The following is a 144,179-nucleotide window of genomic DNA, read 5'->3' as shown; positions in this document are numbered from 1 at the left end:
CTGTTGATACAAATGGCCATGGTGGGGAATCTCGGGAGACCTGGTGCATCTGATTTCCACCCTGATTGTTCCTGTTACATGGTGTGATTTCTTTCCTTTGAAAATCACTATAAACCTTAGGCTGAGAAGAAATCGCATAATCTGTCACTTAAATGTGTGTTGTGTGATGGGGAAAATACGGAAAAGGCTTTAAATCTTTTTAACAATTCTTAGCATGAACAATTTAAGATTTAGTCACTGATTAGCAGTGCTTCAGATGAAGTAAATAATGTCAATATCCTCTTTATAATTCAGCCCCTAGGAAATAAACACTGAGTTTCATTATCTTCCATTGGTCCTATAATGAAATACATAAAGCCAACTGCATTTTATGGAAAATATTCTCAAAGATATAGGAAATAGTACTGGACCAGGACTTAGAAGACCTGGGTTCCAATCCAGCTCTGCCACTATCTATCTGGCTCTGGGGAAGTCACTTAATCACTGCTGGGCCTTAATCACTCATTTGTAAAATAGGAAACTGGATTAGATGCTCTCTAATGCCTTCCAGCTCTAGCATTTCATGGTTCTATGGTTTCTAGCCCATCAAATCACCTCGATTTTCCTCTGTGAGTGCCGTGAAAGTTGAACACTAGGGGTCACATTTAGATAATCACTCACACATTTGTCTGAGTCTGGTAAACATGCCCCATTTCCTTCAATAGATGGCTCTCAGCAGCTAGATGATGATTGGTCTTGTTTCTCACTTAAAATGTTCTTAAATGGGATTGTGTGGTTTCCCTTTCTAGGGGGCTGAGGATTCTGGGGGAAAGTGAGGAACTTTCTTGATTCAGGCCTTTCCCTTTGGGTTCATGCTATTTTTTCTTTCACACAGGACCCCAAATTAGGCCTGTTGTTCATTCACAGGGCAGATAAATTCTTCCTGAAGCTTTCATATTTTTCCTCGTCAATACTCTTTCTTGGCTGGGTGGGTGGTACCCCCAAAGTAGATCACTTTTAAAAAATCAGAGTTGCCTTCATGGAAAACCATTTTTGAGAGCTCCTCATTGAATGATCCGAATTTCTTCCACAACCTGTTTTCATGATCTATTTTGCTTTCAGGAGAAGTCACCTAGATATGGGCTCCTTCCCCAGTTTCTTTGCTAGAAGGTCTCTGCAATCTTTCTTTATCATGTTGCAATTTCAGCATTCCTCTGTCCAGCCTAAGTCACATTTCCCCTACCTTAATGTTCAATTCTCAGGGAAGTTGGGGAATTAAAATTATTAGTCAACACAGGGAAGGAAAATGTTATAAACCATTCCCACACTTAATAGCATTGCTTCCTTGCATCACAGTTTTCCAAGTGTTTTTACATATATTATTTCCTTTGAGTATCACTTGTGTTCCTTACACTCCCCCCACCCCCACCCACCCGTATCTCCTTTGCTAAGAAATAAAACCTAAGAGGGACACAGGATGGAAGGTAAAGCAGTGAAGGCAGCCAGCCTGGAAAAGTGGGTGAAACTCTAGTCTTGGCAACCTGGATTAATTCCTGACTCTGTGCATCTCTGGGCAAGTCACGCTCACTCTCTGAGCCTGGATTTCCTCATCTGCAAATTACGGTTATGAATCCACCCACTCTACCCACGGGCTCTGGGCTATCAGGAAGATGGTCATTTCTTACCTTCCTGCAACCAGTTTGCCCCGCTAACTTCCTGAATGAGAGTTTAAAGGAAATGCCAGTCAGAGGTCTACTATTTACTCCTGGCTGCCCCCTCCTCCCAATCCTGGTACTCTGAGCTATGAAGACAACCTGGAAGAAAATCAGAAGGACCTTTCCTTCCTTCCTTCAGGCCTAGAGACAGCAGGGGGACCGGGATCCCTGCATCCTCTCCTTAAAGGACAAAGACAGTCCTCTCCTCTTTCCTCCTGCTCTTGTTCTCCCAGGAGCCTCAGTGCCTGCACGTTACCATCATCTCACTACTCCAAACTCCTCAGATCAGAGGACTCTGGGGGTGAAGCTTGGGTGACACGATGGACCAAGACTTGCACACCCCTTGCTTTTTCTACTAATGCTTTGCTCCTACTGCAGTTTTGTGGTAACTCTCCCAGGGTAGGAAGTTGTTTAATTTCCTCCACCTCTTTTCTAGACTTAGAATACTCTCCTTTATAGCAAAACATGCTGGAAATTATTGGTGTTGGAGTCAGAAAGATACACGTTCCCCGGGCAACTAGTTGGGCAGGTTATTTAACCTCCCTGAGCCCTGGTTTTCTGTCAGTGCAGGATATGGCACAGTGTGGGAGTTCGGGATGCTGCGTGGGACTTTTCCTGTTGTCCCAGGATTTTGGAGAAAGCAAAAGTGAGCACAGTAGGCACTAAGCACTCTGCATTTCAAGTTCCACGAACAGCCAGTATGCTTAGGAAGAAAAGAGAAGGAACCTCCACCCCATCTATGGGCTGGAAGGATGTGGAAGTGGATCCCTGTGTCCATAAAGAGGAGCGCTGAGGGTAGTGGAGAGGCAGGAGGTGTGGGGCTGCCAGGTGGCCTCAGGGTTACATGATGGGATGCCCAACCCAGCAGAAGAATCGCAGTGTGTGGGTCCCAAGGGAGATACAGATGCCCCTTTGGGGAAAGAGGTTCAACAATGGAGGGGCTGGAGTGAAGCGGAACCCCACCCTAGGAAAACCTGGAGTGCCATCTGTGTGTAGAACACCCATTAGCAGAGGCCACCAGCAGTAGGCAAGAGTTTGGCCCGGAGTCGGAAAGGTGGAGAAGGAGAAGGTTCAAAGGCAGAAAAAAAGAGAAAACAGTGTGAAGAACAGATTTCATTTAGTCTCATCCCAGAGCTGAGGGGAGAGGAAGAGCTGAGACTGGAATGAAGTTTTAAAGTAAGTAAGATTGAGACTTAAATATCAAACTGAGATGGCTCCAAACACTGTAGGTGGTTAAGAGTGTTAGCAGAAAGAAGCTGGCAAAGGGGTATTTATGGACCAGTTACCGTAAATAGGAAAGGAGGGTATCCAGAGAGCCTATTTAGGAGTAATTAGGAAAACTAAAAAAAAAAAAAAAATTAATTAATGTTTATGCCTCAGTGAGCTGAGTTTTCTCCTCAGTAGTCCAGTTATATCAATAATTGGTAGTTTATTGTTTGGGTGGCACTTAAACCCTTTCTAGCTGCTGCTGCTTTCCCCATCAGAAAGATTCTCTTTTTAAAAATATTTTTTCATTATTTGCCTTTCTATTTGGCTCCCTTTCAAATCTCTGTGCTCTTTTCTTCAGAATGCCCCATTTTGCCTAATGAGTTCTATTTCTTTTCTCATCTTGATGAATATTTTAAACATATTTGTTTGAAAATCACTTTCAGATTAATCTAATACTTGTAGTTCACTGGGTATAATTTCTCCTGTTTTTGCACTGTTGATTATCTCTGAGCAAACTGCATTTCCTTATTTGCTTCAGCTTATGTACAGTGGAAATCATCTTCTTCAGTGTCCTATGCATACCTGGGTCATGGAGACAGCCCTTCAGCTCTGTTTTGTGATCACGTCTGACAGGGTCCTAAGATGTTTGCCAGTTTCTCAACTCTGTGCTTCTCTCTTTGTGTCTATGTCTGTCTCTGTGTGTGTGTGTGCAGGGAAAGGTCTGGCCATACAGCTGCATGCACAGCAGTCTGGGGGCTCTGATTTTTCATGGCTGACTCTTCTACCAGTAACAGGGATTGGCAGTTGCTTCCAAGCCAAGTCTATGAACTGCAGACAAAGATTTCCTCAACTTCCAGCTTTGTCCAGGGAGTCAATTCAATTTCCCCACTTGTGCAGGGCCTGTGGCCTCTGTGATGGTTAATCTTATTTGTCAACTTGGCTAGGCTGTGGTGCCCAAGCATTTCATCAAATACCAGTCTAGATGTTGCTGTGAAGGTATTTTTAAATGTGATTAACATTTAAATCAGTAGACTTTGTGTAAAGCAGATTCTCCATAATGTGGGTGGGCTTTATCCAATCAGTTGAAGGCCTTAAGATCAAAGACCAAGGCTTCCTGAAGAAGAGGGAACGCCTCCAGATCGTCGCACAGAAATTCTGCCTGAGTTTCTAACTTTGGCCTCAAAACTGCAACATTACCTTTCTTATTCCCCCCAGTTTAAAAAATTGGGGTAAAATGCATATAACATAAAATTTACCATCTTAACCAGCTTAAGTGTACAGTTTAGTGTTATTAAATACATTCATAATGTTGTACAGCCATCACCACCATAATATTACCACAACTCTTTTCATCTTGTAAAACTGAAACTCAATACCCATTAAACAATAACTCTTAAGTCCCCCCTTCCCAGAGATCCTAGAAAACACTTTCTATCTCTATGATTTTGACTACTCTAAGTACTTCATATAAGTATTTGTTTTTTTTGTGACTGGCTTATTTCACTTAGCATAATGTCCTCAAGTTTCATCCATAGTTTAGCACGTGTCAGAATTTCCTTCCTTTTTAAGGCTGGCTAATAGTCAATTGTATGTATATATTATGAATGTATATACCACATATTGATTATCCATTCATCCATCTTGGATACTTGGGTTGCTTTCACATTTTAGCTATTTTGAATAATGCTGCTATGAGCATGTGCGTACAAATATTTCTTTAAGACTCTGCTTTGAATTCCTTTGGATATATACCCAGAAATGCAATTGATAGATTGTATGGTAATTCAATTTTTAATTGTTTGATGAACCCAACATCCTGTTTTCCACAGTGACTGTATCTTTTTGCACAAAGGTTCTAAACTTTGCCAACACTTGTTATTTTCTGGTTTTGTTGTTGTTGGTTTTGTTTTGTTTTGTTTTTATAGTAGCCATCCTAATAGGTACGAGGTGGTGTTGGTGCTGACTTGCAATATGGATTTTGGACTTGCCTGTTCCTATAATCATGTGAGACGATTCTTTAAAATAAATCTCTCTCTCTGTCTCTCTCTCTCTGGAGAACCCTGGCTAATAATCCACACCCCGCCGCCACCCCATGATGGTTCTCGCTAGAGAGCAGTCAAAGGGAGCTCCTTAAAATGAAAATCAGCAAGTCACTATTCTGATCAAAAAAATGCTCCAACAGCTTCCCATTTCAAACAGTGCAAAAGCCAAAGTATTTACAATGGCCTGCAAGGCCCTAGGTGCTCTGGCCTGCCTATTCCTTTTCTAATGTTGTCTCCTTCTATTCTCCCTTTCAGGCTGGTTCAAGTTAAAGAGTGTTGTTGTAAAGATAAAGTGGGTAATACTGTGGACATACGTGGACAATACAAAGACAGGAAACAAATGACATGTCAGAGATCTAACAGAGTCAGAATTGGGAACTGGTAAATTGAGGATCAAGGCTACTGTTCTGTCTCCCAGGGGTTCATAGTCTCTCTTTGCTCCACACACCTCCTCCACCCATGTGTGTTCCTTTCTCTGCCCTCTGCTCACTCATCTTGCACACCGCCTCCAAGTGCCCCAAGTCATCCTAACATGTAGCAGGCACTGATCTAGGCCCTCTGGACAAAGCAGTAAAGAAACCAACAAAAGTGATTGTCTTTCTAGAGCTTATGTTCTAGTGGGGTGGGGCGGGGGTAGGGGATAGGGGAAAAATATAAAATAAGATGTCTATACAAAGTATATATTACACCACAAGGCTAAAAGTGCTGAAACACCACAGGGAAGAAGAATAGAGAAAATTGGAGAGGTGTGATGCTAAACAAGGTGGTAGGGGAAGGGGTCATTGAGATGATGATTAGAAAAATCTGTGGGAAGTAAGGAACCAGGCAAAGAGAGAAGAGTGGCTGGGGAGAGTAGGAGTGAGGTCAGATTGCTGCAGGGTAGAATGCAGATTAGGAAGGGCCCTGAAGGCCATGAAGGTTTTGGCTTTTACTTTGGGTGAGATGGGGAATTTTGAGTAGAGGAATTCTCTGATCTGGCTCCTATTTTAACAAGATCACTCTGACTGCTATGTTGAGAATAGACTGTAGGGAGACAAGGAAAGAAGAAGGGAATCCCTTTAAAAGGTTATTCCAATAATCTGTGAGAGTGATCTGGTAGCTTGGACCTGAGTGGAAGCAGCTAGAGCCTTTTACTACCCTGGTATGGTTTGGGGTCAAATCTTTTTAAAGGGCTTGTGGAATGGATGGGGCAGAGACCAAAACACGATCAAAAATGATTAAAGTCCCCTTTTAATAATCCTACAGATTGTTGCCACACCATCTGTGAGCAGATAATCACCAAATTTGATCACCAAAGCCTCATTTGTCACTCCCCTTGCCATCTCCTTGAGGGGTTGGATAGCACTTGTTCTAAATGTGGAAAGTACATTTTAAGAAAATTTGTTCAGTGAATAATTTAATTAGAAAGGAGCCTTTGCATATTTCACAGGCTTTTATCTCTATTCTGAAATTAGTTGATAACTCCTTCCTGGAGACCTGTAGTCATCCTGTTGATATTAAACAGATCACAATTGCCCTGATGGGATTCCAGAGCAAGATTATGCTACAAGGTATTAACCTCTGCAGACCTCACCATTTATCTAGTTGATGCATAGGGCCTTGAAGTAATTTTAAAACTTTTTTCCACATTATCTTAAGAAGATAAATGAAATGAATTGAAACACTGGGAAACTTATTAAGATAGTCTGAGGATCACTCTAAGTGGAAAAGTCAGATTACATCCAGGAATCTCACTTTGGAGGACTCATTCCTTCCCTTAACTCATGGGGCCACCTCCTTTTGTGCACAGTAGGCCCTCCAGGGATAGAGGGAGGGCGAAGCTCTCCCTGGTAACATATTTCTTTCCAGTCTTTAATGGTGACTGTGCGACTTCTGCTCAGGGTCCATAAAGAATGGAAGGAACCAGGCCTGGCCCCGAACCCAGATGTCCCGGAAGCCTGTACCTGATTCTCAAAGTCTCCCCCAGTATGCCTCAGAGTTTGGAGTTTTAGAGAAGGAAGACAAGGCCCGAACAGGGGCTTGGGAACCATGTGAGATCTAGCTTTGTCGTCCCCGGGCACAGGCCAGCAATGGGCAGTATGCAGGGAGAAAGTGGCCCATTGTCTTTTCCACAGTGCCCACAGTGCCTTTCAGAATGAAAGATCTGAATGTTGTCTCCATATCGCTGCTTCTCAGACTTGTGAATATTAACATTTGGTGTCCAAAAGGCCATAGCGGGGCTTCCCTGGTGGCGCAGTGGTTAAGAATACACCTGCCAATGCAGGGGACGTGGGTTTGAGCCCTGGTCCGGGAAGATCCCACATGCTGCGGAGCAACTAAGCCCGTGCACCACAACTACTGAGCCTGCGCTCTAGAGCCCGCGAGCCACAACTACTGAGCCCGCAAGCCACAACTACTGAAGCCCGCGTGCCTAGAGCCCGTGCTCTGCAACAAGAGAAGCCACCACAATGAGAAGCCCGCGCACCGCAACGAAGAGCAGCCCCCGCTCGCCGCAACTAGAGGAAAGCCTATGCCCAGCAACAAAGACCCAATGCAGCCAAAAATAAGTAAATTAATAAATACATAAAAGTAAATAAAAATATGTTTAAAAAAAAAAGCCCACGGCAAATTTCCTTTGGCTTTATCCTATTCATTAAAGAACACACCCCGACAGGAATCCATGAAGCCATGCTCACTTTGAATGAAATAGAGGGTAGGTTGTAAAGATATACTATAACTTTCCTGAACTGAACTTTGAACAAAAAACTATTGCTCACCCTGGGCTGAAACAAAGGCCCTGAAGATGAGTAAGGAGATTCACGATGGCCCAGGGCTGATGTGGGGCACAAGGCTGCCTGCCTGTCTTGGGCGTCTGTCTGTGGCAGGGAGGGTGCCCAGGCCCATCTCTGGTCTAGATGGGGGGCTGGTTGAGATTCCAGTTTCATCTTCAATGACGGCTTGTGTACAGTGTGTGTAAAATGACTGTCAGCTGAGCTGAAGGGACTCTGCCATGGTGACGTGTCCTACACGAAGAGATGTCAAACCTAAAGGCCTTACATGACTACGAAAGGAGTATTGGAGACCACTGGGGCAGTGTTTACCACAACTGGTGGTAGCTTCATGGTTTGGGTGAGAAAGATAGAAAATGGGAAGGAGAACTCCAGGCTGGGTTCAAGCCCTGTGGCCCCAACCCCAGCTTTCCCTTTTGGGGTGAATAGCCAGGCTGAGCCTAAGAGGAGGAGGAGAGAAGCTTGACTTTCTCCTGCAGTGGGTTAGGAGGCCAAGGTTTGGTGACCACAGTAAGTCCCCAGGATGCTCTGGAACTGATAATAAGGCTACAAATCAAATTAGTCATGCCTCTGTCACCCTCAAGGAGAGATTTCCTTTCCCTGAAGACACAGGCAGAAGCCACCTCTGGTTCTGGGGGCTGTCTTCTGAAAGGTATCTGGTCTGCCTCCGCAGAAAGAAGCCAGAATGTCCCAAGGTGGCTGTGGTTCCTGGCGCTTGAGAGACCTTTCTGGCACTGTGTTAGAGTTGGAATCCTGGGGCCAGGCCCAGAGGAGTACATTTGGACAAATTCAGAGCAAGCAGGCCTGAGGCGTGTATGGGAGCAAGCTGGCAATGTCCAAAAGCTGGAGGAGGCAAGAGCAAAAAGTGCGAGCAGGCAGGTGGAGCAGGCACTGGGACAGCAGCTGGTTCATCAAGTTCCCAGGAGCCCAGCTAAGTGCGCGGGCAGTCTGGTTAAAGGCTTGGGACCAAACGAACACAGAGCTCTTATTCCTCACACAGCAGAGTGAGGTGTTAGGAAGCCTTACCAGTCTCAGTGTCTCTTTACTCACCCCCTCAGGAAAGAGAGGCCAGTACCATGTTTCTAAAGTCTGAAAGGCCCTCACATAACAGCCTGTGCCGAAAAACACCCCCCTACGCCCCCAGCGCCCCACCCCCCCCAGCCCAACATACACATATACCTCTGGGATGGGAAGTAAAGAGCTTTCATGTTTTCAGGCCCCTCGAGGAAGTTTAAACTGGGTAGTCCCTCTGGAGGGGTTATGGTTGATAGAGGATAGGTCTTGAGTCAGGGAGGTAGAAGTGGCTGGACCCAAAAGGGATAGCTGAGGCAATTCCCCGAGCCTGGGAAGATGGAGAAGAAGCAGACAGGGGACTGCAGCATGAGAACGTGGACTGGATTTGCACTTGATCCCGTGATCAGCCAGCCAGCCCTCCTGCCCTTACCGACGTGTCCTCATTCCATTCCTCAGTAACCTTTCTCTGACCTCTCACCCAGTATTCTGTCTCCTCAATTCAGAACTTAGCGAAATGGCCATGATCTCAGGAACACAGAGGCTTAAAACAATCTTCTAACCATTGCTTTGTCCAGACTATGCAAATTCTGCTTTTGCATCTAAGTGTCAAGACCCAAGAACCCTTTTAAAAGGTAGCCATCCTTTGGAATTAAACGTCTCTTAATCTTTTAAATTGAAGATAGATTCCAGGGTCAACATAAAAGACAACCAGAGAAAAGTCTAATCCCCATTGTTTAGCATTTTCCAAAGTTCTCTTCCTTTTTTTTGCCTTTGCACTATATATGTGTGTTTATGTACCCAGAAATAGTCTACATTAAATTATGGATTAAGTTTGTTTTCAGCAATAACGCAAATGTCTGAAAGTCTTCAGACTCTCCAACAGCTAACGTCTTTCTTTCTGCTATTCATACATAAAAAAGTAAATTTTATGGCCTTGCAGCTGCTAACTTTGGGGTTAGAAATTTGTCTGGTTTAGAAGTTTTAATGTTTCTAGTGGGATATATGAGATTTTGAGGTCCAGAATATTAAGTCTCTGAGATAGCCCAGTTCTAGGTTGGCTCTATTTGTCTCTCTCCTAATCTTTCTCCTTGTCAAAAAATAAGAAGAATATATTGTTACAGAAAATAGTTTGCTGAAAAATATTCATTGCCAACACATTGGCATTGTGTTGGTATTTTGGACCATTTGATTCTTTGTGAGCCTGATTTTTATTTATTGGAACTCCTTAAAACATCAAGAGATTTTCAGATTTTGAAAATTACACCAGACTAAGCCTTTTACATAATTGATGCTCCCGTTGATGTTAAAGGTAGTAAATGTTGCAGTCATTAGAACTAACTTTTGTATATAAAAATTTGAATACAAATGGGAATAGAGTTTATAACAAATTAGGTTTTTTTGTTTTACATAGCCCATATGACTTTTTGATGACTTTGTAAAATATCCAAACCTTAATACTTAAATATGAAATATGAAATAGTCAAATATGAAATAGTGGTCAGCTATATATTGAACCACTCACTAATTTAATTTTATAATCACTTATTAAGTAGCTTTAATGTACCTATCACTCTATCAGGGGCTAGGAAGACACAACCCAAACCTTGCTTCTAAAGCACTCTTTTTTTCCCCTAAATCACTCTTTATACTAGTTGGAAAGCATCACACACCTGTAGCAAAGAGTAAGAGAGTAATTCAAAGCAAAACAAGTGCTATGAGTATTCAAAGCTTAAAACTTGGTCAACTGGAACAATAGCCATGATGTATTATTAAGTAAAAAATAGATTATAAAACATTTATAGTATAATTTCATCTTTATTCTGTATTTATATACTACAGATAGTACTATGTATACTGTATGGAAATAGCATATATGTATTTATTATATACCAATATGAATACACATGAAAGGTTAACTGAGATATGGGATTTATGGGGGCTAGTGATTAGCATCATTTCTAAAGTTGTAAGAATAATATGCACAAGGTTGTTTTGCCAATTTCTAACAGTTTCCATAATTGAAACTGGTGTTTCAATTATTCAAGAAAAATGAATTAATAAACAGTTGTATAATGAAAAAAAAAAAAAAGTAAATTTTACTTAATGCTGTTTTGAGTCCTCATCATAAGAACTGTCCTCTCAGTTGATTGGCTAAAGTGAAAAACTAAATGTTAGTTGATTTTCAAAACAAGGTTTTGAGTTCGCTTTGTTCACATGTGATCATGTGTCTTGCTGTGAACGTACATTCAAAAAGAAAATCTCTACTCATTGGATTAACTCTAAAAGATAATGTGTAGCCATAGTAACCTCCTAGACATCACTTTATTAGCCACAAAGCTTAGAATAATTGTTTCTGCATCTATTTATTAAGCGTACACCTCTACTTCCACAAAGGATCTGAAGCAGCCCTTTGGAATATCAATAAACATCTATCTCCAGGTCACACATATAACAATAGCTCACAGTAGTACTTATATGTTTTCATTTTTTAAATATTTAAATGATTTTGTCAAAAGCGTAAAAATAATATATTTTTATATATTTTATATTATTTAAGTTAACTTTAATTGTGTACATTTCCGTGTTCCTGAATAATGTAACCCTATGGAACTTGAAATTCACATTATCATGAACAAGTCGACCATATGGCTAGTTATTATGTGAAGGCCAGCCAGAAGACCCAAGGTCCCCACACTTCTCCCTGTTGTCTTGGACCAGCCGCAGGTGCCATACTGGTTCTCACTCATCAGTATCAAGTATTGGGGAGAATCTTATCAGTTCTCTTTTTACTCAGCTAGTTGGCATGATTTCTTCTTTAATTGAAACTCCATTATTGCATATTCTGTAAACCACCTTTCTTTCTTATCCCCCTTTCCTTTTTTGGGTATCTCCCTCAAACTTATCTTTAGCCCAACTATCTCTTTCTGTGACAAAAATGAAATTTTGTCACAGTTTTCCACCGTAGCGTCCAAGGTCATTTGAAACCTGGTGCTAGTAACAATTGCCAGTCTGCTGTCATGTTAGAGCAAAGGCAGAAATTGTAATTCATTTTATACTGGCTTTTCTCAAACTATATTCCACAGAACACTAGTTCATCCAAATGTCAACGTGCGTTATGAGAAAAGGCTCCATGGTGAGTATGGTTTGTGAAACACTGGTGGTTATAACACACATTAGCATTTTAAAGACTCCAAGAAGTCCTACAGTCAAGAAATTTGCTTAATTTGACTCTTCCCACATTTACTTGCCACAGACACCCCCACTAATACCACTTTTGTGAAATACAATTTGGGACGTAAATACTCACGGTTCTTACAGACTACCAGGGTAGACAGTAATTATCCAGATGATGCAGAGGAAGATATATTTACAAACTGAGATAATTACTCTTAAGACCCTGACTTAGTCTGGAGGTTGGAGAATATCTTTTCAAGGATGTCACTCTTTGCTCAAGACCTGATTGGTGAGTAGGAGCTAGCGAGGAGCCTTCCTCAGGTCATGTGGTCCATTCGTCTGTCTCAGTGGAATGGCTCCTAGGCTTCTAGGTCAGCTCAGAAGACACGGGCTGGGAAAAGATATTTCATTCTCTGTGACATGTGGCCATCCATTTTAGTCCCTGGTAATGTTGAGATTCCCTTAGAGAGGGAAAGGGAAAGAACAGAGAAGCCACAGAAGCTTTTTGGGGAAACAAGAACCCTCATAGGATTAGGAGACAGCTAATGTGGGAGGTGGTAGCTGGAGGGAGGAAAGAGGGAGATGCCAAAGATAGCATCCATTTTTATAAGACTTAAGTTATTTTTACAAATGATCGTACAGACCGTTCAACTGTGGTCTGTGAAACATAGACTGTCACTCGTCAGTAGTTACAGGATATTGTGTAGTACAAACCTCAAGAGTTTGGCACATTTTCCATCGTACACTTGTTACTTGAATGCTGAAATTATCCACCTTTGCCGACGAATGGACTAAATTTAGTATTTAAAGGATTGAGACCAAGTGCAGGAGGCATTCACAATTAGGGAAGCAATTATGGGTTTATTTAAAGACCATAAAGTTGAGAATTCTTTCTTTGATTTTTTTTTTTTTTTCAGGGAAGATGATCTGAACATTCTGCTCCCTCGGACAGGGTATCTAGTTTTGAGAAATTGGATATTCACCTACTTCTAGGCTCCCCTAAATGCCATACAGTACAGTAAGGCAGACCCTAGTGCAATGTTAAACAGATGGTGGTGGCTTGTCAGGAGTAATGTGGTTCTTGATGACTGACCAACAGAGGACTATTGATACATGATTTACCTTAGCAGGTAAGTTCTGGCCTGGGAGATCAGATGGTCAGAAATCCAGGAATCTAGCAGAGAGTGACAGAGAGAAAGAGAGAGGGAGAATGAGAAGAAACAAAACACTTGGACCAAGTAGGGAGTGCAAGGAGGACAGATTTTCATGAAAGGATAGGGTCTCCAAGGGTTGAAGCTTAGGGGAGGGGCAAGAAACTAAGAGTGTTAGGAAGAGACTGTATTGCTCTCAAGCACTACAAAGCTACTGCACAACATGAGATTTAAGCCTCCATGGTGCACACTCAGTGTTGTGAGAACTCCTCTTCTGGCAGCAAATCCAGAGCTACTAGGCTGGCCCTGAGGGTTTAGGGAACAGAATCAGAACAGAACAGGGTAAAGAGTTGTGGTGCCAGAGGCAGCCCTTAGAAATGAACTCTTCCGGCCGCATTTTGATTTTTGGGTTGGTGGCATTGTAAAGTTAGCACGTGACTGTGAGTAGTAAAAACACAAAGTGAGAAGCCCTCTCTACAGACTTCCTCTGGAGGAAACCTCACTAGTTTGTAGTTGAAGTCCGGAGAAATCTGTCTGTCATTTAATTGTCAATGTTATGTGTTCTTCAGAGTGTGGGTTCTGGAATCAAACGGACTGAACCTCGAATCCTCACTTAGCCACTCAGTAACTGCTGTATCAGTCAGGGTCCCTTCAGGAAAACAGAGCCATGCCAGTTACTAGATGAGACTTAATACAGAAAACAAATTACAAATGGAATGAAAGAAGTAAAAAGCTAAACAGGAGACAATGAGAACACCCAAAGAATAGCAAAAGTAGGAGCCTAAAGAGTCAAAGGGAGGATGGGAGCTGGGAACATGGAAGAAAGGCACTCTTGTGGGATCTGGGACATGAAGAAGATGCAGTTATTGCCAGAGATGCTACCCAAAGCATGGGGGAAAAATATCCTGGCTTCTCCCTTCCTTCAGCTCTTCAATTTCTTGCCAGTGAACCTCTTTGTGAGCCAGAAGCCAGTTGGCAAGGGAACCTAGGAAATACAGTTGCACAGCCAGCAAAGCAGAGGAAGGCCAGGAAATAAGTATGAGAGCAAACAGTCAAATGACCAGCCCAGGAGCTATGTGATCCATCTGCTTAATGTTTATAGCCTCAGTTTCCTCATTTGTAAAATGGGAATATTATTCCTACCTCTTATGGTGTTGGGGTGATTAAATGACTTAACATATGTTTTGGTTGAGTTTTCTTGGTTGTAAGGAATAGTCTCACACACAGAACTTCAAGTAATTGGAGTGGCAGAAGGGAGACAGCTGAAAGCTATGTGTGAAAGCAGGGAAGTAGAGGTCCAAGCCCAGGGCCAAGCTTCATAGTAACCAAGGTGGAGCCAAACAAGCAGCCTCTGGGAGAAAGGGCAGAAATGACTGCAGAGCTGTGTCTCCTGGAGGCTGAAATCAGAAAGACCTTGGCAATCGCCAGCACTCCTCTGGATCTCTGTGGTGCGAGTTGTAGAATTTTGCTTTCTTTCCTACATTATCATGACTCCAAATTTCTCTATGGGTTTGGTTTCCTCTTTCAGCTATCAAGTTGCATCTTCATCTTCCACTCTAAAGCTTGTAAGTTTTGTGATCTCAGGGTTTCTACTTCCTCATGACTTTGGCTTGATTGTGATCCATCAGAGCCCTTTTGTCTCCTCTCTGTCTCAGGATCTTTCAACTTTAGTTCGCACCGAAAATTGTTTACCTCTTCACATATTTCCCAATTTAACTTCATTGGGTCAAGAATCTTATAGGGCCAGTTCCTTTTCATTTGGTGAACCTTTTCATTTCATGGCCCCTCATAGAAGCCCTATGGCTTGGATGCCTTTGGGTAAGGAGCCCACCGTTGGTCCAGTCAGCAGTTTTGGAGGGAGTAGGGCAGGGTGATATGGTCCAAAATACGGCTTCCTAGCACTGTCCCTTTAGAAGGGGCTGTGGATTGGTAACCAGCAGGGGGCCTCGCTTCTGTCCCTGTGTTCTCAGGGGTATTTTGGTTCCTGTTATCCCACAGGAGCTAGAACTCCTGGCCACTTCTGCTCACTTATGGTTCAGACCTCAATGGTCCCACTTTCTACTTTTTCTCCTCTGATTATAGCTCATAGAGATAATTATCTTGTTTGGAACATGGCCATGCTTTTTTTTTTTTTTTAATTATTTATTTATTTATGGCTGCATTGGGTCTTCATTGCTGCACACTGGCCTTCTCTAGTTGTGTTGAGCAGGGGCTACTCTTCGTTGCAGTGCGTGGGTTTCTCATCAGCGTGGCTTCTCTTGTTGTGGAGCACGGGCTCTAGGCGCGAGGGCTTCAGTAGTTGCACCGTGTGGGCTCAGTAGTTGTAGATTGTGGACTTAGTTGCTCTGCGGCATGTGGGATCTTTCCGGACCAGGGCTTGAACCGTGTCCCCTGCATTGGCAGGCGGATTCTTAACCACTGCGCCACCAGGGAAGTCCCGGCCATGCTTTTCTATTTCTTTTTTTTCTATTTTATGTATCACAACAATGCCTTTGGAGCAAAACAAAGCCTCAAATTTTGAACTTACAACACCATCTTGACAAGAGTTCATGCCAATAATTTCTAAAATTTATGACTAATACAAAGCTGGAAGTTATCAAAAGTAAGTTCTTATGAGAAACTCTTTTAAGAAGAATGGGTGACCAAGTGGAGAAAAGACGAAAGAGATAAAGATAATCTTAGCTCACAGATTGAGGGAACATGATGTTGATACCAGTGAAGGTACTAAAAAACTAGAGTGTTGTGAAGAATATAACTTCAGGCACAGGCAGTTTTGGAGACTGAGGTCTCCTTATCTTAAAATCAATAACTCTCTTACATTAACAAAACAAAAACAAAAACCCATAAACAACAATAACAATAAAATCAACAAACAACTGAAAGACTGGTACTGGTGAGTGGATGACTCAAGTGATAAAGGGAAAATGAGCTCAAAGACAATTTTAGAGATTGAGATGAGGGTGAGACACTTTGTCTTAAAAATCATCAAATCCTCCTTGCCTCCTCCCAACACACTGGCCCAAAAATCCCAAACCAACCAATAAAAAATCAAGAATAGACTGGGACTAGGCAATATATGAAACCATGTGAAAAAAGTGAATGACCCATGGGGTTTGTCGTTGAGTGAACAGAGTTTCTAGGGAGAAAAGGATTATAGCAAAGGATTTCTCAGCCCATCTCAGTTTCTGCCGTACAGGTGGACAGAAAGGAGGGGAAGGCAGAACTAACCAACTCAACTCTGTCCGCCAAACTCCAGGGTCTGTGTGGGTCCAGGGCACTGCCCCAGACTGGCTGTGCATGAGGACTCTGTCTTTCCTCAACTTCTCGATGGCCTGTCAGGACTTACACCTCTTGTTTTCTTCACCAAAGCATTTGGGGGAGTCCTCTCACCTTCTGGAGTCGGGGGTAGGGCAAAAGAGGACTGAGAATGTTCTGGCCTTGGCATCTCAGGGAGAGAAAAGCAAGGCTTTCTGAGGATTAGGATGTACACTGTGGGGCTTTTCACTGCCTTTCAGACTTACAGAGTGAACCCAGATTGATTAAGGAGTGAAAGAACTGTCTTCAGAGATGGAACACTTCCTGGTTGCAAATTTTCTGGCTGGACTTACTGATTGGAGAAAGGAAGGCTCATTTAGTGCTGCCAGAAAAGAAAGGTCTGGCTGACATCTGCGGGGTTGTCCTTGTCTTCAGAGTAGACAGGATATTGACTAGCTGCCTCCTGGATGATTGTACTGGGGCTGAAAAGTGTTATCAGGCCCTGGAGAGTCAGAGGGGATAAGTCCAAAGTGAGATGAATCTGACATGGAGGAGTGGAGGGTTAGCAGGGGAGTCGAGCGACCTGAGACCCCTTCTGGTTCCTAAGACCCTCTCACAGTGTGGCCTGGACTTTTCTTTCCTCTTCAACAAAAAAGAGGATTGCACAAGATTATTTTCAAAGTCCCTCCAACTCTAATACTCATTCAGATAGGTTGGGTAGGGGGATGAGGGCAGACAGGGCACAGAGAATGGTTCAGCTGGAAGCTGAGGGTACAGTTTGACTTTAAACATCAAAATGGCAAAAATGGTAAAGAGAAGAAAGGACCCAGTTTCTCTCCTCTCAGAAAGATCAGGAGATTTTAGATTTGATTTCATCAAAGTTTTTTCTTTTTTCTTTTAAAAAAAAGAAAAAAAGATCATACTGTATTTTACACATAATCCCTTCTAATGACTTCAGTACTTCACCAGCCTCTGTGTAGCTACTGGTTTTCACATTTAAGGTGGGAGATCTTCATTTAAGGATCTTAAAAGTTTGGATATGAAGCTCACTCATGGCCACACTCTGGGAAATTACAGAGGTTGTGTCTAATGTTCTTGTTCCTTTACTGTTTATTCAGGTCCATCCCTCACCTTTTCTTCCAGATAGAAGAGTCCAGAGGAAATGCGTCTTTAGATTCATTCACTATTTATCCAATATTTGTTGAGAGCTGCTAGGTGTTGAGACCTAGCCCTGAGATAGATGCTGGTGACAAAGAGGAAACAAGACAGATGTGATCCCTGGCTTCTTGGTAGCTACAGACAGGTGTGCACGTGGAGGGGCACAGCCTGGAAACAAGAAAGCAGAAAATAAGTTATGTGATTATGTACTGTGATGAGAGCTATGAAGTACACAAAGGGCTGAGGGAGGGGAAATGGTCGGGTGAAGGCGAAGCCATCTGGGTGTGGGGCAGGGGTAAGAGGAACTCTTCTGTATGGGCAGAGGTGTCTTTCCAGAGGTCACATTTCCTCTAAAAGTTGATAAGGGAAAGCAGTTATGCCAAGAATGCAGACCTGATTCTGGGCAGAGCAAAACTGTAGTGGCCTCTGGCACGTAAGAGTGACTAGTGAAAGGAATTGATGGATCCCCAGAGCACTGGGAAGACGAATGCACCTGCTCTTTTCTACACACTGTCATATATGGAATTTTAATTTGTAAGATTTAGTTTAGCTAACAAGAATACCTTCCTAAGTTTACATATATGAAACACTGGCAAAGTCTCTTTAAGGTGAGTCTGGAACTGCTCAGCAGGCCTGAACTTCTTCAGCACAGGACCTGTCAGAAGTGGGCTCAGCGTGTTGTCTCTTTCCGTGTGAAGACCAAACAGGGATACTTGTTTGCAAAGTTTGGGAGTGGAAAAATCTCCACTTTTTTTTTTTTTTTAAATTGTTCCATCAGTGGAAGCCCAAAGAATGGAAAATGAATTCAAATGATAATAGTTAACCTTTATTGAACCTAATCTTTGCCAAGCTCTTACTAATTGTTTTACATGTTTATTTTAAGCTTCATCTTTATGAGGTAAGAGTTATCATTATCCCAGTTTTACACATAAAGGCAAGTACAAAGAGGCCCATCTGACCTAAGACCCCAAGGCAGTAGGACTCCAGACCCTACTCCCTTAACCATTAGGCCACACTGCTCGAGGCATCAGTTTCCCATAAGGAATTTGGCTTACACAACATTAGAAAGGAGGCATGGAGTTTCTCTCTGTTTCTAGAGTTCTTTAAAAGAATGTCAGTTTTCCATTCCATCCAAGAGTGAGACTTGTGGAACTCAGGAATTTGTACTTTTAGATTGTTGTCTAGTTGATTCTAAATGCTATTGGCTAATGTTTGAAAAGCACACACAGGGACATTCACAAGTATGGAGCCAAGAGGCTGGATGGACTCTGAATTCCTTCAATAATAACAATAACAGTAGTAATAGTAGTAGTATTAGCAGTAGTAGTAGTAGTAGTAGTAGTAGTAGTAGTAGTAATGTCATTTCTTGAGTGCCTTCTCTGGGCCAGACATTATATGTGTTTCCATGTGTGATTTTATTTAATCTTGATAACTCTGCAAGGAGCATATGATTTTACATTTAACAAATGAGGAAATCAACTCAGAGACAAGTAACTTGTCTAAAGCCATGCAGACAGTGAGTTGCAAAACTGATGTTCAAACCCCATCTGCCTGTTCATGTTCCACAACATCATACTTGGTATCTATCATTCTGTAGGGTCATTTTTAGAATCCTGGATAGCCAGATCAATCTCATTTTTTTTCTTGTCTCATCTCAAAACATAGCCAAATAATTAAATGAAATCTTTCTAGATACCTAGCCTTTGGCAAATTGTTTAGCCTCTGATTACCTTATTTGCAAAATGGGAAAGAAAAAAGTAGTGCCTGCCTCATATATTTGTTGTAAGGATTAAATGAGATAGTCTACGTAAAGCATTTAAAGAAGTACCCAGCATTCAGTAAACACTCGATGAATGTAAGCTACTATTACTATTACTGCCATTATACTGACCAAATCTTCCTCAAATGAATTTGTACAGTTGTTCCATGATCAGAATTTCTGATAACCAAGATTGATTGTTGGTTTCCTCTTGGCCCTTGTGAACCAGCAAAAATCAGCCTACTCCTTAAAAAGCAAAAGCAAAGAGTCCTCAGATGTCTTTGACCATCCCTCACAAGATATCAATCATGGCATAACATTTCTCAGCTCAGTACCCTCCAGTGGAACTGGAGCTCTAGTTTGCATCTGCAAGTTCATCTTCTCATTCCTGCTGCTTTCCCTTTGTCAGGTAAACTTATACTTTTCACTAATCATTAACATCCTCTCCATCCATCCATCCATCCATCTGCCAACCCATCCATCCCTCCATCTAGCAAATAATTGTTGAGGACCTAATCTACACCATGCACTCACTCTTCCAGGCACTGTAGATGCAGCAGTGAACAAAACAAGATCCCTGCCGTCTTGGAGCTTACACTCTAGTGGGGGCTGAGAGATTAACATAAACAAATAAGGCAAGTATAAAATATGATAGAAGCTGATAAGTTCTATGGAGGCAACTAAAGCAGGGAAAGGATATAAGGAATGTCAGGGGGTGCATTTGCATTTTTGGAGAGTGTTTTCAAGGAAGTCTTCACCAAGAAGGCATATTTCAGCAAAGGCTTAAAGGAGATGAGGGAGTGAGTCATGTGGATTTCTGGGGGAAGAACTTTCCAGGGAGAATTTCAGCAAGTGAACAGTCCTTGAGGCAAGCATATTTGAGTGGGAGAGACCGTAATGACAGTATAGTCAGAGGGGCCACGTAGAACATTTTCGGCCACTCTAAGTCTTTGGCTTTTACTCTGAGTGACAGGGGATGCCATTGGAGGGTTCTGAGCTGAGAAGTATTATGATTGACGTTTTCATGGGAACACTCTAGCTCCTCCATTGAGAATAGGTTACAGAGGGGCAAGGATTGAGGTAGAGTGGCAATTACATGACTGCAATAATGCAAGGTCATTTAAGGAAAAAAGAAAAATTTTATTAAAAGAATATTGGGTAGCTTATCAAATATCTGAGAGGTCTAAAAGCCAGCTCTGTCATAGTGTAGAACTGGCCCTGTGATGTCTCTCCACTGCCAGCACTGCACCCTCAATGTTGTAGCCTGTGCTCCAAATGCTATTGAGGCTGGACCCGTCTGCTAAAAACCACTGCCTAATGTCATCATATGTCACTTCTGATCACTGGGCTTCTAATTCTAGGTCTGGAGGTTACCTGTGATCGGTGGAGCCTGGGTCAGGTAGCTATGCCCATGCTCTAGCTACAAGGGCAGGAAGCAAAATAAGTGTCTGACACTCTCAGCTTCTATAGTGGGAGATGGGTGATTCCCAACCATAGGGACACGGATTTAAAATGTTAATTGGCCATAAAGGAATGACAAGTATCCACAACTGGTGGGTTCCTTCTGTTCCTTAGCCTTTGCACTTCTGCCTGGTTGTGTACCAAATGGCAGTTTGGGGTAAGTCTTCTCATGGTTTTTCCACAATGGCAGCAGCAGTAGAATACAATTGTTCTCATAGTTATCCACACAGCTATCCACACCGCACCTTCACAATGTTGGTGATTCAGGTACATGATGTGAGTCATGCTGAGATGTTATTTCCATTGTTCTATAACATTTTACCTATTCCATCATTGAAGGCATATTGATTCCCTCCTCCTGCTCCTTTCATATCACTGTAATTGACAGTTCAGAATGGTGAATATACAGGGAAATCTATTGAAAAGAGATATGTGAAGTCAGGGATGAGTAATGAACACCCTGGTATCCTCACAGCTGTCAATATATTTATCTCAATCACTTTGTCAAAAGGTGGCTTGTTATTGAATGAACCAAACATTTGAGATAAACAGAATTTACAATCTGCCATTCCTCACTTATCTTAGACTAGACAACCAGGCATTGTGTCACATCCTGTAAAGACTCCTTCTCTCCCCCCTCCCATTTTCTATTTAAATTCAATATTAATAGGTACACAATGACCAAGAAGAATTCACATTTCAAACCCAGAAGCTGAAATGGCCCCAAAAGCCTAATTCATTGTCCCTACTTGCAAAATTGTTAACTCAAAAGTTAATATTTGCAGATAGTTGTTAGAGACTGGGAGTATATTACCCTCTTCCACTCTTGTTTGATCTTATGCTTTCAATTTTTACTCCTTGCTTAAAACTTTCAGTGTTATTAAGTAAAACCTTGATGGGATTTTAGAAGACAGTTCCCCTGCTGAAATAAACTGGGGAGCTGTTAAAAATGCCTGTATCTGGGCTCACTCATGACTAATTAAATCAGACGCTCCAAGGCCCAGCCTCCCACACTCCTTCATTCTGCAGCCAGCGGCTGAAAACCACTGGTCTAGGCCTTGGAAACATTTGAATTTGAATCAAAGAACATCCAGGTCGTGGCTCAGCTGGTAACAGAACTTGACTCAGACTAGACAAGGCAATGTAGCAGGTAGTCTAAAGATAGTGTAGGCTTTATAACAGGGAGGGATAAGGTACTAACTTAGGGCTGTGAGGGGGTAAAGTGGTGAGGTTGCAGGAAAAACCGGTGCTTCCTGCCAAGGTCACACTGTTCTATTCTTGAAGAATTTGAATTTCATCCAAGGGTAGAATCAGCCTTAACAACAAGATGGAGGAAAATGGGTTGGAGAGGGTGGGCCTTGCCAGGACCAGAAAGAGATCTTCAGGGATGATAACAGAGGGAACAAGAGGCTTTGGTTTGGAAGGCATGGCTGCAGCGAAGGCGGTATCCTGAGAAGTGTAGCTCTCAGAAGCAGCGATGTCAGAAGCCTTAATGAGGCACTGCAGGCTTCGGACTAGTCAAGCGATGGGGCTTGGGCATCTCCCGGGAGCACTGGTAGTGTTATTTGGGAAGCCTTCCCGGTTTCATTGCCTCCAGGCCTTCCTAGAGATTGTGGTCCCTCTGCATGTCTTAATAAACTGCTGTTGTGATTAAGGCAACTGGGGTAAGCCCGTGTTTCAGTGAAGACCTCTGAATGATACACAAACCTGCTTATTTAAGATTCGCTCAACTCAACAAGACAGAAGATATTATTCCTACTGAATAGAAAGAAAAGTGGGAATCAGAGAAGTTAAGAAGCTTCTTCAAGGCCAGACAGCCAAAAAAAAGGGCAAAACTGAAGTCAAGTTCCCATGTGAATTATTCCAGAGCCATGCCTTGTGCTCTGTACAGAGCCTGGAAAGGGGCCACATAGGCTGTTGGGGGGAAGTTTGAGTATCTTCGGCTTGGCATCCTTCTCCTTCATGGTTCAGCTGAGGGCAATGACGTGGGGATCAAGGTTGCCTAAAATTTGCTAACAAACGTTTGGCTTCTATCAAAGTTATTCAAAGAATGTGGGGTCTGACTGGATGCTTCCATGGTTTTGTGTTTTTGTACCTCATAATTTCCTAGCAAAAAGCCTTTCTGAAAAATTTCTTCCTTTTCAGCATAGAACTTACAGGAGAAGGGATTTTTCCTACCCCTCAGTCAGTATCAAAGTGGTCTCATGCGTATGGCCTGGGGACCCCGTTTTAGAAGAGCTGGGTAGATAGTGAGTGGCCAGGAGAGAAGAAGCCAGGAGTCACTGTGGGTTCCTCTTGCTGGTGGCCACTCACAGATGCCACCCACCCGTAACCTCCAGAAACAAAACATTTGGACCCCAAACCACTGTAGCCAGAGCAGCTCTATCCAGTAAACCAACTCTCGCTCTCCTTGGGAAGGCCATGAATTTAAAAGCTGGAAGGGACCTTAAAAAATCTCATTTTGCACATGAGAAAAACATTCCAGAAGGATTTTCCTGAAGTCACGCAATTAGAGGCCTGTGAGGGCCATTGCTTTGGGTTGAACACAACAGGAACTAGAGAAGCACTTTATAATCAGAAAAAAAGAAAGCTTAAAAAAAGAGCATATGGCTGTTTATGTGTTTTATAGTTTAACTGGGGAGACATATAACATACTGAGAGATGAATGACCGTGTGAACTGTGAAAGCGCTGCAGGAATTCAGGGACGGGGGAGCCACGAAGGGCGAGGTGGGCAGACCGGCGTATGCGGAGGGGCCTGCAGGGAGCCGGGCAGCCGGCCGAGGCGCGGAGAAGGGCGGAGAGCGCAGCGGCGCCTCTGCTGCCGGGCCCAGCCAGGGGAGCCCGCGCCCCCATCCAGCCCGCTCTACCGCTCTGGGTCTCGGAGCAAAACTGGGAAAAGCCGCGGAGAGGCCTCTGCAGCGTGAGCCCTCGCCTTGCCAGCGAGGGCAGCGAGCCCTCGGGTAGGGAGCGGCTTTGCCATCCCCGGCTCCCCGCGGCCTCTCCATCCGCTTCCTTGGTCGCCTGCTGCCGCTTTAAGCCGCGACGACCCACCGCGGGAGGCACAGCACACTCGGCCTTTTCCAGCTAACTGGGGTGGGGACACGTGCGGAGCCGGCGCTCCCCTCTTCTCCCCCCTCCGCCCCCTGCCCCTGCCCCTGCCCCTGCCCCTGCCCCTGCCCTCGCCCTGCACTCCGAGGCCTGGGATCGCATCCCTGCGCGCAGCCCCGCCCGCCTCCGCTCTGCAATCCGTCCTCTTAAGAACGAGATCCTGCAACTGAAGGTGCAGCTTTCAAATCCCGGTTTCAATATATTTGTGTTTCCTGTCTATCGAATCCCACTAACTGCTAGTCATGCTGCAGGAAAAAAAAAAGGTGCCTTCATCCTTCTTCAATGTATTTATTCACAGTAGCCATGATGTGGAAAGAACAGGCACGCAGTATAAAATCCAGGAATAGGGCTGTCAAGAGAATGGGAGCAAGACAAGCAGGTAACACAGCCACTATTCCAGAAATCGGGAAGGACCTTGCCCTCCCTTCATTGCCTTGGCCTCCTCTGCAAGGGAGAAGGGGAGAGGGGCACCCCCCTCCACCCCATCTTTGCTTTCCTGTTTGCAAGAAAGATAGAGTCGCAGTCAGTTGTCCAAGTTTTGGTTGATTTTGCTTTTTGGAGCCCTCGCTAAGGGCCACAAGGTCCTTCCAGGATCGATAGAAAGCTTTTTCCTCTGAAGTTTTCATTCATTCATTCCACAAATATTTACTGAGTGCCTAATATGTGCCTGGCACGGCCCCAGTGAACAAACCTAACATCTTTGCCCTCATAAGAATTTACATTCTCATGGAGGAAAAAGAAAATAAAGAACATACCTAATAAATAAGTGAATTACATGTTAGAAGATATTTTAAAAATGTAAATCACAGGGTGGAATCAGAGTGTGATAGGTTCCTATATAAAATCAAGTGGCCTAGGTAAGCCCGGATAGGACCACACAATGGAAAGGTGCCAGGCAGGAATGAGACCATCTGCAGATTAGCTACCCCTGCCCCAGGGCAGTCCCTTAGGAGTGCTTCTTTGTGTCCACAGATTTGCATTGAGCGAGACCCTTGAAGTGGGTGGCTGTCTTTCACTTCTAGAATAGGATGGGAGGCGAAGCATCAATAATTCATATTTTAATAGAGCATTACAGCTCTGACTTCCCCAGCTTCCATTCCTAACCTCTGGAGAACTGGGAAAAGGGCTGTGATTCTTGAAAACAGGTAGGAAGCTGGGGGAGGGGAAAGATGATAAAATCCAAGGAGTTTTGTGCTCTGAGTCCTGGCCCAGGAGTCCTGTGGTTGGCTTCTGAGAAAGCTAGTGCGAGGTGGTTCCAGCTTTAGGGTAGGAAACAGCTATATATGGCATGAAGTCAAAGGCCATATTTTAATAATAACAACAATAATTAAAATAGCTGGTGTTTATTGAGAGCTTACTATGGCATTGTGCACAGGTTTCACAGGTAGCCTCTTAGTCTCTGTCTTTTCTTCAACTGGGATGTCACGTATGCTCCATGAGAGAGAGGACTTGTACTGTTCACCACTGTGCCTGGAACGGTGCCTGGCACATGGACGGTGCTCACTGAATGAGTGAATGACTGCAAGGCGCTCTACTGCGGGCCTTACACTGAGATGCTGAGGAGGTTTTAGGCCCTTTATATTCTTCAGAGTGTGGCAAACATAATGATATACCTTTTTATTCTTATAGTTAACTGTTCTGCAAATGACTCTAGGCCTTCTTAGAGTGCTTTTTCTTCTCTTTACCATGCTTACCACGGGTAGGGGAGGAAAAGGTGAAACGGAAACTGTGCCCCCTAGAGAAACAGAAACTGATGGCTAAGAGGAATCCTTGAGCTTGTCTTGCAGAGCAACAGATAGGGGAACAGTCTGTTAAAACCCCTCTGCTTGTAACCTGCCTTCACTGATTAAGCTCACTTAAGTTATTTTGTTTTTCTTTCTCTTTTCCTCTCTTTAACTGCCTTCCCTCCCAGCTTCACATAGACCAGTAGTTTTACAGGAATATGGAATCAGCTCCTGCCCAGTGTGAGCTGGCTAAGGCTGGTTGGGACCACCCACCCTCAGACTGGGCCTGTAGAGGTGTCCAGGTGAATGGCCTTTTGATGTCAGAGGGCTGGAAAACTCCACCCTCAGATCGTGCTAAGCATCTCCATTTTGAATAAACAGAGCGTGTAACCCAGAGGGGCCTGCACAGAACACCAATGACCGCACTTTTTCCCTACCTCCAATCACCTTTCCCCATGCCTAAGACCACCCTGCTTATCCCATAAATACCCCGGCCCTCTCACCTTCACGGAGGTGGATCTGAGACCTAGTCTCTCATCTTCTTGCTTGGCTGCCTTGTGAGTAAACTCATTTTTGGCTGTAAACCTCAGCTTCTCAGCATTTGGCAAACTGCTCATCTGGCAAACAGACCTGGTTTGGTAACAAAGGGAGAGGATGGATGGGAAAGAAAACCTTATCTTGCCATTTATCCATTACCTCATTCCGTTCTTACAACACCTATTTTACAGAAGAGGAACTGAGACAAGTACAGTAGTTGCCAAGGCCTTATGGCAAGTTAATGCCAAGGAGCTTCGGACTCCAGAGCTGTGCCCTTACCTGTCACAGTAGCTGGGAGGACAGAGAACACATGTCATTATTTGGATTGTCTCCACTGTCCTGCTTACCCCACCTCCAGGGGCAGGGCAGTATTTAGGGCAGTTTCCTTGCTCTTTAAGGGACTCTTTAAAAGCATGCCAAATCCTTTAACAATTAATTCAAAGCAAGAAACTATGTTATTTTATTTCTTGGAACCAACAGTGAACTGGGTTGAGTTCACTATTACTTATGCTTGGCTCAGTGCTTGAGGAGTATTGGGCCTCCTCAAGATAATTTAGGAGCAGGGTTTATGTCATCACCGTTTGACCTGTTTACCTCCTCTGAGGTTGTCAAGCAACAAGGGTCCATTAATGCCTGTTATGTACTTGGTGCTAAGCAAGTCACTGAGTGGGGAGCAGCAGGAAGGGTGAACATTGCAGCAGAAATCCTCCTACCCACTCTGACTGTAGTGATGCTTGACAGTTACTGTGGAAAATAACTAAAAAATGATACTACCTAAAATTTTTTATTTTAATTGTATGTATACATGTAAATTAGTAGATGCACACATGAATTCATATAAATACCTATAAATGTAAATTCACTTGCCATCTTTTCATGTAAGGCTAAGACGTTTGCTTTGATTATGGATTGGCTGATTGGAGTTCTGTATTGTCTTTCTGGAATAAATGGCACCCATGGTGAGTCATCTACCATTTCCAATTTGGGTTTCTTTCAAGTGAATCAACAACCTAAAGACAATTTTCAAGTAAGCTGAGTACAGAGCACTTCTAGATTTTGGGGATATTTCTCCCTAATCTTTTAGAGTTGTCTTTATCACAATCTGATTTGATAGCGAGGTTTCTGTGTGTATGAGATTCAACTTTATGAGTCTTTTCAAAGCATTCAAATTAGTTTTTGTAGAAACAGTTCTTTTTTTTTTCTCTTTACATGCTTTGAGTTTACCTATCAATTAATTAAATTATGTAATTATAATAATAACGCTCCTGGTATAGACGGATATGGGAACAGACATATACTTGGCAGGCTGATCTTTGGCAAACTGAGTGACATAAAAGTTGGGGCTGAAGACCCCATGAAGGTCTGTAAGTAAGCTCAGCTATAAGGAAGCAGTAACCATGAAGAAGCAGATAAAAAGTTAACCGAGGGAGGGTTAAGGAGCCTATATGCAGAAAGAAGCAGGGTCTCTGGGGATACTGTGATCCAGGAAGAGGAGGGAATAGCCAACTGCTTGAGCCATCTTACTTTCTGATGGCATTCCGGTTCTAAATTGTGTTGTGATACACATGGATTATTTCAGTACCTTCCTTTTTTTCTGGGCTCATGAGCGGATCTCTGTCCCTTGAAGCTCAAAGGACAGAAATGGAACAAGGACCCTTACTGAATACTATGTACAGGCCCTGATGGCAGGGGGGCCAACACTGAAGGTTTCCAGTCTGCTCGGCTCTTTGGGCTGCTACTGTTTTTCCTATGTTGTCTTCTGGGTTTCCCTAAGTCCCTTCTCCTCACTCTTGGGGACTCTCTTTCTTCCTGAATCATCAACATTTCTAGCTTTGCTCTGGCTTCTCTTTTTTGCCACTTGCTTCTCATTTTTCATCACGTTTTTCTGCTACTTCTGTTTTTCTCCCACTTAACTCTCCTGGGCTTTTGAGTTTTGACATTTCCGTGGCTCACTTTTATAACCTTCAGAGGTCCTTCTCTCCTGGGTGTGCTCTATTGTCTGGGGGAAGAACTGATTGTCTTATGTCTTCTGTAACCTTCAAGGTTTGAATCTTCCCAGAGTGCTTACTCCCAGAGGCTTTTGGAAATATTTTCAGGTTTGCAGCTGTAGTGGAGAATAGGGGGTGCCAGATGTCAGAGTAATATCAGTTGGCTCAATGCATTATTATTATTATTATTAGCAGCAAAGTCTTGCCCTTGGAGTCCTTTGCTTATTTTAAAGTTAGTTTGCATTCCACTGGCTCAAACTAGTTGAGCACCGGAGGGCAAATGAGCCAAGGTGTTTGTTGTGCTAAATTTCAGGAAAAAATCAACCTGAATTAAAAACTGACCTCAGGTAATGAACAGAATAAATATTGTTATATAATTAAGAACTGACGATAGTGCTGATTCTAATACTATCTAGAAAACACTTGAACATAGTAAGCAAATATCCTATCAGGAAATCTCTGAGTCCATTTTCTTAAGAGATTGGAAAACCTATCCTTTGACTAGTTTGGGAAGTCCCATGGGTCTTTTACATCTCCGATAAAGCTGGAAATAGGGATTAGCTTGGCCTAATACCAAGAGAAAGTAAAGTGATCCAACATCTTTAAAACACCACTTTCTCCTCTGCATGATTATAGAAAGAAAATACGAAACAAATTGGTTCAGAGCACAGCTTTCCCCCTTTCCCTTGTCCCACTTTAAAGGGTAGAAAAACAGACTTCTCATCCACCCTGGACCTTACTGTGGAGCATTATTACCCTGGAGTGTAAAAGACTTCTGAGCACCAAACAAATAAACATCCAGGAATGCATCCCTTCTGAGAGAGTCACATGAAAGCAAAGCAAAGGGAGCTTTGGGAGGAAATATTGAAGGTGTGGCACTTTGTTTCATTCAGGGGAAAAGGTCATGGTGAGTTTCCAAGTCTCCACCCATGCCTTCATCCCTCCCTCCACCCCTCCCTCCATCCATCCATACATGTAGTTTAGGATTAAAGTTTAGATGTAATTTTTGCCAAGGGATGTGTATTAACATATTTATTTGAAATGATAAAAATTTAAAAATACAGAAAGCCCTATCTGAATGAAAGTAAATCTGACTTTGCTAATTAATTTTCAATGAAGACAGCTTTGCCAATTATGTAACATGGTGGACCATTTTCTATAAATTGTACGAGCTAAGCTTGTAGTTTTTTTTTTTTTTTTTGGCAGAACAACCTGTTTATTGACAATAATGATACTTCCAGGGAATATATTGGAATAATTAAGGTTCAAGGCAATATTCCACACATTCTAGAATGAATTCCATGGAGGAATAAATTGCATCTCACTGACTCAGAAGCTATAAATATTTTTCAAGTAATATCTACACAGAATGTTGAATTACAAAGAACTTTGGAAAACCACTAATCATTCACATTCTTCCCCACATGTCACACAGTGTAAAACTGTCAGATCTTTTGTGACCTGATGATATTTGTCTCCATTTCTAAAGGTATTATAATGGAAATGCAGTCTTCTATCATCCTGCTACAGTTGGTATAAATCCACTAGATACTTTTTGTTTCCTGCATTTTATTTATTTTAAGCTTGTAGTTTTAAAATTTTTAAAAGTTAAAATGTTGATTTAAAACATGGTGGAAATTCTACTCTTTACATTTATTTAAACTGATGATACATTTTTCAGATGCCAGCTTAAAAATGTGTGAATGGGTATAGAGTTTTCCAAAAATATTTTACCCTGGGGATATCAAAACCAAAGAAGAGAGTACAATTGCTGTAGAGAATTGTTAAGGGAGCAATGATATTTTAGTTAGAGAAGATGAAGAGAGGCGAGAAATGTTGCTGGTGTGTGTGGGGGGGGATTGTTCCCAAAGAATTCAATGCAGTTGAACAAATGTTGTAATGACTTGCTCTGCGCAGGACAAGGTGCAATGGGCACACAGAAGTGAGTAAATGCTGATGACATTGCTATGTCCTTAAACTAGGTTAATTCTTATTTTTAAAAGTCTATACAATACACCATTTGGGGAGGAAGTAGATGCTCTAATGAAATAAAAATAGGGTATCATAACTCCAAAAATGTTGTGAATCTTGCGAGCGAACCATCTTCCTGGTAGAAAGGGTCAGAGCAACAATAGGCAGCACTGCATCAAACTTTTAAAATATGATCTGGCGGGCTTCCCTGGTGGCGCAGTGGTTGAGAATCTGCCTGCCAATGCAGGGGACGCGGGTTCGAGCCCTGGTCTGGGAAGATCCCACATGCCGCGGAGCAACTCGGCCCGTGAGCCACAATTACTGAGCCTGCGCGTCTGGAGCCTGTGCTCGGCAACGAGAGGCCGCGATAGTGAGAGGCCCGCGCACCGCGATGAAGAGTGGCCCCCGCTTGCCACAACTAGAGAAAGCCCTCGCACAGAAACGAAGACCCAACACAGCCATACATACATACATACATACATAAAAAGAATGTAAGCAGACAAGAATAGCATTAAAAAAAAAAATATATGATCTGGCATGTGCAGGACGTTCATGGCAACACTCTGCATGCCATGGCAAACCAGACTAAGTCAAATGTCCTCTCCTGTAGACTGGATATACGCATCCTGTACATTTAAGCAACCGAATACTTTTACAACAACCATGGAAGGAGTCAACAAACTACAACTACACACAGCAAGATCGAATCTCACAAACACAAGGTTGAGTAACAAAAATGACAATGAAGAGGATGCAGTGTATGACTCTAAGTCCAGAAACAGGCAAAACGAATCCTCATGGTCAGAAGTCAGTCAGGGTCATAGTTATCCCTGAGGAGGCAGTCGCTGAAAGGGACTTGAGGAGGCTTCTGGGTGCTGACCATGTTCTATCTCTGGACCTGGCTGGGTATAAAGCTGACTGCTTATGATCTGGGTGTTTTTGTGTATAAATGTTAGGCTTAAAAAATTAGATAAACCAACAAGAAACAACAGTAGTCTGGTGTTAAATCAGTCTTGGATTGAATGGACAGCCTTGCTAGTCTGAAAAATTGGACCTGAAATAGGAAATAAGAAATAAAGTTACGCCAGATGGTGGGAAGCCATTTGAATGAGTTTAGGATTTGGGGGTGCACATTCAGAGTTCTGCTGGTACTGTTTCCACCCCATCAATTGCGAACCATAGTCCTTCTCCTCCTTATCCCATCCCAGCTCAAGGCTCTCAGACCTCTGGCTCTTATTTAAACTGGAAATCTCACACAATGTGGAGCTCACCAGCTAGGTCAGAGGCTCGGCCATAGTCCAATTCTACACAAGCCTTTCCTCAGTTGTCTGCAGTACAAACATCCATTCCCTTCACTTTCCTTCAGAATCTGAATAAATCATGAGATGGCTGGAGAGGAAGCTTCACCAGCCTGAGTGACCTGACGAGAAATCTCTCCCGTGAAACCTGATGGGAGGGACTTAGGAATTTCAGCTTCTAGACACCCAGCGGGTGATTTTACAAGTAGTAGGGGATCATCTTCGTATGACTGGCAGAGCAGGGAAAGAGGGAGAAGCCCGTTCTATGAATCTCACAGGAGGGTTACAACGAGCTATGTGAATGGAACAGCTGGGCACAGGCAGGGCTGAGAATCCCTTTTGAAAAACCGTGGCTGACTTACCTCAGACCCATGCTGCTTCACAGTATTTTGAAAACACTAGAAATCACCTTCCAGCTTTTCCAGAGGTGAAGTCACAAGCTCCCAGCTGGATGCAGCTCCATGACATCAAAGCCGTCCAGCTCGGATGGCACATGTCCCCATCCAGGCTGTGTTTGGGCGGGTCAGCTGGCTTGGAGAAAACAACACGCCTCAACGTGACAGTCCCCACATTCTGCAGACTTGAAAGGGAAATCCTCTGGATTCTGACTGGGCTCCTGGGGCTCAGCCCTGGCTCTGCCCTGAGGCTGCAAGAGGAATACGAACATGGAAAGGGCTGCATGTTGCTGTCATTGCTTCTCCAGGTGATCAGAGACATTTGCAGCCCGAGCTTCTTTGTTCTTCACATTCTCTCTTTGCCTCCGCTGACTGGTGCCTCAGAAACCCAGCCCAGCATTTCCCTCTTTCTCCTCACTCACCCTCACCTCCCTCCCACCTACTTCCACTTTTTATTGTACATTTCAGCAGAGCGCGTCTTAAACCTCACAATTACTCAAAGGTTTGCCCCCAGTATCGCTGTTGCTCTACAAGGATCAATTCCTACCCTCCCCCACGCCATTCTTTCATGTTGTTCTCTTGCTTTCTCAGATTTTCATTTTCATGTTCTTTCCCATTTCTACAAAGGCAGGATATAGAGGAAGGCCAGCAGAGGGCAAAGGGCACCAGAGCTGAATCAGGAGAGAGATGAGCATTTTGTTTTCAGTCACTATGTGTGTGACTTCGGGCCAACAGTACAGAGTCTTCTCTGGGCGTTAGTTTTTTCATCTGTAGATGGGGTTGGATCACCCATGGCAGAAATCCAATGCCATGTGTTGTGTCAGTATTGGTGCCATGGGGATGCAAAGAATAAAACTCTGTCCTGGCTCTTACAAACTTACTGAATAACATTACATTTTTTCTGATACACACACACACACACACACACACACACACACACACACACACACACACACAGCTAGAGACTGAATCATAGTAGCTCCTTGCTGTCAGGTGTAACAACACCACGTTTTATTTTTCAAACTTTGGTGAAATGGAGACAATTCAAGGCTGGTTTTCTTTTGCTGCTACAGATGCCCACATAATTGCTGAATCCTCTTAGTGGAGAAAATGGTCTTTGTCCTTACTCAAAGCAGACAAGGACATGACAGCCAAATCCAGAGAGATGGAGTAGACAAAGCAAATCAGAGATTTATAGACCGGAGTCTGGCAGAACCAGAAATAGAATTATACTAGGGAAGAGCACTGGGTTATATTTGAATTTTTGCAGAATCCACTTAACCTACTTCCTACTTGATTCCTTATAGCTTCCACTAACCCTCGTCCTCAAAGGGAAAATCTTCTTTTGATTAACCAAACCCAGATTCTTCCTGTATTTGCACCCAGGCTCTGATAATGATGTGAGCATATTTTGATTACCTTCAAATATCAAGGATTAATTAGAATAAATATTTCTCACTTTCTAAACAATTTACATGGAGATGGGGTTTTGTTTGGGACTAGGGAATGAATGTACACGGGAATTTCTCTATGAATACTCAAAACCCAAGCCAAAGAGACTGTCAAGTTTATTCTGGACTCAATACTGCTATATGACCTAAGGATTAAATTTCTATCAGAATATGAAACATGTTGCTTTCCATTAGGAAGGAGAAGAAAATAAATATATTTTAGTGCCTGCTGTGTGCTAGGCACTTTATATTGATATATGTTAATTTATTTGATCCTGACCATAAATCCCCAAGGAGATATTTTATTCTCTTTTACAAATGAATAAACATGAAGAGCATACACAACAGCTATAGAGCCAAAGCCAGAATTGTAACCCACAGTCCAAAGCCACTGTTCCATGTGGTCTTGTCAAACCACATCTCTGCCATCTTCTTTCACCACATTCAATTTAGTTTTAATTCATTTTGTTCCCGGTACTTTGCTAGTGGTGTGGCAAATACAAAAGAACAAGATGAACCCTTTTTTGGAGAGGTTACTAATTTGAGAGAAATTAGAGCCACAGAAATGAAGTGATTAGAGCATGTTATGTATATAATCAACGTGTAGGAAGATGTTGCGTTAATGAGTAAATGAAATTCAACCGAGTGAAAGTAGATGGATGTTAAATGAGATCCTATTAGGGAATCCATCCTAGAACAGATATAAAAGGTGTCATGGGAGAGATGGCACTAGGCACTGAAAGACAAAGTTGGCAAGATGAGCAAGGAGGTGTGGGCTTACTGGTTTGGGTTAAGAAATTCAATCCTCTGCAGTGTTGCGTAGTTCTTTTTTCCTTTGGCTAGACTGTCAGAGATTGAAGGCAAGAATTGAGGCATCTTCTGGTAATTACCATAGTCCAGCACTAGTCACACAGTAAGAATAATTGAATACTAGTTAGTTGGTTCACTCATGCAATGTATGAAAGTATATATACACCTGCAGGTCCTTTAAATTTAAATAAGAACTCGAAGAAGGAAACATAAGTCGTAGGTCATCTCCACCATGACTTTCTCGCTTATTCAGATGATTTTGCAACTGTGTCAGGCTGTATAGTTTATAAAGCATCTTCAAATGTGATGCTTATTTCATCCTCACAGTAGACTTTTGAGTACAGAAGGCAGGGATTAGATCTCCATTGCACAGCCAAGGAAACCAAGGGTAAGGAATTTCCACATGGTTATAGGGTAGCATGTTGTGGAGCCAGAACTAGAGCGTAAGCCTTTCAAATCAATTTTCTTCCATAAAGATCTTACTACATCCAGTGCTGTGTATAAAACTGGAGTTTGGTTTAAAGTAACTTTAACATATATTCTTGAGCATTATGATCTTCCACTTTTATGACCAGCCTTAAATAAGCCCGGCAAAGTGGCAATTTTAGCTTCATTTGCTTAATGCTTAAGAGTTTAGATACTGTTGTCAGCCTGCCCAAACCTCACCACTGAAGTTCTATAAGTTTCAGTTTGTCCAACTCTAAGATTGAGATAATAATTATACCTACCTCATAAGCTCTTTGTCAAGGTCGAATGAGGAAACATACAGCAAAGAATGAGCATAGTGCCTCTTTAAATATTAGTAGTAGTACTTCACTACTCCTTTGTAATTTTTTCTTTTTCCCTTTCTTGTAAATCATTTGCCACAGTTTTGAAACTTTATTGGCTTAACTCTTTTTTAAAAAAACTTTATTGAGATATGATTTACATATAATAAAATGTACCCACCAGCAAGGTGTCAGAGTTTTAGTTGCTCCATATCCTTACCAATCCTCCTCCTCTTCATTTTAGCTATTCTAGAGGTTTTGTAATTATATCTCATTGTGGCATTTCCCTGATGATCAGTGACGTTGAGCATCTTTTCATGTGCTTTTTTGCCATTTGTATGTCTTTTGTGACGTGAATGCCCAAATCTGTCTATTTTTAATTGATTACTTGTCTTATTATTGAGTTGTAAGAGTTCTCTATATATTCTGGTACTTCATCAGACATATGTATCATGAATATTTTTTCCCAGTCTGTGTCTTGTCTTTTCATTTTCTTAATGGTATTTTCCAAGGAACTTAAAATTTTAATTTTGATGAAGTCCAATTTGATAAATTTTTCTTTTATGGTTTGTGTTTTTGTGTCCTATCTAAGAAATCTTTACTTACTCCAAAGTTGCAAAGGGTTTTGCCTAGGGATATCCAATTGTTTCATCGACATTTATTGAAAAGATTATCCTTTCCTCATCAAATTGCTGTGGCATCTTTTATTTTTTTTATTTTTTATTTTTATTTTTTAAACTTTTTACTTTATATTGGAGTATAGCCGATTAACAATGTTGTGATATTTTCAGGTGCACAGCAAAGGGACTCAGCCATACATATACATGTATCCATTCTCCCTCAAACTCCCCTCCCATCCAGCTGTGGCACCTTTTAAAAAAAATCTACTGTCTATGTGTGGGCCTATGTCTGGACTCTCCATTGATCTATATGCTTATTGTTCCACTGATACCAGACAGTCTTGATTACTGTAGTGTTATAGTAAATCTTGAAATAAGGCAGTGTAAATCCTCCAGCTGTGTTCTTTTTCAAAATTGTTTTGGTTCATCTAGGTTCTTTGTATTCTCATATAAGTTACAGAACCAGCTTGTCAATTTCTATCACAAAAAAAAAAAAAAAAAAATCCTGCTGAAAGTTTGAAAGGAATTGCATTGAATCTATATATCAATTTGGGGAGAATTCACATCTTAACAATATCTAGTTTCTCAATATTGAGTAGAACATATTGCTACATTTATTTAGGTCTTTAATTTTTCTCAGCAATATTTTCTAGATTTCAGTGTAGGAGTATTGCAAAAACTTTGTTAAATTTACCCCATTTCGTGTTTTTAGATGAACTTACAAATTGAATTTTTAAAATTTTTAATTAACTAATTCTTAATTGTAATATATATGAGTACAGATGATTTTTTTTACCTTATATGGCCTTGCTAAATTCACTTATTAATTTGTAGATTTCTTAGGATTTTCTGTTTACAGCTATGTTTTCTGCAAATGAAGCCAAATTTACTTTTCCTTTTCCAATCATTTATTTTTATTGTGCTTATTTGTTTGTGTATTATGTATTGTGTAGTTTGTTCCTTTTGTTGTTGAGTATTATTCTATTGTATGGAAATACCCCAATTTTTTCATCCAATTATCTAGTAATTGATATTTGGGTTATTTTCAGTTTTGAGGTATTACAAATAAAGCTACTATGATCATTTGTTTACAATTCTCAGTGTGGACATGGGCTTTAATTTCTCTTTGGTAAATACCAAGGAGTAGAATGGCTGGCTCATGTTATAGGTATACACTTACCTTTGTGAGAAAATGCCAAACTACTTTCCAAAGTAATTGTACTATTTTACATTTTCACTAACAGAAAATTCTATGAATTTCTTCATTGGTATGTGTTTCCTGTCTGGCAAGTTAAGACTCAGCTCTCATTTTGTCACTTTCTGTAACGGACATTTTCTTCCTTTTAATACATTCCGTCTTTAAATGCCTCTCTGTGCTCCAGCCACATGGTCCCCTCTAAGGGGCTTAAACACATAGAACTACTTCCTGCCTTATAACCTCTTTACCAGTTGCTTCCTCTCCTTTGAACACTCGTCCTTTGGCTCTTCATGCGTGGTCAATTTCTTGTTGTTGAGGTCTCATGTTGTCTATCACTGCCTCTGAGAGACCTTTCCTAACTGTCTATCTAGTTAGCCTCCCATCCCACACCATTCGTCTCTATTGCTTCTTTTTTTGTAGCACTACTTGAAATTATATTATTACTTGTTTATTTACCTGGTTGTGTCTGCTTCTCTCACTAAATAATAAGTTCAGTGAGAGCAGTCTTATCTATCATATATTTGCAAGTGCCTAGATTAGAATGTAGTAAGTGCTCAATTAATGTTTGTCAAGTGAATAAATGAGCTTCTCCCCTGGGAGAACCTCAGAGTCCTTGCCATATCCATGGCCTCTGTTTTACACTTGATTGACAGGCTTTGTGCCACCTGCCACCCTTGGTGACTCACAATGCACACTCCCATGTTGAAGGCTCTGAAAGTCCTTGGCAGAAAAAACAGATCTGTTTAACTCAGTACTTCTCAAAAGTATTTAATCATTAAACCCTTTCTTTGTGACTTATGTTTTGACCTCCTATACAAAGTGTACTCTAGAATCTTTATTTGGGAAATGCTAGTTGAATTCATAGTTAAGACCCAACTCAGTTAAGCAGAATTGAGTATATGGAATAATGGTCATCACAACTGACTTAAAAAGTTACCCTCAAAAGTTAGCTCTAGGAAAATGCCATTAAATCTGCCATATCTCTGAGGCTTTCTAGTTTTAATTGGGGAGATGGTTTAAAGAAGATGGAACTCTTTCTCTATTTCTACTCCAAGTACTTGTTTTCCTTTATAATAATTAGTGGCATATGGTTTTATTAAAAAGGATTGAAACTACACACATCACAAATAAGACTCAGTAATGGTTAATACTGGGATGCATACATGGCGTTTTGATATGGCCTAGAGAAAAAGATTAAACTTTCAGCTTTAAAAATAATTCAGGTAATTTGTTCATTTGTCTCCAGTTTTATTCCTGAATTAATAATTAAGCTTTCTATGCTTTTTAAACCATTTTTAAAAATTAAATCTAGTTAATTTACAGTGTTGTGTAGTTTCAGGTATACAGCAAAGTGATTCAGATATATGTGTATATATATATACATATAAATAACTCTCCTATTAATGATTGCTGGAAGACAGTTGTTTGAAAACACAGTTTAACTTTGTGAGCAGGATTAAACAAGGAAGGTTCTTATATTTCTATAAAAAAGAAGCTTAGAGAGTTTAGGAAAGGCAATCCAGTTAGAAGATTGATGCCAGAGGAGCGTGTCTTAAAGCTGCACTTGCCAGAGAGTTGACTGATTTAGGGGGATCTTAGGGAGGTGACAATGGAGATTATGGAGATGCTAAAAAAATCCTCAACTTTTGTCAGTGCCCCATATTCCCTTAATTTTCCACCCTTCTCTGGAAAAGATAGCTCTCTTTAAAAAAAATTTTATTGAGGTATAGTTAATATATTACAATGTGTTACTTTCAAGTGTACAGCAAACTGATTCAGTTATACATATATATGTGTATATATATATGTTCAGTTATACATATACATATATATGTATAACTATATGTATATACATATATGAATGTTCTTTTTCAGGTTCTTTTCCATTATAGGTTATTACAAAATATTGAATATAGTTCCCTGTGCTATAGAGTAGGTCCTTGTTTTTATCTATTTTATATATAGTAGTGTGTATATGTTAATCCCAAACTCCTAATTTATCTCTCCCTCCAACCTCCCACCATCCCAGTGCTGCAATTTATGTCAAAGAGTGTTCTTCCTATGTTTTCCTCTAAGAGTTTTATAGTGTCCGGTCTTACATTTAGGTCTCTAATCCATTTTGAGTTTATTTTTCTATATGGTGTAAGGGAGTGTTCTAATTTCATTCTTTTACATGTAGCTGTCCAGTTTTCCCAGCACCACTTATTGAAGACATTTTCTTTTCTCCATTGTATATCCTTGCCTCTTTGTCATAGATTAGTTGACCATAGGTGCGTGGGTTTATCTCTGGGCTTTCTATCCTGTTCCATTGATCTATATTTCTGTTTTTGTGCCAGTACCATACTGTTTTGATTACTGTAGCTTTGTAGTATATCTGAAGTCAGGGAGTCTGATTCCTCCAACTCCGTTTTTTTCCCCCAAGATTACTTTGGCTATTCGGGGTCTTTTGTGTCTCCATACAAATTTTAAGATTTTTTGTTCTAGTTCTGTAAAAAATGTCATTGGTAATTTGATAGGGATTGCATTGCATCTGTAGATTGCTTTAGGTAGTATAGTCATTTTCACAATATTGATTCTTCCAATCCAAGAACATGGTATATCTCTCCATCTGTTTGTATCATCTTTAATTTCTTTCATCAGTGTCTTACAGTTTTCTGCATACAGGTCTTTTGTCTCCCTAGGTAGGTTTATTCCTAGGTATTTTATTCTTTTTGTTGCAGTGGTAAATGGGAGTGTTTCCTTAATTTCTCTTTCAGATTTTTCATCATTAGTGTATAGGAATGCAAAAGATTTCTGTGCATTAATTTTGTATCCTGCTACTTTGCCAAATTCATTGATTAGCTCTAGTAGTTTTCTGGTAGCATCTTTAGGATTCTCTATGCATAGTATCATGTCACCTGCAAACAGTGACAGCTTTACTTCTTCTTTTCCAATTTGTATTCCTTTTGTTTCTTTTTCTTCTCTGATTGCCATGGCTAGGACTTCCAAAACTATGCTGAATAATAGTGGTGAGAGTGGACATCCTTGTCTCATTCCTGATCTTAGAGGAAATGCTTTCAGTTTTTCACCATTGAGAATGATGTTTGCTGTGGGTTTGTTGTATATGGCCTTTATGATATTGAGATAGGTTCCCTCTATGCCCACTTTCTGGAGAGTTTTTATCGTTAATGCATGTTGAATTTTGTCAAAAGTTTTTCTGCATCTATTGAGATGATCATATGGTTTTTATGCTTCAATTTGTTAATATGGTAATCACATTGATTGATTTGCGTATATTGAAGAATCCTTGCATCCCTGGGATAAATCCCACTTGATCATGGTGTATGATCCTTTTAATGTGTTGTTGGATTCTGTTTGCTAGTATTTTGTTGAGGATTTTTGCATCTATATTCATCAGTGATACTGGTCTGTAACTTTCTTTTTTTGTGATATCTTTGTCTGGTTTTGGTATCAGGGTGATGGTGGCCTCATAGAATGAGTTTGGGAGTATTCCTTCCTCTGCAAATTTTTGGAAGAGTTTGAGAAGGATGGGTGTTAACTCTTCCTAAATGTTTGATAGAATTGACCTGTGAAGCCATCTGGTCCTGGACTTTTGTTTGTTGGAAGATTTTTAATCACAGCCTCAATTTCATTACTTGTGATTGGTCTGTTCATATTTTCTATTTCTTCCTGGTTCAGTCTTGGAAGGTTATACCTTTCTAAGAATCTGTCCATTTCTTCCAGGTTGTCCATTTTATTGGCATAGAGTTCCTTGTAGTAGTCTCTTAGGATGCTTTGTATTTCTGCGGTGTCTATTGTAACTGCTCCTTTTTCATTCCTAATTTTATTGATTTGAGTCCTCTCCCTCTTTTTCTTGATGAGTCTGGCTAATGGTTTATCAATTTTGTTTATCTTCTCAAAGAACCACCTTTTAGTTTTCTTGATCTTTGCTATTGTTTTCTTTGTTTCTATTTCATTTATTTCTGCTCTGATCTTTATGATTTCTTTCCTTCTACTAACTTTGGGTTTTGTTTGTTCTTCTTTCTCTAGTTCCTTTAGGTGTAAGGTTAGATTGTTTACTTGCGATTTTTCTTGTTTCTTGAGGTAGGCTTGTATTGCTATAAACTTCCCTCTTAGAACTGCTTTTGCTGCATCCCATAGGTTTTGGATCGTTGTGTTTTCACTGTAATTTGTCTCTAGGTATTTTTTGATATCCTCTTTGATTTCTTCAGTGATCTCTTGGTTATTTAGTAACATATTGTTTAGCCTCCATGTGTTTGTGTTTTTTACGTTTTTTTCCCTGTAATTGATTTCTAATCTCATAGCATTGTTGTCAGAAAAGATACTTGATATGATTTCAATTTTCTTAAATTTAGCAAGGCTTGATTTGTGACCCAAGGTGTGATCTATCCTGGAGAATGTTCCGTGTGCACTTGAGAAGAAAGTGTAATCTGCTGTTTTTGGATGGAATGTCCTATAAATATCAGTTAAATCTATCTGGTCTATTGTGTCATTTAAAGCTTGTGTTTCCTTATTAACTTTCTGTCTGGATGATCTGTCCATTGGTGTAAGTGAGGTGTTAAAGTCCCCCACTATTACTGTGTTACTGTCGATTTCCTCTTTTATAGCTGTTAGCAGTTGCCTTATGTATTGAGGTGCTCCTATGTTGGGTGCATATATACTTATAATTGTTATATCTTCTTCTTGGATTGATCCCTTGATCATTATGTAGTGTCCTTCCTTGTTTCTTGTAACATTCTTTATTTTAAACTCTATTTTGTCTGATATGAGTATTGCTACTCCAGCTTTCTTTTGATTTCCATTTGCATGGAATATCTTTTTCCATCCCCTCACTTTCAGTCTGTATGTGTCCCTAGGTCTGAAGTGGGTCTCTTGTAGACAACATATGTATGGATCTTGTTTTTGTATCCATTCAGTGAGCCTGTGTCTTTTGGTTGGAGCATTTAATCCATTCACATTTAAGGTAATTATTGATATGTATATTCCTATGACCATTTCCTTAATTTTGGGGGGTTTGTTTTTGTAGGTCCTTTTCTTCTCTTGTGTTTCTCACTTAGAGAAGTTCCTTTAGCATTTGCTGTAGAGCTGGTTTGGTGGTGCTGAATTCTCTTACCTTTTGCTTGTCTGTAAAGCTTTTGATTTCTCCATTGAATCTGAATGAGATCCTTGCTGGGTAGAGTAATCTTGGTTGTAGGTTCTTCCCTTTCATCACATTAAATATATCCTGCCACTCCCTTCTGGCTTGTAGAGTTTCTGCTGAGAAATCAGCTGTTAACCTTATGGGAGTTCCCTTGTATGTTATTTGTCATTTCTCCCTTGTTTCTTTCAATAATTTTTCTTTGTCTTTAATTTTTGTCAATTTGATTACTATGTGTCTCAGCATATTTCTCCTTGGATTTATCCTGCCTGGGACTCTCTGCGCTTCCTGGACTTGGGTGGGTATTTCCTTTCCTGTGTTAGGGAAATTTGGGGCTATAATTTCTTCAAATACCTTCTCAGGTCCTTTCTCTCTCTCTTCTCCTTCTGGGAACCCTATAATGTGAATGTTGTTGCATTTAATGTTGTCCCAGAGGTCTCTTAAGCTGTCTTCATTTCTTTTCATTCTTTTTTCTTTATTCTGTTCCACGGCAGTGAATTCCACTATTCTGTCTTCCAGGTCACTTATCCGTTCTTCTGCCTCAGTTATTCTGCTATTGATTCCTTCTAGTGTATTTTTCTTTTCAGTTATTGTATTGTTCATCTCTGTTTGTTTGTTCTTTAATTCTTCTAGGTGTTTGTTCTTTAATTCTTCTAGGTCTTTGTTAAACATTTCTTGCATCTTCTCGATCTTTGCCTCCATTCTTTATCCGAGGTCCTGGATCATCTTCACTATCATTATTCTGAATTCTTTTTCTGGATGGTTTCCCATCTCCACTTCATTTAGTTGTTTTTCTTGGGTTTTATCTTGTTCCTTCATCTGGTACATAGCCCTCTGCCTTTTCATCTTGTCTATCTTTCTGTGAATGTGGTTTTTGTTCCACGGGCTGCAGGATTGTAGTTCTTCTTGCTTCTGCTGTCTGCCTTCTGGTGGATGAGGCTATCTAAGAGGCTTGTGCAAGTTTCCTGATGGGAGGGACTGGTGGTGGGTAGAACTGGGTGTTGCTCTGGTGGGCAGAGCTCAGTAAAACTTTAATCTGCTTGTCTGCTGATCAGTGGGGCTGGGTTCCCTCCCTGTTGGTTGTTTGGCCTGGGGCGACCCAACACTGGAGCCTACCTGGCTCTTTGGTGGGGCTAATGGCGGACTCTGGGAGGGCTCATTCCAAGGAGTACTTCCCAGAACTTCTGCTGCCAGCATCCTTGTCTTCACAGTGAGACACAACCACCCCCCGCCTCTGCAGGAGACCCTCCAACACTAGCAGGTAGGTCTGGTTCAGTCTCCTATGGGGTCACTGCTCCTTCCCCTGGGTCCCCATGCTCACACTACTTTGTGTGTGCCCTCCAAGAGTGGAGTCTCTGTTACCCCCAGTCCTGTCGAAGTCCTGCAATCAAATCCCGCTAGCTTTCAAAGTCTGATTCTCTAGGAATTCCTCCTCCCATTGCCAGACCCCCAGGTTGGGAAGCCTGACGTGGGGCTCAGAAATTTCACGCCAGTGGGTGGACTTCTGTGGTATAAGTGTTCTCCATTTTGTGAGTCACCCACCCAGCAGTTATGGGAATTGATTTTATTGTGATTGCACCTCTCCTACCATCTCATTGTGGCTTCTCCTTTGTCTTTGGATGTGGGGTATCGTTTTTGGTGAGTTCCAGTGTCTTCCTGTTGTTGATTGTTCAGCAGTTAGTTGTGATTCTGGTGCTCTCACAAGAGGGAGTGACCACACATCCTTCTACTCTGCCATCTTGAACCAATCTCATGTGAAATAATTTTTTATCGTATCCTTGACATTATGAGCAAATGTTATAGAGAATCTTGATTCTGTTATGTTTCTCCAAAGAACATTGATTTATTTTTTTTTTAAGCAGGAAGAACCAGAGTCTAAAACATCAGTTCAGTGCTTTAGTCTTAGCAGCTGGGTTGCTTGGAGTTGGCCCTGCACATGAACAATTCAGAGGTCAGCCAGAAACTTAAGCAGAGTTTATAAGGGCTTCTCTTCTCTGACTCTGCCTCTGGAATTTCTCCTCTCACTTTCCAGATGCTACAGTTGCCCTGAACTCAGCCCCCTGGTTCTTCAAGCATAAGATTACAGGTTTCTATGACCTGCAGATTGGGGACTGGGTCTGCCCTCAGGCTAAAATTTGTAAAACAAAACAAAACAAAACAAAAGGGACTTCCCTCGTGGCTCAGTGGTTAAGAATCCGCCTGCCAGTGCAGGGGATATGGGTTCGAGCCCTGGTCCTGGAAGATCCCACATGCCACGGAGCAACTAAGCCTGTGCACCACAACTACTGAGCCTGCACTCTAGAGCCCACGAGCCACAAGTACTGACGCCGCATGCCTAGAGCCGGTGCTCTGCAACAAGTGAAGCCACTGCAACGAGAAGCACGCACACGCAACGAAGAGTAGCCCCTGCTCACCGCAACTAGAGAAAGCCCGCATGCAGCAATGAAGATCCAACGCAGCCAAAAATAAATAAAATAAATTAAAAAACAAAACAAAACAAAAAATAGGATGCTCACCCAGTGTCCTTCCCTTCTTCCAGATTTTACACCCTCTCCAACATCTGCCTACTTTTTCTTACTCTTCAACGCTTTTAGGTAGTGGGCTCTTAATACCCTGTTACGGGTTTATAGTTATTATTTTCAGGGGGGTTGATTCAATAAGAGTGCCTCAGATATTGCTGGAAGTGGGCCCTGTCCTTGTGGGAGGTGTCCGGTTCCTATAACAATTCAAAGAAGATCAAAGAGGAGAAGAGATATAAATATAGGCTTTCTTATAGATCATATGATAACTTGTGATAACTCATGTATATGTGAGTCTCTAGAATGTCTTTCCCTGGTTTTTTTTTTTTTTTTTTAAGACTGCCTTACATTTAAACAAGTTAAAGTTAATTTCCTCTCAGAGGCCATTTGCCAGGACTTCTTTGCCTACTTGCAGGAGAGTGCTCACAGAATCCTCCCACAGGCTAGGACTGGGTATGGAGAGTCAGCCTCCAGAACAGCAGTCCTTTGGAAATGTGTCCCCGGAGGCAAACACAGACCAGGGACCTGCCTCCTCTATGTGCTGGACTGGACTCTCCAGTGGCTGCCCCGCTCCCCGGGAATCCTGCCTCTCTGGGCACATTTTGACTGACTGATAATTGGTTCACCCAGCATCCAAAGTCACTCCGAGTGGCAGGAGTTCAAAACAGCTCTCCTGCTCAAGGAATGTTAGCAGGCATCACAGACACCAGAGAGGGACAGGAAGGAAAAGCGTATAGAGCCAATAGTGCCACTCCCTGGGAGCACATGTTCTTCTCGGAACCCTGTACACAACTTGGCGACTGGTTCTTATGCACAATGTCATTAGACTGGAAAGAACCCTACTGGCATCTTTCCACCCACACTGAACAATGTAACACTTTCTTCTCCCCACCTTCTCCTCTGTTCTGCTGCAGGAGTATTACTTGGTTTTTTCCAAAGGTCAGGCCTCAGCAAGTACACTGAGGGATGTTATCCCCATTCCCAGCATGTAATCCCCAATCCTTCCACCCCTACCACAAAGGAAAGACCAATCATGATTAACTCTTTGAAGCACAGGGCCACAATGAGGGCTCTATTGGAAAACAAGAAGTGGGAAGAATTGTTGAGCAGACAGTCAACAGCACCAACTTCACCTGGATATTTTGTATTAAACCTATTTAATGTTTTAAAGTCGTTGTTAAAAAGGACACCATGAATTTCATAATTTACTTGTTCTCAAACCTCACCGCACAAAGCGATCACGTAAGGGAGCTTTAGAAAATGTGATGTCAGGGTCCTTCCTCCAGAGATCCTGGGTTAATTGGTCTGGGGCACAGCCTGGGCATGGGGATTTTTAAAAGCTTTCCAGGTGATTCTAAAAACAGGAAAGTTTGAGAAACATCATCATAGTACATCATTATTTTACACATTCTACATAGAAAACAGAACTAGATATGTAGTTGCTGTTAAAAGCTAATGTCAATAACTACAGATGGTCAATATCTGGTGTTTCTTATCTGCTGTAATTGTATGGACTGCCATGTGTATAAACAAGGTTAAAACTCAATTTTAGTGTTCAGATTAATCATGTGAGCCTCCCCACACCCCCCCCCCCGCAACCAGCACTAATTCATAGGAAACCCTACATCCCTCTCTAGACCTCCCCCTCATTCTGACCTTGGAATTGTCCAAGAAAACTCCTGCAGCTTACTCAGTCCAAAGGGCCATTCTGATTCTAAGCATCTCACAGAGAAAGAGATGTAGAATTTGTTCCCTCCTCCAGCAGGTCCTCTATCTTTTCCTGCCGTTACTTCTGTTACTGCCACATGACACCCCTTATTTAAGGTAGGTTGATGCACTGTCTGTGGCTACCTTTGCTGGAAGCAACCAGCAATAGCTCTTCAGCTATTAGAAAAATAATAAAGTTACACTTCATCAGACACCTACTGTGTCTATTTATCTACACTTCCAAATCTCTAACTGAAAGAAAACATGAAAGGTTTTTTTTGTTTATTTTTTCAGTTTTGTTTTGTTAGCTGCTTAGATGGAACTTGAGCCAGAAATGCTTCCTTTTAAAAGTAGCTACTGATTTCTTTGCCTGCCTGGGACTTAAGTGTCCCCTCTCAATTATCCAAACATAAGATGAATTGGGACTTAATGCCCTGGAAGGTAAAATGACATTTATAGCCTAAAAAACAAGTTTCTGCCCATCCCAGTGGCCCTTGTTATGAAGAGGTGGCCCATAAAGAGTTAAAAAAAAAATTGTAAGGAGGGAGATGAAGAAACTTTCTGGGAAGAGAGATGTAAGATCTCTTCTGTTTTGAAGTCCAGTGTGATCCTGACTGAAGTACGCACCGGCAGGAAAAGACATCGAGGGCTCTCTCAGGAAAGCCCACAGGGAAGGAGGAGGGTCTGGTTGGTGACCTGGGCTGAGTATCAGGCCTGGATGTCCTTGTGAAGAGACCTGGTCCAGGTCAGCACGTGGTTGAAGCTGGAACACACCCCCAACTTCCCAGGTATAATGGACTCAACCAAAATGCTTATCTCGGGAGCCCCAGCAGGGGTCCCCACTCAGTCCGTTTCCAATCCTGAATGCCCCAGTGAGAGAGGCAACCCAGTCCCCAGTGCAGCCTGCTGGAGAACCTAGATCAGCAGACACTAGTCACACATGGCTCTTTTTTTTTTTTTAATTTATTCTATTGAAGTATAGTTGATTTACAATGTTGTATTTCTACTGCACAGCAAAGTGATTCAGTTATGCCTATATACATTCTTTTTCATATTCTTTTCCATTATGATGGCTTTTGAACTCTTGTAATGTGGGTAGTCTGAATAAAGATACGTGCTATAAGTGTAAAATGCAAACTGGATTTTGAAGACAATACAAAAAAAAGATTGTAAGATATCGCAATAATTTTTATGTTGACTACATGTAGAAATGATAAATTTTTACATACATTAGGTTAAAAATACATTATTGAAGTTAATTTCATCCTAATGTGGCCACTAAAAAATGTTCAATGACATACGTGGCCCATACTTTCGGCTTGCATTGTATTCAATATTTCTATTGGGCAGTGCTGCTCTAGATGATCCTGTTCTCAAGGCTGGAGCCATTTGGAAGCAGGGATTATCAGTTAGGATGCTTCAGTGTTCAAGTAGTAGCAACCTCAACTCAAAGTGATGTAAATAATAATGAGAAAACAGTCCGGGGCTGGGAAGCGCTGGGGTTGATTGTTGTTGGGTTTTTTTCCTAAATTTATTTATTTTTATTTTTGGCTGCGTTGGGTCTTTGTTGCTGTGCGCGGGCTTTCTCTAGTTGCAGCGAGCGGGGGCTACTCTTCGTTGCGGTGCGCGGACTTCTTATTGCGGTGGCTCCTCTTGTTGCAGAGCACGGGCTCTAGGCATGCGGACTTCAGTAGTTGCGGCACGTGAGCTCAGCAGTTGTGGCTCACAGGCTCTAGAGCGCAGGCTCAGTAGTTGTGGCGCACAGGCTTAGTTGCTACGCGGCATGTGGGATCTTTCCGGACCAGGGCTTGAACCCATGTCGCCTGCACTGGCAGGCGGATTCTTAACCACTGCACCGCCAGGGAAGCCCCAGCACTGGGATTGTTAACACAGTAGCTCAGTGGCATCATTAGGACCTGGTGCTTCTCACTTTTCCACTTTACTCTGATCTGGCTCAGCTCAAGGGGAATATATCTGTGGAAGTCCCAAAAGTCACATCCAGATATTTTTAATGTGCAGAGGAAACAAAAGGGGAGGGGGTGGTTACCTGTCTTATCTCTCTTATTAGGAGTGAGGAAGTCTTCTCCAGATGTGCCCTCCCTTCCCACCTCCCCCCTTGCTCTCTTGTCTAATGGGCCAGAATTGGGTCAAATAGTTCATGCTAAGCCACTCACCAGCTCAGTAATCAGATACTGGAGTGAGACATCTGTTGGAAAGAGAACCAGGACCACGACAGGAAGAATGGCTATTTTGGACTAAACAACCCCTGACATTCTTGGACAATTCAGGGAGAGGACACATGTCTCACAAGGGTCATTACACATTCTGCTATCCCAGCTGAGCTGATTTAGCTTGAAACACAATAGAGCTGCTAGTTTATTTGATCCCCAGGCTACTGAAGCTTAATAAATATGTTTACATAAATAGACCAACAAAGCAAATAAAATCCCACAGCTCAATGTGGTGAAAAGGAGAGAGCACTGTATCCTAATCAAGAGACCTGACTTTAATAACACCTTGCTGTGGCACCTGTGAAGCTCAACGACCCTGTCTGGGCTTCAGCTTGTTAACCTTCCAAATCAGTGTTCAAAGATTTTGAGTCAAGCAGATGTAGAGAACAAACTTATGGACACCAAGGGGGGAAAACCGCGGTGGGGTGGGGATGGTGGTGTGCTGAATTGGGCGATTGGGATTGACATGTATACACTGATGTGTATAAAATTGATGACTGATTAAAAAAAAAAATTTTTGAGTCAAGATAGCAAAATAATCACATGAATATTTCTCCCTACTTTAATACATAGGAATGGTGATATAAATGGAATACAAAACATTAAAAAATGTCATACCAAAACGTTCAGGACCCAATTTTAATGTGGAGGGGGACGCAGGGAGTGGTTTCCACACACCACCAGGCAATTTTGGGGACACCAGCTTAGTGTCCTACACTCAATTCTGACACTGTGTACCTGAAGGTAGTGTCAGATCCCACCAGTTAAGCGCTCAGTCCCACAAGACTGCCCACACCCCACTCATGTCAGACACCACCTGAAAGTCCAAGTTGTCACCTGTGCTTCTGACCAAACTGCTAAGGCTCAGAGGTTCCCACCACCCCCTATTCAGGTTCCATTGATTTGCTAGAGTGACTCACAGAACTCAGGAAACCAGTTTACTTACTAGATTACCGGTTTATTATAAAAGGGCCTAAATCAGGAATAGCCAGATGGAAGAGACACATAGGACAAAGGTATGGGAAAAGTTTGAGGAGCTTCCCTGAATCTCAATGTGTTCCTCAACTCGGAAGCTCTCCGAACCCCGGACTTCTGGGTTTTTATGGAGGCTTTATTACATAGGTATGATTGTTTAAGTCATTGGCCATTGGTGACTGATTCAACCTCCAGCGGCTCCCCTCCCCGGGGGTGGGACTGAAAGTTCCAGCCCTCTAACCACATGGTTGGCTTTACTGGCAACCAGCCCCCATCCTTAGGTGCCTCCAAAAGTCAAATCCTTAACGTAACAAAAGACACATTTTCGCTCACACCACTTCGGAAATTCCAAGGGTTTTAGGAGCTCTGTGTCAGAAACAGTGGAGGAAGACCAAATATACATATTTCTTATTACAAATCACAATATCACTCATACTCAGAAACTAAAGGAAAAATCTCTTTTTAAAATTAAAAATAGCAAATGTTTGGAAAGTTGAAGTCATGGAGCATGTGGAAAGTAGGTTCTGTCAAAGTTCCGCTGGAAATGGGGCTAAGCGGACTGTATGCATCATGGCGGACCAGGTTTTCTGAGTTAAGCGGGGTGCTGGGACAGCACCTCCACAAGGGAACTGGGACTGAAATAACCCTGCCTGACCGCCCAGCAATGGCTAGACATGGTCCACTTGCCTAGAGGACACAGACTGGAACTGGAGTCTCTGTGTGACTTCAGAGCCACTACACCACAGTGCTCAACCCTTCTGGTCGAAGGACCTGTGGCTACTCGGTTCCCAGGTAGCCCTAGGATTCATGTCATTCTCAAGGTCAGCCCCAGGGATCTGGGTTTTAACTAGGCCTGGGGTCTCCAGATTTCTCTGTGTAGTGCCCACTCCCTACCCCCACCCCACCTCCAAAATGTCTGTTTACTAATTATACACACAAGCAATCATATTAGCTTATTATAAAACAAATGCAAAAGAAATTTTAAAAGGATGGGAAAAATTGTAATAAATCATACTTTAAGGTTTCCTGCTAACTACAGTGGCCCTATTCGATCATGAGCGGATATCAGCTGATATTAGTTGAGGTTTTCCTTATTGACATAAGGTATAAATCTGTATTTCAAAAAGCTTTCTTGATAGTGTTTTCAGCAGGCCTCTTTGCAGATCTGAATAATTATTTTGTTTTTACTTTGTAATATGGATGAAGGCATAGGAAAAAGGTCAGCTCTGCCATTTTCTTGCTCTTTGCTTAAGCTTGTACTATTAATATTCTATTCAATTTGTAATTTTTTGGCAGGAATGTTTTTAAGCCAATTGTTCAAATTGTTAGTTGGCAACATACAAGCTGTATTATGTTACAATACACCGAAAGCCAATGAAGGAATGATGGTATTCGGGTGAACCCCTTTCCATTGTGGAATTCCCAGTTTTCCCTCAGAATAGCTCCAGCTCTGTTTGTGACCTGTGACAATCTTACATATGAACCAAGTGAGGGCACCAGTGTGATTAGGTATACTAAATGTTGATAAATCTAAATTTCTTATGGAGGAGGATGAATATAAGTATCTTTGGGAGTTCTGCCCAGCCTTCTTTAGAGACCAATGGGTTGCATCTTTCATTTGCTAACTCAAGTTGGAGATTCTGGCGCGAGTATGAACAGTCATTTAAAGGGTGTTTATGCTACCTTTAACTAAGGCCTCTCCACCTCTAAATATACCATTTCCGTATGCCATCTCAGATATCTTCTTGCCCAATAGCTGACAAGGGCTTAAGAGAATTCAATTTTATCTCAGCAGAGGGCGTCCCTTCCTTCTAGGAATGTAGCAAGCCCTTAGCAACAAGAGGCTGTCTTAAGACCTACGACCTATGAAAAGAGGTCATGAGAGCAGTCTCTACGTCTATAAGGGCTGAATGAAGCTCAGTCTGTATTCATTATTCATTTCTTGGGGGAACCGAAGTCCAGAGAACTGCTCAGAATTCCATGGCTAGCTGATAACTAAACCAGCACCTGAATTCAAGCTCCCCACCCTCTGCCCAGTGCACTCTCTAATATTCTTCACAGCCCTCTTATGTGTACTTGTTAAGCAATAGTAACGCCAGCCCATTTTCATTTAATGTAATTATTGATATATTTGAGTTTTAATCTATCATCTTATTTCATGATTTCACTATGTCCAACCTCTTCTATGATTCTTTGTCTTTTGTTTTCTGACTTCTTTTGGATTGACTAAGATTTATTATTATTTTTTCTTATTTACTATTTTGGAAGATTTACACTAGTTACCTCTTCTTTCAGTGTTAAAAGCTTAGAAACTATTTTTTTTTTAATATTTATTATTTTATTTTTAACCTTGCATTGTTAACTTATCTAAGTCTAGTATAAATATTGATCTTTATCACTAGCCTATACAATTCAGAAACTTTAACCCCATCTACCCACATCCCAACTCATTTGCTATTGTTGTCAAAATTTTAAATTCTATATAATTTTAAAATTCCATAGATACTTTAATTGGTTTTTGCTCTTCATATTTTTCTGTGTCCCAAACTTTCCATCTGGATCATTTTTTAGAATTCTGACATACATCTTTTAGAATTTCCCAAACTCTCTCTCTTAAAAAAGTCTTCATTCATCTTTATTATTGAGCACTCCCTCTCTCTCTCTCTCTCTCTCATATATATATATATATATATATATATATATACTGGGAATAGAATGCTAAGCAGGCTATTGTTTTCTTTCTGCCTGTTGATGATACCATTTCACTGTCTTGTGACTTCCATTATTGATTTTCAGAAGTCAGCTGTCAATTTAACTTTACGTCTTTGAAGGCATTATGTCCTTTTCCCTATGGCTACTTTTAATGTATGGTATATATACAGTTCCATTTCTTTGGCTTGCTATGGTTTTACTATGATGTGTCTGGAAGTGCTGAGTGGATACAATGTGTAGAAACAATTAGGCTTCTTGAATCTATGGATTGATGTCTTTCATCAGTTCTGAATATTCTCAGTTATTATATCTTAAAAAATTATTACCTTTGGCTCTCTCTCTTCCTCAAACATAAAACCTTCTTTAAACAAGAGTCTCCCTCTTTCTCTCTTCTTCAAACATAGCAAGGTGGTTTTATAGTTTGTGGCTAATGATTTCAACAGATATTAACTCCAGTGCTTATTTTAATTTTCCAGAGCCTATTTTAATTTTCTGTTTCTGCTGGTTCTTGCTCAATGTATTTTGTTTCCCTGTATGACTATTGATTTTTGATAGTGGTTGGACCTTGTACTTCAAAAATTATTTGTAAGAATAATTTGAGGCTTAGTATTATAGTGTCTTCTTCCAAAGAGGATTTTCATTTGCCTCTGCCAGACACCTGAGGTCCTACCAGTCTGGATCCATCTCAAACCAAGTTCAAGGCTTGAGGTTCCTTGGACCACCCAGATAACATAAAGCCAGAAGGAAATTATGTGCAAGGATTGGTTTACTCATGATTCACCTTACCTGAAGCTGCACTTCTTTGGGACCCCAGTTTAAAGTGGAGGTAGTTTATTAGAATTTCTACCTCTGGTAGGTTGTATGTCTTGCCTTTTGCTCCCTGGCCCCAGAAATTTGTTGAAAGTACAGCTCAGTTTTGCAGCTGTTTCTTTAGGACTGGCAAATGCTCTTAGGGAGAAATCAGATTTGAGGATCAGTCCTGTTCTCTGAGTTCTTAACTTCCAGATTTTGGCTTTTAAGCTCCTCACTACTTGGTTAACATTTTGATGCTTTTAAGAAAATATTTTTTATACTTTATACAGTTTTTTAGGTTTCGTTGGTGAGAGGGTTGGTCTAAATTTCCTAGTCATCAGTTATAGGGAGTAAAAGTTACAATTTATATATTCATCAGAGGAAAGAAAATTTTTCATAGTCTTCTATCTCTACTTCATGCTTACCAATTTGTTAGTTCCTATAAAGCACTTTACACATGCCAAGGATGTAATATATTCTGTAGAACCAAAATTGCTATGTAGGACTCATCAAATCCTTTAAAAGAACCCAATCTGGTATGAAATGAAATAGTTCATAAAACAATTTGAAGTCATGACTACTTCTGGCCTTTGAAATTCTGTATAATAAACTTGTGCCCCACCTACTCATAAGACTATAATGGAAGATCCAGTGATCCATATATAACATATGCACAAAATATGTACTTATTGAGGGCACTTGATCTTCCCACTGAACGAAAACCTTTCCCCCTTACCTTGCCTCTTTCAGATATTTCCTCTATCCTCACCTTCTCAATGAATCCTTCCCTAAACATCTCATTTGAAATTGCAAACTACCCCCATTCCCACACTTCTTTTTTTTTTTGTATAAATTTATTTATTTATTTTTGGCTGTGTTGGGTCTTGGTTGCTGCACGCGGGCTTTCTTTAGTTGTCGCGAGGGGGCTACTCTTTCGTTGCAGTGGGTGGGCTTCTCATTGCGGTGGTTTCTCTTGTTGCGGAGCACAGGCTCCAGGTGTGTGGGCTTCAGTAGTTGTGGCACGTGGGCTCAGTAGTTGTGGCACATGGGCTCTAGAGCACAGGCTCAGTAGTTGTGGTGCACAGGCTTAGTTGCTCTGTGGCATGTGGGATCTTTCCGGACCAGGGCTCGAACCCATGTCCCCTGCAATGGCAGGCGGATTCTTAACCACTGTGCCACCAGGAAAGTCCCTATTCCCACACTTCTTAATCTCTTCCTGTCCTGTTCTTCTCTCCATCACCCTCCACCATATTACATACTATATATTATATATCCTGGCTCTATTTATCACTACCTCTCCAATCTTGATAAATCTGCTTAACCTCTCAATTCTTTGATTTTTCTAGATGTAAAATTGAGCTAAGAAAATTATCTCACCATTCTTCATATGGATGTTTCACAGATGAGTATGGTGATAGATCAGAAAATGATTCTTAAAAAACTATTTAAAAAAATGAAAATTCTAGAACTGAAAATTGCAATATCCAAAAAAAAAATTTACTGGTTGTGCTTAACAGTAAAATAGAAAGAACAGAAAAAAAATCAGTGCACTTTAAAATAGTTCAATAGAAATGATCCAATATGAAGAACAGACAGAAGAGAGATTAAAAAAAAAAAATGAGCAGATCCACAGGGACCTGTGGACAGTATCAAAAGGTCTAATATATGTGCAATTGGAGTCACTGAGGGAGAAGAGAAAAAAAATGGTGCAGCAAAGAATATTAAAAAAAAAAGAATAGATAAAAAATGTACAAATTTGGAGAAAGAGATGAATTTACGGACTTAGGAAGGAGAGCAAACTCCTCACAGAACAGATTTAAAAACACACACACACATGCCCAGGCATATCAGAGTCAAACTGCTAAAAACCAAAGTTTAGGAGAAAAATCTTGAAGAACTCAAAGGATTTTGTTACAGACTCATTCCACACCAAGTAAAATGCTGCAGCTAAAGTTTAGTGGACTTGGAGTACTGGGGGGAATATTTCAGGGGAGGAGAAATTGCTGCTTTTCTCTACAGCACATCCTTTATGTGAGAAGCTCATTGACAATGAGTGCCAGGTAGGATGGAGGCTGGTGGCTGGAAAAGAGATTAGCAGCCCTTCATTTCGATTTTGGTTGGGTAAGGTCTTCTGGAGGGAGCAGGATGCTGCAGGCTCTGTGGAAGACATAAAGATTTTGACCCAAATGACTCTAAAATCAGGGAAAGAGAAGTGAGATCCTCATGGTAAACTTGAGAATGGTCTGAACAGAAAGTCTAGAGCTTCTTGGAGCCAGGGGAATTTTTGAAGTGGAATTAGAGAAAAGAAATTTGGGGGAAATGGGAAAGACCCAGAAGATTTTGATTATTTAACAGCATTTGTTCCCTTAGCGTGATTTTCTTCCTTTCTCTCACAATTTAGTCTAACCCTTCTTGGGGTGGGTAGGTCTCATGAGCAAGCGCTTTGAAAATATGAAGGCAGATTATTTCCCTTCCCTTTCACAAATAAATCATGCAGTTCTGGAGGTAGCTGTAGAGAAATCAGTTTTCTGGGGGAGAATTTTGGCCCTGTTTTGGCAAATGTGGCCTCTTTAGTTCATGAAGGATGATTTTAATGACCGAAAACAAATAAGACCCCCAAATGTAAACCCAAGGTTTGCTGCTTGTTATAATTGTATTTTCCATACTAGACTGGAAATAAAGTCATGGTGTTTTTGTTTGTAATGTAAGCCTCTTTTTCTCTTTTTGTTCCCCTATCCCGGTCCTATCGGCCATCCCTCACCGTCTTTGTGCTTTAGGATCAATATCCCTGAGGGAAGGGAGGAATAGGCGAAGTTCAAGAAATAGCTGAAGGCGGGTTGCCTGATGTGGAGGCAAGGACCCAGTGTCGGTCCCGGGGCTGTGCATGGCGGGGAAGGTGCATCTCCGCAGCATCGTGGCAAGTCTTCCAGACCTGTCTGCAGCTCTTCCTGTAACCAAGAGGCCTTTTCCTGTGTTTGAACTCACCACCAATGGCTGTCCTACCAAAGGTAAACAGCAGCGGTCTAAGCAAACTGCTCTTTTTCCAAAAGAAAGCTTTTAACTTTTCTTCTGGAGGAGACAGAAGGGGGTTGTTTGAGGACTGGGCGGAGGAGGAGCAGGGGGCGGGGAGGGGGGTGGTGGTGGTGAGACCAGAGGAAACCCAAGTGACCCCAAGCCCTGCCCTGCATGTTTTTCTTTGTTTCTTCCTTTCTTTCTTCCTCCCTTTCTTTCTTTCTTTCTTTCTCTTTCTTTCTTTCTTTCTCTTTCTTTCTTTCTTTCTTTCTGTCTGTCTTTCTTTCTTTCTTTCTTTTCTTTCTTTCCATCTTTCCTTCTTTCTTTCTTTTTTCTCTTCACCTCCCTCATTATTTTTGGCTAGCTCCTTTGTGCAGGCTGCCTTCTATTCACCGACAGCTGCTTTGAACATCAGTCAGATCAGGTCATCTGCCAAGCTGTGCGCCTCTGGTCACATCGCTCTGAGGCCTCCTGTTTGTCAGCTTCAAAGTGCCTCACAAGTGGTGACTTGCCTCCATCCGGGTGAATGTTAAAAGAAGGGGAAGCCTGGACATACTCATGACACCACTGGAATTAAGGCTGGAAGCTTCTATCTCATTTTGCAGAAGAAGAAATCAGGACCAAAGAAGAGCAGTTGAAAACCACTGCCAGGCCTTGTGGCCAGTAAGTGGAAGAACGGGGGGGCCAGGTCTGCTCGTGTTTAGTTCCAAGGGGTTCTTGCCAGGCCTCACATTTAGAACTGTGTTTCTCAGGCAGTCAGCCTGCCTCAAAAGCGCCTCAGTGATGGTGACATTTGAGAGGGGATGGGGGAAGGGAGGAGAATACTTACTGGATGGAACTCCACCCTCCTCCTCCAATGGAGTCTCTTCTCTTTGGTCTCATTCATTCATTCACTCATTCATTCATTTAACAAATGTCTACTGAGCAGCTTCCATGTGCCAGTGACTTCTAGACACTGGAGATACAGCAAGGAACCAGCAAAGCCTGGGTTCCCACGAAACTTATATTCTGTTTTCTGTATTAGTTTCTAAGTAATATTACTTGTTGGTCAAAGGGTTCTGTCAATTTTTTTTTTCTTTTAAAGCAAATAAAATCTTTCCAATATCTAGCTTTCAAAGCATTAACTGGTACCTATCAAACACTCACAACATTAAGTAGACATTTTGCCGCTACATAAAACAAATCAGCTGCTGATCTTCCAGACTCTGACAGTTTAAAATCTATCAAGAAAAGACAACTAAAAAGAAAACTTGCCCAGACAGTATCACTCACTGACAAATGTGGGAGTGAAATAAAGAAACAAATTGATGGTATAGATGATGAGCTGAACTCTTATAGTCCATTATATTGGTACCAGGGGTCACTAGTGCATTCTCTTCTCAGGAATTCCATGTAGAATAGGATAAGCATGTGATCCTTTAAAGTTGACCCCCTTTGTTTGGTGGTGAGTGGAGGTGGATGTAACAGTTAACAGCCTTGTTGAGTTTCAGAGTCAAACTGTGATTGCCACCAGCAAATATTCCTACCTGGGGGTTTTGGTTTGAAAAGATAAGGCCAAAAGTCGTAAACTAGCAGCCTTCCTGATGCTAATGTATTCATTATCTTTTGGGGTATAACAAATTACTCCAAAGCCTAGTGGCTTAAAAAAACAAATGTTTATTATCTCACAGTTTCTATGGGTCAGGAGTTGAGGGACAGCTTAGCTGGGTGGTTTGGCTCAGGATCTCTGGTGAGGTTGCCGTCGGAATGTGGCAGGGCCTTCAGTCATCTGAAGGCTTGATTGGACTGGAGGATCCATTGCCGAGATCACAGCAGGAGGCCTCAGTCCCTGTCCATGTGGCCCTTTCCACAGGTGGCTTAAGGGTCTTCATGGCATGGCAGCTGACCTCCCCCAGAGCAAGTAATCTGAGAGTGAGGGAAGAGAAAACCTTAGTGCCTTTTGTGCCCTGGTCTCCTAAGTCACTCCACATCACTTCTGCCTTATTCTAGTGTTGGGAACAAATCACTAAGTCTAAGTGGTTAGAATTAGACTCTGTCTTTCAAAGAGAAGAGTAAAGAATTTGTGGGCATAGTTTAAAACCGTCAAATTTAGACTCCCTTCAGATTTAAATTTTACTTTTTCATGTAGAGTCTTAAACAAATCACATTTCATTTGTGAATACTTCACTATATATTTAAAAAGCAAACCACCACACCATGATCACACCCCAACTGATGAATAATAATTCCTTAATATCTTTTAAAAATAGTCTGTTTTCAACTCTAAAATTTTAAAATCAAGAAATTCCACGTTAAAAGTTCAGATGTTCAGCTTTTTTTAAAAAAAATAAGATGGTCTGGGTCACACTAGGCCTATGTTCTCACATGGTCACAAACAACTTTAGGTGGGATATGAACTCTTCGATTTGCCTTGATCCCCACCACACCCTATTGTATTACACATGAGGCACTGGTTAAATGAACCTGCTTGGTTCGTTTAACATTTGAGTTTACCCCTGGTCTAGGTCCAAGGAGGCTGAAACGTGTGGCAATGGGGTTGAAGAAGGGGGTAGCTTGACCCCTGGTGTGAGTTGGATCCCAGAAGATTAGGAGAGAAGACAGGTTGCAGCAACCTTGGGTCTCATCTATGTAGGGCTGTAAAGATGACAAGGATAACCATAGAGATCTGGTCAATATGGCCTTGAAAGTTTGGGTGGACGTTCCTGTGACTGCACTTGGCACTGAGGGTGTAGAGGCACGAGCAGAGCCAGACACCTCTGAGGGGACCATGAATCAGCCAACATGGATCAAGCCTCAGTGCTATTTTCTTAGGGCTGTGAAAGTCCTGGGTCTGGTACAACCTAAGGAAGAGTGTGAGAGTCATGAAAAATAATGATATAGAACTGTTAGCCAACTTTACCAAGGAGGGGGAACTTTAATCACACTTAATGTAATGTATAAAAATAAAGTTATTTCTTGTCTCTTGTGTGTCACTGAAACATAGGATCTTAGGGTGCTTGGAGAGAGCCTGTAAGTAGAAGAAAAGGCCTTTATGACCACTCTGGAGGAAGACTGTGGAAAAATGAGCCCTACTGAATAATGGAAGTGAGTACTGGAGGAGGATGCTTGCTCACCTCTGGCTTGACAAGAAACCCACAGGTGCTTTTTAATACAACTACTGCCATTCCCCAACTTAAAAATACTCATTTGCTTCTATCAGATATTTGGAGCTCAGAATGCATTTTCCTGTAGAAACCATATGTTCCTCGGTGATTAAGTCCACAGGCCGGTTCTTAAGATTTAGTCTTGTAACTAAATCATAACCCTATACATCTACCACGTCTAACAGACTTTCCTTAGAGAATTTCAGCCCGGGTCCTAACATGGAATACCTAGAGTACATTTTCCCCAACCCTAGTAGTTCAAACACTGAGTTCTGCTCTATCCCTCAGACTCATCCCTCCTGGGCCAGCTTTGAGAATGCTACCAGCTTTTCAGTAGCAGCATGGGTGTGTGCTGGAGAAAAGGGAGCTCTGTTGGGTGAATATTAAGAAATGCAGGCACGGGATACACATGAGGACAGTGACAGTAAGGCAAGCCGACCAAGAGGCTAGGGTGGAGCAAAGGCAGGTAGGTCCTCAGCTTTGGAAGCTCTGGAGATTGGGGATGGGGATGGGGGCATGGTAGAAGGTGCTGCTGTTCAACAGTGTGAATCTTTCATGAGCCAGCTGTTTGCGTGCCAGGCACTGCCTATATTCACTCTCCAGTAAACCCTTGTCACACAATGTATGAGGGTGGCCCTCAGACTTTACCACCCATGACCTCTCTAGGCGCCAACACATCCACCTGCAGCTCCTGACGGCCCTTCTCGACACAACCAGATTTGGGCTAGACTTTACAACTCTTCATCTGCTTCCACTCTTGCCCCTCCACAAGGCATTCTTTGCACAGTGACCAACATAGGCTTTCTGAAATGCAAATCTGATCATGTCCTTCTCCTGTGTAAAATCTTTAATGATTTCCCAACCATCTTAGGATCAAGTTCAGAATCTGAACTCGGACCCCTCAGCTGCCCGTTGCAGGAGCTGCTGCCTCCCCTCCTTGCCTGGCACATGCCTGCTCATTCTTCAGGTGTCCGTTTATGTTTCATTTTCTTAAGAAGACTTTCCCTGACCTTTTGTACAGATTTGGTACCTGACTACATGATCTCCTAACTCTTAGGTTTCCTTCTCAGAGCAGTGACTGCAATTGTAATTGTTCAGATATCCAAGCATGATTTATTTAATTGAAAGTGTCTCTCTCTGCTAGAAAGTAAAATTCATAAGTGCATTGCCCGCTCCTAGCGTGGAGCCTCTGGTCCATAAGACATGCTCACTAAATGTTTGCAGAATGCGCCTCTGTGCTGTACATTTTTACCTTTTATGTTATACAACATGTTCTCCAATTACTTTTATGTTATACAACATGTTCTCCAATTCTAGGGACCAGTTTTTACTGTGTGACAGGCAGTGTTTGTTAGCTTTTGGTTGAAATAGGGCTCTGAGCCAGAATTCCCTGGGTTTGGAATCTTACTAATTGTGTGATACTGGGAAGTCGTGTAACGTCTCCATGCTTCAGTTTCCTCATCTATTAAAAAAGAGGAGGAGATAAAGGGCAACAATAGCACCTACTTCAGAGGACTGTTGTGACGATTAAATAAGTTGTGACATGTAGTATGTTTAGAACAGTGCCTCACACATGGTAAGTATATGAAAGATTTTAGCTCCTCTTCTTCTTTACTCCTAAGAATATGAAAAATAGGTGTTATGTTATTATCCCCACTTGTCAGATAAGGAAACTCGATGCATAAAACAGGCTTTCTTTAGTAACTTGTTTATAATCCTTCATATCATTTTTTCATGCTAAAAAAAAAAAACTAAAAAGAAAGAAAGAAATGAATGTTCTCACGTTTTGGGAGTTGGGACTTGGAGGATATTAGGGCCTGGCAAGATGAAGAGAATAAATCAAAGAAACAAAGGAAGTTTCAAAGCTGTTTCAGGCCTGGGACTTGGCCCTCTCTTCGCACGTTAGTCTAATGCGTGAGAAGCCTACACGAGGGAGGGGAGACCCAACTGCCACAGAATCTGGAAGGGAGGTGGCGAGTCCGTGGAGAGTGACTCAGAGAAGCAGGAGCTAGCATCTCCAGGTTGTAGCAGGAAGTGAGAACCGTGGCTCCCAATCCGTTCCGAAGCGACTCAGGAACTCTGCCAGTGTCTCCAAAGGCATCACCATGTCCTCAAACCAAATCCACTTGAATTAAAGAAAAAAAAACTATGCCATGCGTCCCATGTGAGAGGAAGTAGGTGCAAAGAAACCAAACAAAAGGTTGTGAATCACTGGAGTGGACAATCTTCCTGGAGAGAGGGGAGTCCTGCACCAGGCTTTAAAAAGACATCTGGCAGCGACAGGATTATTCCTGGCAGCCCGTTGTTAATGGCCCCGAAATAGAAACAACCCAAATATCATCTTCAGTAGAGTATATATATAAATTGTGGTACAGTCACAGAATGAAGTATTCTCCAGCGATGACAGTGATTGAGCCACAAGTACACTCAACAGTAGGGGCGAATCTCACAAATATAATACAAAACAGAAAGTACAATTTGATGCCATTTGTTACGTAAACCAGGTAATATGCATCTACGTCAGGTTTGAGAATTTAGGACCATGTGACCCTTGAGGAGAGGTAGAAGGCTGGAGGGCCACAGGGGGTCTCCTGTTAGGTTTCTGTTATTCAGATGTGTTTGTTTTATAAAAATTCACTGATGTATACACTTACTTATTTGTGCACTGTTCTGAACATATGTTATATTTCAATTCATTCTTCACTTCCCCATCCTCCATGGCCAGGGGTCAAATTAGTCCTGGGGTGAACAGATAGCCCTAGAGCTCTGGATATTCAGAAGTTGGAGGAGTACCAGTTAGGATGCTTCAGAAGTGGGGAGCCGTTTTGAGTAGAGCTCATGTTTCTGCAGTGCTGGTTCTGAGTCTTGGGTCACTGCTTTTGTCTCACTGAATTTTAACCTTGGTGTTTCTCCTTGTCCCCTGATCTTGTAGCCCTCTCTCTCTAATCAAATGATCTCCATAATGTCCAGTGCAATGTGGAGCTCACCTGCTGGATCAGAGGCCCGGCCATAGTCCAGTTCTACACAAGCCTTTCCTCAGTTGCCTGCAGTACAAACATCCATTCCCTTCACTTTCCTTCAGAATCTGAATAAATCATGAGATGGCTGGAGAGGAAGCTTCACCAGCCTGAGTGACCTGACGAGAAATCTCTCCCGTGAAACCTGATGGGAGGGACTTAGGAATTTCAGCTTCTAGACACCCAGCGGGTGATTTTACAAGTAGTAGGGGATCATCTTCGTATGACTGGCAGAGCAGGGAAAGAGGGAGAAGCCCGTTCTATGAATCTCACAGGAGGGTTACAACGAGCTATATGAATGGAACAGCTGGGCACAGGCAGGGCTGAGAATCCCTTTTGAAAAACCATGGCTGACTTACCTCAGACCCATGCTGCTTCACAGTATTTTGAAAACACTAGAAATCACCTTCCAGCTTTTCCAGAGGTGAAGTCACAAGCTCTCAGCTGGATGCAGCTCCATGACATCAAAGCCGTCCAGCTCGGATGGCACATGTCCCCATCCAGGCTGTGTTTGGGCGGGTCAGCTGGCTTGGAGAAAACAACACGCCTCAACGTGACAGTCCCCACATTCTGCAGACTTGAAAGGGAAATCCTCTGGATTCTGACTGGGCTCCTGGGGCTCAGCCCTGGCTCTGCCCTGAGGCTGCAAGAGGAATACGAACATGGAAAGGGCTGCATGTTGCTGTCATTGCTTCTCCAGGTGATCAGAGACATTTGCAGCCCGAGCTTCTTTGTTCTTCACATTCTCTCTTTGCCTCCGCTGACTGGTGCCTCAGAAACCCAGCCCAGCATTTCCCTCTTTCTCCTCACTCACCCTCACCTCCCTCCCACCTACTTCCACTTTTTATTGTACATTTCAGCAGAGCGCGTCTTAAACCTCACAATTACTCAAAGGTTTGCCCCCAGTATCGCTGTTGCTCTACAAGGATCAATTCCTATCCCTCCCCCACGCCATTCTTTCATGTTGTTCTCTTGCTTTCTCAGATTTTCATGTTCATGTTCTTTCCCATTTCTACAAAGGCAGGATATAGAGGAAGGCCAGCAGAGGGCAAAGGGCACCAGAGCTAAATCAGGAGAGAGATGAGCATTTTGGTTTCAGTCACTATGTGTGTGACTTCGGGCCAACAGTACAGAGTCTTCTCTGGGCGTTAGTTTTCTCATCTGTAGGTGGGGTTGGATCACCCATGGCAGAAATCCAATGCCATGTGTTGTGCCAGTATTGGTGCCACGGGGATGCAAAGAATGACTGTCCTGGCTCTTACAAACTTACCGAATGACATTATATTCTCTATGATACACACACACACACACACATACATACGCATACACACACATATTCAGGTAGAGAGATAAATTGATAGATAACTACTGGGGGAGAAAACTGGATAAATGAATGATCTTATAGTCCATTGAATCCAAGTAAAGTCTTACAGAGAGACTGAATCAGAATCATTCTTTTCCCGAATTCACTTGACTTGCCCCTTGTGCTCAGGTGTGACTCTCCACCCCATTTTTTCATAATTGGTTGAAATAAGGAAGTACTTAAAGCTGTTTTTTCTTTTGCTGCCACAAAGATCTGCATAACTGCTGGTTCCTGTTCGTGGTGAAAAATGGTCTTAACCAGATGAATGAAGGGCATAAGACACAACAACACAAATCAGAGAATTTTAAACCATGCTTATTCCTAAGCGAAACAAACCCTAAACAGAGCTCATGCTTGCCCACTGAACTCCTAGGGCCCCTAACTTGGTAAAGGATATTCCCTCCATTTTCTAGCTCTTTGTATTCAGCCTCCCTATCCCTTTTCAAAAACTGTGGCTCGTAGCACAGGGAGATCAGCTCGGTGCTTTGTGACCACCTAGAGGGGTGGGATAGGGAGGGTGGGAGGGAGACGCAAGAGGGAGGAGATATGGGGATATACGTATATGTATGGCTGATTCACTTTGTTATAAAGCAGAAACTAACTGTAAAGCAATTACACTCCAATCAAGATGTTAAAAAATAAATAAAATAAAAAAATAAATTTAAAAAAATCTACATATTGCTGAAAAAAAACCCACAAACTGTGGCTGACTTATCTAAGACCTGTGCAATATTTAGAAAACAAATTAGAAATCACCTTCCAGTTTTTCCAGAGGGGACCAAATCCAAGAAACATTAAGAATGTAAAGGATAGGACAATGTAAACAACAGTTCTGAGATAACTATGTCCAACAGCAGTGTGGCAAGTTGGTTTTTTTTTTTTTTTTCCTTTTTCATCCACCAGCAAAGATGAAAGCTTGTTTTAGTCCATTGTCTTGGTCCATGGCAGGGACCAGTGCATGAATCTGTTATTTGATCTGGGAAGAACTCTAAGGCTCTAGAGTCAGGCTGAAGAACTGCAGCAACGCTGGCGTTTCAGAGAGCCTAGGAAGAGCCACGCATTCTGGCCGCTGCCTGGCCTCAAAAGCTGCCGCTTTGCCTCAGTTAGCATGACAGACCAAACTTTCCCTTGCTCAGAGTGGACAAGACATGATTTGTTCCCCTTTGGCTGTGTCAGTTCTGCAAACTAGATACCAGAGGCTGCAAGCTCAGGAGAGCCTGACTTTCTGGAACACCATTTGTTTGGACAGGCCAAGCCAGTAAGGCTTTTCATCTCTTTAAAGCTCCCAGGGCAGAGAGCATATTTGAGGAATTCCTTTTTTCAAAGTTTTTTGTTTTTTTTTTTTTGCCCCTTCCAACATTTTGTTTAAGAGAAAATGAGATGTCTATCTTCTGTTTCCTTATTTTTTTTCAGGAAAGCAAAGGGTTGTTGACTTCCTCCCTCTCCCCTCCCTTCCTTCCTTCTTCCCGAAGGTACTCATCTGAGAAAAAGAGAACGAAGTATTGTTCCTGTTCTCTTTCTTAAGTCATTTGAAACACTGTCCCTGCGAGTTCTTTAAGTTCCCTGCAATCTGTACACAAGACAAGGAGGGAGAGAGAGAGGGAGAGAGACAGAGAGGCAAGGGATCAGGTAAAGCACGGGGGCTGCTGCAGCCATTGAGACTCAGGAGCTGGTAAGTTACCCATGCAATCCTTTCTACTTCCATTTCAATGTCCCTGGGATGGATATTGCTGTGGGCATCTTCAACAGAAAATGCTTTACTGGGTGTAATCCTTAATCAAAGTGTACGACTGAAGGATGGCCCAGAATTTAAGCTTATATGTTTTTTTTAAGAGAATACTGATGTTTTGCAGAGCTGAGCCTGGCAGAACTGGGCATAGAATTGCATTGGGCTAAGGAGGACATTGTGTTAAATCTGAATTTTGGCACAGATAAGATGGCCGGGTTAGCCAGGAGCCACTGGAGTATGTGATATGTCTCACTGGAGAATTCACTCTTCCTCAGTGCTGTGTCCTGAGAACCTTATCAGGGTGTCTGCTAAGAGCTGTGGTTTGCTCTGGGGATTTTGTTACCCATTGTCTAGATTGAGGTGCCTTCTCTTGTTCTTTTCTTTTCATTCAGCATCCCCCCCAAAGAGAACTGTTAATTTATGATTGTTATTCTGCATCACTGCGGTAGGAGGAAAAAAAGAAGGGAATGTCACTTCGAATTGTACTTCATGGCGGGGGTGGGGGCTTATGTGTTCAGGTTCCACATGTGGGTTGAATGTAAATTTATTATCCACTGTCAGTGGAAGATGTCATCTGCCACGCAAAAGAAGGCAAAGATTTTGGGGCATGTAGCTTTAGTTTTGGAAAACAACATGCCACTAAGAGGAAGATTGAAATTGATCGCTTGTGTCAGTAGGAGTGAAAAACCAAGCTAAATGTTGAAAAATATTTACCCTGCGCCTGGTTTTCGAAGCACCAAATAGAATACAGCAAACTAGCTAAGATTACACACACAACTAGTTTTTAAAAGTCTAACTCACTTCAATTAAATTCGGCAGAAAGTATAATGTTATGAAGAACTCATCATGGCAAGCCACAAGGAAGCCAAGATCACATTGTCAAAAACAGGCCAGCAAGGTCACTCTGAAAGACTGTTTATATTTACTAATATTAATCATTCAACTCAGAGAGGTGTTGAATGGGTGAAAGACAAAGGACAGGCAGAGGTTTTCTCTTATATTCATTTCCATGAAATTTACTGATTGAAGTCATCTGGGATGTGAAGAGTGTGATAAAAATAGCTTTTCTCTCATTTATAAATTAACTTGGCCAGACTATGCATTAACCACAATCAAGTAATTAATCTTTATTCGAAACCGAGCCATCATCTTAATAAGAATAAGAAAATATGATAGAACTGGACTGTTATGTGGGTTTTGTTCCATTAGTCAGACTTCTTTTTTCTTCTCCTTTTTTTCAAGAGGCTTTCCTTAGGAGCACTATAAAACGAGCAACGGAAAAGAGATGTGATTAGCGTTTGCCTGCTGAGGAGGCAAAATCATGCTAATAACAGTTGGAAGTGTTCTCCAGCTCCCCTACCACCTACCCAGCCACCCCATTTCATAGATCTTCAGGTCAAAAGGGAGCCGGGACTGATCAGCTTGGGCATTTTTTTTATTTTGCATCTTTTATCAGCAAATGTGACCCCAGTAGAAAACTTAGGGCTGCGAGTTTTCTTGCTTCTTTCAGTTTCATTTTTCCTTGATAATGTATTTGATTTTATGCCCAATTAGAACAACATCAGAGAACACTTTCTCATTTGGGTTATTGAATAACAGCATCAGATGCAACACAATATGAAAAAAATGACAGCAGAGTCACACTGACCAAAGACAAGTAAGGCAAAAGGTGGGTATGCCAATGGCGCAGAAAACAGCCTCGAGCGTGTGTCTCCACTATGGCCCAAGATTAAGGAGCTCAGGATAGATCCTTTTCTTTAAAAGAAAAAATATGTATTCAGTATTTCCATTTGAGTCGTTAAGTCATTGCCATGAGAATATTTGTTGGATACTGGGGGAAAAAAATCAGCTCCCTAATGAAAAAAGCCATTGACTCGTTTAGGCTAGTTGCTACCAATCTGTCTTCACTCAACTCCAAGGAGTGAGTTGGCATTTGTGGAAACTTCCAGTGTGTGATTCTTCTTTGGGGTCATCAGAGGCTCTTCTGTGATAACATTAGGGGAACTCCAGCTTGGAATGAGCCATAATTTGACACATAGAGGTTGCATTAATTAATTTGTCCCCAAACTGTACATATAACTAAATTATAAATTTGTCATATAAATGTTAAATTATGTTAGGATGTGTCCTGTAGGTCTGCGTGCTGGGATGTGAATCAAATGAGAGCAAGCAGAACATCAAAAGCACAGGCTTTGTTGTTATACAAATCTGGGTTTGAATTCCAGCTTTGTTGCTTACTGTGTGACACTTACTTCGGCCAGGTAATTACTCTAAGCCTCAGTTTCCCCTAATGTAAAATTGCATCTACGTTATAATAGAGTTGTTGTGAGGATTAAATAAGATTATTTATGTAACATGATTAACACAAAGCATGGCAAGTAATAGGAGTCAACCAATGTCAGTTGTAATTTTTTAAGTTTTATGTTAATACTTAAGGGTACTGTCTCTTTGGAATGTAGAGAGTAGACTATATCCCCATAATTTGTGTCATTATCCTTGGTCAATACTATACCAAGGGTCTGTCAGAACAAAAATCATGCCTCATAGCTTTGGAGTTGGGCACACATTGAGTGAAGCTCAATTCTTTTAAAACAAAGGAAAGCAGAGCTTAATATTTTGATGTTCATCTTCACTAATGGCAGAAACGCCAGATTTAGCCTCATTAAAATGCCAGCTGTGTTCAATAGAGGGGAGAGTAGGGAAGAGTTTGTCTTGGGATAAAAGTCTTGAACTTAGATGAATGTTTGAAGAGACTACATGATATTGTAGATATTTCATTCTCCCTTTCACCCACTTCCCCAAGCTCTCGAGCTCTGTGCTCTTGGTGACCTTTTCCCTGGCAGTGGAGGGCTGGAGACTTTTTTTTTGGAGACCATTGTGGCAGTGACTCAGCCAGAGAGAAAAGGACTTGAAGTGACATGTTCTCCCCACAGTGAAGGCTAAGAGATCCCTCTCCTCAAATATTTTAGCGGCAAGCCACTTACTTTATCACCGGTATCACCACTTTGTCTGTGTGTGTGTGTGTGTGTGTGTGTGTATGTGTGATCCAACTGCTATTTTTCTCTCACTCTAACCTTTAAAACCTACATCCTGGTTAGTCTGTTAAGTAATAATGATACTTTAACTTAGGTCTTAGTTAAACTTCCCTCTCCATCTTCCAAAAGCAAAACACACAACCACAGCAACAACCAAAATCTACCACCAATAACACAAACCTTTGAGGTTCTTTTGTTAGAATAAGAGGCTCTGATACAATAGAGACTTGTTTGGACAATTTAACCCTCAGAGAGCAATTTGAAGCTGGGTTTTTCTACCCTAATGTGCAAAATGTGTCTTCTAAGGTGGCTTAGAGCAGGAAAACAAAGACCAGTTTGGGAGTCAGAACACTTCTGTTCTGTTTTGTCCAACCTCTGCTGTCCCCTATACGTGTGACCTGATAGGCTTCTTCACTTGCTTGGACCTCAGTTTTCTCTGTAAAATGATGAGGTTGGACCAAATCAGTGACTCTCAAAGTGGTCTGTGTGTGTGAGTGTGTATCAGAATTCACCTGGGGCTTGTTTACACTCTTCTCCCCGGCCCACTGCACTAGATGATCTGTGAGATTCTTATGCTGACATCCTGTGATTCTCTAAAACAGATGGTCACTGTCTTGCTCTGTCTTCTTCAGGATTGCATTGACATTAAATTAAAACGTATGTTTTAAGAGCCATACTTTTAAGCATAATTCCTATTTGACATTTGATGTTCTCTCCAGAAATTAGTTTTGGACGTATCAACTGTTATTCTAGAAGCTGTTAGCATTATGGAGTAAGGAATATGCAACCAATCGGATGAGATTGATGAATGTTCTATAACAACATATGTATCATAAAAGAGCAATTACTTAGAATTATAAATATTGTAATTCTGTATGAATAGCACTCTTCGATTTATGCATTTATATATTATTTGCATCTTACATTAAGATACAAATGCATTCTTTCTTTAATCAAGGAAAACACAGATACTGTTTTTTTCTATTCACTTTAAAAAAATATTTGTAGATTCAATCTCATAAGTTTTTTGGTTGTGTTTTTACCTTTTTACAGTGTGTGTTGTGCTGAGCCTATTTTAGAAGTTAGATCCTTGTCCCTAAGTTAATACTGACATGGAAAGGCAAAAGACTGATAATGGTGTTTGAAAAACCGGCACCCACAAGTCCTGTTAAGTCTGCTTTAATCATAAGAAAAATCTGTAGCTTAGAGAAAAATTTCTGATTTCCCTAATTTCATTTCTACCCAAATCTCTTGAATTTTTTTCTCACATGTTTATATGGCTAATAAGTAGAGCAGCAGTGGACACAGGTCTCCACCTGACAGAAGCAGAGAGGCAGCAAATATTTTGATGTGCACTTTCAGAAACAGCTAGCCTAATGATGGCTGTTCCTTTTAACCACTCAAATATCAAATACATTTAGATAAAACAATGACATATAGATAAAAGAATAAGAACATGTCTTCATCAGAAGTTATGTATAATACATAAATTCACTAGACAGTAAGCACCATGAGGACAGGGCCTTTGTTCGTTCACTGCTATACGCCTAGGGCCTAGAATAGTGCATGGCATAAAATAGATGCACAATAAATATTTGTGGAATAGATGACAATAAATAAGTGGGCTGTAGAGTGAAATATGCTATCTTAATATAATGCTAAATACAGCAGTTAGAAAGTTGAAAATTAGTCAAAGTTTCTGGGGTTCTGGACAGTGCCAAACTGCCAGCTTGATATGTTTATTCCCACCTGAATTGACTGGAATTATGGCTTGTTCCACCATTACATGCATGGGGCTGTTACATGTATATTAATGTGTCATCTTGGCAAGGAACCCACCCACTTGCTTATGGGAGATAAACATCAGATACACAGAAAAGACTTTGGTTGCATTTTATTTTCCATTTGTTTTCTGGGCAGATGATGGGTTAGCACATTGTTTTTGGCGAGAGAGAGAGACAGAGAGAGAGTGGTCATTTGTTTCTCCTTGACTAAAAGAGTTGTGAGCCAGGATTTAGCCTTGTAGGAAATGCTCAGTGCTCTCAGGTTTTTTTATAGGCAGGGCTGTAAATCCAAGTTAAAGGGATGCCACTGAGTTTACACAAACACGAAGGAGTGAATTCAGGGAGGGAAATGTGATATCCTTGTGGTACACAATACTTTTTCCTTTATATAATTAGGCACTGGAGACAGCCAAAATGAACAAATCCTGGATTGAGGCAGTTTTGCACTTATTTGGCAAATTTAAAGTGGTAAATATAAGTATGAATATAACAACATTGGGGTCTTAGGTTTCCATTATCCATAGTAGGAACGGAAAAACCTCTCTTTGTTCACACTGATAAAGCCTGTCTCTTTAGTGCCAAATACCAGGGCCACACAAAGGAATTCTGACCCCTTCTATTTTCCTATGATCTGCTGCGGCCCCGCTTTGACCTCATTCTGTGACGGCCAGTGGTATTAATGGGAGAATGAGATAACCACAGGATCACCACCACTCGTAACATTTATGGAGGAGTCATGACGATGTTTGGGGACTGCCAAGAACTTTACATACATTATTTCGCTTAACCCTCCCATTCTAAGAAGTAGGTGCTTTATCCTCCCCATTTCAGAGATGAGGAAAGGCAACTACCTTGTTTAACAGATAGGCTAGAAAAAAGTGATTTACTCAAGGTCACTGAATTGATGTTCCTTGTTTTCAGGTTTCTCATTAAGGAGGAAGCAGCTAATAATTATTTTTTTTAAATTAAGTATCCCTTAAGGCAGTGTTCCTCAAGTGTAGTCCAAGAACCAACAGCATGGCATCACCTGGGAGTCTGTTAGAAAAGCGGAATCTCAGACTGCACCCCAGACCCCCTGAATCAGAATCAGCACTTTAACATGATCTCCATATGATTCAGGAGCACATTCAAGTTTGGGCAGCACTGCCTTAGGGCTTTGATCTGCTGTACACACAGATTGAGTTCAGAATGCAGGTCCCTGTTCTACAGAGCCCTTTTTTAAACTTTGAACTTGTCCCAGACAACATAACTCCCTCTTGGATAATGGTGTTACTTGTCAAGCCTCAAGTCTATTCAGCTCTGAGCAACGTTAGGCATGATTTTTGTGGTCTCACCTAGCAAGTTAACGCCATACCAAGGTACCCTAGTAATCTCAGAGAGTAAAGGTCTGGGGTATTGTTTTTCACGTGTGTTCTGAGAACCAAACATCAGAATCACCTGGGGCCGATTACTAGGCCTTTCCCAGCTCTAATGAATCTGGGGAGGGGCCTAAGGCTCTGACTGTCCCACAGGCTACTGGCTCAAGGTAAGGAAGACCCAGCAGGGGCAGTGACAAGTTTTGGGAACATCATTCCAAAAATAGTTAAAAACAGCCTCTGACAAATATGGTTCCAATGTAGTTAGGGAGAACAGACACACATGAAAGAATTAGTAGGCAGGGCAACCCACTAAGCTAAACTATGCCTTCTGGAATCTAGTTCTAGAATGTGATCTGATAATATATAAGGCAGTGAGTGTATGCAAAGAGGGTTCACTATCACCTTACACACAGAGGGGAAATTCATTCCAAAAAGGTGTCCAGCTTTTTCAGCGGTTTGAAAAAATATTTAAAAGCAACAGTATGAGAGCCCTTCTGGGAAGAAAAGGTACGCTGCCAGCTTCTCCTTTGAATGCTGGAGAATGGGGACAAGAAACCCTGCTACCTGCCTCTGGGAGAAGGTTGGGGGGCGGGTCCCCAGCATCACCGCCAAGGAGCAGATGCCAGCACACACCCCTCACTCTTCCCAGTTCGAAAGAATCCTTAGAGCTTCCTTTGCACTGGGGACTCACCGTTCTCACTTAGAACAGAAATCAAGAGGGGCTATTGTTGGAGGGGTGGGGGAAAGGAAGCAGGGCCGGAAGAGAGTGAGGGAGAGGACCGGAATAACCTCTGGTTTGCTTCAGCCTGGACACAACGCCTTTGCCTGGATGGAGATGGTGGCTTCTCCCCCTTAATCGAGGCCCTCTGGCCTTCCTCACGGGAAGTGCAGGGAGAGAAAGAACTCTGAATTTTCGACGCTGTTTTATGGAACACCCACCACAAAAGCCACTGCGTGTCTCTTACTGTTTTTCTAATTCAGGCAGTTTTCTTCCCCACAGCATAGTGGAGCTCCCTCCCCTCCCCTCCACCCCTAATAGCTTTTTCAGTTAAAAAAATGTACAAAGGGGGATCTTTCGGCATTATCCTGAAAAATGTATACATTGAAAACTTTTAAGGTGCTAAGGAGCACCATACCTAACCCATCAAGGTGGGGTTCCTGAACTACTAGAACTTGAAATCTTAGGGTGAAGAACATGCAAAAAGTTCTACAAGGTTACTCCTAGGTATATCCAGAATCCTGCCTCCTACTGGATTTTTTAAGAGTTGGGGGGAATTCCCTGGCGCTCCAGTGGTTAGGACTCTGCGCTCGCATGCAGCGCAGCCAAAAAAAAACAAGAGAGAGAGAGAGAGTAGGGCAAGCACTGTCTTTCTTAACACTCAGGAGATTTTCAGTATGTAATGCAGCAAGCAAGTCGGCGTCTTCTCCAACATCATCCAGAGCTCTCCTGCATCCCAGTCACATCAGCACAATCCCCTGTCTCTGGGTCCCCAGGGATGGAGAGTTCTTATCTCCTAGCTGTAGCCTGGGTCGTGAGTCTTAAAGAGGATGTTGGGGAAGGAGTGGAGAGCCCAGTGTTTGGAAAAGAAGGTGCAGCTCAATATTACATCATTTTGGTTTGTCTTTACAACCTTTAAGTGCTCAGGCATTCCACACTTTACACTGGCTGCTTGTGCTCTCTCTGAGCCTCCTAGGAGAGGAATTTCGGCATCACATATTCAGTACCTGCAGTTAGGAAGGACGTTCTGCTGTGAGCAAATCCTATCCCAGAAGGATTAGGACATAACGTGCTAAATTTATTTGCTTTACAACCAATATGGATTTTTGGGGAGGGGGAGTTGGTTTACTTAATAGTGTGTTATCTCTCCTGTACATGGCACATGTGCCTTACACATGTGTGTATAAAAACACACACACACACACACACACACACACACACAGAGACTATCCAAAATCATTGGCTGTTATGGAAGGAAACTGTGGATTAGCCCCAAACTGTTTATTTGACTCAAGAATGTAGTATCTGATTCTCAGTCCCCTATACTTTCAAACAGATTTACTATCATAATTATATTTTTCTTAGCTATAATAAAAAAAAGAGCTTGAATTTTGTTAGCTAGTGGCAGTAGGGGAGAAGGTGAGAGAGAACTTAAGTGTTATTGCAAGAAATTCGTAAAGGGTTCCATTCACTTATTGTGTGTTGTTTTGAAAATGTAAGTAATGCAGAAGAGAAGGCTAAACTTGGAGTCAGAGATAGAGGCTTGAGTGTGCTCGCTGACACATGAATAGAAGGCAAGTCAGTGAACCCCAAAGCATATGGAAATTTAGTATATGACAAAAATAGCATTGCATATCAGAGAGGAAAGTTGGATTATGTAGTTAATGGTGTTGGGACACCTAGGTAGCTATTTGGGAAAAACCAAACATATCTCTTCTTTATTTCTTAAGTTAAAATTCCAGATAGATCAAAGATTTAAAATGTTAAAAATAAAAGCATACAAATAATAGGAAAATGGCAGATTTATTTTTTTTGAATCTCAGGGTAGGAAAAGTCTTTCTAGTTTTATCTAGAAGCCTTAACATTTATTATACATTAAAATTAAAAAGCTTCTATAGGGCCCAAACTCAATAGGCAAGGTCAAAAGGGCAAACAAAAAACTGGGGGAAACATTTTAAACATGTATCACAGAGAACTTAATATGACCAGAAAATGGACAAATGATATGAAACACATTTCACATAAAATGAAATGTATTTGGTTCTTAGACATGTAAAAGATAAAAGATACTCAATCTACTTCATAAAAATGGATGCAAATTAAAACTATGAGATACCATTTTTTACCTACTTGATGAAACAAAAGATAAAACATTTATTAGCATATTTGTTTCTGGGGATCTGGAGAGTACTGTCATATACTGATGGTAGAATAGTGAATTAGTAAAACTTTAGAGAGCAATTTGTGAGTGTCTATCAAAATGTAAAAGTGACTCCTCTTGGAAATTATATTACAAATATACTTGTAAGATGTAAAAAGACATACCTACAATGCAAGACAAGAAAAAAAAAAAAAAACAGATTAGGTATAGCATAATTGTCCAGTAAGGGATTGGCTCAATTAAGTACAGTACATATATGTAATGAAAATGCTTCTGATTTTAAGTTCCGTGCTCTGATAATTTCTTTAAGGATGATCATTTCACATCCATCTACATTCCTCTTGTCCTTTCCCTGCCCGCATGTCACTAAATGCCACATACAAAGCCACAACCAAAGGCTTTGTTCCTTTTCCTTCAGTTGACTCTCAAATCATAGGGTCCCCATTCCCTTGGCAACATGTAAAATATGGGTGTCAACCAGGGTGAGAAAGCAGGCCAGAAAGCCGAGTTTGAGAGGGGAGTGGCAAGGCAGTATAGAGGAGTGGTTACAACCCATGTTCTGGGGGCAGCTGCTTGAGATCAAGTCCCCATCCACTCGCTTGCCAGCGGTGTGATCATGAGTAGTTTAATTTCTTCATCTGCATGACAGGTATAAAATAGCACCATCCTCTTAGGGTTTGTTGTGAGGATTAAGAGTGATAATTCATGCAGCTGCTTAGCACAGTGCCTGCCTTATAGTAATATTCAATAAATGTTAGCCCTTTTAATTATTTATCTGAACTCTCCCTGCTCATGGGATCTGGAGCCTTCCTGGGGAAGTGGGGAAGAGAGGCATCTAAGTCATCAAGCTGTGTACTCATTAGCACCATGAGCTGAGAGTCCTGGGGTGATTCAATGGCTTTTTTTTCCCCAATGCAACAACACAAAGGGAGAGACTGGAGTAATTCCTGCTGCCCCCAAGCTAGTATCATTGAGGGAAACTACTTCCACAATTCTATCCCCTGGAGTCAATTATATCCGAAAATGTGATAAATGCAGGCTGGAAAATTGCAAGATTGTGACATTATGCTGGGGGTTGAGCCAGTTAAGTTAAGCAGCAAGTTTCAATTTGCATGAAAAATGTTCCTTAAATTACATTTGGATCAAAATATCATTAAATATTAATATTAGGGCCATTGTATAACTTCCTCCCCATGGTAGTCATTTAATAAATATGAGTTGCAGCTTCAAACCAAACCAAACCAGGCCAAAAATCTTCCATCACCATGACGTGCATATGCCTGTGTTTCCCAGCTTCGGTCTCAGTGCAGCCCAGCAAGGGATGTTTCTGTGCATCCCTGTAACTTCAAGTGTCTCAGCCATAGATAGCAGCCCTCCAGCAAAAACAATAAAAAATATTTGACGGCTTTTAAGTGAATTGAATTTCCCCTCTGTGTGTAAGGTGATAGTGAACCCTCTTTGCATACACTCACTGCCTTATATATTATCAGATCACATTCTAGAACTAGATTCCAGAAGGCATAGTTTAGCTTAGTGGGTTGCCCTGCCTACTAATTCTTTCATGTGTGTCTGTTCTCCCTAACTACATTGGAACCATATTTGTCAGAGGCTGTTTTTAACTATTTTTGTACTCTCTCAGACAAGAGCCCTCCAAATTCTTGTTGGTCTCACATTAAAGCTCTTATTATCCCCACTTTAGAGATGAGTAAACCGAGACTCAGAGAAGATAGGCGATTCGGCAGAAGTCATAAGTTCTGTGAATCTCCAGGGTCCGTGGAGTTATTGCAAGGAGTCAAGGGGTCTGTATTTGGATGTCAAGTACCTACTGTTTGCACACTGACTAAATAATGTTTTGAAAGTACACTCTGCTTTCAAATCTTGTTATATAGTGGTAATTAATAAAATATAAATTAATTTCAAATGTTGCTGAATTAAAAATAGCTTTTGGTTATTTTGTATTTTTTCAAACTTTCTGGGGATTTGCAAAATGGGTTTATTTATTTATTTATTTATGAAATTTACAAAGGGAATCATGCTGAAAAACCTGGGAACCACTGTCTGTAGACCAAAGCTGGTGTTCACTAATAAATTACAGGGCGGTATTTTGAATAATCTAGGTCTTCTGGTGGCAGTGAGATTTTCCACTCTTAAACTGCTACCTATACCTATATTTGATAGAAAGTGTCTGGAAGTAGTCATCATTATTGTTTAATTTCTTCCTTCGTCTAACAACTGTCTCCCTAAAGATTCCTTTCTGACCTGTGTGACATTGGGCAATCTCCTTAACCTATTTGCGTACTAGTTTCCTTATTGGCAAAATGGGGAAAAGGGTAGAGCCTACCTCATAGGGTGCTGTGATGGTCACGTGAGTTAATGCACGCGATGCCTTAACACATTCTTGTCACATAGGAAACAGCAAATGTGGTCTTGTTGTGTTAGGCACCACTTGCTGCTGCTTTTTGTCACGTAGTTGGAACTTGATAGACATTTGGGGGATAAATTAATGAATAAGTGAAAATGTGGAATAGGAAGAAAGGGCAATTCTAGATATGTAATTCCTCATCTACATTTCCTTAGTCACAGGCAGGCAGTTAGGACAGCGGCTTTTATGCAGATGCTGTGTTTGGGAGTATTTGCTTCAATGAGCTCAAGCTAGAGAGACGATGTTTCTATATCTTCTGGTCCAGTAGCTGTTACAAATCTATCAACTTTATGCATTAGATTCATCAAAATATGCATTTAATAGATCAGGTAGGAAGAGTTTGGGCTTGGAGCAGATGTCAAGTACAGGCTTTACTCCTCCTTAGAAACTATAAGAGGAAACAAGACCAGTAAACCATCTAGATAGGAGGAGAGAAGCAATGCTTTCTTGCCACAAACCAAAATGCTGAGGATCACAGTTATGAGAGGGTCAAAGGAAGTCAGAATGACCTTTCATAGCAGGCTCAATGTTTATCTAGCTTAAAATTTCACTTCCAGATCATCCCATGGATAGTTATTTAGCTTTATGCCATGAACAACCTTTGAGCCTGATAGAAACTTTTTTTTTTTTCAGTGTTTGCAAAGTGAGGTGTTTAAGGTAGAAGAAAAGAACCCGTTGCTAGACTTTTAAAAATGGGCTTCCCTGAGTGTCACTACTGCCTGACATAATTGTTTCTAACAAAGGTCTCAGGCTGATGGGCCAATGAAGATATAATCAGCTTCTCCAAACCGGCTGCTTTTCCCAAGACCAGGCAGTAATAATCCTAGCAGCTACTCATCGTTGGCTGAACCACGTGGGCAAGGCTCTGTGCTGGTGCTGTGGGCACAACATGAATAAAACCCAGTTCGAGCTTTCCAGAAGTTTCCAGTAAATTAATGGTTATACTGAATGGAGGTGAATATGCTTCCCTGTCACCTCCATCCATTGACACTGTTTCTACGCACTGGGACCACACAAAACAAATCCAGTCCTTCCAAGTATCGGCCCTTTGAAGCATTCAAGTAGAAGCTATCAAGTCCCCAGACCTCCAACACACCTCCTTCTTAACACTCCAGGTTCCGTCAGCCATCTCAGTAAGGTGTGGTTTTGCATCTCCTCACCAGCAGGTTGCACTCCTCTGTGTGCTCTCCAGTGTGTCCCTGTCCGTAAGGTTTGACCCAGAATGCGCCGCCCCCCATCCCAATGGTTTGGCCAGTGCACAGTAGAGAGAGGGGCTCTCTGAGGCCCATTTTCAGAGCTGCAGCAATTGCTGAGATTTTCCCTCAAAATGTCCAGATGAAAAGGCCTGCAGTAACAAACTAGCAACTTGGAATGAGCATTATTGATTTGTCTTGTTATTTTTCTAGATCTCTAGCCCTAATCTTGTTTCAGGTCTTCCTCCTTCCTCTTTACAACCATGGGAATCTCTTCTTACTAGTATTGTTAGGAAGCCAAAAATACTAGTATAGTTATATTTATTGAGTGCTTTTTTTTCGGTCAAGTGTTTTGTATATCTTATTTTATGAATTCTCATAATTAACCCCGTGAGGTGGTTTTCTCTTTTTTGTTTGTTTCAAGATGAGGAACCTGAGGCTCAGAGATTAAGTAACTGGTCACAGTTGGTAGGTGAAAGACCTACAGTTCAAACCCTGGGCTGCCTAACTTCTCAGTTTATGCTCCTTCTACCTCACTCAGCCTCTCTGTGATATAGCACATTGGAACATTCCTAGCGCTTTATCTGACCATACTAGGTGCTCAATAAATGTTAGTTTCCCTTTCTCTTATCAGCCTTTCTCGTCCTCCAACTAATGCAACCTAAAAATGAGGAAGAAGGTTGTGAGTTGCCAAAAGTATGTGCCAGATCCCTGAGGTGGCCGTGCGACATCAGTTCCAACATGATGTGCCTTTAGCCGTCTAAGCTCCTTCCAAGGAGCTGTGGGCCAGCTCTAAAGGGCCCCTGTTAATCTACTAGCCAACTAGCTTACTATTGAGGGATGTCTAGTGGTTCTTTCTAACCAATCCGCACCCCTTAGAGCTTCCTCCTCCTCAAATAATTCTATTCATTCCCCAAACTTCAAGTAAATTCAGAGTATCTTCAGAGCCACCAACACCTCAAACCTAGTCCTGCCTTCTTTGGAACTTCCGATCTGTAAATCAGGGCAAGATGTAGGCAGCAAGTGCCATCTCAGGGTGAGTTTCTCTTTGGCTCCTTCTACTCTCGCTGGGGTCCTTTATGCCCCTTTGAGAGCTCTCTAATGTAGCACCGTCGGCAACTATCATAATCAAGTTCAGTAGTTCTCAACTAGGGACAGTAGAGTTCCAAATGCCCTAGAGGCATTTGGAAACAGGGAGATTATCACAATGACCAAGGGGCACTACTGGCATCTAGTGGTTGGGGGTAGGCAGGGATGGTAAAGTTCTGCCGTGAACCCACACAAAATAGCAATAGTGTCCGCTCCCCTTGAGAAAGTCAGGACCATGACTTTTCTCACCATAGTCCATCCATGCCCAGCACAGCACCTATCCTTCCACAGATGCTTAATACAAATCTCTGAATGAATGTTCTCCTTTGTCACCTTTCCTGTTTTTCTGCATGTCTCTTCTCTCACTGGAGGTTCTGAAATAGAGCTGTCTTGCTTGCCTCTAATTTCTGGAAGTGACTGCAAAAGTGGAGGACTTATTAAGCTCTGTCTCATATATATATTCCCTTCCTCTTTCCTTCTCTTATGCTCGAAATTTTCAACAGTTTAGAGAACCACAGCCCTAATGAATGCCTTCTAAATTGATCAATAAACATTTACCCTTTGAATAGGTCTCAAAGACATGGCTTTCTAGGGTAAATTTAGGTAGGAAATTTTTCCCTCCAACGTGGAGCTAAACACCCTAAAAAAAGTATTAGGTTGATGGCCTAATTCAATGAGTTGTTAATGATTAAGTCTAAGTGATTTGGCTAAAGCAGCAGCAGTGGCCCATTGGCTTCCCCTCTCAGACCCATGAAGCTACAGCCTGGATTGGGTAGAGGAAGGGAGAGGCCTCTTAAGAAGCCAGTGAGGAAAAAGCTAAAAGTTTGAGGTCTGACCATCTTCATCATTCTTACTGAAATGTCATAAAAGCAGGTACTAAGTAGATCAAGGAATCCACCTCCCTCCAGGACAGACAGCCTGTTAAAGGAGAGTCAGAACCGGATCCCCATGAAAGGTCTGTGCTCCCAGCTCCGTGATAGAGGCATGTTGCTGTCGGGTGGAGCGTTCTCTGTGGCTGGAAATTTTCAGAGTTCACTGGTTTTACTTTCTGGCTGATTTCCTTGATAAGACACTTAGCTCCTTTCTCTTTTATAAATTTCAGAGAGGAGGTTCTCTTCCCATAATGGGAATTCCCAACTCTGCTCCACTCAAGGGCTCTCTCGTTTTCTTAAAGTGTATGAAGGAATATTTTTAAAAGTCTTAAAATGAAGATTATTTTCATTCTTCTCAAATTGAAAACAACCATCTGAAGAGCAGCATAGCTCAGGGCTGATAAAGAAGGGCTGGGAAGGATCACAAAGCAGAGAAATTTAAATTTAGTAAGGGAGGAAAGAACTAGCATTTATTTAGCACTTGCTATGTGCCATGCAGGTACATAGCAATAGTAACAACTATTAGGTATCTCGTTTTAATCTTTCCCCAGATCCATGAAGTAGTGTATTAGTCAGGATAGACTAGGTAATGTTTCAGTGACAAGCACACTCTAAATCCCCACGGCTTAAAAAAATAAAGAAAAAAGAAAGAAAACAAGGATTTATATCGCCCTTCCATTACATATCCATTTCGTAAATCAACAATGGCTTTGACCCAGGTCACCTTAGCTTTAGGACCTAGGCTGACAGAACAGCTATACTGGAAATGTTTCAGGTTGCTATGGTAGAGGGAAAGAAAATTATGGGAACCATGGACTGATTCTCAAAGATTCCACAAGGAAATGATACGTCACTTGTGCTCGCATTTTGTTGGCCAAAGCAAGTCACATGGCCATGCCTACAAGTAAAGGGAATAGGGACGTGCAATCTGACTATGTGCTCAGAAGAAGAGCTAGAAATATTTGATAAAGTGTTATTATCCTGTTATTACAGTTAAGAAAAGGGAGGCTTAGGAAAGTTAGTAGGTGGGGGAGCTGGGATTCTGACTGTGTCCTGAGCTCTTTGCTCTTCTATAACAAGTGCATTCTACAGGCACGTTACATACATGGTGCTATACCTTATCTCCACATGCTGTGATGAGCTTAAGTATCCTTGGGGCTTGAGAGTATGTGCACCTCAGTGTGGACAGGTTAAAGCCAAATCCAAGTAATCGTGGCTTAGCCTTTATTTCACATATTTCCATTCTCTTTAAAGGTCTTCAACACATTCAGTGTGAAATCAGTTTGTAATAGAAATTTTGTCCTTGAACACATGCCAGATTTTTCTTTTTAATCATAGTCTCAAGTATGATAGGTTTCCTTGTTTATTTCTTTTATTTGTTGAATAATGAGAAAAAGGCCACTCTGCCCTCAGTTTGGTAAGGCTGCTGCCTGGTGGATGTTCAAGATCCAGAGGAAAGGATACCCAACTTCCCTCCATCACCTTCCAGACAGTCCCCAGAAAAAAACATTCCTTGCTCAAAGGCACAGTAAAATAACAAGACTGATTCTACCAGCCCTTAGAAAATCAATCCTGATATTTCACCTCCATGGAGCTCAGAGGAAGTGCTCTGTTATATCAGTTCTTCTTAGACTTTTCTAATCCAAGTACTGCTAATGGGAGAGAAAAATCTAGAAAAGAAATCCTAAGTAATCTGCTTAGGTAGAATTTCAGCCTTTAACCTGTCCTAGTTTTTGCATTCTGCTCCATAACATATCCATATTGGTTTGCATTTAAAATGTTTTAAATGACTCACCACTAAAACTGATAAGCCAGGATGATATTATACAACTTATTCTTTGGTTTTCTCTACCCATTGGAACTTGACTTCAAGCCTTCGTAATCTGTTAACGACAATATGCTTATCTCCTGAAAGTAGGTCCCAGAGAAACAGGGATAAGGGTAACTGTCAGGTTGGGGATATGGTGGGTTCCTCCTGGCAGCTAGAGTATCCCAGACCCAACAGAGAATAAAGACGAGGAAGAGGAGGAGGGGTAGGGGTTGGGGACAAAGAAGAAGAGGAACATGGAATGGTATCTGGAGACATGGAGGAGCTAGTACAGCCAGGAAAGAACTCCAAACATGGCCTTAAAAAAACACACAGAAAGAACTCAAAACTAATTTACTGATCATGACAGTTGCTAAATAACTACAATTTTTATTAGTTATATTTTCCTTATCTATTAGAAAAGACAAAGTACTTTGTCCAAAGCACAGCTCGTTGTGGCCTTAGGCAAATTAACCTTGCTGGGTTCTCAGCCATAAAGCATGAACTCAAATGCTGCTCAGCTCAATAGAGTGTAAAGTTTGCAAAACTCTTTGAAGGCAGAGAGTGCAATTTAAGTTTTACGTATTATTAAATAAAATGCCTGTTTAGGAAAGGAACTCTCTATTAACGTTACCTTAACTAGTAGTCAACACCCAGGAGAGCTCCTTGTCGAAATTTTTATGACAGAAGGGATCCAGGTGTCCATCACTTAAAATGGAATATCAAAGAACAAAGAAACAAGCCCAGGCAGTAACGAATGGAATGCACCATTAAGGCATTGGCTTGGTTCAGAGATAGATTCCTGAGCTAAAGAAGGCCTCATTTACTGGAATGGAAAAATATAGGGCCAGGAAATTGCTCAGAGGTCTCCTGTCTTTTCCTGTGCACATGGAGATGCACTATGTGTTGGCTACTGTTTTGGATCAGAATCTCAGTTTTAGAAATAGCCTGAGTTGTGTCCTTGGAAAGGGAGACAGTTGTGTTGTATATTTGTGTGTGGTGGGGATGGAGGAGGGGGAGGCGGGGAGGATGTTGGGGGGGAGCCATTTAGACGCTCTCTGGAACCATATTGCTTCCTTGGCCTCACAGACAGTTACCAGAACTGAGCTAGGACATTGGGCAGCTGACCTGGGCTTAGAGAGCCTCCAAGTCTCCTGAACTAGCTCTGAGGTAGAGCCAAACTGGCCCTGCTGACAACACAGGCCAGTTCTGCCTGGTCACGCTGGATGGCTGGGTGCAAGCCTGCCTGTTTTTCAACAGACATTTATCCGGCAACAACCTCTTGATAGACAGTGTTTTAGGCACTTTAGAGATATCTGATAGACAGATCTCTCTAAATGTAGAGATCTGAGAGGTATTTTGAAGGTAGAACTTGCTTTTAGATTGGCCATGAGTTAGGGGATATAACAGGAAACAGAAGACAAACATCCCTGTCCTCGTGGAGCCTGCATTCTAGTAGAGGGAAGTGGACAATGAATAAAATAAATAAGTTATATAATATGTTAGAAGATATGGAGAAAAATAAAACAAGGGGGCTTCCCTGGTGGTGCAGTGGTTAAGAATCTGCCTGGCGGGGCTTCCCTGGTGGCGCAGTGGTTGAGAATCTGCCTGGCGGGTTCGAGCCCTGGTCTGGGAAGATCCCACATGCCGCGGAGCAACTAAGCCCGTGAGCCACAACTACTGAGCCTGCGCGTCTGGAGCCTGTGCTCTGCAACAAGAGAGGCCGTGGTAGTGAGAGGCTCGTGCACCGCGATGAAGAGTGGCCCCCGCTTGCCACAACTAGAGAAAGCCCTCGCACAGAAACAAAGACCCAACACAGCCAAAAATAAATAAATTAATTAAAAAAAAAAAGAATCTGCCTGGCAATGCAGGGGACACGGGTTCGAGCCCTGGACTGGGAAGATCCCATGTGCCACGGAGCAACTAAGCCCTTGTGCCACAACTACTGAGCCTGTGCGCTAGAGTCCGTGCTCCATAACAAGAGAAGCCACTGCAATGAGAAGCCCATGCACCGCAACTAAGAGTAGCCCCTACTCTCCGCAACTAGAGAAAGCCTGCATGCAGCAACGAAGACCCAACACAGCCAAAAAATAAATCAATTTTTAAAAAAATAAATGAATAAAACAAGGAAGGAGAAAGAATAGGGAGTGCGGGGGTGGGGAGCAGGGTGGGGTTAGGGTGGCCTCGTTGAAAAGGTGATATTGAACAAAAACTTGAAGGAGGCAAAGAGAGAATCATGTAGGTATCCAGAGGAAGGGCTGTTCAGGCAGAAAGGGCAGCAGGTGCAAAGGCCCTGAGGTGGGAGAAAGCCTGGTGTGTGTGAGAAAAACCAGAGGTCATTGGGATTGGAGTGGAGTAAGCCAGGGAGAGTGTGGTAGGGTATGAGGTCAGCGGGGTAACGACATCATGGAGATACTTGCAGACCACAGGGTGGACCCCGGCTGTACTCTAAAATAGAAGATTGTTGGAGAGTTTTAGGCAGGAGAGTGAGAAGATCTGACTTACACTTTAATATAATCAGTTTGACTATTGTGTTGAGTAGGCTACAAGGAGCCAAATGTGGAAGTAAGGAGAAGAGTTAAGAGGCTAGTAGAAAACAATTTTCCATTATTTCAGAGTAAAGGTCAAAGTTCCTAGAAGAAACTTGTGGCTTGGACCACGGTAGAGGCAGTGGAGGTGGTGAGAAGTGGCTGGATTATGGATAGACACTGAAAATAGAGCCCATAGAATTTGCTAATCCATAACTGGGGTACTCAGGTAGTCTGTCCGGGAATAAGTTAACGAGCTGTGAAGGAATGGTGATGAGGGATGTTCCTCTCCACTCAAGAGTAGTAAAGAAAGAAGAGCCAGGATTCTTTTTTTTTTTTTAATTTATTTATTTTTGGCTGCGTTGGGTCTTTGTTGCTGTGCGCGGGCTTTCTCTAGTTGCGGCGAGCAGGGGCTACCTTTCATTGTGACGCACGGGCTTCTCATTGCAGTGGCTTCTCTTGTTGTGGAGCACGGGATCTAGGTGCACAGGCTTCAGTAGTTGCAGCACGCAGGCTTCAGTAGTTGTGGCTCACGGGCTCTTGAGCGCAGGCTCAGTAGTTATGGCGCACGGGCTTAGTTGCTCCACGGCATGTGGGATCTTCCTGGACCAGGGCTCGAACCCATGTACCCTGCATTGGCAGGCGGCTTCTCAACCACTGAGCCATCAGGGAAGCCCAAGACAGGATTCTTGTTGGTACAACCACCTCGCCTTTCTTCCTTTGTCCTTCCTGTTAATTGAGGGCCTATTATGTGCCAGGAACTGTGCTGGGATACAATAGCGAATGTGAACTAATGGGCTCACTGCAATTATGGAGCAAACAATTTACAAAGGGAGTTAGACATTAAGTGAATAATCACACAAATAAGTGAAAATGACCACTCTGATCTGTGCTGAGTGTTGAAATTAGTATACCTGCCCTGGTCAGGAAGTGCTGAGGAAGGGATGCTTTGAGCTGGATCTGAATAAATATGTATTGATTAGACAAAGGTAGATGGAGGGAGGGGAAGAGTTTTCAGGCAATAGGAATGACATGTATGGAGATTCTGAAAGGAGGGGCAGCATGGTATGGATGAGGAACTGAGAGAAGGCCAATATGAGTAAAATGCAGAGAGCTTGGGGAACATGGTCAAGATGCAGCCGAAGAAATGGATCAGACCATGCTGGGCTTGAAAGTCATGTTCAGATTTTGAATTTTATCTTGAAATAAATGGGAAGCTACTGGAGGCCTTCAAGGAGGGGAATGACATGGTCATATGTGCTCTCTGAGAAGCCACTGCACTGCTTCGTGGAGAATGGATTACAAGAGTGGAGTAAGAATGGTGTGGAAGACTAATTATGAGACAAACGCCGCAGCTAAGGTGAGATCGTGGTTGCTTGGACCAGGCAGTTGGTTGGGGAGGTCACGATGAGGATAAATGTAGAGATCTGAGAGGTATTTTGAAAGTAGAACTTGTTTTTAGATTGGCCATGAGGGTTGATGGAGGGAGAGTTCAAGAATAATTCCTAGTGCTTTGTTTAAAATACTTGCACAAGTAGGTATATGACTCTCCTACTTGTAGAACTCACCTACTTATATTAGGCAAAGCCATGGGAAGTTAGAAGTTTTATTTTTCTACAAATATTTAAAAATAAGATTTACTGTAGGGTGGTTTAGTTAGTTTCCAGCCTTAGTGGTAAGAGATGGGTAGGATAGGTGACCTCCCCCAGCCCTCTCCAGCCCCAAGGCCTGGTTGTGTAATAAGTTGATGGAATCCTGCCTGGATCAAAAACACAATCTTTAAACCAGCATTGTCCAATAGAAACATAATAGAATGTAAGACACAAATGTAATTTTATATTTTCTAGTAGCCATATTAAAAAAGTAAAAAGAAACAGGTGAACTTAATTTGAACAAATCTATTTTATTTAACCCAATAACTCAAAAATGTTATTTTAACATTAATCAATAAAATAACAATTAATGAGATATTTTACCTTTCCTTCGCCGAATTTTTGAAATCCAGCATGTATTTTACATGCATAGCATGTCTCAAATCAGATTAGTCATATCTCATGTGCTCCTGAGCCACGTGTGTCTGATGAGCACTGAATAGGACAGCACAGCTCTAAACCATCAAAGCAGCGACACAGACCTTAAATCCATGCACAAAGCCCTGGAAATAGAGGTCCTTCTAAAACAACTTTAAAAACAAAATAAGTAATATCTTAAATAGAGCCTCTTAAATTTTAAAATTGAATACTTTGTTGTTAATTAGCTGTGTGAATTTGAGGAAGTCAGTTTACTCCTCTGTGCCTCAGCTTACAACAAGGAAGTGTGGTGGAGCTGGATAATGTGTAACAACCTTTTCAGTCTCAACGCTCATTGACACCGGGTTAAGGAAGTCCAAGTAGTTCTTCCTTCTCTTCATTATCAGAGCTCCCAAAAGGATCTTTCTTTTCAACCTTTCAAACTCTTCTATGATATCTGAAAGGTGGAAAACGGGCTAGTTTACTAGTAAACTGACACAATTCCAAGAATGTTTTTCATTCCAAGGCAAAAAATTGGATTTTCTGGTGAAATTTGAATACTGATTGGATATTTAATGATTAAGGAAACTACTGATTTATTTTAGATATTACATATAGTATTGTAGCTATGTTTTAAGAAAAAAGTGCTTATGTTTAAGAGATACATCCTAAAATAGGTGTAGATGGAATAATAAGATGTCATGGATCTACTTCAAAATCATCCTAGTTGGGAGGTAAGGGAGTGAGTGGGTATAGGTGGAATAAGCTTGGTCATAATGGAAACTTGGTATGAGACATGGGGATTCATTATATTATCCTCTTTACTTTTATAGTTTGAATTTTTCCACAATAAAAAGTTTTTTTAAAAGATAGATTTCCAAACTTTCTTAGGTTCTACTACTGGTAGGATTTTCAAATGTTCCCCTTAAATACTGTGTATCCTTTACAGTACAGATGTAAAAGCCTGCTTCAGCTTTGAGAACACACCATTCTTATTTAATACTGCAGCAGAACGAAGCCCCAGGCACAAAATTCCCATCATAGTTTAAATATGTCTGGTGGTTTTAGTAGTAATGTGACCTTGCCCTCTTGTCCTTCCCTTTAGTATGGGTTTTGGATCAATATTTATAAGCAAAAGGCTGTGCCCCCTGTGTGTCAGGGAGAGCCCCAGACTCTGCCCAAGCCATAGAGGGGCCCAGGGAGCATAGTGATATAAACATATAGGCAAAGCACATTGCAAATCCAGAACAGTGCAGATGCTTGAGCTATAGACATAAAGATTTAATTCTTGTTGGCACCATGGAGGCCATATGCTGCAGAGGTAGGTAGGGGCAGAGGAGCAACTCAGAGGGAGTGTGACCTCAAAGGTCACAAGGCCCACCAGCTGGGATGCACGAGGGAATGTGTGAGTATAGTTCACTTGTTGCCCTGGGTTGCCAGGGCATTGTCTAAATTTCTGGTGTAATGCCCTCTCTAAGTTCAGTGAAAGATTTCTGGCCTCCTCCTCTCCCCCTTGCCCTCTTGAACATAATGATGGTGGATGAGTCTGGAGTCTACTCCAAGTTTCTGCCAAGGCATTGTCTGGAGCTGAATAGTAAACTGAGAACACAGGACTATCTTACGGGGCCAATACCTTCAGGTTCCCTTGCCTTACAAGCTGGATCTTCTGGCTTCCATGCCTTTGGGTGTTTGACCTCTCACCAAGAATTACAGAGAAGGCACTCATCATTTTCTCTCCCAAAGATAATTGCTAATGTCTACATAAAACATTGTCTACAAAGAAAGAGAACAGCACTCAGTCTGAGAATGTTTTCCTTTTGCATTTTCATCAGCCAAAGTAGTATTGATTTTAGGGTACCAACATATGGCATGAATGTTAATTTTAAGGAAAATCTGGTACACTCAACGTGCTGAACCGTGCTACTTTCTATACACATGATATTTGGCTTCAGTGGTGGCAATATAGCACCAGATTTTCTTAAATGTCAGGCATTTTAAGAAGTGGTTCCTCCGAATTTAAAATTACAGACACACAAAATAAATGGAAATGCTATGGAGATGTTTTTAAATAAAATAAATTTGACCCCGGGGGAAAACAAAGCAACAACTGACCAGAGACCATGATAGACCATTGGTTGATCATCAAACATCAGCAGAGTGCTGTTTTAACTTCTATGCAATATGTTGTAATCCACACTGATTTAGGCAGATGATAATCTGTAAAGAATGTCCAAATATTTGGGGTGGAAGGAGGCTTGATGGTTCTTCTTGAGGATTCTTCCTGTCTGTTGACAGAACTCACCTATGCTACTTAAATCGCGTGAGCAGGTGAGAATTACTAGTGGAAACGATTCCCTCTGAGTCTCTGCATACTCCAGCTCTCAGCAGTCCTCATGGTCAGAACAGTACGGTACTAAAATATGTTGAGCCTGGAGCTCTAAACTTGTTCTCACTAAGTTTCCCTTGCCCACTTTTGTTTATCAAGTTCACCCCAAGTTCAGACCTGACTCTCTCAAGTCCATTGGCTCATTTTCATCTACATACTCTTGGGGATACTTTTCTAGGTCATCATCCACATCATAGATAAAGTTCTTGTTTCAAGTTTGCTTTGTCTCTGCTTATGAGTCTCAGTCCAGATTTCCAATTATTTGCATATCCCTATAATAAGGAGAGATTGAATGGTGTAGTTCCCAATACATTGATAAAACAGTGCAGGGGGAGGAGGAAATTGGGAGTGACACAAAACCTTACATGGACCAGTATAAAGTCAAGGTCATCCAGTGGGAAGGTAATATATGAACTGAGATTCCAAACACTTAGGCTCTAGAACTTTAAAAGTCTCCCTGTGCCTTTGTCAGATGGAAACATTAATAAAATCTGAACAAGATAGTGCCTGAAACCCTCTCCCAAAGCTTAAAACATTCTCTAATTAATTCTATTCACCTCATGGGATATTTTTGTGGGGACTAAATGTAATAACGGGTATGAAAGTATTTGAGAAAGTTGAGAATTATTCAGTATAAGTTACCACAAAATCACAAAATAATTCTCTCAATAAACCTGGATTTGTTTTTTATTCCTATTACAATATTGAGCCAAGTTTAGGAGATTATTTAATTTCAAGGGGAAAATGAAAGGCTCTATAGAAGGTAAAAAGATGCATTTAAAGAAATGGATAATTTAAGAATAAGTTAGGTTGACCTTCCCAGAAATCAATTTAAGGTCACAAGGCCCACCGTGTTAAGACCTGAAAATTCATATTTTTTTTTTATTGGAGTACAGTTGCTTTACAATGTTGTGTTAGTTTCTGCTGTACAACGAAGTGAATCAGCTATATGTATACATATATTCCCCCACTCTTGGGCCTCCCTGCCCCCATCCCACCCTTCTAGGTCACCACAGAGCACTGAGCTGAGCTCCCTGTGCTATACAGCAGGTTCCCACTAGCTATCTATTTTACACGTGGTAGTGTATATATGTCAATGCTACTCTCCCAATTCATCCCACCCTCCCCTTCCCCCCGTGTCCACATGTCCGAAATTCAAATCTTTTGACTCGGTAATTCTATTTCTAGAGAATATAATCTAAGGAAATGATAGACACTCAACCAAGATTTACGTACAAAGTTGTCTACTACAGAGTTAATTGTATATTGCATAGAGGTATATAGTAAATAATCAGTGTTGTAAAAGAAAATGTATTCATGCATAGTAAAAGACTTGAAAGAAACAAACCAAAATATTAACACAGTTACTCTTGGTGGTGGTATTATTGATTATTTTCATTTTCTTTTTTTTTTTTAATTTATTTATTTTTGGCTGCGTTGGGTCTTGCTGCGCGCGGGCTTTCTCTAGTTGCAGTGAGTGGGCTTCTCATTGTGGTGGCTTCTCTTGTTTCGGGGCATCACGGGCTCTAGGTGCACAGGCTTAGTTGTGGCTCTCGGGCTGTAGAGCGCAGGCTCAGTAGCTGTGGCGCACGGGCTTAGCTGCTCCATTGCATGTGGGATCTTCCCAGACCAGGGATCGAACCCGTGTCCCCTGCATTGGCAGGCACATTCTTAACCACTGCACCACCAGCGTTAAGAATTTAAACATTGCAGTATTAAATTGTAAAATGGTAATGAATTTATATTATTTAAAGGTTATTAAAAATAAAGTGTGTAGAGTTGCTCATCTTAATCTAATTCTGGTGCCAACTCATTTTGTCTTTTAATCCATCTTGATCAATAGCCAGCTTATCTCAACTGCTTTCATGACTTTCTTCCAGTTTTTCTGCTAACCACGACACTGTATGGGCTTTGTATTATGCCTGTCATTTGCCAGCAGCCTAGATAGTGCCAAGAGAGCTGAGTCACCTGTCAATTTTAAGGTGTCCACATATGGTGCTCACTCCTTCTTTGAATATCCCACACACTCTTCACATGGAGTTCAGAAAACATGAATTTGCCCAGGACTCGTTTCTTCTAGAATAAGATATACCAAGGGTCACTCTTACATTGTGGTTTGCTTGATTCTCCCTAAGAAGTTCTAAGGCAGGAACGTTCTCCACTCATGTTGAATTTCCCATCAATCCCTACAGAATAGCTGAAACTCAAAGATTTTCGAAATTATAGGCAATTCCCTAACCTCTAGATTGGATTTGTTCATATTTTTGTTATCATTAAATGGACCCAAATGAGCTACCTCTTACCAGGTGAGACCCTCAGTAGAAAGGTGCTTACTTCTGTCTTTTTTTTTTTTTTTTTTTTTTTTTTTTTTTTTTAATTATTTATTTATTTATTTATGGCTGTGCTGGGTCTTAGTTTCTGTGCGAGGGCTTTCTCTAGCTGCGGCGAGCGGGGGCCACTCTTCATCGCGGTGCGCGGGCCTCTCACCATCGCGGCCTCCCTTGTTGCGGAGCACAGGCTCCAGACGCGCAGGCTCAGTAATTGTGGCTCACGGGCCTAGCTGCTCCGCGGCATGTGGGATCTTCCCAGACCAGGGCTCGAACCCGTGTCCCCTGCATTGGCAGGCAGATTGTCAACCACTGCGCCACCAGGGAAGCCCCCCTTACTTCTGTCTTAAGTTAGCCTCACCAGTTCTTCAACCAGGACAAATGAAGATGAACACTTGAAAGGGGCCATTTCTCAAGTACCCCATTAAATGATGTTATCAAATGCACTCTTTTTATAAGAAAGAGAAGGTTAATGATCTAACAGAATCAGCCTGTTATTGGAGGGGGCGAGGGGAGTCAGCCTGTTGTTGGTAATGGAGGGGGAGAGAGAGAGAGAGAGAGAGAGAGAGAGAGAGAATGCGAGAGAGCGATTGAGATCATCAAAACCAATCATTCCCAACCACTCAAAGTCAAAAAGCTCCAAAGGACAGAAAATAGGCTTTGGAAAAGCACTCAAAACAACTCTTTCTTTTGCTAACCCTTCCAAGGAAACATCTTTACCCAGAATATTCTAGATTCGGTCTTGTAGCATTCAGATTCTCTTGACAGGCCCATCAGTACCTTAATTGGCTTTTCCTCACCACCTCATCGATTTGTCACACAATTCTTATTCAATTTAGATCCAGCTATTTCTGCACACTTTTACATTGATTTAGAAAATGTCCTTCACACTAGTTTCAGTCTCTACTCATGAAATGTCATTTGCATTAAGATGACTTAGTTTCATGATTTTGCCTTAGATGGAGTCTCAGGCCTTATATACTTCATTCCAGACACTGTTGCAAAACAAGAGTTTATGAGGCTGCTTCCTCCCTAAACATATCTGCTTCTTTCTCCCTTTGTCAAAATTCTCAGAGTTGAAATCCTGGCTATGTTTGTATATGTGGTTTTCATAAGTTTTAAATCTGACATTCAGTCCAATCATCATCTCCAATATCATTCTCTCCAGTCATCCAAATTGTCTCAGGCAGGTGTAGGTTTATACAGAGAGGTTACACACACCCATGTGAGTGCACACACACACACACATAATTTAAATATGCCGGTGTAATCCTGTATGTTTTGTCTAAACATTTCCTTTATTGATGCTTCCATAAGAATTGGATATCTGGTGTTACTTCAAACTAGGCAAAAAGTTTTTTATAATTTGTCTTTAGAATTGGTCTTGTGCATTGCCTTTTGATGGCTTTTTCCCAGTTTTCCACTTTAAGTAGTCACTTTTGTGATTGATTTGTAGAAGATCTTAGATACCGAGTAATACTAGTTCTGTGTCCTGGGTTGCAAATATTTTTCCAGTTTGCCATTTCCTTTTGAATGTTATGTGATTTTTGACATACAGACATTTTTTTCCTAATATAATCAAGCTATTCCACTTTTCTAGTTTCTAACGTTCAGCCAAGAGTTTTGAAAAGTCACAGGTTTGAGGCAAAGACCCATGAAAGCCGTCTCACACAGCGTTCCTTACCACGTCGTTGAAACAACTGGGCAGGGGTTAGAGCTGGGAGAAAGGGTTGGATTTATACGTATCCTGAGGAGAAAGAGCCCTTTTTGAAACTAGAGGAATAGAAGTAGGAGGAAGGTCCCTTGGGAGGAAAGTGGTGTGGGGAGAGATGGTGATGACACTTATGAGTGCCCTCGTAAGAGTCATTTATGTGAATAGAAATTGGATGACAATTCTGTTACGTTTTCCAAGTTCCTGAGCTTTGGGCTGACTTCAGGGGATTTTAGGGGGCCAATTCCTCTCCACACTTGGGCAATCTGAATGATTCAGTGGCCCAGAGTCCCCTGGGGGCAGGGGAACCCTTTTAGGAGCCAGCAGTGTGGTGAGGGGGTGAAAGCTGCTGCCTCACTGCAACTCTGACCAGTCCTCTGGCACATGCCACCATGGCACCTTGGCAGAGTTCCACGCTTTGCAAGGATCTTTCACATACTCTACCTCGCTTGACTATGTTAGCAACTATGTCAAGCAAGTAGGATACACCAAGTTTCCTATCCTCATTTTTACAGAGTAGAAGCAAACAGAATTTCAAATTGAACTGACTTTCCAAACTCATTCAATGATTGAGTTATGAAGTAAGGTGAGGCGTGCAGTCCTCTACAAAGGGGCATTGTAGCCAATCGGAAGGTGTACAGGCAAAGAAACTGGGCACGTCTGGGGTGAAATGCTCAGCCACTTACTCGCTCTCTGACCTCAGACAAATAACTTCCCTTCTGAGCTTCTATTTCTCACCTATAAAATGGAATAATGGTGCCTGTCTTGCAGGATTGATGTGGGGATTAAATGACACAGTACTCCATCTTCCTCAGTTCTTTTATCTTGTTGGCGTTGTGTGTTTTTGAGGGCCTCCTTGAAGCCTGTATGGAAGGAGTGGTATATAGACATTCTGAGGACATGGAGAGCATGAAGAGCCTCTGCACAGGGCCTGGCACAGAGCGGATGCTGCAAAACCCAGCTCCTCTCCCACCGTGCCAGCTTATCAGCTCCTGAGAGCTAAGATGCACACGGAGGCTCTCCTCTGAAGAGTCCTGGTTGGCTTATAATCCCACTCATCCAGAAGCTCTTTCCTATAACATTTAGAGTGTTGCTGGCATTAAAGAATATGACTTATTAAAAAATCACAATTATTTGCTCAGTAGGTCATTGTGTAAGTAGGCTCAATGGCTCATACGTAAATGTAAAAGATCTTGAAAGAGGATTATTGAAATAAAAGAGTCCAGCAATAGGCCTCAAAACAGAGCTTAGCATCTTGGCTAAGAGCAGGAGTGAGCAAACTACTGCCCCAGGGCCAAATCCAGCCCACCACCTGCTTTTTTTTTTTTTTTTTTTTTAACATCTTTACTGGAGTATAATTGGTTTACAATGGTGTGTTAGTTTCTGCTTTATAACAAAGTGAACCAGCTATACATATACATATATCCCCATATCTCCTCGCTCTTGCATCTCCCTCCCACCCTCCCTATCCCACTCCTCTAGGTGGTCACAAAGCACTGAGCTGATCTCTCTGTGCTATGCGGCTGCTTCCCACTAGCTCTCTATTTTCCATTTGGTAGTGTATATATGTCCATGCCACTTTGTCCCAGCTTACCCTTCCCACTCCCCGTGTCCTCAAGTCCATTCTCTACGTCTGCCTCTTTATTCCTGTCCTGCACCTAGGTTCTTCAGAACCTTTTTTTTTAGGCTCCATATATATGTGTTAGCATACGGTATTTGTTTTTCTCTTTCTGACTTCACTCTGTATCACAGACTCTAGGTCCATCCACCTCACTACAAATAACTCAATTTCATTTCTTTTTATGGCTGAGTAATATTCCATTGTATATATGTGCCACATCTTCTTTATCCATTCATCTGTTGATGGACACAGGTTGCTTTCATGTCCTGGCTATTGTAAACAGAGCTGCAATGAACATTGTGGTACATGACTCTTTTTTTAAAAATTTTATTTATTTATATTTGGCTGCGTTGGGTCTTTGTTGCTGCGCGTGGGCTTTATCTAGTTGCAGCAAGCGGGGGTTACTCTTCATTGCGGTGCGTGGTCTTCTCATTACGGTGGCTTCTCTTGTTGTGGAGCACGGGCTCTAGGCACACGGGCTTCAGTAGTTGTGGCTCGCAGGCTTCAGTAGTTGTGGCACATGGGCTTAGTTGCTCCACGGCATGTGGGATCTTCCCGAACCAGGGCTCGAACCCGTGTCCCCTGTGTTGGCAGGCGGATTCTTAACCACTGCTACACCAGGGAAGTCCAACTCTTTTTGAATTATGGTTTTCTCAGGGTACATGCCCAGTAGTGGGATTGCTGGGTTGTATGGTAGTTCTATTTTTAGTTTTTTAAGGAACCTCCATACTGTTCTCCATAGTGGCTGTATCAATTTACATTCCCACCAACAGTGTATGAGGGTTCCCTTTTCTCCACACCCTCTCCAGCATTTATTGTTTGTAGATTTTTTGATGATGGCCATTCTGACTGGTGTGAGGTGATACCTCATTGTAGTTTTGATTTGCATTTCTCTAATGATTAGTGATGTTGAGCATCCTTTCATGTGTTTGTTGGCAGTCTGTATATCTTCTTTGGAGAAATGTCTATTTAGGTCTTCTGCCCATTTTTGGATTGGGTTGTTTGTTTTTTTGATATTGAGCTGCATGAGCTGCTTGTAAATTTTGGAGATTAATCCTTTGTCAGTTGCTTCATTTGCAAATATTTTCTCCCATTCTGAGGGTTGTCTTTTCGTCTTGTTTATGGTTTCCTTTGCTGTGCAAAAGCTTTTAAGTTTCACTAGGTCCCATTTGTTTATTTTTGTTTTATTTCCATTTCTCTAGGAGGTGGGTCAAAAAGGATCTTGTTGTGATTTATGTCATAGAGTGTTCTGCCTATGTTTTCCTCTAAGAGTTTTATAGTGTCTGGCCTTACATTTAGGTCTTTAATATATTTTGAGTTTATTTTTGTGTATGGTGTTAGGGAGTGTTCTAATTCCATTCTTTTACATGTGGCTGTCCAGTTTTCCCGGCACCACTTATTGAAGAGGCTGTCTTTTCTCCATTGTATATTCATTTTTTTTTTTTAAAGGTAAAGCTATTTTAATTTTTTATTTATTTATTTATGGCTGTGTTGGGTCTTCGTTTCTGTGCGAGGGCTTTCTCTAGTTGCGGCAAGTGGGGGCCACTCTTCATCGCCGTGCGCGGGCCTCTCATTATCGCGGCCTCTCTTGTTGTGGAGCACAGGCTCCAGACGCGCAGGCTCAGTAATTGTGGCTCACGGGCCTAGTTGCTCCGTGGCATGTGGGATCTTCCCAGACCAGGGCTCGAACCCGTGTCGCCTGCATTGACAGGCAGATTCTCAACCACTGCGCCACCAGGGAAGCCCTCCATTGTATATTCTTGCCTCCTTTATCAAAAAAAGGTGACCATATGTGCATGGGTTTATCTCTGGGCTTTCTATCCTGTTCCACTGATCTATATTTCTGTTTTTGTGCCAGTACCATACTGTCTTGATTACTGTAGCTTTGTAATATAGTCTGAAGTCAAGGAGCCTGATTTCTCCAGCTCCGTTTTTCTTTCTCAAGATTGCTTTGGCTATCCAGGGTCTTTTGTGTTTCCATACAAATTGCGAAATTTTTTGTTCTAGTTCTGTGTAAAATGCCAGTGGTAGTTTGATAGGGATTGCATTGAATCTGTAGATTGCTTTGGGTAGTATAGTCATTTTCACAATGTTGACTCTTCCAATCCAAGAACATGGTATATCTCTCCATCTGTTTGTATCATCTTTAATTTCTTTTATCAGTGTCTTATAGTTTTCTGCATACAGGTCTTTTGTCTCCTTAAGTAGGTTTATTCCTAGATATTTTATTCCTTTTGTTGCAATGGTAAATGGGAGTGTTTTCTTAATTTCTCTTTCATATTTTTCATCATTAGTGTATAGGAATGCAAGAGATTTCTGTGCATTAATTTTGTATCCTGCTACTTTACCAAATTCCTTGATTAGCTCTAGTGGTTTTCTGGTAGCATCTTTAGGATTCTCTATGTATAGTATCATGTCATCTGTAAACAGTGACAGCTTTACTTCTTCTTTTCCAATTTGGATTCCTTTTATTTCTTTTTCTTCTCTGATTGCTGTGGCTAAAACTTCCAAAACTATGTTGAATACTAGTGGTGAGAGTGGACATCCTTGCCTTGTTCCTGATCTTAGAGGAAATGGTTTCAGTTTTTCACCATTGAGAACGATGTTGGCTGCCACCACCTGCTTTTGTTTTAAAGGATTTTTTTCAAATATACAATACAGTAGCCTTTAAAATTTAATTTCATAATTTTAAATTTTATTTATTTTTTTAACTTTTCTTCCAGTTTTATTGAGATATAGTTCTCTCTCTCTCTCTCCCATTTATATACCTATCTCCAGTAAAGTTTTACTGGAACACAGCCACTCCCATTTGTTCACATGGTGACTATAGCTGCTTTCATTACAACAGCAGGGTTGAGTAGTTGCAATGGAGTCTGTAGGCTTCACAAAGCCAAAAAAATTTACTCTTTGACACTTTACAGTAGAAGTGTGCCAACCCCTGGCTACGAGCTACTACTTCCAGGCTATGTGACCTTAGAAAAATTATTTATACTCATTATGCCTCAAATTCCTTATCTATAAAATAGGGATAATGATAGTAGTGATTGAACAAGATAATCTATGTAAAATCCTTGCATACGGTGAGTCCTCAGTTAACAATAGCTATCATTATTAATACTTAAACCATTGATTTACAGCAAAGCTCCTTGGGTAAAACACTCACCCAGACTCAGGAACAAAAACCTGTGTGTTTACCCTAGTTTCAAAGGTCCCCCATGCAGATATCAACAGCAGCTAAAATAGTCACCCTTTCTTGGCACAATCATGTTTTCTTAAGATCAGACATTTCAATGCCATTAGCTCAGCTTCCAGGATATTAAAAGCATACTCTACCTTTTCTCCACACTTAATGTGGACATTTGGATCAGTGTCATTGAATATTTTCCAATTGTCTGTGTACCCTATCTGGGAGAGGGGGAATTGAATGAGGCATTTTGTTGGAATTAAACGTCAAGATTACCAGCTGCTTCCTTCTGAAATTATGAGCTAGATATTCCAAAAGGTGTGAACCACAAATCAAGGTACAAGGGAAGATTTTACATCTAGTTGTTTACTGTTAGAAAATTTAAAAAAATTTTTTTTAAAGAAAATCAACCTTGACAAATAACATTGAAAGCCATTAAGGAAGCTAAAAAAATAGCCGTTCCACTTGTCTCCTAAATATAGTGGGAAATGCTTTCTCAGTGTAAAGAAGAAGTCTTATCCTACAGTTCAATCAGCATATGGAGGTGATTTCCAGGAGAGAAGTGAAAAAAAAAAAAAAATCCCGCAGCTCAACCTTTCAGAAGTATCATAATCATGTAGGGAGAAAATCGTCTCATACCTCTTCCTTATTGTCAACCATTGCAGGTTAAAAGAGCCAAGAAGAGCCATCCCTGTGGTGGGGGGTTGAGGGTGGGTGCAAATCTCCAGCTCAGCTTCTTGCAAGGTGGCTAGGCAGGGCCCTGGGGTGGGTTGGAGGCCTGGGAGGAGGAAAAGGGGTCAGGAGGGTTCTCCAGTCTAGGACTTGTATGTGTGCAAATAGTGCACTGTGGTGCCCTCCCTCTCACCAGGTGCAGCATGACCTCTCCAGGATGCTTTCCTTTGTGGATTACCTGGACCCCAAAGTGGCCACTGCCATGGGCTATGCTTCATCAACTCAGCCTTGGCATAGAGGAGAATTTTCTCCTCACCCTCACACCCCATCACTAGGAGCCTGGGTGGGAGGCAGAAAGGCAGGGATGACTGCAAGTCACAGGGATTCTTCCATCAGAATCCCTCCTTTACCGCCACCCTCATGCCCGCTCATGCTTCCCTAATTGTGTAGGCTCTGTATCGAGCACTTCCCTAAAGTAGTTCTTAACCTTGAATGGCCATGAGAATCAACTACAGAGCTCTTAAAAAACACCAATGTCTTACCTGGAGCCCCACCCCCAGAGATCCTGATGTAATACAGGTCTGGGGAGGGGTCTAGGCATTGCATTGATTTTAGGTGTGTAGGTGTGGGGGCGTGTTACATGTTTAAGACTTCCCAAATGATCCTAATGTGTCAACCTACTATGTGCCAGGCACTCTTCTAGGTGGGTAAAACAGTGAAAAGCATAGGCAAGGTACCTGGTCTCACAAAGCTTATGGTCCAGTGGGGCAAGACAGACAATAAATAAATGAATGGCCAAGATATATTCTAATAGTGCTGCCAGGAAAGTAAAGCTGGGACTGTGAAAGAGAGGTGCAAGATGCGGAGATCTGTAACGTTAGATTACATAACTTTAGATTGACTTAGGTTGTTTTCATACCTTGGCTATTGTGAATTATGCTGCAACAAACATGGGAGTACAGATACCTCTTTGAGACAATAGTTTTGTTTTCTTTGGATATGTACCCAGCAGTGGAACTGCTGAATTGTATGGTAGTTCTTCTTTTAATTTCTTAGGGAATCTCCAGGGCTCCATGAGATGACACAGTAGGATTTATCTTCTTGGGAGAGATAATTTGGGCATAAGAGTAGGGAAAAAAGTTTCCAGAAAGAAGCTGAATCTAAGTTCAGTCTGGGAGAAGAGGTGGGTCAATAGAAAGAATATTCCTGGATGACCAACCAGTCTAAGTAAGGGCAAGGAGGTAAGAATTAGTTTGCCCCATGTAGAGAATAGTGAAGGCCTGGTCTCAACAGGGGTTGAGAGAATTTTAGAGAAAAGGGGAATTGAGCTGGACCTGCTTATAAAGGACTTTGAAGGTCAGGGAGCGATGTTTACATTTGATTTGCTCTGTGTATCAGATGGGGAATGTGTTTAGTTACAAACCACAGAAATCTGAATACATTTTCTTAAGCAAGTAAAGGATTCATTTTCTCAGAAAGCAAGAAGACTAGCACCAAGTGGGTTCAAGAGTTCCACAATGACACTTTCCCTCTTCCCTTCTGCCATAATTTGTGGAAGGCATTGTCATTAACTTTATTGCTTCACGGTTCCAATATGACTGCTCCACCTCCAGCTTCATAACCACATTTCAGGCAGAAAAAAGAGACAGGAAAGGATAAAGTGGGTGGTTTCTGCATTAGGAATGCAAAGGCTTTCTCAGGTATTCCTAGCAGCCTTCTGCTTACATCTGTTTTGGCCAGAACTGTGGCACAAGGTACCCTAACTGAAAGAATGTCTGGGAAGGTTAGTGTTTTTGCTGGGCACATTGTCACCACAAGCAAAATCAGGGTTCCATTTCTCAAGGAAGGGGGAATGGATATTGGAGCAGCAATTAGCAATCTCTACACATGATGTACAGCATCTCTACACACGATTGTTGTAGGATGCTGAACAGAGAGTTGTCTTAGGAAAAGTGATGAATTTTCAGGGAATTCCCTGGCGGTCCAGTGGTTAGGACTCTGAGCTCCTACTGCAAGGGGCCTTGGTTCAACCCCTGGTCGGGGAACTAAGATCCCGCAAGTGTGCAGTGCAGCCAAAAATATATTGAAAAGTGATGAATTTTCAGAAGATGGAATTGGCATTGGTATTCATGGGATTTGGAAGGAAGGAGAAGGAAGATCTGGAAGAGTGGATGGAAACTGTTGAAAGTAACCCTGCAGTGATGTGGTGGGCACTTGAACTAGAATACTAGGTATGGGAATGGGAAGAAGGTGAGACGCTAATAGTCATGTCCAAGGAACAATGAACAGGATTTTGTAAAGACCATCCAAGAATGAATGGTCAAGATGGAAGGTGTGGACAAACTGACTTCTTGGTCCTTTTTTCTATGTAGAAAGTTAACATTTGGGGTGGATGAGACAGAACTTATTAGAAAGGAGAAATTGATAAAGAAAAATCCCAGAATCAGAGACATGTTGAAGCAATAACAAGTCCTAGAGTATATTACATTATATATTATTACATATAAAAACAGAATGAAATCATTTTAAGACTAGAAAATTATTGTGATTTGAAAATGTTTATCACTTAAAAATGTTGGTAAGTACCAGTCATTGTACAAGTCAGCGAAGACACAGAAAAGTCTGGGAATTAGTCCCGACCGCAAGGGGACCACAGTGTGTTGCGGAGGCAGATGGCTGCAATACTCCGGGCGGAGGCTACATCAGGGGCGTGGGTACAGACTCGGGGGCTGAGAGGAAAGAGGGACTAATCCCATCTGAGGACTGGAGCATGCTTTGCGCTTTGACATTTTATGATTCTGCAGTGGCATAAATAGGATCATACTTTTATCCTTAACTACCTTGAGGCCTGGGGGGAGGACCTGACATTGCCCCCAATCCAACAATCTCATCCTTAGCATCTTAGTGTTCCCTCTCAGCATTGGGGAAGGAGCCAAGGAAAAACTCAGGGGTGGGTAGAATGGAGAAACTGGATTAGTCATATTTGCAGTGTGATTCTGTAATTACTGTGAATCTTCAAGTCAGACTCATCTTTATCTTAACTTCCAAGGTTGAATGTAGTTTATTTGTGACTTATAAACACCTGACTTTCTTCATGTGGTCTTTGTGGTTGCTTATACTTATTTCCTTGTTGATATAAGCCTGGGTCATAAAGCTTCGTGCCCAAAGTATAAACCAGGGTAAACTTTGCCAGGGGCAGAAAAATGGAGAGTCCAAAGAAACGCGTCAAGAGAATTGTTCAGCATTCAAAAGGAAGGGGATTTCGAGACTAATTTTGTCTGAATGTTTGCTGTTTGAAAGACAACATGCATTTTTATATTTTAAATGCAATATTTGAATAGCTAAGGCAGTCACAGTGTACAAAAATATAAGTTGAAAGGGTATACATTTAAAAGTCTCCTCTCTGCCCAGGGAGCTGTACAACTGAGCGGCACCTTCCTACAGACTCTGATGGGACTGGTCCCTCCTAAAGTGGGTAACCTGGCTGGTAGATGGACTCCCAAGCCTTCCACCCCGAGCCATACAGTCTTTCTCCCCAGAGGCAACTAATATTACAAGATTCCTGTGTTTCTTGCCAAAGATAGGTTATGGGTACAAGTACATGAGGAGATAAGTCTATTTATTTTGTAAGTATACATATTTTCCAAGAATGATTTTACTGAGCAGAATCAATAGAAAAATCAACATAAAGCAGATCAGTGAGAAGATCTTGAACTAAAAAGTATAAGGGAAAAAAAGAAGAGTAATTATTCATCAGAAGGCAGAAAAAGAACAGGAATCCTACCCATGTAAAAATAAAAAGAAAGGGTGAGGTCACAGATCCATCCGCCCATCAGGATGGGTGTTTCCACAAAGCTAATGAGCATTTGCCTGGAGGGCATGGGGCACTTGCAGTAGTTGAGTAAGTGAGAGAAATGGTGGTGGCCTGCCCTCCGGGGATAGTGTTTGCTAGAACGTGGGCACGTTGTACTCTACGGTGACACGTTCCCTGGGAGACTCAGCGGCATTTGATCACTGTGCCCTTGGGCATTTCCAGAGCCCTCCCACAATCATTCATATACTTCAGTGTAACAAGACATTCCATCTTCCAGGTCAAAGGAATACAGCACATACTGGCCAAAGATTCTGAGCCAGGATAAAGCAGAGGGGGCCATGTTTTCTGAAAAGCACAACCCTAGTCATTGCTACACCTTCACTAAACCCCTCTCCTCCCTGGAGGTGTTCTTGGCAGTTTATTGATGTGAAGTTGGCTCAGGATGAATTGGGACAGGCCAAGTAAAGCAGTTATTCCTTCTTTCATGTAACACAAAATTCTGCTTGGGATCACGGAGCAAGAGCAAGCTAGAACATGGCATTTGTCAAATAAATTCCCAAGTAATGATTAGATCCCAACAATATATAAGGCAACAGGCAAGTTTCTGACTTTCTACCAGATTCTGTTAGAAATATAAGCTACCCACCCACACAGAAAGAGGACGAGCAGCACGGGACCCAGTCAATGAGTGGAACATCAAACAAATGTGATAGACTTCAGAGAAGTGAGGACTTTTCTTCCAGTTCTGGTGGAATGCAAAGTTTCACCTCTAAGTCTCCATAAAGCCACCAGTCGGTGAGGTTCCTTCCACCTCCCGCCCTGTAGAAACTTGGGACAGTCTGGCTAATATATTCAGTGAAAGGTATCAGAGGAAGAAGGCAGCTGGCTGCTCAGGTAGACTTCATGGGGTAGCAGCTCCTGGTGGGGCTGCCATGACTCAGGATTTGGTCAGTGGGTTTGGAGATTCATGAGTTCTATTTTGTAAGAGCACTCAGTTAATCAGTCTCAGGGTAAATGATTCATTCATAAGAGTGATCTATGGACCTAACTGTCAATATCAACCTATGAATTGACAAGGGGTAGGAGTATATTTTCTAGTCACCAGAATGATCTTATCCACTAATAGCAGACTACTTTACATTCAAAGAGTGTTGGAGGAATTAAAGACTATTTGCTGAACATCCAAGAAGGGCCAAAGATTAGAAGACCTTGAAGTATAACTTAATGCACAATCCCTGCCTCACAATGTTCTTGTTGAATAGAATACATGCAAAAAAAAAAAATAAGCTAGTATCTGCCATATATAAAGTCTCCCCTTTGGATAGAGCAGGAATTTAGATCATCAAATTCTTAAAACCCAGTACCCCTCTTTATATACCATATGCATATTATTGGATGCATTCCAAAGATATGAACTGATTAGAGAGTAGAATCTGGTCACCTTAACTGTTGTTGGATATTTCCCAAATATCCTCAATTACTCCTTTTATAATGTACAGAGTAACATTTGTTGTATGTTTCTTTTATTTTTTTTAACTTATTTTGAGTTTATATACAGTAAAATTCATTTTTTGAGCTCTATTTGAGTTGTGTAACCACTACCACAATCATGACACAAAACAGTTTTTTACTCCCCTCGCCACAAAGCTATTGCCTTGAGTGACATTTTTAAATAGGTTCCTTCCACAGATGGCTAACCTCATCTATTATGTGTTGATTCTTACTACTTTTGCTTGCCAGACGTCATATTTTCTGGTATTATCTACCAATTCTAAGGCCCACCAGACCATATATGCAGTCATCCTCAGAGACAGACAAAATGAAGATTTTGAACATGCATGTGTTTCTTTGCTTGGCTAGGAGTGGGTGTATCAAGTTTACTTGATCTGTGAATATAAAACAACAACAACAAAATTGAGATATATTCTAAGGACATTACTCCAGAGAAATTAGGAGAAAAATTCTAACATTCCAGTTGGAGCTCCATCCCCAAGAGATATATTAGCTCTGAGAAGATGGGAGAGAGAACTGCTAAGTCATATCTCCAATTCATTTCCTTCCTTTAAATGGGTCACGAGGGCAGTGATAACCCCAACATGCTAGCAACTGTTCCAGGGCTCAAGTAATTATATTTATCCCTGCTTTTCAGAAACTAGACCTAGGCATTAAGCACTTTCCTAAATGAAACCCATATCCATTTAACCTATGCAAGTTAGTAGCTGAATTTCTTGTTGCTGTCTTAATAAGGGCTCTTTACAAAATATATCTATATCTATATGTAAATGGTATATATGCATGCTCATTATGGACAATTTAAACAATGGAAAACTAAACTTGACTTTATGTTATGTCTTGGTGGTATTTAGGAACTTAAAAAAAATAATATGTGAGTTCAATTGACTATTTCACATGTGAACAGGTCTCATCACCAAGTAATATTTTCTGACCAACCTAGAAAACTCAGCTCATGCCATGGCTGACAGATTACATTTTATAACAAAACGCAAGGAATTCAGGTTTATAAATAAAACAGGGGCCACAGGGGCATCCAGAAGGGCTCTGAGATCTGGCTACCAGGCTTCTGGTTCCCTCTTCTTGACTCTACCTGTAACCCAGGGAGTGACAAGGCAGACCATTTATCTCTTTAGAACATATTGCTCTACCTGCCAGATGCATATGGAGATCCTTCTATTCCTGCCAATATCAGGAATGCAAGACTGAATCATTACTTGCCAAACACCTACAGATGAAGAACTCAACAGTACAACTACATATATATTAAAACAATTATGTTGAATCGTTAGAATGTTTAACTCTACGACTCAAAGTCTCTTTCTGTTGTCATAAATTCAGAAAGAACCAGGTGATCCAATAAAATCCCACTTTGGAGGAGCCTTATAACAGGATCCCTTTGTGTGAACAGAGAGACGTTGGCAATTAGTCCATACATTTCCCATTCTGTCCTTCTGTTATCCTCCCACAACTCTCCACCCTTCGCTGCTCTCAGCACTGCTTCTTATTCTTAAACTTCTCCTCCACTTGCACCTCCTCACTGCTTCCGTCTTTGTTGAGGGCAGAGCTCCAGGGCTGACCACGTAAGTAAAGTGCTATTCTCTCAAAGTAAAAGGCAAGTCAGTGTCTCCAGTAGTAAAATGTAATGTTTTCCAATGAAACACTGGAAAACTTCAAGGAATAAAGAGTGTGAGAGAATATATTCTTTCATGAATTTCAGAATGAATAGAAATCAGTGTTATAGAGTGGGGATAAAGAGTTCTGCCCCTGGGATGCTGACTCACAGTGACTCTTCTAATAGCATTTACTGGACTGACCTCCGATTCCAATGAGAACCACAAAATACCAGTAATTTTATCTGGGGAATATTTATATTTTGGTGCAGTAGGTGAATTCCCAATTAAAGGGCATTATTAGAAGAATTTTTTCCCCAAACTAAAAGTAGTTTCATCTTGGTTAAGCCTTGCATTTCTAATTGGTATTTATGGTTCAAAGAGATTTTGTTTTTGTTTTTAAAATCCATTCATTCCCCATTTCCTCATAACTAACTCTTATGGATAATACCTGTTACAGAAGACATCCTGAGTCCCATTTTCCCCTAACACGGATCAACCCAATATTTTCCTCCTCAAACCATTTGCTTCCTGACTTACAGCCTATTGGGTTTGGCGATTGAGTATATATGGAAGAAAGCCAGGAACGTTAGAACATTGTCTGACTCTAGCAATGAAGATGCGTGATTATTCGGAGGCCTCTCCCTCTCCACCCCACCTTAGTACAAAGGGTAGATGCTACCAACTTCCCAAACATTTCCTTGGGGTGGAAGAGTGTGGCGTGACCACCCACTCCTTGTTTATGTTTCACAGTTTCAGTCCAGGGGTCTTTCTATCTGCTGCCTATTGGACTTTTCAGGCATCTGTTTTCTGACTGAGTTGCAGAATCTTGTGTCCTAGCATTAGTATACCCAGGATTTAGGGCTTACCCTAAACCTGAGGGTCAATTCAGAGAGTGGTATCCTTGGGAACGGAGCCAAGCAAGAGCACACACAAGGTGTGTAAATCAGGTTCTTCCCACAATAACTACCCGAGAATTTATGAGTGTGCTCATGATCTGATTAGGGATGTCCCCCAAAAGTCACCTGCAGTCTAGATAATGTAAGATAAAATTAAACATTTGAAGTTCCATATGGAGACTTTAAAAACAAGAACCATTCATTCCTTCTCTCATCCCACAGCAGTTTATTGAGCATCTACTTTGCATCAGGCATCATGCTGGGGACTGGAAACCCAGCACTGAATCAAACAGACCCAGTCTCTGCCCTCACAGTCCCGCAGGCATTGCAAGAGCTGGTTTGCCAGTGTTGACCCAGCACTGTCCCAGTGTCTGAGACTTTGGGTTTGACAAACAGGTCCTCTTGTCTCTGGGAAGGTGACCTCTGATATTAAAATAGGGACAATTCCTCAGCTTCCCACAGACTGGCTAAAATAGCTCATGAGACCACCCAGTCCCCTTTGTCCCCACCCAATCCCCAATCCCTTTTGTAACCAAAGTCATCTGTTACTAATGCAGGCTCGAAGATATGTCCATAAGAGGAAAGAGCCATAGCGAAGGGATGGGGGAGTATTCTTATACTAGAAGGTTGATCTCCACACTGAATAAATAAACTCATCCTGGCTTTACCCATTGGCCTTTTTTAGTGTGGTTCACATTCACTGCTGGGATAAGACCAGCTCGGGGTAAATGGGTAAAGCCTTGGTTTTGAGGAGGCCCAGATGCCAGTCACTGTTGACCAAGAGCTTCAGCTTGGAAAACAGAGATGAGGTCAGTCAGCTTCAATCCACTGATCATCACCCCAACCCTCCTCTCGTGTCTATTCTTTCTTACCACTCAAGAGTACTACCACATTGTCCACTGTTAATAAGCTTTCACGTACACATTCTATTTTAAGTCTCCAACAACCCCATGGGGATATCCCAACCCCTATTTCATGGATGAGAAAATCAAACCTCCAAATTAATTTGCTCATTTTCCCACAGCTGCTAACACAAAGCCAGCGTTCAAGCCCAGATCCTCAGGCTCCAAACCAACGCTCTTTGCACTCTCCCGTAGCTGTCTACTTTGACAATTTCAGTTCTTTATTTTTGCACATTATTTCAGCACATCCTGGTGGGGAATGGTCTTCTAACCTGCTGGTTTTCTGGGAGCAGCCACAGATTACTGGCCAGGGGAGGGGCTGCGGTTCCCCCACCCCCTATGCTGCCCCAGCACTCTCTTGCCTCCTACATAGGAATCCCACATCTGTCATGGATGCCTGCGGAGCTATTTTTAGAGACAGAGGGGAGCGTGGGGTGGCACACATTCAGGTTTTCTAGGAATCTGTTAATATTTTTGTAGAGGCCGTTCAGAGTTTTAAGTTGACTGATAAATGACCTCCAGAGGAAGACATCCTTTCCCTGCTCTTCCCTTCAACACTCTCCATCCCTGATATGGATTTGTTTTGGGGGTGTAATTCTTTTACCCACCCCCCAGGGCTCTCCTTGGCACCCTGGACTCAAAAGACAGGGATATTAATAACTAGCGGCAGCTACAGCTGACTTATGTCTCAAGAAGGTCAGGAGGAAGCAGATCTAGTTCTCCTTGACCTCTGTAGGGATTGGCAGTGCTCCTTCAGATCTTTATGCAGAAAGGGGCTGCTGTTTTACAGGTCTGGGAAAATGCCCATGGATGGATCTCAATGCTTTCTGAAACCTCCTGAGTTACTGATTTTATTCTAGAGCAGGCAGACTACTATTTTAGAAGTGGGGTATGTATATGCACAAGTCAGAAACTGGGTAAAAATTTTTACCATATTAAAATAGGGAGGAAATTAAAATGTACATATGTAAAATCTCTGGATTTGGGAGACATAATTCTGCCGTTTATGTTAAAAATCACATCAGCTCTGTTCAACAATGTTTCTTTGCTTTACTAGGTCAATGGTGACAAAATAAAAATGTAAACACTGAAAATAAATATGCTTTTGAACTTAACATTATATTAGAAGTGTCACTCCTAATATATTAAAATGAATGAATTAGTAGACCATGTCACAACTAAAAACAAAAATATTAAACAAAGACCATAATAATGTGTGCAAACCAAAATAACTTCGGTTTCAAAATTAGTGATAACACTCCTTTCCAAGTAAGTAACTTTCTGGTATGATACAGCACATGGTATAAAGGTACCAGACAGCATTAGCCGTGCACTTTCAAATAGCTTTTTAACAATAGAATACACAAAAAACTCAATAAGTTATGGCCCATGTTCTGATATGTGTCTATTTTACCAATTCTCCAATCAAGCTCTCTAATATGACATAGGAACCATTGCCATTTTTAACCAGATAAGAATAAAGCAGAACCTGTTTGCATTTGGATGGGCTCTGCTGTGGATTGCCCTAGTCACTGCAGCCTGGAACAGTTCTTTCCAGTCTGAGCAGACTTTTTGCAAATAGGATCTCCTATACAACCAACTGTGGCCAAAATGAAATTCCAGAGAAAGGAGCTGCCACTTTTCCCCCTCTGTTTCAATAGGACATATTAGCTTTGTCTGAAAGCCAATTATTTTTATAGATGCAACAAATTCGTGGACCAGGGCCACCCCCTCGTTAGCTGTGTGTGAATCCAGGGCTCCGGACCTGATGAATTAGGCAAGAGATGATCTAGGAAATGATCCAAGAGCCTCTGCCCTCTCCATCCTTGTCCTGGTCCTTTCACAGCAGCTGCACTACTCCCCTCATTTTGATGGCGTCCCCACACCCCTCCTGGACTCACAAAGCTAGACACTGCATTCTTGTACTGCTCTCATCCCTTCCTACAAGTACGTGGTCCTTGAGGCAGCAGTGGTAGAAGACCTAGCATTTCAGGAAGAATTTTAGGAAGAAGGAAAAAAAGGATGGGGCACAGGCTGGACAGTCAAACTCCCCCTCTTAATTACTAAGCCCCAAACCCACAGAAAGAAGACAAGTCAGGGCTATCTTCCCACTCACAGAAACACAAAGCAAAGACTAATTGACATTATGTTTTAGTTCTCTAACACTTTCACATAACAGTTTTAAAGAATGTCCAAATATTCATTTAATAAGGGCACATATTTTTTTCCCTCAGTCGGATTTCTGTGTATGAATTGGTAATCCAACAAAAAAAGACCCATTTCTGTTCTAATTGTGCTGTGGTTCTCAAACCTCTCATAAAGACACACATGCTATTTGGGAATATCCAGGTACTTGTAAAAACTGCATTTGCCTCACCAGGGACTACAGAAAATCACTGGTCCTCTCACCCCTGGAACCCTCACCCTGCACTGCTCAGCATGTAGTCATTCCCGGGGCCAGAGACCTGAGTTAGTCCAGAACCTATCCCAGCCCTGTCTTCAGTGGCCTGAGGCCAGACCTGACACCTGACCAGGCTGAGTGGTTCTGTGGGAGCCTCTGCTGAGCAAAGGGGACCAATCCCATTCAAGCTCAGAGGATCTAGGTAGAAAGGGCCTTCACTGGAAATGTGAAGTCAGCCACTTGGCTCTTTCCACTTGTATCCAAGTGAGGAAGATAGAAAACTGGCAAGGAGACGTGTGAAAGGAAGCATGGCCCCTGGTTTAGATTCTGGCCCTATGGGCTCTCCTAGATATACCTGATGCTGTCACCAGGACACAGTAACTGGTTCAGCAGGGAAATGACAGGCACCACAGGAGTCACCAATACCAAAGGCCAAGCTTTATTCTGAATGACACCTACGTGAAGGAAGAGACACAAGTGCAGTTTTAGAGACTCATGATCTTGGATTTTTTTCCCTGAAGTTGCTTCAGGTGGAGGATTAGAATGCATAAATTGCCAGGATGACTCTGTAACATTGGATTATATGCTTTTCTTAATCACATTGATCTCATCTGCTCGATATACCCCAGCAGCACACTTTGCTGGGGGTGGATACTCAGAAAGTCTGAGATCTGAGTTAAGCAGTAAAGTCCCTTCTCCTGTGTGGCCTTCAATATCCCCATCCTCCAGCAGCAAAGGCCCCTAGACAGGGAGAGGCAGTGGAAATCAATTCACTTAGAGAAGAACTGACCCTAAAAGACATTTAAAGCGCCATTTGGCAGATGCAATTCCATCTCAGGCTGAAAAGTCGCAGAAGAATGTGTCCCAGTTCTGACTCCTGCTCTGAGTAGCTGTGAGACTCAAGCATGTTGCTTCATCTCTCTGGGCCTTGGTACCCTCATCTCAGATGGGGACAATGGCCAGATGAGGTCTCAGGTTTCCTCCCAATCCAGCCCACTCTCATACCTCCCCTCCTCCACCCCCAGCTATGGTTTGGTGGCTGTGATTTACACTGGAGCCCTAGGGTCCCACTCCAGGAGGCCAGTGCTTTCCACATTAGTAACCGGGTTTGCAAGGGGGAAAATATGATATTTTAAACAGCCTTAGGATAAATGGGGAGCGGTATTAAACAAACATTACTCTTCATAAATTAGTACCGACATCTAGCCACAACTCTTCATGGAAAAAGGGATTTTTTTTTTTTTTTTTTTTAACAATAAGTTTCTTTCTCTTTAAAGGAAAATTGCCAAGGATGCAGAAGGAAATGAAGATGGTCAAAGACGAGGATGTGCATTTCAGTTTGGGTGCGAAGAGGGCCCCCTCCTTCCCCCACGGCCTGCAGCCAGTGGTTTCCCGAGGAAGAGGTCCTCCAAGACACCCCTTCCCGGAAGCTCTCCGGGGGCCGTTTTCCCAGTTCCGGTATGAGCCTCCTCCAGGAGACCTAGACGGATTCCCGGGGGTCTTTGAAGGAGGAGGGTCTCGCAAACGGAAGAGCATGCCCACCAAGATGCCCTATAACCACCCCTCGGAAGAAGCCGCTCTTGCCCTGCACCCGGAGGAAAGCAAGAACCCCGGGCCCCCGGAACTCCGCCTGCTCTTGCCGCCGCCGCCGCCGCCGCCGCCACGGCCCAAGTACGACTCGCGGATGATCGACCTGTGCAACGTGGGCTTTCAGTTCTACCGCAGCCTGGAGCACCTGGGGGGCAAGGCTGTCAAGCAGGAGCCCGTGAAGCCCAGAGCCACGTGGCCCGCGCCCACGCCCCCTCCGTTCCTGCCCACGCCCTACCCCTATTACCCCAAAGTGCCCCCGGGCCTCGTGTTCCCCTTCTTCGTGCCCTCGGCGTCGCCCTTCCCCTTCAGCCGGCACACCTTCCTGCCCAAGCGGCCCCCGGAGCCGCTGCTGCCCCGCAAAGCTGAGCCGCGGGAGAGCGAGGAGACCAAGCAGAAGGTGGAGAGGGTGGACGTGAACGTGCAGATCGACGACAGCTACTACGTGGACGTGGGCGGCGCGCAGAAGCGCTGGCAGTGCCCCACCTGCGAGAAGTCCTACACCTCCAAGTACAACCTGGTGACCCACATCCTGGGCCACAGCGGCATCAAGCCGCACGCGTGCAGCCGCTGCGGGAAGCTCTTCAAGCAGCTCAGCCACCTGCACACCCACATGCTGACCCACCAGGGCACGCGGCCCCACAAGTGCCAGGTGTGCCACAAGGCCTTCACCCAGACCAGCCACCTGAAGCGCCACATGATGCAGCACAGCGAGGTGAAGCCGCACAGCTGCCGCGTGTGCGGCCGGGGCTTCGCCTATCCCAGCGAGCTCAAGGCCCACGAGGCCAAGCACGCCAGCGGGCGGGAGAACATCTGCGTGGAGTGCGGCCTCGACTTCCCCACCCTGGCCCAGCTGAAGAGGCACCTCACCACGCACCGGGGCCCCATCCAGTACAGCTGCTCCGAATGCGACAAGACCTTTCAGTACCCGAGTCAGCTGCAGAACCACATGATGAAGCACAAGGACATCCGGCCCTACATCTGCTCCGAGTGCGGCATGGAGTTCGTGCAGCCCCACCACCTCAAGCAGCACTCCCTCACGCACAAGGTACTGTGGGGCCCCGGGGGAGAGGAGCGAGTCCGGGGCGAGGGCCCAGGAGACCGGCGCTGCTCCCCACCCATGACACGTGTAACCCTGGGCAGGAGGCGTCCCTTACCTGAGCCCAGACGTTCTTCTTCCTCACCTTGAAATGGGGGAGAGTGAGGAGACTGGCCATCAAGCCCTTTCCCATCTCGACTTCTGGAGTCTCAGGCGGTCCTAGAAAGAAAGAATGCAGTTTGGAGAGGAGGGTGCGGAAGGATGAAGGAAGCAGCTGCTCCTTGGGCTGTTGCTTCTTCGCCTCCCAGAATCCCTAAAATTTTATTTCTGGAAACTTCATCTGGGGTGCTAGCATGAGGGTGCATCAGTCCCTATCTACCCAAGACCAGCTTTGTGCCTGGGATACACTAATCGGAGCCTTCTAGAAAACTCTAGAAAATTCTCTTGGTCTTTTTCTGCTAAAGCTGTGGCTACCTTTTGCTTTATTTTCTCCCTCAACTGCTTCATTTGCAGGTGGCTTTGAGGGCAGCAGACCTGGCCTGGGTCTGGCCGGGTCTGTGCTTCCCCCATTGAGCTTCTGCCTAGTTGGTGGCAGTGCTCTATGGTTTGTATTATAGGAGGCATGAGAGAGCATTCTTCTCTGTTGGGTTTGGTTTTACCTTCCCCAGCCTCAGGTCTTCAAGGAGAAATATAGGCCCACGTGTCGAAGTTCAGCCTAGTTTGCAAACAAAGCCCTGGAGTCATTCAGGACGAACTAAAACAAGGCCCCAGTGCATTCCTGAAATCTTACCCAGCTAAGCTAACTTGGGTCTGCTTTGAGCTTCCAAGAGGGGAAGTTTGCCCCACTGACCTCTACTCTCACACCCTTGACCTCAAGTGGTTTTCTTGGCAGAAGAGACTTCTAGCAAGCCAGAGTTTCTAAAACATTCTTTCATTCTGAAAGGTCAGTGGAGGACTTTGCTCAGCCAAGATAATATTTCTGCTCTGGCATTGTGGGTTTCATTTGATAGGTTAGGACCAAATATGGGCAAAATGCGTGACTGCCTTGTGGGCTCTGCACAAACGGCTGCCCTGCAAAAGGCACCTGAGATGCATCCAGAGGGGAGGTGCCCGCCTAGTGCAGGAGCCATCAACAAAGAGCCTGAACTGAGAGTCAGCCACCAGGGGGGCCATGTGCTAATTTCAGGGACTCCTACATGTGTGGAAAAGGAATCAGAGATGCATTTTAGAACAGATAAAAATTCTGTAAGATGGTAGAAAATGAACTCAAAATGGAGAAAACAGCCTGGTATCTGAAATAGGTCTTGTTTGAATTAGGAAGCAAAAAGCATTTTAATTAAAGGAGTCAGCAAACAGTGAGAGGTAGCATTTACTGAGCACTTGCTAAGTGCCAGGTTCTCTACTTCTCATTTAATCCTCTTCAACAACTGTAAGAGCTGCCTATGGGTATCGTTACTCCAGATTTGCAGATGAAGACACCAAGCCATGGAAAAGTCACCCAGCATCTCTGTCTCTAGCACCTGAGCTCTTGAACACAACTATCAAGACTACTCCGTCCTTTCCTTCACCCAGCAGCTCCGCAGGTCCCCTCTCTGAGATTTCATTGATCTTATTAAAGACACAGCAGCTCCCTTTGTTCCTAAAGCTGTGTCCAGTCTCTCATTTACTTGAGGTCTAGGCCAGCCCACGTGTGAATTTTACTTTGTTCACAGAATTCTCTTTCGAGAATTCCAAAAACAGTGATAAGTAGGTACTAACTAGATCATAACCAAGTATAGGGACAATCTTGAGAAGAAAGATACTGAAGTAAATTTTAAACCCATCAAGAAAATAGTTTTTATTAATTTAATACTTTTTAACTCACTGTTTGAATATGCAACACATTTTAAAAATTCATCTTCTTAGGAGGACATTAAAATTTAGATCTCTTCATTAGCATAAATCCATACTCATCTGCAATCATCTAGACTAGACAGTATTCCAGTTAGAAAGAGCCCCCGGGGTCTCATGTCCCAGCCCTTCAACTTGAGATGAGGAAGCCTTCACCAGGAAAGGCTGCGGGACTCATCTAAGGTTATGCGGCCAGTAAACAGCTGGGCAGAGACCCAAACTCACCCTTTAGTGCCATGGGCTCACCTAAACTGAGGAGTGGTACTCTCTTACCATGTCCCAAACTAAAGAAATGAAAATATAGGCAGAGGGAACCTTGGAACCCCTCCTGCCTTAGGTCACTATGAATATCAGGCCATATGGGTTTTATAAGATACAGTTGTTAGCTAAATGACTTGTTCTAAACCTGTAATAACCTTAGTTTTAATACCATGGTTCTGGGTCCTTCCAAAAAGTCATTCTGGGTCAAGATTTCTTGCAACAGCCGTTTCAGAGAAGCACTGGTTAGTCAGGATTAGGTAATGCTCTACTCACGCCGTGAGTCCCTAGAAATGCTTTCAGTTGAGGGCATTGATGCTTAAGTATTAAAACACTTCACATACAGCAAGGGAACTAGAAAATCTTCTTCTTTCCCGTTTCCTAATTCAGAAAGCTGTCCTCTGCCAAATTGCTCTGTCGGACAGAAGCCGACTTGGAGGAGGCTCCATAGCCAAATCACATAGAGGCCACTGTGGCCCGTGGGAGCCCAGGGGACCATCTCAAGTGGCGATTATCGAGTTGTAATTTTTTGAAGTGTGGATGTGAGTTGTTCTTCTTGGATTTTCAAGTCCATTAATGAGAACTCAAGAGAACATTGGTTTTCATATGGGAAATGATATTATCAGTTTAGGGGGTTTTGTTTTTTCATTATCATGAAAGCCGGATTAGACTCATTTCACATACCATTCATTCCATGGTGCTCTTACCAAAATTTTATTAATCCCTGAGAACTGTTACCATAGAATTAACCCCAGCAGCAGCAGGAACAACAAAAGCAGTAGCTTTCTTTTCCTCTAACAGTCTGGCTAGTTTATGGTTTTTAGAAGAAAAAAAGGATTACGTAATCAACACTTTTCAAGAAAATAGTAGTTTAACAAGGCTACAGCCACACCATTTGGAACTCAACATCTTTCACCAAATCCTTCGTGGATTTATGTGGCAGAGAGAAAAGCAAAGACTGCTGTCCTGATGAAAGTCTGTTACCTGCTAACCACGGTTCTTTTGCCTCTTGCCCCCTTCCAGGGCGTGAAGGAGCACAAATGCGGGATCTGCGGGCGGGAGTTCACGCTGCTGGCCAACATGAAGAGACATGTGCTGATCCACACCAACATCCGCGCCTACCAGTGTCACCTGTGCTACAAGAGTTTTGTGCAGAAACAGACCCTTAAGGCGCACATGATCGTCCACTCGGACGTGAAGCCCTTCAAATGCAAGGTGGGCGGCTGCCCGGGAGGAGCATGGAGAGGGAGGGCTCAGAGGGCTGTGCAAATGCGCAGGAAGAATCTCCAGGGAACCTTCTACTCAGTCTCATCAGAGGGACCTCTGCGACTCAGAGTAGGTCTGCGGCCAAGCCCAGGCCTATCTGCTGCTCTGTGCCTCTCTCCACCGTAGCTGTGCTCAGCTGAGCCCTAGGAGCTGCCCTGTGTGTCTCGCTGCGGAATCAGTGCACAGGGCGTGGAGACAGCCAGTACAGGGAGCGCTGAGGGTGGAAGGCCCATTTGGGGAATGAGGTCGTTAAAGGATGAAGGTGGTGTGAGAGCTGGTGCTCTAGAAAGCAGCAGTCAGGTGTAGCCCTCTTCCCCTTACAAGCCAATGAGTAGAACACAGAGAGGAGTCAGAGAAGCTTCCAGCCCTGTCCCCTTCCCTTCCCACTCCCCCCGCTCCTGCCCTCCTGACACTTGGACTGGGCACTGTAATTTGAGGGCAGGTCTCCCGGAGGGGATGGAAGAGATTCCAAGGCTAGCCCCTCAGGTGACCTCAGAGATGCTTGCATGGGCCGAGGAACAACTGTGTGCAAGGTCAGCTGAAGTGCTTCTCGTTTATTACTGAATATGATGGAGCATCTTCGTTACAATCTCTGTGTCACATTAACTTGGTGGGGTTTTTACTTCATGCGCTAAGGTAAAGTGTGAGCTGGAGATTTGTAAAGCCCAAGGCACTGACGGGTATGACGCAGAAATGCTCAGGCTTCCCAGGCTGGCTCCCCTCCCCACATTGTTTCTCTTCTCCACTCCTAAGATGAGAAGGAAGCCTGCTCAGGATTGGGCAGTTTAATTCAAGGAAGGTACTGGCAAGTGACACCTCAGTCACGAGGAGAGGGCTGAGGGGGAAGCAGAGGGAAATCACCACGTTCAGATATCGTTAGAGCCTTTCTGTTTGAAACGGATTTGCCTTCTCTCTGTCCTGCGTGTCTGATGGGGTCCAAATGATATTCTTTGTCAACCCCTGTTTCTGGAGTAGGGTTCCCTGCTTCCAGGGGCCGTTCCTGCCTTAATCCCTCAGCAGCATGTCCCCCCACTTGAAGGAACCCCCTGTGAAGCTGACTTCTTTCCTGTGCTGGCCACTCCTGGACGGGGTGAGAGGGGTCAGGAGCCAGAGCTTCCCTAGACCTGTGTGGGCATTCTCCGGAGGTGGGGGAGGGAGGGGTCTCCCTCCAGCCCTTTTCCTGCCACCTACTTGTGTTTCCCCTCCTTTCCTTCAAGTTCCCAGCGGTTTGAAAGTCAATGTATGTCCATCTTGAGTGATCTGAGCTGAAGGGGGAGGAAGCTGCATGCAGGATGGTGTACGTAATTCGCAGGGCCTGGTGGAAAATGAACACGGGGCCCCCTTGTTCAGATGCTATTCAGAATTTCAAGACGATGAAAGCAGAGCGTAACACCAAACCCGGGACACTCCTGAGTTCAGGGCCTCGTGTGACCACACAGGCCACACACCCGTCAAGCCAGGCCTGGCTGCGGGACCCTGTGGACTCCACAGACCAGCTCTTGTGTCTCCCTTTAGACACGCCTTTGGTTTCCCTTCCGCCTCACTGAGTCCCTTGAACACTTCACTTTTCACAGAGCTGTTCCCGCCTGCCGGGGGTTTACTGTCTCCTACAGTAGAGGTGCTACCAGGGGCTCATTGCCCCTCTTCATTCCTTGTGTTGAGTTTACTCTTGGGCTTCGAGCATGAACTGTATTTTTATCAGCTGGTGGCGGGGCACATAAAGTCGTTAAAATATTCAGGAGCCACTGCATAGTTTGTAGTCCCCTAAAAATCCACGTCCATCCAGCCCAGCCGACTCCCTCCTCCACCTCACCAATTCAGGGCCAGCAGTAGTGGTTAAACCAGGCAGAAAACATCTCTGAAACAGAGGGATACGTCAGGGCAGAGCCAATGCAGGAAAAGGGCTTGCCAGCTGTGTGTGATTTGGGGGCACAGAGGCAGTCCTGTTTCTCTACCTCAAGGGCCTCAGAGGGGCCTGGAGGATCTTGGACCAAGTGGTCCTTGAGGATTTAGAGGGTTCTCTCTGGTACCAGTGCATAGAGACGGGACATGATGGGACATGACGGGCCCAATGATGCCAGGCCTCCCTTCACCCCAGTGATAGCGCACCACACATGGTTCAAAGGGTGTCTGCTGGTCAACTACACAGTTCAGAAACTCAATCTGACGTCTCCTTGAGGGTGGATAAGGCTCCAGATATCTGGTCACACCATCAAACCCCATAAGAGAGGGGCTTGTAGCGTGAAATGCCAGCTGTGATAGAATACAGTTTAACTCTCCAGTGGGAGTTGGGCCTGGCACAGGAATTGGACTGGTCATCTGCAAAGGTCACTTCTTCCTGAGGAGCAGTTTCTCTCAGGAGACCACAGGAGGTCAGAGGCTGCCTAGAAGGCAGTATGTATCATTTGAACAAAAAGAACTGGATGTTAAAGTGTATGTTTGTCAAACTTAGGTGGCCCCTCTCCATTCTTAGATATTCCTGAAATAAGAACAGGTGTCAATCACCTCGATCAGGAGCCCTCTGCCCCCTGGCGAGTGCCAGAACATACTGCCAGGTTCTTCCTCTCTTCGTCCCCATCTCCCTGCAAAGTGCCACCTGCTTGGTGTCCTCTTCATACCATCACCCTTCTTCATTTCAAAGGAATTTTAGAGCATGTCTGAATTTACAGATTATGTAATGGGGCCCTGTGTATTTATAAACTAGCTCCAGATCCCACTGTGGGATAGGCCATCTCCAGATGGTGTCCTGTGGACTTTGCTTCTTACTCATGTTGTGCTGTATTCTTGGAAATCTGGCCCTGGGTAGGGGTTCCTGGGGTCTGAGAGTTGGGAGAGGAACAGAGGGCCATTTGCTCATCACCATGCAATTCACAGCCCTCAGAGAGGAGTGGATGGCTGGCTACACGGTGATGCTGGAGAACGGGCCCAGACAACTAAACCCGAGCTGTATTGCGGTAACAGGGAAGGGTTATTCCATTTATGTGACTGACATGGCTGGAAAAAAGAGGCAGACCTTGCTCCAGCCATATTCCAAGAGTTGACGCCATCTCCTTTACCCCAAAACTTGCCAAAAAAAAAGGGAGAGTCTTCAAGTAACAGATTCTAATTTCCTGGGATTCTCACCACTAAAAATTCTTCCTAACATAAATCCCTCCCGCTGTGGCCACATGAACTGGTTCTCTCTGGCCCTGGCTCAGTGGAAACAGCTGTCCACAGCAAACAGAAACATTCGTTTACTGCGGGATTAGGCATTAACAATAGGATGGAAAATTCGAGGAGAGGAAAGGTTTCTGGTTTTTTTTTTCTTATAAAAAAATTACTGCCCTTCTGGGTTCTTTTGCTATTGGCTCGACTTCTGGACTGCTTGCTTCTTGGAGCCAGCTGGAGTTTCTCCAGAGACCTGCGCCTGTAGACTTAAGCCATGTTTCAGAAATATGCTTCCCAGATTCTGCGTAAGCACGCGGGGGTTGATTTGGATGCTATCCTCGTAGCAGCCACACTCCATAATAGCAAAGAACCAGCTGCTGTCTTTGGGAAACCTGTCCAGGAAAAGCAGTCATCCAGAATTTCCGGGACAAATTCTCCTTTGAGATGGGTGAAGCCGGGAGCTGCCTATGTTATGAATCACCAGGTCATCTGCAGCCTGGCCCGAAGCAGAGGGCTGAAGGCTGAGGCAAGAACAGATAGAAAAGGATGAGGTCTCCCTGAAAAGGGTCCCCCCCCCCCCCGCCTCCGCCAAATTGGCTCCATCTCCCCCTCCAGCTCTTGGATGCTCCATCAGGGGAGAAACCCAGTGGGGACTTGTAGGGGCCCAGTGCTTGGGATCAGGGTTCTTAGGCTGGCATTGAGGGGGTTAAGGCAGTGACCAGATAGCAGCCTTTTGGCAGCAAAGCCCTCCTCAGCAGAAGGAAGGATATAGCTGTATGAACTGCCTGCTTAACAATGCCCCGCATGTCCCCAGGGGCCCGCCTGCAAATAGATTTCATCTTGCTTTCTCTTGTACTTTTCAAAGCTTCCTGTTTTCTCACGGTCCTTTTGGACAGTTTACAGTCTCTCTCTCCCTCCCTCCCTCTCTCTCTCCCTTTGAGGAAAGGAACACCCTTCTTATTAAAAGAGAGAGAGAGAGAGAGAAGGATGTAAGGGAAGGGCAGTTTAGCGGAGGCCATTCTCCGAGGCTGCAGGCTGCAGCTCTTTGACCTTTCCTCTCAGAATAGGGAAACACAGGCTTCCTGGTGCATCACAGTCTCGGTAGCGTGCCTCTTTTTGGCTTTGTGGGCCTCTGGCCCCAGCCCAGTGGTTGCCCACTGCCATCACTCTGCCTCTGTGCACAGAGACTTCTCTGTGACTCTGGCTGTCAGCACTGTCTCTGGGACTCACAGGAAGTTGCCTGGACCCGGGAGGGAAGGGGCGTCGGGAGGCCAGAATTAGGAGCTTCTATGAAGATAAGGGGACAGGGCCTCTGCCAGCTGTTTAAAGGGCTGACAGAGGATCAGAGAGCCAGATAATAGGCTCCCCAAAGCCTGCAATCTAGGATGAATCTTCTCTTTGCATCCACATTCCCAGGGCTGCGTCAGCCACACCTGCTTCCATTTCTCTTATGCCTCAAGTAACCTGGCAGGTATTTACTCAATACCTTAATATTGAGGTCCTTCCTTAATATTCCTTCCACATAATTTGGTTTAAAAAGACACTACCCTTATCCACAAAGAACTTACCATTTCTAGAATGTAAAATGTACATGATAATGATAGTAATAAGAGCTAATATTTAATGAGCTCTTACTATTTGCCAATCCCTTTACCTGAATCAAAAACCTTCATAGGAGGGGCTTCCCTGGTGGCTCAGTGGTTAAGAATCCGTCTGCCAGTGCAGGGGACACGGGATCGAGCCCTGGTCCAGGAAGATCCCACATGCCGCGGAGCAACTAAGCCCATGCACCACAACTACAGAGCCTGCGCTCTAGAGCCCACGAGCCACAACTACTGAAGCCCGCATGCCTAGATCCCATGCTCCGCAACAAGAGAAGCCACTGCAGTGAGAAGCCCGTGCACTGCAACGAAGAGTTGCCCCCCTCACTGAAACTAGAGAAAGCCCGCGTGCAACAACGAAGACCCAATACAGCCAAAAATAAATAAATTAAATAAATAAATTTATTAAAAAAAAAATTATCATCAACATTTTACAGAAGAGAAAATGGAGCAAGTTCTGTATCCCTCTGGGGTCTCCCCACTGCCTCTCTGCTCTACCATCTCAAAGCCTAATGATCCATGCAACCCATTTTTAAAGGACAGTCCAAAACATTTGTTCCAATTTTCTATTACGTTTTGAGGTCCATCTCTCTCTCTCTCTCTATGTATTTATTTTTGGCTGCGTTGGGTCTTTGTTGCTGTGTGTGGGCTTTCTTTAGTTGCGGCGAGCAGGGGCTACTCTTCGTTGCAGTGCGCGGACTTCTCATTGCGGTGGCTTCTCTTGTTGCGGAGCACAGGCTCTAAGCGCAGGGGCTTCAGTAGTTGTGGCGCACGGGCTCAGTAGTTGTGGCTCTTGAGCTCTAGAGCACAGGCTCAGTAGTTGTGGCACACGGGCTTAGTTGCTCCGCGGCATGTGGGATCTTCCCAGACCAGGGCTCGATCCCATGTCCCCTGCATTGGCAGGTATAATCTTTTTTTTTTTTTTTTTAAATATATTTAATTTGCCTATCTTATGACCTTATTACATATTAGAGATCTTAACTTTTTTTTTGAGCTCCTGACTTATTTATTTATTTATTTAAAATTTTTTTTTTGGCTGTGTTGGGTCTTCGTTTCTACGCGAGGGCTTTCTCTAGTTGTGGCAAGCAGGGGCCACTCTTCATCGTGGTGCGCGGGCCTTTCACTGTCGCGGCCTCTCTTGTTGCGGGGCACAGGCTCCAAACGCGCAGGCTCAGTAGTTGTGGCTCACGGGCCTAGTTGGTCCGCGGCATGTGGGATCTTCCCAGACCAGGGCTCGAACCCGTGTCCCCTGCATTGGCAGGCAGATTCTCAACCACTGCACCACCAGGGAAGCCCGGCAGGTATATTCTTAACCACTGTGCCACCAGGGAAGTAAGCAACAGACTTCCACCTCTCTCTTTAAAAGTAGGTATAAAAGTGGGTATTGGTGGAAAAACTGATATTTAATGTCAGAAGCACACTAATACTGCTCATTAGAGCAACTGAGAGTTCAAAAGGGCTGGACTGGTTGAGATGACCACCTGCAAGATGAAATCTGACTCCTTATCACTCCAGCAGCTTCCTGTACCAATACCCACCCCGCCTTTAATCTCCACAGACCTTGGCAGCAGGTGATTCAGCAAGTCTTGACTTGGGCAAGCTCCTAGCCGCATGGCTCATGATTAAAGGGGGCCTTGTAGATGACTGCTTTTCCCAGGAGAAGAAACTAGAGTTTTGATGCTCCCTCCCAACTTTCCTTCCTTCCCGTCTACTCCTCTCCTCTACTACAAGGATTCTGCTTAGAGCTCACACTCAAACCCCACCTGAGGGTGCCATCTTTAATTGCCCCAATCCTCCTTCTGTGGCCTGTCTTCACTAATGGTGACTGAGAGACCTCTCCAAATTTCACAGACACAAAATATATCCATACATTTGTGTATAGTTATGTGAGGACAATCCTCTGAGAAGGATGAAGAGGCCAGGTGTTCTGGATAAGGACCAAAGGGCTTTGTGGAAGGGTCAGAGGCTGAGAGGAAGAAGCTAAGGGTACCAACCACTGAGATGTGAGTGGTGTCCAAGTACTTCAGGTCCTGAGTTAATTGTTTCTATCCTTCTGCCACTGAGGATGTTGGTTTGCAAACTAATGTGTATAGCTTTAAAGGGGGCACGAGAGAGAGTTGGTGATGGCTGCTTTGTGGAATTTTTGCATAAGGAAGTGATATTTTTCCTGACTTGGTTGTTTATTTCCTAACCATATACTTAGATATTCATTAAGTGTTACTATGTGTGTAGCCCTGTGCTTGATACTGGGGTTGGCCTCAGAGAAGAGGAAGGTAGTTCTTATGTTTCTGAATACTACCTGGGACACCTTTTAGTGCCCTAAACATCTTTCAGGGTTGACACATTATTGCTTAGCCCTGGGAAAGCTCTCCATTGGCTATCAGTAGGCTATCATAAACCATGAAGGGTAACTCTGGTATATAAAAATTAAATTTTATCAACAGCAACAAAATTAGTCTTCTTTACCAATCACACATCAGATAATATAGCTGACCAGTCATGTTCCGCAGTGGATCTTCTTCCCTGAGGCTGTAGGCCTTGACTTCAGGAGACAATATCATTTATTAAAATGATAAAACATCCTAATATCCCCATATACCACTAAAATGTCCCAGGAAGTTCAGTACTGAATGAATTGATCCAGAAAAGCATTAGAGTAGAAAACACACACTCAGCTATGATGATCATAAAAGGTTGCTTTTCTGAGGCTGAGGAAGAATCTGGAAAATACCCAGAAGTAGCCCTCTTTATGTGTGCACATGCGTGTTGGGTGGAGGTAGGGTGACGGGGGAAGGGAGCTGCGACCTCAGGCAGGTGAATTACAGGATCTGCTCTAACCCCAAAGTTACAGCAGTTGCAGCAGCAGCAAGCAGTGGATCATTATCACAATAGTAATAGTTACTGTGCCTGTAGTTTAAGGTTGATTGAAGTGTCTGAAAATATTTAATGAGGAGACTTTATTCTTGTGTCAAAACAAACGCAAAAGGCACTCCACATATTCTTCAAGGTTAGGCTAAAATTTCATCTCCTTTATAAAACCCTTTCAGACCAATCCAGCTTCTAATACCTCAGCAACCACAGACGATAACTGAAAGTGGAATATCACCCTCCATGGAAGTCACTGAAGGAAGAAGGCACTCATTTCTTCCTTCAGTTCTGTCCGTCTGGCCTATAGGACCATGAGACCCATCCAGGCTTGGACTAGTGCAGTGGCCTAATTGACCTTCCAACCTCTATCTCCCCTCCACCTACATGTCTTGTGCTTAACTACCCATGGCTTTGGCTGTTTTCAGATCTTCTGCTGCGATGTGCTTCACCCCTTCACTCGCTCCACAGAGACTTACTAAGGAACTATCATGTGTCAAGCCTGGTGCTAGGCAGGGACTAAAGCCAAAAGGCAGGCAGAGCCTTCAGAGATGCTGCAGTCTAATGAAGGACTGTTCAGCTCAGCAAGTCCAGCAGCAGCATTGCTCCAAATAATCAGAACTGTCCCATGAAACCAAATGAGATATATCTTTTCCAGAATGACCCATGACTGGAAATACCTAATGTAGAAGCTCTAGATACAAATTTTTTTTTCTTAGCCAGGATGGAGAACTGGATAAACTAAGCTAATAAAGAGAACTCTACCAGAACTCTCACACATGGGCAAAACTGAGCCACAGGCTGATATATCTTTATAAATTGTCTCGGTTGAGAATAAAGAGAAAGCAAGTATCCATACTTTCCCCTAAATTAGACCCACTCTCTCAGCTTTTCCCCTCTTGGGTCACCTTTTCCAAATGAATGTGGTGAGGGGTGCTCTGAATACTGAGTGTGGGGTACCAGTGTGCTGAGTTCATTCTCGCTAGTAAGGAAGTAAAAAGGGAAAAAGTACGTAAAACCCCCAAATAGGAATCATTTAAAAATACAGAACCAGCCGTTTATTATCCATGCATGGATTATCTGTGACAAATCTGTAATCCCAGGATGGCTTCCTCTTACTGCCCCGCATTCTTTTAGGCTAATCTCCCAAGGTCACAGTTGTTAGGTGTACCCATTCTTCCAAGTTCAGCTCAGCTCTCACCTCCATAGCCACCTGAAGAAAACACTGTCTTCATTAATAAAAGTTCAACCCAGAACCTCCACGATGGCCCTGAAAACATCTCTCGGTGAGAAAGGAAGACCGGTGTCAGCTTCGGAGGATGCCGTACCCCGCATCCTCTCTCTGGGTACCTCTTGCTTCATATCACTACCCTCATGACATGGGCCTCTGAGGGTGGGAAGGGAAAAGGGAAGGAGAATGTTCCTCCCTTAATGCTCTGGTCCCAGCACAGACACAGAATCCTTCTTTGCATTCCTCACAGCACAGTCAAGGAAGGGCTGGAGTTTCCAAACCCTGCTCTGCTGAAGCTTGGGGACAAGAAAAGCAAGGGAAACACCGCAGAACAACTGCTTCTGTCTTACACCATCTGCATCTGCACACATTGCCTTTGAAAAGGCAGTTCTGTTCTTCCCAAAGGAGCTGGAGAACCACTGCTGTGGTCCATCATGTATTTGCAATTTGATGGAAATAGAAATTTTTAAAAAGTGAATAAAATATGTTTGCTTTTTGTATACCTAGGATGATATTTTCAGTACTTCAGATCTCTACCCAGAGAAAAGACACACTCCTTCCTTTTAACTCTGAACTCCATCCCCAAAGTTAGCAAATTTAAAAATTAGAAAAGCATTGCCTGATATAGTCTAACAGAAGAGTTGTATTGGGGGGACACAGTGTGATGTGGTGATTGACGGTGTGGCCTCTGGTGTCCGAGGACCTGAGTTTATTATCCCAGCTCCAGCTGTGCGCCTTGGCCAGTCTTTACTCTTAATCCCTCAGTTTGTCCATCTGTAAAATAGGGATGAGAACAGCACCCATCTCATAGGACTGATGTGGGTTAAATGAGATATTCCATGGCAGACTTGGGACGGTGCCTTCCATATTGTAAACGCTCCATAAATATTAAACAAGTCATCGTATCCTTATCATTCAAGTGAAGCACACTTTGAGCAATTGCTTTCAGAGCAGCTTTTCTCCTTTCCAAAAGGTTGCGTTCAAAAGAAGCTTTAATAGCTTTGCAATTTTTACCTTGAGTTTAAAAATCCCAATACAACGGGAATAAAATCTCATGAATCCATCCCTACCTGTTCCACCTCTGAGCCTGGGCTCAATCCAGCCCCTCCTTGACTTCCATGGGGACAGTTTCTTTGGAAGCAACTTAAAAATGCCAAGATCCAAACAAAGTAGCAACACATCCATCCTCACACAGGCCTGGGTGTGGTCACCTGGGCAGGGTCCCCCCCTTTGAGTAACCTGTGTTCTCTTCATCACTGTCTTCACAGCTGTGTGGGAAGGAATTCAACCGGATGCACAACCTAATGGGCCACATGCACCTGCACTCTGACAGCAAACCCTTCAAGTGCCTCTACTGCCCCAGCAAGTTCACCCTGAAGGGGAACCTGACACGCCACATGAAAGTGAAGCATGGGGTCATGGAGCGGGGCCTCCATTCTCAAGGTAATCACCCTTCCAGGCCCGTGAGTAACAAATGGGAGCTGAACTTGCCTTTAGGGAGCTTTACTTTGGGGGGTTATTCTTACCGTCATAAAAGGGAGCATAATCTTCAAGACCACAGCAGAGTAGCAGGAGCAGGTTGGCAGTGTTACTGTAACAAACGTAAAGCTGATATCTGAAGGTAGTAAGTAAAAGTGAATTTTAGGGAGTAGATTAGAATATCGTAATGATGCCAGTCGGTACCACTATTAGTTCTTTGTTCCAGACCCTGCAGCAGGTGCTTGGTCTCTGTGAATCTTTATAGTAACTCCAGGCTGGAGGAACTTCTGTTATGAGGCTTTGAAATATTAACTTGCTCAACTGAAAAGAACTTGAACACAGACCTTTCTGACTCTAAAGCCTTATTGTATCCTCTTTATCACACTGCCGTTAAGGGGCAGGTCTGCAAGTTCTGCCGTCAGCAGAAGTGTGTCTGTAGCAGGCTAGGTCTCGTCTATCTGTTCACAACCAGAAACTCGCAAGGACAGTTTTCCTGCTTGGTAGGGCTGATTGGCCCACAGGCAGAGCACTGAGTGTCCCTAGCTGAGTCCTAACTGAACTGATGAAAGTTTCTGCCTCCTTCATCTTCTCGGTCGCTTCCTTAGCAGTGAAGAGTTTATGTTCCACATGTACTGGGTTCAGTAGGTTGTCCTTCAATAAATGGGCAGTAAATGCTCTCTGTCCAATGCAGCGTGCTATATGCCATGGCAGATACGAGGGGAATGAGACCATCTTCATTCGCCCTCTGGGAGGTCTGTGTGTGGGGAGAGAAGACACACATATATGTAACTTACAATATCATGTTAACTGGCTGACATGTTCCGATTCACATATGATCCAAGCACAGGATGATGCACTTAGATATTATTGCTCGTCCCCAATATTCCACAAAGTAGACTGTGTTATTCTCATTTTATGTAAATGGAGACCAAGGCCAAGAGGTGTTACATAAACTGCTCAAGGTCAAACAGCAAGTCTGAAGGCAGAACTGAGATTCTAACTCAAGAATTTGTGGCTCAAGCCAGTGCTTACTGCACTGGGTAAAAACATGGGTGGTTTGTTCATGTTTGCTGCTTCTCCCACCCTTTTACAAAAGAGGTGATCGACTAGGCACCCGTATTCATGAATAGGATGCACGCATGCACACCCAGCATGAAACGAAATGATTGTAGCTTTCAGATTTCTCAAACGCCCACTGAGTTTATGGTGACTCCTGGTTGAGAAGAAACTGTGATCATCATAAAACAAGGCCTGGAGTTTGTACAAAAGCCCTGAAAAAATTCTGGTTAAAAAACAAAAGCACTTTATTTCCCTGAGAATGTTCTTTTTCTGAATCATTCTTTGCATCTCTAGTTGCCTGAGCTACTTCCCAAGCTAGGCCTGGATTTTTCCAGAATAGGTGAAGTATGCTCAGTCACCAGGGCTAGAGACATAGAAGGTGATGAGGAGACAGTCCTCCATCTGAAAGCCTGACTTGGTCACCAGGACTTACCCCATATGGATACTCATATCCTAACAGTCACCTAAAGACCATCATCCTTCTGGAAAAATCAAGAGCATCACCGTATATCAGAGAGTTGCTTTGAAAGTTTTTAACAGACTTTCAACAATTTTAATGTTTTCAACTACAAAAGGTGTTAGCATTTCTCCACTCTAGGTTTTGAAACGGCTCAAAAATCATGACCCAGATTAAAAAGATCCTCCCTGTGCCCCTGACAAGATTAAAGCTACAGACAGCTTCATCGCCTGACCCCACCATAAAGCAGGCAGCATTGGACATCGGCTTCCTTTGTGCATCCCCACCCCAGAAGCCTGCTTCCCCCTGTGCAGCAGGGTCTGGCCGCACTCCAGCCCCCTCCCTCCTATCCCTCTCTTCAGTCCTCCCCGCCTGGTCCTCAGGGCCTGGCTGCTGGCTTACCATGGGCAGACACCTCCAAGATCAAATCAGGTGGAGCCCTACCACATGCCTGTTGGCTGCGGAAAAGTCCATCCCTACAAGGGCCTTCAAACTGAGACTAAAAATGAGACCCTCTTACATCACTGTGCCCAACAGCAAGGACCCTTGTGGTGGGACACAAGGGCTTTTGAGCTCCTCAGAGGACCTTCCTGCGCCCTCCCTACTCTGTCTATGCTTAGGGGGCCCAGTTATGGGGTGGCCCCCTTGGTCCCAGATGGAATATCTGGGGTTTTTTTCAAGATGAAAATATCTTTATTATTGTTTTATTTTTTTTCTTATGGTAAAATATGTGCTCACTGTTAAAATAAAAAGAAATATATTCGAAGTGAAAAGGAAAACGTAAAAATCACCTCATAGTTAATCATTTTTGAGATTTTGGCATATGTCCTTCCAGATATTTTTTGATATATAAAATAGAATCTACACTATTAATATATATGATAAATAATATATATGATAAATATATATTTCTTTTACTTAAAGTATATAGAGAATACCTTTTATGGTCAGTAATAGGTCTCTACATCTTCTACACACAGAATTACCTTCTACACACATAATACCTTCATTGTATGGAGGTACTATTATTTATTTAAACAAACCTCTATTGTTAAATTGATCATTGTTTTCACAGTCTCACTATTAAAAGCATGGTGATGAGCATCCTTACATATACATTTTGTGCATCTGCCAGACTGTTTTCATAGTTTAAATTCTCAGTAGTGTAACTGCTAAGTCAAAGGTGTGCTTATTTTTAAAGCTTTTCTTGCATGTTGCCAAATTCCCCTGAAAGGAGTCCTACTGATGTAGACTCCATCTGTGACAAGGCCCATCTCTCTACAGCCTTCCTGGGGATTTATCTATTTCTAAAATGCAAAAGCAAGCTACACTAACCGGCCCTAGGTTCCACCCAGCGACCTGAACGCTTCCCGGGGCCTGAACGTGCCTTTGCTCCGGCAGGTTTTGGAAGGGGGAGAATTGCCCTGGCGCAGACGGCGGGGGGCCTGAGGAGCCTGGAGCAGGAGGAGCCCTTCGACCTGTCCCAGAAGCGCCGCGCCAAGGGCCCGGCCTTCCAGTCGGACGGGGAGAGCGCCAGGGGCAGCTCCTGCCACGAGGAGGAGGACGACGACGACAACTGCTACGAGGCGGAGCGGGACAGCCCGGGCCTCGGCCCCCGCCGCCCGCCGCTCTGCGCGCCCCAGGACTTGTCCGCCAAGCCCGAGCCGGGCCCCAGGGCGGAGGCGCAGGCGGAGCGGGACCCGCCGCCAGGGAACCTCCAGCCGAAGAGCCGGGACAGCCCCGGGCCCGAGGGCAGCCAGGAGAGAGAGTTTGCCCGCAGAGACGAGTGTCCCGGCCTCCGGGCCCTGCAGAGCACTCGGCGGGGCCCCTCCTTTTCTGATTACTTGTACTTCAAGCACAGAGATGAGAGTTTAAAAGAATTACTGGAGAGGAAAATGGAAAAACAAGAAGTGCTTTTAGGGATCTAAGTGGACGGTTGAAAAATTACACTTGGAAAATAAGCACTAGGCTGTGCGAGTACAGCTTTCCGCACGAGCTCTCATTTGCTGGAGACCGGAGAAGGGCACGAATCTTTACAAGTGGCTCAGACTAAATGAGCAGGGGCGTCCTCAGTCATGTAAGTGCTTCTCAGGTCATGCATTGGGCCCTTGATTTTTAACACACTTGCAAGGTCTTCTTCAATGTTATTTCATGGATCTCCAGTGTAATAAACTGTACATATTCTTCTAGACATCTAACTGTAAGCTGATGCTGAGGTGCTTTTAGAAATTATATTTTCCATTGACTAATACGGTAAATTTCTTTCTAGTTGCAAGAATATGGTGCTTGACATGTTACCTTATTAATGACTCTTTAGTTGAATGTGTAAATGGTATAATATTTTTCCAGATAGATGAAAATATTAGTAGTTGTATATATTTTAAAATTTGCTTCATTAAATAATCAAAAAACGCCAGAAATGACACAGGAGGGTGAGTTATTGAAGAGGATGTTCTCAAGTAGTTGCTACAGATGTAAGATAACATTTCAAGAGAATAAGAATTTTGACTAAGGAAAAACCAGCAATACTTAGATTCCTGCCTGGGTCTGCCTCGTTTGGCTTCCGCTACCTTCATCAGATGTGGCATTTGGAGCATATTTTTAGATGGCCCGACGGTGCTCAGCATCTGCAGGCTAACCCCGTGTCCTGAGCAGAGCTCCCTCCTGGAGACCTTGCTCGAGGCTTCATGCCCCATAAAGCAGCTGCAGGAAGAGTTGTCACCCCATGAGCAGTGGATTTCTCCTCAGTGCTGGAGCTGGGTGGGGGGGGGGAGGAATTCTCCCTGAAATTTAAGCTCTAACTTATTTAGAGTATTAGAATAACCATCAGCTAATCACTAGTAAAGGAGTTTCTGGGCTGTATTCTCAATGCTACCTGAACATTAGAATCATCTCAGGGAGCCTTTTAAAAAATGCCAATGCTGGGGCCTGACCGATTTAATTGGTCTAGAGTGGAGCTCTAGCACTGGTTATTTTCCAAGTTACCCCCGATGACTCTTATGTGCAGCCAGGGTTGAGAAAGATTGACTAGGCTAAAATAGTGGCTCCCAAGACCCCCTCCCAGGGACTCCATAAATATTTCAGCTTCTGGCTTTAGACTCATTAAGATAGAAAGCAGGAGGCCTTGAAATCATACTGCTGACTTAGGCCTTCTTACATGTTCTGTAAGAGCCTCACGAGAGGAAACACACACACACACACACACACACACACTGTATAAACACACACTTTTTGTACTAGAAATGATGCCTGTGATGCTTATGGTCACTTAATGTTTAAAAATACATAGCCAGCCTATAGTGACTAATTATTTCTTCCTAGATGCGTGAATCATGAGTCCAGTGAGTGGTAGTGACTGTAAAGGGTGGGTCGAGCCCCGCAGGTAGGCTTCCCTTAGGCACCGGCATCTGACAAATAAAGCAGTGCTGACAGGATGTCACATATGTGTGACTGACCATAAGCAGTGACCCTCTGGTACTGTGTCTGTGTTTATGTAAAAACTGTCCCTTGGTAGTTTCAACTCGTATTTGTAGAGCTAGGTACTGTTCATTATTTGCTTCTTCTCCTCCCAAAGTTACCAGTACATTTCTTTAGACGACCCGGCCCATCTCTGCCTGTGGGATGCTGGCTTTTTCTCTTGGCCAGGGTGCTTCCCCGTCAGCCTCATCTAGTTCTCATCAGTCACACGTGCGCTTTGTCAATCCCTGATGCGTTCCTCCCGCTGCCTTGCTTAAGGCTCCTTCATCCAGCCTCACCACCACTACAACGTGCCACAGCTGCTTGGGTTGGCTACTGCCATCTATGCCCCAAGGTCAGAGCACCTGCAAAGGGGATGGTGGAGGGAAGAGTGTGGTTTTCTGCGGTTACCAGCACGACTCTGGGCCAAGAACCCATCCAGATCTTCATAGGGGCAATTTGCCTTCCACCCATTATTATTAATACAGTTCATCAGTGCCTCTGATGACATCACTCAGGGGCTGGCAGAGTGTCCTGTGAGGCCTCCTCCTAGGGTCCTGTTACATATTCATTGTTTCAGCAGCAAGGTGTTGAGGACCTGCTACAAAGGCTGCAGATTTCCAGTTTGTTCTGGGTGTGCTGAGCTGGAATAGGAACTAGAAAATCTAGAGTAGCAAGCTGTAGACTTTTCCACCCAAAGCGAATCATGTGGGAGTGTTTGAGGAACAAGTTAATGTTGAGATGGAAAGAGTATGGTCTAGAATGCTGGTTTCCACATTGTGTGCTGAGAAGCAAGAGACCCCTCTTAGGCCCTTCTAGAGCTGCTAGGGGAGGGAAAATTCTCAACCCACATCCCCACTTCACTCAGAGCGGCTCAAATTCCATCTGTTTTATGTTAGCCTTCCAAGTAAAATTTCATTTGGAGGAAGAGAAAAGGGTCTAGGAAAAGTCATAAAAAATTGTTATGGAATGTATTCTAAAGCCTGTTTTTCATTCTTGACTCTGGATGTGAGAGACTTCATTAGATATAACCCACTGGTTCATATGCACTGACCTTCTGAGAACCAAGGCTAAAACCTTGGTTTTGTATGTGACCAACACGCTGGTTGGCCTGGGACAACCCAGGTTTATACCTGTTGTCCCCAGGTAGTTACTAAGAGTGTCACCTTAACTCTCAAAAGTGTTCCAGTTTGGGTGATAAATTATATGGGCGCCCTGTGCGTTAAGTGCAGAGCTAAGGGAAGGGTTGGCCAACCTTGCCTAGAGCTAATTAACCAGAATGCAAGTCTGAAAGAGAAGCCATGAGGCCATCCTCAAGAGAATTAAGGGATGAAACCATCCAAGGTCATCAGCAATCCCAGGACCAAGATAGCATGAAATCCATCACATTGTGACACTCTGAAAATAGGTCACTACCAAATGCTTTCCAGGCTTTTGACCACTGTCTTTGAACCAACCAACTGACCCAGCCAACTGGCATATTTTTCTTTTATCCTTTTTATTCCGGCCTATGATTACCCCCTCTTGTTGCCTTTCAACTCATTCTCTCTTTTTAAAAATTTGACTCCCCACTGGCCATGAGACTGAGGCTGACTTTCCATGACCCCAGAAGGGTAACTGGTATATTTGTATATGAGTAGTTACATGAGACAGCCCAATGTGCATACTGTATTTATTAAGCCCTGAGGGCATTTAATAAAATATTAACATCGTGTTTTGAATTATGATCTTTGTCTGCTTTGCTGGAACAAAATGTAACAGAGCTAACATTTAAAATCCTTCACATATTTGGACAACATTACACCAAATGTTGATTTTGTACAGAATTCTGGCTTGCTATTTAAAAATAAAACTCGAAGTGCGTAGCAACCCAAGTTGTGAATATTGCTTTCTGATTCAGTGAAAAAGCAGTTTACCTGAAAATAGCATGTAACCTATATTTTGTTAATTTAAGCAAATAAAGACGTGTTGAAAAAACTGAGTTAATTATTTGTGAATACCTGAAATTTTGCAAGGAAGCTGCTACTGTCAACGTCTTACTCCTGCCCTCAGACGCTCTGCCAGAGCACTTCCTACTGGTGGGCGTCTTGGCCCCAGGGAGACACGGGTGATGTCTCCCTCCCTCAAGGCTTCAAAAAGGATTAATGAACTTCAGCTCATCAGCAGGCAGGTGACATCTTCCTCAAGCTCTTCTCTCCTATTCAGAAAAATTAGTTCTGGAAGGGTGTCATGGAGAAGTGGGAGGTTAGAGGCAGGATTACTTTATTCTGCGTCAAGTTCTTTGTACAATATATGTTCTCGTGGGCAAGAGCACAGATTCTGGTGCCAGGTTCCTGGATTCAAAGCCCAGCTCTCTCACTTCCAGTCTTTGGGACCTGAGACCAGTTTGTGAGCATCTCTCTGTGCCTCAGTCTCCTCATCTGTAAAATGGGACCCGGCACAGCACCTTCTCACCAGATTGTTTTATGGGTTAAATGAGTTAGTATATGAAGACACTCCTGTGCCGGGCTCACAGTGTACGCCTTGTAAGACGTAGCCATCATTATTACCATCAGTGAATTGGCCAGAAAACTGAACACTCAGCTCTCTCTCTTCAACAGAGCACCCGCAAAGCTGTGTCGGCATGGGAAGCTGTCCATTTCCCAGGAAGCTTCCCTTTTAAATGTTATATGCTGTTATTTGCCAAGCACTGTGCCAGGTGACTTACACACTCGATCTCATTTAAGCCTCATGCAACCCTGAGAGGCAAAGGTTGCTATCTCCATTTTACTGATGAGGAAATGGAGGGTCAGGAGAGTGAAATGACTTGCTCCACATTACTTAGTTAGCAAGTTCCTCCTTTGCCCTCCAAGCATATAGCCTGTAGCAGGTTGGGTTCTCTGGAAGTAGATGCTGAGACAGATTTGGGTGTAAGATGTTTATTAGGGATCAGTACCAGTGAAAAGAAGGGGGAGGAAAGAAGATTGAGCAAAGAGAAGCCAGACTGTAATGCATGCCTGACCAAGTCTCACCCAACATGGTGGGCAGCTCTGGGGCAAGGTATGCCCATCAGAGCTGTGCCACACTGGGCAGAGACGTCCAGGCCTTTGCACACCTGCCTTGCTCAGTCACCAGATGTGAGCTGCCCAGGAAGAGCGTGACCTCAGGAAGGTGTGACCCTGCAGCGGGGACAGACCCTGAGGGGGTCAGGGAGCTGGTGGCTGGAGGCGTCTGCTGACTGCATTCCCCACAGCTCCGCACAAGGCCGTCTTTGAAGAGAGACTGGGTCACTCATCTCTGCGTCTGCCGCAGCCCACCTTTTGCATCACTCCAATCCACTTCTTCACATACACTCACAGAATATCTTCTCCAGGATTCCAGTGGGCCTCTCTCCCTGAGGGAAAACTAAGAAAAGGGAGAGTAGTGTAGTGGATAAACTTCAGCCCCATCGCTGCAATTAGTCTAGGAGACACACTGATGTTCATTTTCTCCTTCCTCCGTTACCCTCTCTGCCAGGCTCAGTGGCTTTCCAGGTGACTTGACCCAGACCCTCATCTCCAAAGGGTCTGAGCCACAGTCATCATGTTGCCCTGGACCGAATGGTTTTGTCCTCCCCACCCCCCCGCCCCACCCCTTAAGCCTTAACCCCTAGTGAGATGGTATTTGGAGGTAGGACTCTTGGGAGATAATTAGGTTTAGATAAATTCATGAGGATGGGACCCCCATGATGGGATTAGTGCTAAGATGAGAGTCTTCTCTCTCTACAATGTAAGGACACAGCAAGAAGGTGGCTATCTGCAAACTAGGAGGAGGGTCCTCACCGGACACAGGAGCTGCTGGCACCTGATCTCGGACTTCCCGACCTCCAGAACTGTGAGAAATCAACGTTTGTTGTGTAAGCCACTCAGTCTGTGCCCAAACAGACTAAGACAGATGTCCTTCTCAGAATGGAGTTGCTGTACCTGTTCATTTACAGTCACAGGTGGGGAAGGAAATACCAAAAGAACCCTAAGTGGGTTCCACATGTATTCTTCCCTGACCCCTTGTGTAACAACAGCTTTACTCTCTCCTGATGATCAGGTCGTTTACCTCTGCCAAGATGGTGACTCCTTTCCTCATCTGCTGGTCCCTGGAAGCAAGGACTAAAAAGTGCCCAGGCGACAGACATGGCTTATCATTCAATGGTCCTCTTGCTATGCCCCAGGTGGAAGTGTACCCTCTTTGAGGAGGAGAATTGCTAATCCTGCAGAGCTCGGTGCCACAGGGACGAGAAATACTAAGTCTCCCAGCATGTCACTATCAGTGAAGGGAAGTAGGGCCACTCCTGCTTCCAGCCTTCATCCCTGGACCCATGCATTCTTCCTGTTGAGGACATAGAACCATATAAAAGTCTTTGATTCAATGCATGCACTGGAAGATGACACCCCATCCTTGTGGAGTATTTCCTCCAAGAAGAGCTCTAGGGAGCTAGCCACTTCTGGGTGGTGTGTATGTGATATGACCAATAGATCCTGTGGTCATAGGCCCATCTCTCACCTCATTTACTGTAATGTGAATGCTATGGTTTGATGTGATATTATATAGGATTCTGTGCCAATAGAACAAACACTCCATAACCCTACCCCTTGCATAGTAGTGCTGGCTGAGGTCCTACCAGCAGAAAGGACAAACCTACATCTGAAGTACTATGCATCTATTCCTGAGGCAAAGAACTACTGGCTCTTCAAGTCAAAAGGGACTCGATATAGTCAACTTCTCACCAAGTGACTAATTGGTCTTCTTGAGCAATGGTGCCATATTGGAAGCTCAGCATCAGTCTTCATTGCTGGTATGTTGGATATTCAGCAGTAGATCAGCCTTGGTAAATGCAATTCATGCTGTTGTTCTCATGTGTAGCCTCCATCTCTGCCACTCTGGCCACTTCATTCATATGCTCTCTGTTACAGCACTGGAGTGGCTGTTGACAGAGAGCTGAAGTCAACTGGCAAGGTCACTTGTCTGTCTCACTATTTAATGTTCATCCATGGTGGATGCTATCTGATGGGTGTTAGCATGTGATACAAAGATTTTCATACTTTGTGTTCACTCCCATATATCTATCCACACACCTCTACTCTAGATAGACAATAATAGTGAATATCTACTTTAATTAGAGTGGTCAGGGAGTGACGTTTAATTTGAGAACTGAAGGATGGAAAGACCCAGCTGTGGAGAAAACAAAGGGAAGAGCATTTCAGGCAGAGCAGACAGCATCTGCAAAGGTCTGTGATTTAAGGGAACATGGCCAAGGAGAGAAGGACAGTGCGGAGAACACAGCAGGAGAGGGAGGGTGATGCAAGGTGAGGCTGACACGGAAAGCCACTGAGCATGGGGGTGAAATAATGAGATTTACATTTTCTGAAGCTCATTCTGACTATCGTGTGAAGGGTGGGTTGGAAGGAAGCCAGGATGATGCTGGGAGACCATTAAGAGGCAGGTTTTTTTTGCCCATGTCAAAGAGCTTTATTCCTATGTTTTCTTCTAGAAGTTTCATGGTTTCAGGTCTTACATTTAATTCTGTTTTTTTTAACATCTTTATTGGAGTATAATTGCTTTACAATGGTGTGTTAGTTTCTGCTGTATAACAAAGTGAATCAGCTATACATATACATGTATCCCCATATCTCCTCCCTTTTGCGTCTCCCTCCCACCCTCCCTATCCCACCCCTCTAGGTGGTCACAAAGCACCGAGCTGATCTCCCTGTGCTATGCGGCTGCTTCCCACTAGCTATCTATTTTACATTTGGTAGTGTATATATGTCCATGCCACTCTCTCACTTAGTCCCAGCTTACCCTTCCCCCTCCCCGTGTCCTCAAGTCCATTCTCTACGTCTGCGTAAGAGGCAGTTTTAATAGTCTGTAGAAGATAATACTGGCCTGGATTTAAAAGGTAGCAAAGAGGAAGTTAGAAATGGATGGTTCCAAATCTGTTTTGGAGGTCCAATCGACTTGTTCTGCTTAAAGCAAATTTTAATTTTAATAACAAGATAAACACCTATTTTTCTAAGTACAAAATAGAATGCCACTTGATATAAAGTCCCTCTCCTCACATAATGACAGAAAGGATGAATTAGATTTTTGTAGCTATCATAAAACCCATGCTCTTTACTCTATTGGCAAGAGCATGTTTGCCAAGTAATATACATAAAAGTTAAGTCTATCTGGTTTCTCTCAGTTTTGTTCTGGGTTATGACTGGCGAAAAAGAAAATAGTCGAGACTGAAAAAGGCAGTGAACCTTATTACACGGATCCTGGGAAGAAATGGCAGCAGTGAAGAGAAAGGGACACAGAGTTAGAACTCAGTAAACCAAGGGAAGGAGACTAGAACTCCAAGACTGTAAGGTGAGGCTCAAAGAGTCCTTTTCTTCTCCCCAGGCCCTGGGGACATCTCTGATCCAGCCAGTAAAATAATACATGTTCATGATAATGGACTTGCACAAAGAACAGTTCATCTTCTCTACCATATTTACTAACTAAATGTACTCCAAATCCATTTTCATTTTAAACTATTCAATTCTCAAAGGGTGACAGTCCAGTTATCTGGAAAATTTTATCCAGTACACACATTATTTTGCAACACTGCAGAATAAACAAGGTGTTGTCATATTTTGCGTCCCAAAGTGAATTGGTCCATGGCACCACAGACAGTACCTTAAGAAGAAATAAAAAACAAAAATGTGTGGCAGGAGTCTGTCCCTGCCCTTAAGGAACACACAGTTCTTACGGGCCTATGGAGGGTGGCAGGGACAGGGTTTTTCAAATCTCCTAAGCCTTAAAGCTAAAACCTGTCCTCCCTGTAAAAACCCAGGTGCGCACGCAGCCTGGTTCCCTGAAGCACCACGGCATTTCATTTTTGCACAGCAGCCCTGAGCCAAGAGTAACTTCCAGTCCCATTAGGAGCTTGCTCTGCAAGCGGAGGAAGAGGAGCTCATTTGAGAGCTGGGGAGTGACCCTTACAGGGTCTCTGGGGACCCAGTATCAGTGGCGCTCACTGTTTCCTCTTCCCTGGATGCAACAATATATTAAGAGAGAAAAAAAAGGAGGTTGGCTCTTTTCATGATTTTCCTTTTTAATTTTTGTTGAAAATGGAACTGTGTTCTCTTGATCCTTCAAACAAATGGAGGGGAAGTGGAAGCCCAAAAGTTTCTCTTAGGTTCCCCGGAGAGGGTGTCTGTGTTTGTAGTGTGATGTGGGAAAAGTCCTTGTGTATCTGCTGCATTGTCACGTCGTACCAGAGTGATTTGCAGTAGGAAGTGTGGGATGAATACCATTTCAATGTAAGAGAAAGTGATGGAGCCACAGTCTTTGAATCAAAGATCTCAATTTGCCCTTCATCTCCAAGACATACTTCCCCTGACCTCCGCCCCTCATCTTTATTAGATGATGAAAGAAACACAAGAACACTCTCTGAACTTGACCCAAACAATAAGTCCAGCCAGAAATCCTTGCTATTCAGCATGCACGTGGGTAGGGAGGGGGAAAGGGGGAGGGTGCTTGGAAGGACATGCCGGAGATCACAGAGGCAATGTGAAGGGGGGCTATTAGTTTCTGGCATCGTACCTGAAGAATCATTTTAAATTGATGTTTGAAATACGCATTGCAAGTCTCTTCACTGGGCAGATGTTAATAAACAAATGGCCTTTGGAAGGAAAATGGAGAGATACATTAAGAGAAATCTAAAGGGGTTACTTCATTCGTTTTAGCAATTCATCACATTGAGCATGCTGGCAAATAATTTTATTTCTTCTTCTAGAAAGTAGTAATAATGAAACTGGTCTCCAACCTGTGTCAGATGAGGGAATGGCTGAGGTAAAGTCTATCAATCATTCTGGACTTGCAGACACGATGGCTGTGTCATTTGCCATTGTTGAAGTGCAGTTTCCCTTCCAACCTGTAGCAAGTCTAGTGAAGAAAACACCTTCACTTAGAGTGGCAGTTTATCCAAGTCAGAATATTATTTAATATCCTCAGCTGTGGTTTTGCAAGACTGTATATATAGAACATTGAGTCAGCTACCTCTTCTCACTCTTTAAAAACCAACTAAAAATAAAAGAAGTATGAAATCCCCAGCAATAGCCACATCTTTACAGGAAGAGAAAGCACAAATCAAAACAAGGTTATCCAGAGCCTTAGAAACAGATAATGACAATGTCACTCTCCCAGGGGACATTCGATAAACATTCATCAAATATGATGATGCATCTCTGTGAAGTAAGCACTGCAGACAGGGTCTAATCCTTTCAGAAGTCACTCTGAGTGCCTATCTGAAGAACACAGGTGATTTTGTGGATTTCAAAGGGCTTGTCTTTCCAAAAGCTCTGTGTGCCTCCAAGATGCTAATCCTCTTACCTTCCTGCAGGGACACTTCACTTTTGATCTCAGATTTATCTAATCAGATGCTTCTCCTTATTCAGACTGTTAGCTCTCTGAGCCAAGGGCTTGGCCACCACTACACCACCTCCAGCAGGGTTTTAGACAGACTTGAGATTGGATGTGGCCATTATCTCTGCTTCTCCTTGGAATACTGTAAGAAGGGTATAAAATCGGCACATGAACTTACCAGGAGTATCCTTCAAGGGGACCTGTACAAAATGCTGCTATTCAAAAATATGCATCTTTCCATTATGGTTACAACTCTGTGGAGAAGGAGGGGCTCCCAGAACAGTGGTGTGAGGATCCCAGTGCAACCTCACTCCCAGAGAGACATTTATTAACCTGGTAAAAATTAGCAAAGATAACCATTCAAAATCTCTGGAGATTGACCAAAAAGCTTATGATTTCAGAGATGTTTATTCAACAAAATCTGCAGAAACCCAGTAGGAACAGTGGTAGGCATGTCTGCACTGCCCCTGCCCCCCACCTGCCCAGATCCATGTTGTGCAAGACTGTTGCCATGGGCTTGACAGCCAAGTGGTAATTCCCACTTCCCCAGCTCCGTGCAGAAGACCTATCCTGGGTGGGTGACCAGGCGGTGGTGTCAGTTCCCCCCACCCAAACCTTTGCTCACTAAGGAGGAGCTGAGGGGGGCAGTGGTGAGCGCAGTCCCTCCTTCCCCACAGCCCTGCGTTGTGCAAGAGCTATTCGAGGGGATTTAGAAGCCGAGGGGCAGCTCCCATTTCCCCCAGTTCCTGGTGTTCCAGCTGAGCATCCAGTGAACATCAGCAGATCCCATTTCGCCTGACTCTGTGTTATGGAACACCTATTCTGGGGGAGGCGGCAGCAGCTGGTGGTGATGTTTGTATGATATTGTGAAGATACTTAATATATTCATAGGTTTTACAATATATTCTTTCTTATTGTGGTAAGAGATGGGTAGCATAAAACTGGCCATATTAACCATTCTTAAGTGTGCAATTTAGTGGTACTAAGTACTTTCGTAATGTTGTACAACCTCACCACTATTCATTTCCAAAAAATTTTCATCATCCCAAACAGAAACTTCGTACCCACTAAACAATAAGTATCCCCTCTCCTTCGCCTCTGGTAACCTATATTCTAGTTTCTGGCTCTACGAATTTGACTACTCTAGATAACTTCATATAAGTGTAATCACAAAATATTTATCCTTTGTGTCTGTCTTATTTTACTTAGCAATGTTTTCAAGGTTCATCCATGTTGTAGCACATATCAAAATCTCATTCCCTTTTAAGACTGAATTGTATGATAAACGTTTTGTTTATCCATTCATCTGTCTTGTAATGAACCGTAGTGTTGTTTCTATCTCTTGGCTATTGTGAACAATGCTGCCATGAACATTAGTGTAGAAATATCTGTTTGAGTCCCTACTTTTAATTATTTTGGATATATACCTAAAAGTGGAATTGCTGGGTCATATGGTAATTTTATGTATAACTTTTTGAAGAACTGCCAAACTGTTTCCTACAGTGGCTGCACCATTTTACATTCCCATCAGCAATGCACAAAACTTCCAGTTTCTCCACATCCTCTCCAATACTTGTAATTTTCCATTTTTTGGATAAGAGCCATCCTAATGGGTGTGAAATGGTATCTCATTGTGATCATAATTTTTTATTTAAATTCCTCTATCTGTTCAGCTGTTAATGCTGAGATCCATAATTCATTTTATAATCTACTTGTTTTTTTCTCATGAATATAAAAATAGAAAATAAAAGATGGACTGGAGCTTTTTCCTTATAAACAGAAAGTGGACGCTCCAGTGATTTATATGGGGTTTATTCCTGTTGTCTTGCTGTTTTTTGGTACCTCCTATCCTTCAAAGGACAAAGACTCTGCTTGAGTTTCGAAAAGAAGTCTTTATCCCAGTTGCTTTATTCTGTTTTACGAGTCCATTTTCTTTTTTGTTCCCTGATCCTATTTTCCCTTGACCCTGAATTGCCAGGTGAGCTAATAACTATAGTAAGCTGGATATACCTTGGGTTGGCCCTTGTAAAACTTGTACCAAAAAGATTGGGGTTAGTCTTTGCCGGGACTTGTCTGTGAATAGTGGGCAGAGCTGCACCTTCCGTTTGGGTGAGGCTGGAGGGAGGTGACACCCATGCCCACGGAAGCAGTAGAACGTGCAGCCAACCGGGAGCCAAGTTGCTGGGAACTGTCTATCCCCTTGTCCAAGCTTACAATTGTACACTGTAAAAACTTTTAAAAAAATTAACAAAAAACCTCTATGAGACTTTTGTTTGTTTGTTTAGAGAGAAAGAACATGTTTGGCTAGTTTAGTACTAATATGAGTCATTTAGTGATCAAAGTCTATACTTAGCCTCTAAAACTAGGGAACAGTATCCATTCATCAAAACCTTGATCCTTACTCTTAAAATTAAAAATCTGTCTGTAGTATTACCAACCATTATTTTCCCATTTGAAATTTTAAAAAGGGGCATCAGCAACTTCATTTATTCATTCAATGAATGTTGACTGAGTGCCTGCTATGTGACAGGCACTGTGCTGGGAGGCTCTGGAGACACCAGGATGAGCATCACACAGTCAGCATTCCCCACTGACCTCGGGAGGCCATTTTATGAAAAGGCCATTGGCAACTCTAGATGTGAGTGTTGGCTGGGAGGGAGGACCCCTGGGTTCCCGCCTCTGTGCCCTGACAGTGATCCCTGAGCAACCCTGGACCTGTCACCCAACCTCTCTGGGCTTCACACTCCTTCTCTGCAAAGGGATGGGTTTGCCTTGAACAGAGAGGATGCAAACACTGACTCCTGCAGGGTCAGGCAAGTAGCATAAAATCAGAATTGGGGCTTGTGTGAGATAATGTAAAGCTGGGGGAACTGTGATGAAGTGGGAACTACATCCCCACCTAACATCATTTAAATTCAATTTTTTTTTTAATTCAATTTTTTAAAAAAATTATTAAAGTATAGTTGATTTACAATGTTGTGTTAGTTTCTGGCATACAGCAAAGTGATTCTGTTATATATACGTATATATGTATAACATATATACATTCTTTTCCATATTCTTTTCCGTTATGGTTTATCACAGGATATTGAATATAGTTCCCTGTACTATACAGTAGGACCTTGTTGTTTATCCATTCTCTCTATATAATAGTTTGCATCTGTTAATCCCAAACTCTCAATCCTTCCCTTCCTCTATCCCCCTCCCCCTTGGCAACCACAAGTCTGTTCTCTATGTCTGTGAGTCTGTTTTTGTTTCATAGATAAGTTCATTTGTGTCATATTTTAGATTCCACATATAAGTGATATCATATGGTAAAAAAAAATTTTTAATAAATAAATAAAAAGGCCATTGATATGAGTGCCCTAATAAACCACTATACATCAGCTGTATAGAAAGTTCTCAAATTACAAGCAGAATAACTAAGTTCCTGTTGAGGGGATGATTCTAGAATTCTACTCATGTAAATTAACTATGTATAATATTAACAACTATTACTCAAATGCCTTCAGTGGAATTGGTAGAGGTTACCTATCTAGACACCTCTCCCTTCCCCCACGTTTTAAATGTCTTCCCTGGCATTAGAAATTCCTTTTCTGGGGCTTTAGAAGGTAACAGTGAAGAAAGACCTGAGTACTAAGTATTCTAAGAACCAAGCAGCATGGTTCCTGCCCTCCAGCGATCTGCTTCTATTTCTCTAAGCAATGAAGTATAACTTTTCTCTTGGCCTCTCAGAAGGGGCCTGGTTTAAGATGGAATTTTAAGTCAAGGCTTTAGATTGAGTTGAAAAATTTTCAAAGCCATCACAACTTTAGGTTTGACCCTTAGGGAGCTCAGAAATGTCCACGAGCTTGCACTGCTATATGTCTGAAGACACAGGATGATTCATCTGAGACTTGCCCCCTTCCGCCCCCCACCCAGCCATCGTATGGAGAATCAACAGCGGTGTCCGCGTTTCTCAGTAGCAGCCCTGGGGTCGGTCCACCCAACCACATTCATGCTTGCATTCCTGGAAGAACCGCATTTCCCCTTAGATTATTCCAGGTCACTGTGGGCTTGGGGCGCAGCAGTGCTGAGTGGTTCTATTAAAAGAACATGATGTCAAGGCAGACTCCATGTGAATCCTGGCTGTGTCACCTCGACAGGTGTGACCTTGGGCAGACTACTTAACCTTTCTGAGCTGGTTTCCTATCTGCCAAATAGAGATGATGCGGATCAGTGGTGACAAGCACAGGCTCTGGGCTCGGACAGACCTGGGCTCTGGTCCTGGTTCCATCTTACACCAGTGATGTAACCTAGAGGAAGTGATTCTCCCCCTTTAAGCCTCAGTTTTCTCTCTGTAAAGTTAGGAATCACATAGCATCTGCCTCATAGAATTGTGAGATTTAAGGGGGATAATGCTTATAGATGCCTAAAGCAAAATAAGCACTCAATACAGGTTATCTCCTATTACACTTACTACAGTGACCACATGGGAATGTGCCTGGAAAAGGACCTGACACACAGGTGACTTACAAACCATGTTGGTTTCTCTCCCCCATCCTCCTGAACTGACCTGAACACAGATGTGGCATCATTTATACTGCTTTGGGGGTGATAGCATAAGGTTAGGGAGAATTCTTCCACACCTGCACCCCTTTCCTTGCTTCTCATTTTACTCCATTGCCTGGCTTCCCCTTGCAAGAAATCACTCTTGCAAGTGACAGAGACATGCACATGCCTCTCTCTGCCACGGAGCCCAGTCAGGGAGACAGATTCTTGGCCCAGGCTGACTAGCATTTGCATTCTCTTCATTTGAGATGCATCAAAGGGCATCTAGAGGGATGCCCCAACTGTGACAGAGAGGCAAGCAGAATGGCAGAGCCAGGTGCACCTACTGATATTCCCAGCACCGGCACCAAATTACAGCACATTAATGCCAACTTCTGAGAAAGGCAGATTTATGTTGCTTCCTGTACATTTAACGAGGATGACTTTTAACTTTTAAAGAAAGAACAATTTAGCAAGCAGACAGCACAGGCTTCTAAGGCTCTTATCGCACAAGACAAACACCTGAGTTTTACCCCAGGCCTATGGTGTGCCCTGTTTTTCAAACTACAGATCTTGACCCATGAGTGAGTCATGAAATCAAGTGGGTTGAGACCAGCATTTTTACAAAATGGAATAGACTAGAATAGAAAATATCCGAGAGTCTTATGCACAATAAAGCTAAATGCTTTTGGTGGTTGCTACCTTTTTTTAGATATACATAGATGGATAGATTGCATTGTAAATGTTTTTATTACCGTTGGTCATAGTCAAAATAGTTTGAAAGCCACTGAAATACTAGATGTACAGAAATACATATGTGCATTTTATCAAAACAAATGAAAACACCCACTCCGGAGTAAAGAATTATATGCAGATAATGGGAAACCCAAATCGTTCAGCTAGTGTCTTCTGTTTTGTTTTTGTGTACTTTATCACAGAAAGTGTGTGTGTGTGTGAGAGAGAGAGAGCAGGTGAGAGGGAGGGAAAGACCACCACAGAGTGTGGT

General features: G+C 42.8%; 1 protein-coding gene across 1 annotated transcript; it reads left to right on the top strand.

The window, feature by feature from the left end:
• Positions 1–64,700: 64,700 nt before the first annotated feature.
• Positions 64,701–132,041, top strand: ZNF366 (zinc finger protein 366). Its single transcript, XM_061189342.1, has 5 exons — positions 64,701–64,833; positions 110,186–111,543; positions 114,706–114,897; positions 125,061–125,235; positions 128,189–132,041. Exons 2-5 carry the CDS (start codon positions 110,200–110,202, stop codon positions 128,713–128,715), a joined length of 2,238 nt encoding a protein of 745 aa, XP_061045325.1. The 5' UTR covers positions 64,701–64,833; positions 110,186–110,199; the 3' UTR covers positions 128,716–132,041.
• The last annotated feature ends 12,138 nt before the right edge of the window (positions 132,042–144,179 follow it).

This window comes from Eubalaena glacialis, chromosome 4, assembly GCF_028564815.1.
Source record: "Eubalaena glacialis isolate mEubGla1 chromosome 4, mEubGla1.1.hap2.+ XY, whole genome shotgun sequence".
Lineage (NCBI taxonomy): Eukaryota > Metazoa > Chordata > Mammalia > Artiodactyla > Balaenidae > Eubalaena > Eubalaena glacialis.
Note: the sequence above shows the minus strand (reverse complement) of the source record. Positions and strands in the feature narration are given on the sequence as shown.

Coding starts and splice junctions, on each gene's coding strand:
- ZNF366 (XM_061189342.1), top strand. CDS start 110,200: ATGCAGAAGGAAATGAAGATGGTCAAAGACGAGGATGTGCATTTCAGT. Junction 114,898..125,060: donor TGAAGCCCTTCAAATGCAAG/GTGGGCGGCTGC, acceptor CTGTCTTCACAG/CTGTGTGGGAAGGAATTCAA. Junction 125,236..128,188: donor GCGGGGCCTCCATTCTCAAG/GTAATCACCCTT, acceptor TTGCTCCGGCAG/GTTTTGGAAGGGGGAGAATT.